The 108178-nt window shown below is 39.5% G+C and overlaps 2 protein-coding genes across 2 annotated transcripts; both read left to right on the top strand.

Annotated features, from left to right (window-relative positions):
- Window positions 1–6549: 6549 nt before the first annotated feature.
- Window positions 6550–20844, top strand: stmp1 (short transmembrane mitochondrial protein 1). The gene is made up of 3 exons (XM_060839386.1): window positions 6550–6638; window positions 15549–15602; window positions 20381–20844. The coding sequence occupies exons 1-3, from the start codon at window positions 6624–6626 to the stop codon at window positions 20459–20461; spliced, it is 150 nt and encodes a 49-aa protein (XP_060695369.1). The 5' UTR covers window positions 6550–6623; the 3' UTR covers window positions 20462–20844.
- Window positions 20845–38725: 17881 nt separating this feature from the next.
- LOC132825064 (sodium- and chloride-dependent GABA transporter 1-like) lies at window positions 38726–101658 on the top strand. The gene is made up of 14 exons (XM_060840072.1): window positions 38726–38957; window positions 45258–45389; window positions 63901–64001; window positions 65225–65334; window positions 66640–66772; window positions 72101–72235; window positions 73179–73282; window positions 74967–75091; window positions 76214–76326; window positions 79312–79443; window positions 87288–87390; window positions 91146–91246; window positions 99710–99877; window positions 101554–101658. The coding sequence occupies exons 1-14, from the start codon at window positions 38726–38728 to the stop codon at window positions 101656–101658; spliced, it is 1794 nt and encodes a 597-aa protein (XP_060696055.1).
- Window positions 101659–108178: the final 6520 nt, after the last annotated feature.

Genomic DNA, 108178 nt, shown 5'->3' with positions numbered 1-108178 from the left:
GCTAACAAAGTACAGATGCAGTCACTGTTGTAACTGCAAGAAATGCAGTAATGAAGAAAATGTGAAGCCAAATTGCACACAACAAAAGATAATGTAATTGTCTGTTTTTGTACTGTTGATGAGTGATGAATATCAGGCAGAATCTCATATCTAGCCCTAGAAAGGGCTTAGGTTTAACAGTTCATTTGAAAGACTCCACTTCAGATATTGCAACACTCCCACATCTTTGATTTTTATGCTCAAGTCCTGGAGTGAAATTTGAGTACACAATCTTCTGACTCAGTGGCAAAAGTATGGGCACATGCTGGTATGGCTATTGGGATACATTGATTCTGCTTTAGGTATTGTGGAGAGACACCTACATTTCAAGTTGTTGAAAATAACATCTGGACTTCACTGTTGTATAGTCTAAGACAAAGTAGTATAACTCCACAGATGGAAATTTGATAATCTGTCACCATGGTTTGGATTTCATTTAGGCTACATTGTGTTGAATTATGCTTGTTTACTTAGTAAAACTGAGAGGTAATCAAAAAATATCAACTTAAAAATTCAAATGGTTGCAAATGTTTGAACAACTACATCAAATTTTTAAATTAAATGTGTCAGTAACAAACATGGCCGCTGCACTGGTTCATATATCACATGAGAAACTCTTAAAAAACACAAGGTATAAAATCATGAGTTTTTTTCTGCAAATATAACTAGGCAGATTGGCATGTTAGCAGAAAAAAAGTGTCTTATTTAACCTGTAACTCATTAGAGATCTTCGCAGAAATACTGTATTACATCTAAAAATTTTTTAGAGGTTTTTTAAAAAATCCTACTAATTGTACATTCAGTCACAAAGGGTTATATTTACATGATTAGTATTTCTAGTTTGTGGAGTTACTAAATGATTGTCTTCTGAGAAACACTCTATTTTGATTGATATCTCTGAAGCCCAATGACTCCAGCACTGTGTTAGCATTGTTTTTGTTAGTGCATAAATCCCTTCTCATTGTACTATATGTTCAACAATGTTCTTCATGGCAGAGAACGAACACTTTCAATCTGCAACTGATTACAGTCTCCAGTCCTGTACTAATAGTTGACTGTAAATGCCCTCACGAGATATCACCAGATATGGGAAATAACTAATAAGGTTAAAATAATTAAATTGCTCTTAATATTGCCTACTTTGTGACAAATTTATTGTAATTAAGCAACAGGTTTGAGCATAAAGCATAGGAGATAGCAGGTAAATTCATTGAGAAGTAATTCAATTAACAGCTTGCTGCTTTGGATCAGAAGGGAAAAGCTTTTCACAGAAACTAAAATGAATTCTTAAACTTTCTAGCTTAGTTTTCCTAACTAAGCATATTGTTAAACATTGACATTATGAAACACAGTACATGTGAAATGTATATTTAATAAATGTTTCAAAATGCCAAGAGAACCACATAATATCTAGTTAACAGTAATAGAACCATGATCGCCATTATTACTTGGAACTGGTTAGATCATTCCTGATGAAAGGATTTTGCCCAAAACATGGATTTTCCTGCTCCTCAGATGCTGCCCTGAACTGCTGTATTTTCCAGGACCACTCTAATCTCCAGCATCTGCAGTACCCACTTCTGCCCTGTTATCTCTAAGGTCCAAAGTAAAATTCTTATTCCTTAGATACAAATTAGTTGGCGATTACCCCACCCTGACTATCTGATTCTGAACACACCTGTTCCTCTTAAGAATCTCTCATCCCTTGGTTTCTCCATCCCATCATTGGAAGTTCCTCTTATTATAAAAGAGATGGGAGATATGCACTGTTTTTCAAGTACTTCATGGGTCACAATATGAATTGCTTTACTGGTTCACTGTATGGCCACTTGTATGCTCTATTTTAGACTTAGAATAAAAAATGTTTCTTTAATAAGCTCAGAATGATTTATTATAAATCAAAATGTATTTAATGAAAGTACAGAATTGGTTAACATAATTTGAAATAAGAAATATGAATTGATATCCTTCTAAATAACCCAAAACATACACATTCGATAAATGAAAACAAAAATGTATTTCTTTATGCAGAGCAAATGACAGCAGCTGTACTAGCGCCCCAGGTATCACAATGGGCCTACTTACAGAATGAGAATGAGAAACTGCATTTCTTCAGCAGGCTAGTTACTATTGACTCCAACCAATATCCACAGCAGATGTTGCAGCCTGACAGTCATAAATCGAGGCAGGGTCTCTCCACTAAATAAGCAGCTATCACAAGGCATGACCTTTCATTCCAGTGACCTTTCATTCTTAAATAAAAATCAAGGTATGCACAATCCTTCCAGCTCAAGTCTATAAAATGATTAAATATGAAATCTGCAGAATGTTTTCAAATCTTGTAAATCCCTATTCAGTTTCTTCCTCCTATGGCAAACAGCCCTGCCTTCAAAAAATTGTTCATGAATTTCTTGCTTCATTGTGTTTTTGAATCCCTCAATATTGAAGAGATATGAATTAATGATCAGATGAGCCTCTGAGGTAAGTCATCATGTCACTGTGATGTCAAGTCATGTGTGAGTACGACAACGAAGTTAGATCTTGTACATCCCTAAACAGTTGCTACAAAGCCTTACACATCAACAGTGTAATAAATGTTGTTTAATTGTAACCTAGAACGTCGGCCTGGGCTGCTATGAAGACAAAGAACACACATGAGAACACAATACATCACCTTACTATTTCTCTTCTATTTTCTCTAAGTTATGTTCTGTCTATCCTCTTCTTTCTCCTGCATCCTGGATAGTAAACAAATACAATTACTATGATGAGTGATATAAATGGAGATGTTACAATCCATGATGTAAAACAGAGTCCAAGGAACAGGAGATTTGATGTTTCTGGCATAAGCCCTTCTTCAGGAATCTGAAGGGCTTATGCCTGAAACGTCGAATCTCCTGTTCCTTGGATGCTGCCTGACCTGCTGCGCTTTTCCAGCAACACATTTTCAGCTCTGATCTCCAGCATCTGCAGTCCTCACTTTCTCCTATAAAACAGAGTCCACAAGCTGAGAACAAATCTCCTAAACATTCCCAAATAAAATGTAGCCTTACTTATGATCTTGCAAGAACCTTGTGAAATTTAGAGTGTAGGTTTGATATCCAGACGTTTCATTACCTGGCTAGGTAACATCATCAGTAGCAACCTCCAAGTGAAGCAAAGCTGTTGTCACCTGCTTTCTATTTATATCTTTCTCCTGAATGGGTTTCTGGAGTTTGTGGTGATGTCATTTCCTGTTCATTTTCTGAGGGGTTGATAGATGGCATCTAGATCTATGTGTTTGTTTATGGCATTGTGGTTGGAGTGCCAGGCCTCGAGGAATTCTCTGGCATGTCTTTGCTTAGCCTGTCCCAGTTGAAATGGTTTTTTTCATCCATGTGTAGCGCTACGAGGGAGAGAGGGTCGTGTCTTTTTTTCTGGTTAGCTGGTGTTCGTGTTTCCTGGTGGCTAACTTTCTTCCTGTTTGTCCTACATAGTGTTTGTGGCAGTCCTTGCATGGAATTTTGTAGATGATGTTGGTTTTGTCCATGGGTTATACTGGGTCTTTTAAGTTTGTTAGTTTTTGTTTGAGAGTGTTGGTGGGTTTGTGTGCTACTAGGATTCTGAGGGGTCTTTGTAGTCTGGCTGTCATTTCTGAAACTTCTTTGATGTATGGTAAGGTGGTGAGGGTTTCTGGCTGTGTTTGGTCTGCTTGTCATGGTTTGTTCTTGAGGAATCTGCGCACTATTATTTGAGTATCCGTTCTTCTTGAATACGTTGTATAGGTGGTTCTCCTCTGTTTTCCGAAGTTCATCTGTGCTGCAGTGTATGGTGGCTCGTCGGAATAGTGTTCTGATACAGCTTCATTTGTGTGTGTTGGGATGGTTGCTGGTGTAGTTAAGTATTTGATCAGTGTTTGTATATGCAGGTTTGTAGTTCTCTGTTGTCCTTTCTTTCGACTGTGACGTCCAGGAATACGAGTTTGTTGTCGGTTTCTTCCTCCTTGGTGAACTTTATGTCTGTGAGGGTGTTGTTGATGATGTTAAATGTCTCTTCTATCTAGTTTCGTTTTATGATGACAAAGGTGTCATCTACGTAGCAGATCCAGATTTTTGGTTTGACGTTTGGTAGGGCTGTTTGTTCTAGTCTTTGCATTACGCTTCTGCTATGAATCCTGATAGTGGAGATCCCATGGGTGTGCCGTTGGTTTGTTTGTAGACGATGTTGTTGAAAATGAAGTGGGTGGTGAGGCACAGGTCCAGTAGCTTCATGATGTTTTCGTTGGTAATGTGATTGATGGTGGTTGGTGTGTGTGTGATGATCTCTTCTAAAAGTGTGGTAAGTGTCTCCTTTGCCAGGTCGATGTTGATGGAGGTGAATAGTGCTGTTACGTCGAATGAGATCATTGCTTCATCTTCCTCTATTTTGGTGCTTTTGATGATTTTTAAGAATTCCTGGGTGGAGTGGATGAAGTGCTGTGACTCTTCTACTAGGTATTTCAGTCTTGCGTGTAGTTCTTTGGCCAGTCTGTAAGTTGGTGTTTCGGATAGTGAGACTGTGGTTCTGAGGGGGAATCTCCGCTATCAGGATTCATAGCAGAAGCAGTAATGCAAAGACTAGAACAAACAGCCCTACCAAACATCAAACCTAAAATCTGGATCCGCTACGTAGCTGACATCTTTGTCATCACAAAACTAAACTAGATAGAAGAGATATTTTAACATCATCAACAACACCCTCACAGGCATAAAGTTCACCAAGGAAGAAGAAACCGACAACAAACTCGCATTCCTGGATGTCACAGTCGAAAGAAAGGACAACGGAGAACTACAAACCTGCGTATACAGAAAACCGACAAACACTGACCAAATACTTAACTACACCAGCAACCATCCCAACACACACAAACGAAGCTGTATCAGAACACTATTCCGACAAGCCACCACACACTGCAGCACAGACGAACTTCGGAAAACAGAAGAGAACCACCTATACAACGTATTCAAGAAGAGCGGATACTCAAATAATACAGTGCGCAGATTCCTCAAGAACAAACCACGACAAGCAGACCAAACACAGCCAGAAACCCTCACCACCTTACTATACATCAAAGAAGTTTCAGAAATGACAGCCAGACTACTAAGACCCTTCGGAATCCTAGTACCACACAAACTCACCAACACTCAAACAAAAACTAACAAACTTAAAAGATCAGTACAACCATGGACAAAACCATCATCTGCAAAATTCCATGCAAGGACTGCCACAAACACTACATTGGACAAACAGGAAGAAAGTTAGCCACCAGGATACACGAACACCAGCTAGCCACAAAAAGACACGACCCTCTCTCCCTCATAGCCCTGCACACGGATGAAAAAAAACACCATTTTGACTGGGACAACACATATATCCTGGGACAGGCTAAGCAAAGACATGCCAGAGAATTCCTCGAGGCCTGGCACTCCAACCACAATGCCATAAACAAACGCATAGATCTAGATACCATCTATCAACCCCTCAGAAAACAAACAGGAAATGACATCACCACAAACCCCAGGAACCCCATCCAGGAGAAAGATATAAATAGGAAGCAGGAGACAACAGCTTTGCTTCACTTGGAGGTCGTTACTGATAATGTTGCCTAGTCAGTGAAACGTCTGGATATCAAACCTACAGCTCAGTGAGCAAACCTACACCCTAAACCTCAACTTGAGTTACAAACCTTGCAAAAACTTTGTGAAATATCAGTATTTTTAATAGACTTCTTTGCAAACCCACCTTTTGAAGGTTTTTAATTGCTTGGCTCTGCTCTTCCATGACCGATGGCAATAACCATTCAGTGATTGAAGTGTCTAATCCCTGGAATTTTATGGAAATGTTAAGAACGAGAGGGCACAGATGTAAAATAATTGACAATAGAAAAGGGTAATACAACAAGTAAAATATTGTTCATGCAGCAAAAGATCAGGCCACTGCCTTGAAGCATGATATAGTAATTCAAAAATGAATTAAATCTCTATGAAGAAAGGAACAACGTATGCGTTTATGGAGAAAAGGCAAGAGAATGACACTAAGTGATATGCTCCTAGATAGGACAGACTGGCCTGTGTTGTAATGATTTTGTAATTGTGATCATTCTTGGAGATCTTTTCTGCAACCTCTTGAAAACAATTAAAAATGAATCTGCTGGATACTGCTTCAAACAAGTCGAATTAAAAAAAAACTACAGGACAATTAATGTAACTGTTTTAAGAGTCATTTCCTACTGGTTATAGAAATAATTGCTAAGAATTTAGTTGTTTGAGACCTTATACATCCTTTGATGAAACCACCACCAAACTTGACAACGTTATCCACCAAGATCTTATAAAAGTCAGCGGTTTCCGTACCTAACCAATAATATGTAGTGAAATGTTTCTTTCCCATTGACACTGTGCTATTGTCAGGATACTGGGACTACAGAACAGATGCTGTGACCTTCCCAAGATGGCGGCGCAGTGATCCCGCCCTTGTGGAGTGAGGGCGCGCCTGCGCATTGCTGTGCTGGGTCAGTGGAGGAATCGCGGTGGGCCCAGGTATTTGAGGTCCGTGCAGAAAGCACAATGTTGCAGTTCCTGGTGAGTGAGTGGAAACGGGAACGGTGACTTTCCTGAGCTGAAGCCGCTCTGAATGGGTGTCCGCGATGGGCTTAGGCTTAACTTTAGCTTTAGGCTGCGGCCTCCACTAACTTCCCCTGGAGTTTTCCCCAAGTCTGGTCGGTTCCTAATGATGGGCGTTAGCTGTTGTCTCCTCTCAGGCAGCTGCTCCGGGTAGTGTCAGTTCTGTGTGGGGCTTCCTCAGCCTACTTTTGTATTTACTGTAGGTAGGAACTCCTGTTAGTGTCATTCGTCTATATGGTTCACTTGGTTTCAGGGAATTAGAAGGTGTTGGCTTTGGATGGGATTTATCCGCTTGTTGCTTCATGCCGGTGTCCGTTATTCTGGCATCGTTCAAATATGATTTGTTTTTTCCAACAGCCTGAAGCTGATCTAACCAAATTATTTGTCATGTATGATAGTACATGACTTGACCATTCAAAGTTGACATTATATAAAATCAGTTTCTTTCAGTTGTTATGACGTGCACTTTGTTAATATCTACAATATTAATTATATGCCATTTGAATTCTGTGGGGTTTTTTTTGCCTGTCTGTGTACGATGATAAAAGGGTCTTATGATCGATCTTAATTGTCCCTTTGAAAAGCTGTTTCCAACTTCAGTATGTGTCTCTCACATGACCCTGGATTTTGGAATGTACCAGGCTACAACACTGAAGTGTTGACAGTATTTTACATTGGAAGATCGATGTGTCAACAATACCCAATGTATCCTCCCTGTGCTTTTTCAAAAGAATGTGAGTGGTATGATGGAATGTGAAAATAGCACTTCCTCAGTGTTTCTCTGACATGTTAGTTGAGAATTTTGTGCACAAGTGTTTGAAGTGTGACTTTCTGAATCAGGCATGAGTGCAACCAACTTAAACAGAGTGAAGTGAAAACTGATAACCCATTCAGAGCATTAAAGAATGGAAACTGAAAATGCTGGCAGTACGCAGAAAATTTGGCAATACTGCTGGATACTGAGATGGAGTTTACATTCCAGGTCATGAATTTTCATCAGACCTGATAATCTGATTGCTGGTGATCCTCCATTTTATGTCTTCTGCCATTCCTTGATCTTCGATCATTACAGATTCTTGGTCTTTCCAAACCTGCCAGTCCCTACCTTAATCATTTTACTGCTTCCCTCCTTTACTGTGAACGAGAGCGCTGGAGTTGCATAGTGACAGGCAGGAACAGCAGTTTTGATTTGCGTGTGATAAACTGAGCAAGAGGGGAGATTAGGAAGCATTGAACTGGAGAGTTAGCGGCGACAGTAAGATTCAGCCTACAGAAACCTCGAACCAGAGGATGTAAAGTAATACAAAAGATCAAGGCAGAACTGAAGCTGTGAACCAGAGGAACAGTAGTGAAGAGGAGTGAGAGTGACCAGAAGAGGCTGCTTTAAAAGGGCACCTCTTGCATCATACGGCCTACATCAAACCTAGAATGAAATGAAATCTAAAATGATGCTCGCGATGCTAAGAGAAAATACAGGCCTAACTTGTGCACAAATTCTAGACTAACGTTTTCAGAGAAACACTGAAGGGAGCTTTAGACTGTCAGAGGTGCTATCTTTCAGGTACCATCATAGCACCCGCACTCTCTTGCAAAAGCATAGGGAGGATATATTTGGCATTGTAGAGGTACCAATCTTTAAATGTAAAATATTATCAACACTTCAGTGTTGTAGCCTGGTACATTCCAAAGTCCAGGGCCATGTGAAATAGACATACAGAAGGTGGGTACAATCTCTCTTCGTAGGATATCCCCACCATCCCAGGAATCTGTCTAATGAACATCTGTTGCACTCTCTCTTTGGCAGTATCTTTCCTGAGATAAGGAGACCAAAATTGCACATAGTACTCCTTGCACCATGGTACACTCGGGTGTCTCAGTGCGTTTCGGTAATTCTGTTCACAATTTACATTCTTAGCAAGGCACACGGCCCATGGGATTTTGCACTTTCCGTCTCCTCAATATCTTAAGGCCTTTCAAGCAAAGTACAATAACTGGTCCTTATTGTGTATTTTTGGTGCTTGCTACAATAATTGTAAGTGACATGGGTCTGTCCCAATCCTCCCTCTGTATCGTAGTGATTAGCTGAACCATCTTCTGAAGATTTTGAAATGGACCCTGTTTATAATGACAAGATGTGTGAAACTCTAGGTAAAAGGGAGAAAAAAGTGCCCAACTTTTCCCTCATTCTGACAGCCATTTTGTGTGTAGCTGCATCAAGCTGTGAAAAGACCCTTTTGTATGCAAACAGCATGTATCACCATACTAATGTTCGGCCTGTCCCTGGTGTTGGAAAGGGTGAGTCTGGCCACATTGCCATGAAATGCTCCATGTAGTTGGACTGTGCCGTATCCACCTGTTCCTAGTGAGGGGAGTTCATGTAGAAAAATACCTTTGACCGTAAGTCAATGAAGTGGTGATTGTATATATTTTTCATTTTGATTAGTTTTGTGCACCTTTGTTCAATAATTGGATGTGGTCATCGCTGGCTGGGCCGCATTTCTTCCTTATCCCTAGATGCCCATGAGTGGTTGGGGGTGAGCTGCCTTCTTGATCCGCTTTGGTCCATGGGCTATAGGTAAACCTAAAATGCCCTTAGGGAAGGAATTCCAGGATTTTGACCGAGCAACAGTGAATGAGCGGTAATATATTTCCAAGTCAGGATGGTGTGTTGCTTGGAGGGGAACTTGTAAGTCATGATGTTCCCAAGTGTCTGCTACCCTTGTCCTTCTTGAAGGACATGATCGTGGGTTTGGAAGGTGCTGTCTCAGAACTGTAGATGCTGTCTATCAGAAACAAAAATAGAAGTTGCTAGAAAAGCTCAGCAGGTCTGCCATATCTGTGAAGAGAAATCAAATTCACACACCAGGCCTTGTTATCTCACAGTCTGCCATTACACACTACCTATTGTTAGTCACTAATAGTCTCTATTAACATCTGTTCACCCTTCCAGCCAGATTATTCTTGAATCTTTTGATGGTACAGTCGTTCTTCTTTCTCTCTTTGGGTTCTATCCCTACCTATGTTTACTTTTTATCCCCTCCCTGACCCTATCTTCTGCTTATAAACTGACATTTTCCTAGATACCATCAGTTCTGAGGAAGGGTCACCAGCCCTGAAACGTTAACTTTGATTTCTCTCTACAGATGCTGCCTGACCTGCTGAGCTTTTCCAGCAACGCCTGTTGCTGTCTCAGAATCTTCAGTGAATTTGTTCATTTAGTACCTGTATACGGTAGCGAATACACTCCAGTCCCTGTGGGAGAAAAGAGAAGATAGATCCTGGTGGTTGGTTCCGTGCGTAGTCTGTCGTAGTCATTTGGTCAAATGCATTGTTACTAAAACTTATAAACTATGACCAGGAATTAGCTTGAAGGTGATAAGAAAGCCCCTTCCTACAAACCTGGAATCTCACCTCTTTATTACCTCAGTGGCTGTGATGTGGAAGAGTCAAATAGTTATACAGCACGGAACTGGTTCATCTCTTGTTGAAATGTGCCTTTGCAAAGAAGGCCTGGAGAGAGATACAATCGTGTTGGTTGAGGTTCATTCTGAGTCGCTGTGACACTGGACACTGCTTTATAGACTATTCCCTGGGTGAATCTATTTGTTTTTTTATTAATCTGATGATTGAAGTAATGGACAAGGGGAGCATGAATGGATGCTCTGGATTTCCAGAAGACTTTTAACAAAGTACTTCACTTTAGCTAAAATTCAAACTCAAGGAACTGAAGGCAAATTATTGATGTAATGGGAAATTGGCTTGGCCACATGACACAGAGAAGGGAGGTAATGGGCAGATCTAATAATTAGTGAGATGTGACGTTGAGTATCCTGCAAAAATCTACATTTGGATCTCAAATATGTCATATTTATTAAGGATATAGATCGGTTAGAATGTCATGTGTCCAAATATGCCAATGACGCAAAAAGAGTCAACATTGTAAACAACATAGTTGGGCATTTAAGGGGAAAATAGAACAGGACAAAGGTGAAATGCTAGAAACAGTCGAGGTCCAAAGATATTTGGTATACAGGTACTAAGTATCACTGAAGTTTCACAAATAGGTGCATGAAAGAATCAAAATGATGAATATTGGCCTTTACACCCACAGACCTGCAAGGCAAGGTGATAGAAACCATACCTCAGCTCTGTAAAGTCCTGGTTAAATCATCTCTGGAGCAGTTCTGGGCATCACATTATAGGCAAAATATTTTGATCTTTGAGAGTTTTACCAGAGTGATATTTTAATTTCCAAGAGTTAAATTAGGAGGAGTGATCACAAACTGGGGATTGCAATCCCTGGAATATACTGTAGACTGCAAGGAATGACATGAAAGTTTACAAGATATTCTGAAAATTGATAAGGTAGATAGGAACTATTTCTGCTGGTTTTTAAGTCTAAGTGGTTATGTAAAGATTAAAAACAAAACATTTTTAAGAGTGAATTTAGGAAACACTTCCTACACATGATAAATGTTTGGAAGTTAGTTGGTTGAGAGTTGATGGTCAAACAAAAGGAGTCAGTGGAGGAGAGAGTTTGGAGAGAGCTTGCAGAATTGAGGCAGGGTAATGATAGATAGCTCCTGAGGTGATGAACAAGTAAATTGGTGAGAATGCAACAGAGTTTAGGGCAGGATAGATCATAAATAGGGCAACAAGGAAAGGGGTAGAGAGTATTTAAAACTGGAGGTAAATACCCATATGTAAAATGGGCAAACAAATTTAGATGTACTAACTAACAACTTTTGACAGTATTTGACAGAAAGGGTCAGTTAGCCCAGTTGGTAGGTCAGCTTGTTTGCAAAGCAGAGTGACAGCAATAGCTTGGATTCAATTCCTGTACTGGCTGAGTGAATTATTGTCCCTCTTAATTCCTGCCTCAGACAACTGTCTGTGTGGAGTTTGCATATTTTCCCTGTGTCTGCGTGGGTTTCCTCCGGGTGCTCCAGTTTCCTTCCACAATCCAAAGATGTGCAGCTTAGGTGAATTGGCCTTGCTAAATTGCCCATTGTGTTAAGTGCAATAGTCAGACGGAATGGGTCTGGGTGGGTTACGGTTCGGAGGGTCAGTGTGGACTTGTTGGGCCGAAGGCCCTGTTTCCATACTGTAGGGAATTTAATCTAATGTCTCTCTCGCCTGAGCCATGGTGACCCTCCAGTTAAGGAGGAGAAAGTGCGGACTGCAGATGCTGGAGATCAGAGTCGAGACTGTGGTGCTGGAAAAGCACAGCAGGTCAGGCAGCATCTGACGAGCAGGAGATTTGATATTTCGGCCGAACGTCGACTCTCCTGCTCCTTGGTTGTTGTCCGAGTTGCTGTGCATTTCCATCATGACAGTGTTGACCATCAGGTTAAATCAGCACCAGTTATCTCTCTGTTATTGGAGAACAGTCATATGGTCTGGTAAGACTTTACCTTTCAGTATGGTTGGGGGGAAAAAAAGCTTTCGCTGTGAATCCTGTGGCCTGCCAACCAGCTGAACTTAAGTCTTTAAAAAAGGCCAGAAACTGAAGAAACTGCAATGAATTGGCCCTTGCACTATAACATGTTCATGCATAAACAATAAATACAGATTCTCTTGTGTCAGTTCACCATAACCACAAGAAAATGTTATTTTATGTAATATGAATATTTTGAAAGTTTAAGAATTATTTTCCAGTACAACTTGTAATTCACCCAGTTTAAATGTGATTCAGCACTCATTTCTAAGTCTCAGCCAGGCTGTGTTTGTTTTGAGTGTATGCTGCAGTATTAGTCGTTAAACACTGCTATTGCTATTTTATTGGGAAAAGAAACTTTAATAAAGTTCTCTTAATGCTTCAAAAATTTTCATTTAAACATCAACCTAGGTTTTATGCAGCTTGTTTAATATTGTATCCCACAGTGAAGCTCTGAGTCAAAATTTTACACCACACTGAATGAGGTATTAGAAAAGCGGATTAAAAGCTTGATGAAAGAGCTACGTTTTAAAGAGTATCTGAACTAAATGTGGACAAATCGGGAGGTGTGTAATAGGAGTTCAGAGCTTAGGGCGCACACAACTGAAGCACAGCCACTCATGGTGGGGATAAGAAAATGGCTGATAGACCAGAGGAATGCTGAGGTCAGGGAGTGTTGAAGAACTGTCAAGGATTACAGAATGGAATGGGTACACTTTTTTACTTTAACAATTCTGCTTAATAAGCTTTCAAAGTTTTTAGCTCAAATTTAGGAAATTTACAACAGTAAGGTTATAGAACATTGGGAAAAACCTTGTTCCTATAAATGCTATAAATGTACTGCAGAGCAGCTAGCATTTGTAAAGGAGAAAAGTAAATCAACATTCTGGATCTATGTTATCAAGCTATACAACTGAAATGCTAATCTCCTTTTTCCTTTGCAGATTCAGCAACTTTCTAGTATATAATACCTAAAATTATGAAGAGCCCCCCCCCAAAAAAAAGGTCAGAGATTGAATCAGCTAGAAATGGATAATGAGCCAAAAATGTGAGACATCAAATCATGTGACCACAAGCTTAGTCAAAGCATTTGGTTTCAGGAACGTCATGAAGTCATAGAGCAGTACAGTATGGAAACAGACCCTTCAGTCTACCTCGTCCATGCTGACCAGGTATCCTAAATAAATCTAGTCCATTTACCAGCGTTTGGCCAATATCGCTCTTAAACCCTTCCTATTTATGTACGCATCCAAATGCCTTTTAAATGTTGTAATTGTACCAGCCTCCACCACTTCCTCTAGCAGCTCATTCCATACAAGCATCACCGTCTGCTTGAAAAAGTTGCCCCTTAGGTCTCTTTTATATCTTTTCCCCCCTCACCTTAAATCTTTGCCATCTAGTTTTGGCCTCCCCTATCCTGAGGAAAAAGACCTTGCCTACTCATGCTATTAATGCCCCTCATGATTATATAAACCTCTGTAAGGTTACCCCTCCGACACACTCCAGGGAAAATAACCTCAGTCTATTCAGCCTCTCCCTATAGCTCAAACCCTCCAACCTGGCAACATCCTTGTAAATTTTTCCTGAACCCTTTCAAGTTTCACAACATCCTTCCTAGAGCAGGGAGACTCTAATTCTTGAAGGAAGAAAATGGCAAAACAGAGTGGTCTAAGTATATAATTCCAGCACGAGGTCTAAAATGCTAAACGCGTGGGCTACCTTTTGATGGTGAGAAAACAGAAGAAAGAGATGCATGAGATGTTTTGTTGATGAAATGTAGAGTTTTGAAAGGCAGTTGTAAGACATGAAATGGTTAAGCAATATGGTGGTTTGAGACTCCTGAAGTGATTTATAAATGAAGATGATTAAGATTAGGTGTGTTGGAAGAGCGAGAGACAACATAGACCAGAAAGAACACTGGTGGTAGGTTAACTGGAGATGAGTATGGTCTCTTTGATAAGGGTGTGAATGTTGTGGCAGAAGCCAAAAAAAAGCGATCTCTGCCTTTCTGGTATTGAAGCTGCCCCTCTGTTTTTAGATTGTGTCACCAAGGGACAGTGTGTAGATGAGAAAGAGAGGATGGTAGGAAATGTTAAGCATTGGAAAAATACTGAGAAAACTATGGGGTTGGAAAGATAAATAATTGCTGGAGATGCTCTGATTGATTAGTTAAGGTAGTGCATAGAACATGGGTATCTCTCAAGCTTGTTTCACCATTTATTAGCTCAGTTTCTGTTCCTCAACTTTTTATGTTCCTTTTCAAAAAGTGATATCTAAACATAAATTGTTGTTGTGTCAAAATAGTCCCTAATCACCTTTTCATTTGGCAAAAAAAGGGTGTTTGGAGATTGCTTATCCATAATGATTAAAGGTAGTAATTACCAGGGTGGTCCTCGATTAAAATGGTTGTTACAGGCAGAAGGGCATGAGTCTCAATCACACAAAGATAGCATCTAGTCATGGATGACTAACAACAGCTTGTATTCCTATAATGCTTTCATTACTGAAAGATCCCAAGGTACTCAACAGGAGCATTGAGACAAAATATGACACTTGACCTAACATCTCTGTATGTGGTTAAAATAACTGATGGCTCAGACAATGAGAGAGGTTCTAAGGGATTTCTTGAAGAAGAAAGTGAGGTATAGAGTCAAAAGTGTGTAGTGGAGGACATTCTAGAATTTGGGACCTAAGTAAGTAAAGACACAGTCACCAATTATTAATATTTGACATACCAAGGAGACTAAGCCAGCTCTGTGTTAGGTACGTTTATTGCTCTGGCCCTTGGACTTGAAACAATGAAATGGGGACTACAGAAGTGGGATTGTTAGACTGGGTTGTGATAAATGTTGTTGTGCACATAGATGTTACAGAGGGCAATGAGGGTGCAGTTGAAACTTTAGTGGACTTCACTATTTTCTGGTTTTCTGTTCAGGTTAATATTTGTACAGCTTTATTTTTGTGCTGGCTGGCATTGGCGTAAAATGTTCCTACCCTAGAAAAAGATTCTGTAAGCAGATTTCCTGTAAATGTGAGCAGAGCTGTTTTGTCACTTATGTCAGACATTCTGACATGATTCTGTCTTCCCTTTACCAGCAATAAGCACAGAATAAGAGCCGTTGATTAACTCTTGTAATGTCATTAGCCAATAGGGCTGGGGCAGCTTCAGTGCTCGTCATTACAAAAGGAACTGTGGAACTTACTTTTTATAATCCCACACCTCTTTTTACAGCACTGTCAAAAGTTAACTTTGGGAAACTTCGCTTCCCACTAATTTCAATTCTAGATGTTTGAAGTATCATGCTCCATTAACTATTCATGTACACATGTATGCAAACATACTCAGATGGTTTAATGTTCTGCCCTATGAAAGGTATTATTTATGAACATCTGTTTTAATAACTTGTCTGTTAATGTGTTTTCTATTTCAGATAGGATTTACTTTTGGGAATCTAGTGGGAATGTATCTGGCTCAAAACTATCAGGTATGTTTATGAAAATGAATCTGTGTATTCCAGGGATAATTTTACATAAGTCAGGATCAAAGCACAGAATGCTAATGTGTTCTGGTTCTTGTATTTTTATAATGCAGATAGTTCTCCTATAACCCCATAGTTGCTTTCCCATGCGACACTGTGTTACAGAAAATCATGCAATAGAAATAATGGAGCCTATGGGAAAAACTGGGTTTGGGCGAACCAGTAAAAATCGAAACAAAATCTGTAGTTAGCCTAACATAAATGATAGTACAGTCTAAGTAAATGTTGATCTGTTGTATGATACTGTACAGTGCAATTCATCAGAATCTTCAACTGATTACTCTTGATTAGCATCTATACTTGCTGGCTGCACTACATTTTAGCTAATCTTCTGATCCCATCCAATGTTAACACTGCACAAGTCAGGGCTGAATCTTAATTTATTTCGCTAAGTGTCAGTCTTGTCAATTTTTCAGAGGGGTTCACATTGTGATGCTTGGGGATGTCTGTCCCCAAACTTGGCCTGATTTATTACCTACCCTCCTCTTTAGTGCATTCTCTCGCATTCTAGCACCATCATAACATGTACCATTTCCAAAACAACTCACCACTTACTGGATATTCCAGAATTGATCAATATCTGTGGTGCAGCAGATAAGGGTTGAGTCCGGAGCTGTCCTGCATGGTTCCTGACATTGGCCCTGGGCAGACAATGGAAAATTGGTGCCTCTCTTTGTGGGCAGGGACATGGTGATGCTGCTGATGGGGATGGGGTGATGCAGAAGCAGGACATCTTTCTCTCCCCAGGCCAACAGAGAATGACGTTCTACTGGAACCATGCCAACCTGGACCAGGATTGCCATCCAGGCCAGTGCAGTCACAACCGTCTGAAGTAATGCACAGAATGTAGGAAGACGATGAATGATCTTCTCCACTCTGCCTGTGAAAGGAAGAGAAACCGACAAAATGGGAAAATGCTCATTATCCTCTTTGTTGATACCTCACACTCTATCTCTGCTACAGTACCCACCATTTCCTGCAATACTTTCCCCACTCCCTCTCATCTCCACAAATATTTGATCCTGACTAACCATGAATCTCTTCTGCAGAGCCTACTCACCCTCTCAAGACATCTCTACACATGCACCAAAAGTAATAGCTGTCACCCACCTCTCTCTCCCTCACCCACCATGTGCAGAGTTTCCCGATTCTGACCACCCAGAGCAGCTGGCTGACCATGCTTCTTTTTTCAGGTTGTTACTATCGTAATTAGTCACTGAAACAGATTGACAGGAGTCTGCAAGTATTTTTTTTAAATATAAAAAAAGCTCTCAGTACAAACAGCAAAGCCAAGTTTCAAACTGTTCCTCAACACTGTCCTTTAACTGTTGGTCAATTCCAGTGAAATTTCACTCTTATCTCAACTCTAAATTTTTAAATTAACAGATTGATCCCAGCTTCTTGGTGGCTGTAGAGGTATTTTCATAATGCTTTTCCAAGTTCACTAGCACAAACATTTCACAATATCTTTCACGAAGCTCTTCATGAGAGATTGCATGCGCTGACTGATTATGTGATGCCGACGCAGGGTCCAATCCTCCATGCACTGTGACACCTAGTGCAGGGGACGTAAATTGCATCACAATCGCCTCATCAAAAAACGGTTCACCAATTCACAAACAGCGTTACATATAAATCGCGTTTAATAAATGTGTGTTATAGGAGAACTACCTGTATTCTAGTCAGTTATTGTTAGAAATTTATGAAATCACTCGAGCAGATATTGTGTACCTGATTTGTTTCACCTCCTTTTGGTTTGGTTCTTCATAACAATCTTTTCTGAAGATAATGGCATGAAGATAACCTGATGTACTCTGCACTCTTGACTATCTTTAAAGAATGCTCTTTATGTGAACTGTTTTCTTGTCCTATTTTCTGTTGCTTTATGCATCTATATTATTTGTTGCAACTGCACAATCAAGTTCTTGTCTTTAATTAGTTCAGTTACAATATTCAATATGAGAGCTCAGCCACAGCAAATATGAATATTTGATATTATTTATTGAGATCACAATTCATTATTAAACTTGGTATTCAGCTTTACTACTTTAGCTTGACTATAGCAGACAGTGGTTTGATTCACTGGGATCTGTACATTTCATTCAAACTAATATTAAATTGCAACCTGTTAAAAGGGGCACACTGCAAACTTAAGGTAATATGGAACCAAGAGGAACTTGTGTTTTCCTTGACCTCTTCCAAAGATTCTGTTACCGTATATTTTAATGACTAGATTACTTTTAGACAATAATCAAACAGCATGGTCCAAACCTTTAAGAGGATAATGAGCATTTTCCCATTTTTTCGGTTTCTCTTCCTTTGCAAAGTGTTTGTGATCAGAACAGAAAGCTGTTTTGACTCATTAAATGCTGCTCCCACAAACTGAGATACATAGTTGGTCTGAACCCATATTCCCAAAAACATAAGTGTACAAGAATCGATGTGCAAATTTCTATCCTCAGCAGTATGTCTAATATAGCTCAGCTCTTATTCCTGTTTACCCCATTTGACTGATTTATATATAATCTCATGTTTTTAAAAGCAAACTTTTGTTCTTTGTACAGTAATATAGTGGTCATAGGTTCCTGGCAGATTGCTAATGTCTGCAAGTTATGTTTGTTCGCAAATGGCTAAAAGTCAGTGAAGCAGCAACAGGAATACCAGTGCCTGCAAGGTATTCAATTCCTATGTGGTAATATACTCAGGCTGAGAAACTTACAAATTGCTATACTGGATATTCTTGATGTAATTTGGGTAGCCTGTAATTCCTGAATCTTGATCCACAGGACTGCCAGGCTAAGAAATTGGGATTTCCTGTTGGGGTTTCCATGCAAAATTTGAATACTCCCAAACAAATACTACATACCTCTTTGAAGATAATGAATTTTTAAAAATAGGCTTGGTTGCTTAAAGTTGAGAGAGGGGTCAAAGAAACTTGCTTCCTAAATTCACTGAAATCTTTGTTGCAAGTAGCTAACCTTCTCAAACTTAAGATTAGTTAATTCAAGGAACAGTTGGTCCACAGGGTGCAGCTTGGCCAAAGAAAAGAACGACATTTGATCTTGCTCCCACTAATCAAATTGAAGATACACTTTTAAACAGGGAAAGGAGTTATACAGAAAGTACTCAAGTTTTAAGGTGGCAGGCATTGAATAAAATTACTAAGTTATCCCCATTGTTCTAACATCAATCTTTTAGGCCATTCACTAGACCTTGTTCACAGATTTCTATTGCCTAACTTGAAAGCTGCAGTCGTATACTTGGAGGACGAATCAGCAGACCTTAAATGTATGGGCCTTTTGGGATACTACCAGTAAAAAGCAGCACAGAGTTTCACTATTCTTAGATACTTGAATCCAAATGCTTTGAACATGGTCTCTCTCACTTAAGAACATATGTATAAATGCTCTATTCATACAGAATGCATTTGCATGAAGTTAGCAATATTATCTTTGGGACTTCAGTATGTAATGTGACCTGAAATATGTAGTACCAATGAAATCACCTGCTTGTGATGGTAACTGTTCCATAGCATTGAAGGCATTGTCAAAATGGTGGGTATATTAAGCACATGATTGTGAAATTGGTAACACGGACTGCTGTGCAAGATAAACATTCATTTGGGACTTGGGGTTTTGTGTCTTGTGCTATGGGCGTGTGCTTCACAGTGCAGTTCCCTGAAAGAACGTTTAAACATATTGCAAACAGTGTGTTACAGGCTTATATATGAATAGTTCTTGAGATCTGATCAGAGTTGAAACTTTACTGTAACTGAAGTAATTTTTGCTTTGATCTTGGCTTTAGAAATTTTTAACCATAATTCAACTATTAGTATTTCATGGTAGAAATATACAAATATAACTAGCAAGCTTTACTCCAGTAGGCTAAAAATTGCACAATGCCAGGTTATAGTCGAACAGCTTTATTTGGGAGCACTAGCATTTGGAGCGCCTCTCTTTCATGAGGTGGTTGTGGAGATTAGATCATGCTCACAGAATTTATAGCCAAAGGAGTCCAGTGTCATGGAGGTGTGATATAGTAAGCAATCTTAGATTAAAACTTTAATCTTTTATAAGAACATCTTTTAAATTACATTCTTGTTAGCTCAGCTTTTTATACAATAGTTGTGAAGTCTGTCTGTGTTCCAAAGCCATGTCAGACTGACAAACTCTCTGTATAGCTTGAATCTTAAATGGATTTGTGCAGTTTTTGAGCAAAATAATTCTGCAGAAACAAATTCACCCCATAAGCGTGTGTGTGTGTGTGTGTGTATATGAGAGAGAGGATGCGTGTGTTGGTGTGAATGCGGGGGTGTACATGTGTGTATGTATGAGAGCGCTCGTGTTTGAGGAAGGGTCTGTGTGGGTGTGTGAGTATGTAAGAAGGGTGTGTGTGTGTGTGTGTGTGTGTGTGTGTATTGTGTAGTGTGACATGAACCCAAGATCCTTGTTGAGGGCATTCCCATGGATACCAAACTTTGCTATCCACAACACTCTGGTTATTGTTTGTCCCAAAGTCTGCCTTGGACTTAATTCCGTAAGGTGTCATGCAAGCTTTTCATTGACAATGACTTTGTAAAATCAGGATCTCAAACTTCCTTCAAGGCAGAATTTGTAGGCTAAACTATTTAAGTTCATTTGTAAGATTTTCTTGCCAGTTTTTTAGAAATTTGTTTATTTAGAATAGAAGAAAGTTTATACCCAGATGTATTGTTCTGTTTTCAGATTCCAAATATCTATAAGAAGTTTGAAGAATTCAAGAAGGATGCAGAAACCCGAAGAAAACCACCAAATGATGGATCCTGAGGTTTACAATGGATAATATTGGGATATCCGCATTCAGTCACAAGCACTATATGGACTGGATGCAATAAGTAACAAACTGTTTTGGGCCCATTTCAGTACAAATTATTTAGCACCAATTAAGCAATCAGTAAATTTGTTCTGAGTCACCAGTATTTATATTACTGATGAGCTATTGTTTTCATCCAGTTGGGATTTAATACTACTTTTATTTGTGTAGCCAATTTAATATTTGATGGGATGTCAATTTTAGTTAGTGGAACTAAATTGTGACTGAAGGTCTGTGCTGAAAAGCCAGTAATGACCTCATGAACTCTATGTTGACTCTGCTGTGCTGCTCTTTGTATATTGAGAACAGTGTCTTTTAATTAAAAATTACAATCTAATATAGAGTCACTGGTATTGTAACAAAATGTATTTCAGCATTGTCATTCTTTTATTTTACTTTACATAAAGAATAATGAGCTGCTTGGGTGTGAGATAAATAGAAAATTATACCATTGGTTAAGAAATCTTGAATTGATTTTAACAATGGCCATGAAACCATTGTTGGAAACATCTATCTAGCTTCCTAATGCCAGGTTAGGGAAGGAAATTTGACATCCTTACCTATTCTGGCCGATAGGTGACTTCATGCTCTAAACAATATGATTAACTCTTAACTGCCATCTGAAATGGCCTAGCAATTACTACAAAGTCTCAAAAAATAAATGAAACCGCTTCAACTATTAATATCTTAGGCACCAGATGTGACAATAGCAAATACAGCCCTGTTGAACTGTAAAGACCTTCTTAACAACATCTGGGAGCTAGTGACAAAATTAGGAGAGCTGTCTCACAGACTAGTTAAGCAACAACCTGACCTAGTCATTCTTGCAGACAATATCCCAGACGGCACCACACCCATTCTTGGGTATGTCCTGACCTACCTGTTGGCAGTATAGTGGTATACAATTAGGAAGGAGTTATCTGAAAGTCCTCAACACTGATTATGGACGCCATGAAGTTTCATAGCACCAGGTCAAACATGGACAAGGAAACCTTCTACTGATACTACATAACACCCTCCCTCTGCTCATGAATCAGTGCTCCTCTATATTTAACCTCACTTGGAGAAAGCACTGAGGGTGGCAAGGGTAAAACATATACTCTGTGGGGGAATTTTGATGCCCACCACCAAGAATGGCTCAGCAACAGCAGTACTGACTGAGATGGTTTGGTCCTAAAGGATCTAGCTGCTTGACTCTGTCGTGGCTGGGGAGAGAGCCAATGAGAGGGAAGCACGTGCTTGACCTTATCCTTACTAAGCTGCCAGCTGCAGTTGTATCCGTCCATGAGTATTTGGTAAGAATGACCACCGCACAAACCTTGGGGGGATCAAGTCTTGTTTTCACATTGAGAATACCATCCGTTGTGTTGTGTGACACTATCACTGTGCTAAATGGGACAGATGTCAAATAGATCTAGCAACTCAAGACTGGACATCCATGAGGTTCTGTGAGCCATCAACATCAGCAGAACTGTACTCCATTGCAATCTGCAACCTTGTAGCCCGGCATATCCTCCACTCAACCATTACCATCAAGGTGGGGGATCAACCTTGGTTCAGTGAAAAGTGAAAGAGGGCATGCCAGGAGCAGCACCAGGCAAACCAAAAAATGAGAGGTCAGCCTGGTAAAGTTAACCACACCAGGTAAAGTTAATCACTTGCATGCCAGACAACATAAGCAGCGAGTGATTGGTAGACCGCAACCAACAAGTCACCTTTAAACTCTGCAGTCCTACCACATCCAGTTGTGAATGGTGGTGGACAATTAAACGAGTCACTCAAACAGGAGGCTCCACAAATATCCCTATCTCAATGATTGAGGGGCAGGGAGGGTGTGGTGGGAGGGGAATGGTTGAAATGTTGACGAGCATGTAAGTGACATTGATTAGGCCTGTTTTGGAGTACAGAGTTCAATTCTGGTCTCCCAGCTATAGTAAGATACTGTTAAACTGGAATGAGTGCAAAAATGGTTTGCAAAGATGTTGCTGGGATTGGAAGGCTTGAGCGATAGGGAGAGGCTTAATAGCTTGGGGCTACTTTACCTGGAGTGTTGGAGGCAGAGGGGTGACCGGGGAGGTTTAAAAAATCATCAAGGATAGGGGTAAGATGAATTACCAAGGTATTTTCCCAATGATAGGGAGTCCCAAACTAGAGAGTATAGGTTTAATGTGAGAGGAGACCTGAGGAGTAACATTTTCACACAATGGGTGTTGTGTCTGTGGAGTGAGCTGCCAGAGGAAATTTAAAAGGCATCTGGATGAGTACATGAATAGGAAGGGTTTAGAGGGAAATCAGCCGACTGCTTACAAATGGAACTAGATTAATTTAGGGTATCTCGGCGCAAACGAGTTGTACTGAAGAATCTGTTTCTGTGCTGTACAACTCTATAATTCTAAAGTGTGATGTTGAAGCATTTGCAGCACTTGGCAAAAACCTGTCTTGGTGCATGGTGTGTTTCACCAGGGCCATTCAGACCCTGACCTAATCACAGTCTTGGTTCAAACAGACAGAGGAGCTGAATTCCAGCTGAGAGGTGAGTGACTGTCCTTGACATCAAGGCTGCATTTGATAATGTGTGGCATCAAAGAACCCAATCAAAACTCAAGTCAATAGCACTCAAGGATAAGACTGTCCCATTGGTTGGAGTCATAGCTAGTACAAAGGAAGGTGGTTGGGATGGTTGAAGGTCAGTCACCTCAGCTCCAGGACATCACTGCAGCAGTTCCTCAGCTTAGTGTCTTAGGCTGAACCATCTTCAGCTGCTTCAGCAGTGATTTACCTTCCAACAAAGGTCAGAACTAGGGATGTTCACTAATGCTTTCCTCAATGTTCAGCATAGTTTGCTTAGAAACTCAAGTAGTCCATGTTCAAATGCAACAATGCATAGACAATATCTAGGCTTTAGCTGAAAAGCAAGAAGTAGCATTTGCACCACATGAATGCCAGGCAATGATCATCTCCAATGAGAAGATCTAACTCTTCTCCTGTGATGTTCAATGGTATTATCATCACTGAATATCCTACTATCCACAACCTGGGGATTACCACTGGACTTGTCATACCAAAACAATGGCTACAAGTCTGAGGTTAGGATACTTGTAGTGAGTAACTCACCTCCTGAATACCATCTCCAAGGAATAAATCAGGAGTGTGATGGAATACACTCAGTGACTGGAGGGGTACAGTTCCAGCAACACTCAATCTTGACATCTGAGATAAAGTGGCCAGCTTGATTGTCAACAATCCACACTATCCACCATCATGTCCAGAAGCAGCAATGTGTACACGGTACAGAATGTCCTGTGCAAATTCACCTTAGACAGCACCTTCCAAGTTCGTGATCACTTACGTCTAAAAGGACAATGATTGCAGATACATGAAAGAACACAATCACCATCTGTAAGTTCCCCTCCAAGTAACCCATTGTTCTGACTTCACTGTCCTTCTCTGTTGCTGAGTCAAAGTCCTGGAACTCCATCCTTAAACTGTATTGTGAATGTACTTGCAGCACATGGACTGTGGCAGAAGAAGGCAGTTCACCACCATCATTGTGGGCAAGTAGGGATGGGCAATAAATGCTGCCCTGGCCAGTGACAAAATTTGGCCCTTTTTTTCCTAAACCTTTTCTGGCAAAAGTTTTTAAAAAGGCCAAATTTCAGCTTCCAGCACAGGAATGACCTATGAATAGGCAAGTTGTTCAAGAGTAAATGTGTATTGTTGCCATGCCAAAGCATAACATGATAAAGAGATAGTGTCCTGACATACTGAGTAAACCTCTTTAACTTCTCCATCATCTGAAGGAAGGCACCCCCCCCTGCAAAATAGCTAAGATATAGGAAATTACTGCAGATGCTGGTCATCTGGTCTGGCTTCACCTGTGAATAGAGAAACAAAATTAACACTTTGAGTCTAACGAATCCAGTTTGGAAGAATAGTCCTTGGACTTGAAATGTTAATTCTGGTTCTCTTTCTGCTAGACTTGCTGAATTCCTTCAGTTCCTCATTTGGACAAATTCTCCCAGTGTTACTTGCAATACTGTCAACCCACTTTTCTGTTCCCTGTACATCTACAATTTCTTGGGTAATGATCCCAACATGCAGCAGAAAAAAACAAAAGTTTAAATTCTCCTCCACAGAACATGCTGCTTAGTCTTTGAGGAGTTGCAACAACATAAATACTCTCTTTCCACAGGGATCCCAGTAAACCTCCTCTGATTCCATCTTTGATCCAATCTATTCAGAGAATATTTAATATTTATTTGAATGAGATGACTATGGAAATGTCCAACAAGTGTCTACCTTTATTGTAAAATGTTCTTTGTACTTCTGATGCACTTCCTTAGTAGTAAAGCAGCAATCTTTTAACTATGTGAATAAAGGTACAAAAGGTCATGCTGTTAGTAAGCAGGATTGAAGCATAGGGTATTGAATATGAAAACCAGGAAGTGATTTTATGAAACTCATTGGTTATGCTACAATGACACATGAAGTTAGAAACCATAGAAAAGTTTGTAGACAGAAATAGACCATTCAGTCTTTTTGTGTCTGCGCCGGCTGACTAAACTAACTATCCGTTCTGATACCACTTTGCAACATTATAGACTTGCAGGGGTTACAACACTTCAGTGAGGGTTTCCACCTTAATCGCTAAACTAGGCATTGAATTCCAAACACACATCATGCTCTGGTTAGAAATAGTTTTTCTTATTTTTCCACTGATTCTTTTACTGTTCATTTTCAGTATGTGATCCATGGTAATTCATGTATCCGCGAGAGAAAACATCTTCCATGTCCACTCTATCCAAGCCCTGTTTATTTGGCGCACATCAATTTAATTATCCCTCACCCAACTCTTATGGAAAGCAGCCCTAAAATGTCCAATCTTGCCTCATAGCCCAAGTCTCCCAATCGTGCTTCCCACACTAAAGTCTAAATTATTATATATATCACAGACAACAAGGGACCTAAACATATGGCTCTGAAAAAGCACTGCTGGGCACTGCTTTTCATTTGCAAACAATCTGGTGACATGTATCAAAACAGAAATTGCTGGAAAAGCTCAGCAGGTCTGGTAGCATCAATGGAGAGAAATCAGAGTTCATGTTTGGGGTTGAATGACCCTTCCTCAGAACAGTTGACTTTTACCCTTTGTTTCCTATTATTGAGCCAATTTTACATCGCAAACATTACCATGAGCTATAATTCCATGAGTTATAATTTTCTGACCAGATTGCCTTGTAACAGATTATCAAATGCCTTTCTAAAATCCATGCAGACAACATCCACTGTTATGCCCTCACCAATCATCCTTGTCATTTCTCCAAAAAGTTCAATTAAGTTAGTAATAAATGAGCTCCTCTTCGCAGAACAATGCTGATGATCCCAGATTAATTTACGTTTTTCCAAATAATAGTTAATTCTATCTCTCAGTATTGATTCTAGCAATTTATTCACCGTTGAGTTCAGACCAAATGGCCTATAATCATTTTGCCTAGCCCTGACACCTTTTTGAATAATGGTACAATGTTTGCAGATTTCCAGTCATTTAGTACCCACACCTAGTGAGGTTGAAAAATGATCCTCCGAGCATCTGTTATTTCATACCAGGCTTCCTTTAACTGCTGAAATGCAATTCATCTGAACCTAGTCATTTCTCCATATTTAAGGAATTCAGTCTCTCCAGTACTTCCCTTCTGATGAAGAGTCACCAGACTTGAAATGTTAACTCTGCTTTCACCCCAAAGATGCTACCAGACTTGCCGAGTTTCTCTAGCAATTTCTGTTTGTTCCAGATCTCCAGCATTGTTGTAGTTCTTTTTAAACTCTCTTCTCATTATGCTTATCCTATCCAATATTTCACACTCCTCTAACAAGAACATTTTCATCATCCTTCTCCTTACTGAAGACAGAGTCAACAGATTCTATAAAAGCCCTGCCAACATCAGCATCAGCGACACAAAAGTTACCATGTACAAATCTGATGGACCCAATACATTCCTTAGTCACCCTATTATCTTAATGTACTGCTAAGACAACTTTGGAATTTTCTTAATTTTACCAGCCAATTTTTTGATCCTCTCTTTGCTTTCCTAATTTTTATTTTTACTTCACTGTGCTTTCTATAGTTCTCTAACCTGCCTAAAGTATACTATTTTTTTGAGATTGTCAAAATCTTCAGCTTTATCCTCTCCTTTACTCTTCTGGATAACTAAGGGGTGCTGAATTTGACAGTACCAACCTTTTTCTACAAGGATAAACCAGTAATAACTTGGTTTTGCACACAGTACCTGGGTGGGGTGTTGCAACTGTCAAAATGAACAAGACAACAGAATGAAAAATGCTTCCATCAAATCAATGGCACAGCAGGACAAAAAACTTCAAATTCAATCCAGTGATCATGAACAAAATGACATTTTTTAAATAAGAACTGTCATTGTTTCCTAATGCAGTTGGTGTTCTGTCAACAGAAAGTTACTATTTTTATAAATTAAAGCAAAAAATAAAATCTGCCAGTGATGATTCTCCATTGCCAAGTTTTCTGCAGGAAAGAGTACAGTATTAATATGGTTAAAAATCACACAATACCAGGTTATAGTCCAACAGGTTTAATTGGAAGCACGCTAGCTTTCGGAGCGATGTTCCTTCATCAGGAATCACCTGATGAAGGAGTGTCGCTCCGAAAGCTAGTGTGCTTCCAATTAAACCTGTTGGACTATAACCTGGTGTTGTGTGATTTTAAACTGTACACCCCAGTCCAACACCGGCATCTCCAAATCAGTATTAATATTAAGTGACAATAATGAAAGATGTAGATATCCACTAGAGGGCACCATTTCCTGCAAAATGTGATATTGCACTCACCAGTACAGCGTATTCTTGCTGGTAATTTTGACAAGCTTCTAGCATGCATCTTGTGAATTTGCAACCTTTTTCCTTTCTTAAAAGCATTCTTTGCCGCATTTAAAATTATTTTAGCTGTAGATTTCTTCTCTGATTTATTTGTCCATTCTCCATAGCCTGGAATTCTCAAGTAAACATTGAGTCACCTCTGCTAATTCAGTTCAGTTGGCTTTGTAAAATAAAAATTAATTTGCCATTTTAAAAAATTAAATGTAACACAGGGCACCAGAAATTTAGTGTTAACGTATTGAATGATCAAAGAGCTTGAATTAAAAGAATGAATAATGGGGAAAATTTTGTCTCACATCTAAACACTTAACTTTCCTTTGTCACTATTTTTTTTTGCACAATGAGGTAAACGTATGTCTGCTGCAAGATGGTATTCTGCCAGAGTGGATTTATAATGTCCCCAGTTTCTGAGGATACTGTTAGCCCTGGTGCTGCTCCCAGTTCATAAATCCTCAACTATCTTATCTTTGAATTTGTCATGTTGGAATTTATGTAATGCATGTGAAGTATAACACCATATAATGTAAGTCACCTTGGGTAAGAGTAATCCCATTGTATAAAAATAAATACAGTAGAAATTTCCAGCATCTTTCTATTTGCTTTTGCTCTAAGCTGCAATATAGATTGTACAGCACTACTACAGTTACTGTAGCTACAATGCTGACTGAATTATGAAGAGTCTAAAGTTGGAGTAAAGTGAAAAAAGTGTTTTCTGAAAAGAGCAATTGTTACTTTAACATCTAGCTTTATATGGGATTTCCATATTTACAGCAGACTCAAAAATAAGCTTTGTTTAATTCAGTTTACCAGTCCGTATTTTATATTTGAAGTTAAGTGAAATCTATGAAATGAAATGAAAATCAGACAAGTGATCTGCTTTTTGGAATTGTATCCTACGTGATAAAGACAAAAACATAATTATTATTCTAGGTTTTCACAAGATTTGATGTAAAGAAATATTTCACTTCACTGGTCAATAGGCATTCTGGGATTTCTACTTTTCCAAATGCTATAATATTGGTCTTATTGGAAACCTCATAAATAGCGCATGAGGTATTTCTACACTTCAAGAAGGATGCTGACTATGTGGGTAAGTCTGTTTAGCAATTTAAGTAGTGTTGTAAATAAACTTCAAAGTATCTGACCCAAAAAGAACCTAAATTTCTTGGTGTATGTTACAGGCTAGCGTAAAATAAATCACAAACTTCATCAGATAAAATGATAGTGATAAGAAGATAGATGACATCGTGAGAGAGAACAGAAGGTTTTTGCTCCATGGAGTGTTCACCGAAGTGTTGTTGCAGTAATTCTAGGGGGCCAGGTTAGTGGGCTACTGTGACAAGCTGCAAGGTATCCAAGATTGCAATGGCTGCTATACCAGCTGTCTGAACTTTAAACTGAGCTCCAGGATACGTTGAGATTGAAAGTCATTGCCTCATGAATGAGTTTGCAAATGTTCTTATGGAATTGGAGATGGCTGCCACATCTGTGGTGGAGGCTTGTGCTTCATGCTGGGTACAAAGCCCTGTGTCATGTTGGTGCCAGACTACTCCATACTTCTTGACATTGATCACAGATTTTCTGGCAGCTGCCAATGCACTAACCAATTCATTGTGGGTACTCATCAGTGTTCTACTGTAAAAGGTCTCATTGAAGTTTTCATCTGAGTCTTGAGCAGTAGAACCCTATGTGTGGCCTTGCCCTCCAGTGAGCTGCCCCAGCTTTTCCCCCAGCCTAGCTACACGTCACTCATGCAGTGTCTCACCAGATGCGGATCCTTCCAAGAATTCAATCCTCTTAAGTTTCAATATTTGAACTAGTGTTGATGGGTCTTGAAGCTAGTGACAGTGTTTTGTCATCATCATTCCTGTTTTTGTTTCTCTTTCACTACCTAATACTCAGGTTGAAGTTCTCAGATACTTAAATGAGAAATGGTAGAATCATGGTGAAGAAATGAAGAGGCAGTCAGTGGGGTGGGAGGGAGTGTTAATGGTGGAAATGTTGAAGCTGCGTGCTTACACAATCTAAAGCAGATGAGATTTTGCAACAAGGGGACATTGGGATATGAGAAGGAGGATAGGCTATCAGCATACATCAGACATGATGGTTTCTGCCTTGTAACTGATCATAGCTTTAGATATGACATTTGATAACAACCTCAGACATGGCCACGAATAACAACTTCATGGGAGTAAGGACAGGCAGATGTGCATGTTACTCACAGATTAGGTCCTGCTTCCACAAGTTATATATCAACCTTTTCTGCTCAAGAGGGGAGAATGATCTAATCGATTTGACTGATGTAGCTGCCGTGGCTGAAAGTCTGGCATTGTGTCCTTGCTGTGAATCATGGGTATGAAATTTCCAATAATGTTTAGTCTTCACATATACAGGGCATTGACAAAACTACATCCTGGATCCCATGTATAGTTTTGATCTTTTTACTTAAAGAATGTAAACATATTGGAAGCAATTTAGAGGAGGTTTACTCAATTGATACCTGTAACGAATGGGCTCTCTTTTGAGGACAGGTTGGACAGATTGTTTCCACTGGAGTTCAGAAGATTTTGGAGTGACTTGATTGAAGTGTGTAAGAACCTGAATGGTCTTACTGAGTTTGATGTGGAAAGAATGTTTCCTCTTCTCGGTGAATTCTGAACTAGAGGGTAATGAAATAAAATTAGGATCATCCTTTTAGAACAGAGATGAAGAGAATTTTTTTTCCACTGAGGGTTGTGTGACTTTGGAACTCTGCCTCAGAAGGCTGTGGTGATAGTTTATTAATTTGTTTTTAAGGCAGAAGTAAATAGGTTCTTGTTAGGCAAAAAATCAGGGATAGGTGTGGATGCGGAATTAGAAACACAAACGGATCAGCCACGATCTTATTGAACGTGCAAGTCCTGGGCCTCCTCCACTGCCAAATCGTAGCCACCCAATGCCCGGAAGAAGAATGCCTCATCTTTGGCTAGGGGCCCTACAACCACATGGCATCAATTTCACCAGTTTGCTCATCTCCCCTCCCCCCACCTCAGCACCACCCTCTTGAACTTCTCCCACCTGTCCATCTTCCTTCCCATCTATCCGATCCACCCTCTGCTCTGACCTATCACCATCACGCCCACCTGCATCCACTTATCGCCTTCCTAGCTATCTTGTTCCCCATCCCCATCCCCCCACTCCCCCTCCAATCCTGATGAACATTGGCTGTCCTGCTCCTCGGATGCTGCCTGACCTGTTGTGCTTTTTCTAGCGCCACACTTTTTGACTCTGGTATCCAATATCTGCAGTTCTCCCACATCTCTCTTCTCTCCAAGTTGAACAAGGCCACCAGTACAGTGTCAGTAAATCTCAGAACACTGCTGTACAATTCTGAGGAGCTCTGTGGGGTATTGGTGAGGCAGTATACTGGAGATTGCTGATGCTGCATACATTGACTTACTAAATATGTTCTTGTCAAGGGGCATAATAGTAGTCACCTGCAACTGAGCAGAGGGTATGGTGGAGAGCTTAGCATCTGAGCAACCTCTGCTCCTTCTTCCTGCTGAGCTGCAAAGCCATTGTCACTGTTGGCCCCATATTTGTTGTAGCCTTTGCGTGGACAATTCATATATTCCTCTGCCAACCATCTGACATATGCACCAAAAAAAAGGCTCTAGAAACACCTGAGGCTTTCTTTAACATTTTCCATAAATCTGAAACAAAAAGAGAACTTGCTGGCTAAACTCAGCAGGTGTGGCAACGACTGTGGCGTGAAAGCAGTGTTAATGTTTCCAGTCCAGTGACTCTTCATCAGAACTGATAGCAGCTAGGAAAAACTGCTATTTATGCTGAAGGTGAGATTAGGGAGAGTGGTAGGATAAGGAGGTGAGTTGATAGGTGGAAGTGGAGCCCAGAGAGCAATATGGGAGGAGTGCAGGACAGAACGGAAGAGATGCTGACTAAATCATAATGGGTAGGCTGTTCTGAAAACAAACCATGTAATGTGTTTATAGTCCTGAGAATGGGTAACTATGGGTTGGCTGTGCTAAAAGCAGCCAATGTCATAACAAGAGAGGAGAACAGGCCAGAATAGATCAAAAAGAGTCAACACGGGTGATTTGCAGCCCAACAGTCAGATCCTCACCTCCTCTGTGAAGAGGATCCTGATTCCGACTGCTCTGAGCAACGTTTGGATCGATATCAGAGGCTGCCGTAGATTTACTGTGCCAGGATCCACTGAGCGAACGCTAATCTCCTTGACTTGACGGAGACCTGCTCATAACCACGACGAGCTTCCTGTCTTTGGGTCTGTGCTCAAAAGCATGGCAAGACAGTAGTAACGTGAGTTCAGTATCTAGCTAATCAGACAAGGTGAAAATAAACAACACGAAAATAAACAAGACAAGGCAATGCAAGGCGGGGATGCTGTGTCAACTAAGTGAACAGCTTGCTCTGACAGCAAGTGAAGATCCCTGGTTCCATGTCCCTGAGCACATGTCCTTGTTGCATTCCGGGATGCACATGAAATGTCCAAGTGTCATGCATGTGAATCAGAAATGAGTTTTGAGTATTCTTAGAGGCTAGTACATAATGAATGCCAATATTTGTGGATGTGGGGTGTGACTGGCTGGTGCCCACAATACATGCTGTGACATTTTGGTGCCAGGTTTTCAACATGTAGACCATTTGGAGAAACAGGCAAATGAATTGGCCAGCTGCTCAGTCTGTTTTCATTGTCAAGTTTTCTCTAGGTCAAACTTACTGGGCAAGCTTGGTAAGATGCAAGGCTGGATATTAATGTGGTGAGTTGGGCCGTTAACAAGGTATTTAACAAGCCCTGTCAATTGGCAACCCACTGCCTATTGAGAATCTCACCACACTGCTTGTGAAAAGTATTGAAGATGGAGTGAGTCACTCCCAATGTTGAGATGGGCCTCAGCACATTTATCGCCCGGTGCTGCTACTCAGCTCACTATGGCCAAGTCACTCGGACCCCTGTTAATTTATACCCCTAATGCCCTATCCCCTAATGCCATGTCCATGTGCTTAGAAGCATGCTAAGGCTGAAGCTGTGTGTGTCAGGTCAGTGGACCAATGTCATGGAGAACACTCATATCAAAGAAGCAAGGTGAGTCTGTAATGGTACAGATCGCTATGTAAGTGAATTTCTAGGCCATTGTGTTAAATTTCACAATTTGATATGGAGGGTTTGAACCTATTGTATGCAAAACAGAAGAATAACCTATGGGTTTCCTTATCCTGCCGATTTGATGCATGAATATAAAGAATTAACATTAATATATACCACAATTTAGTCACTGACTGTCTCTGGTCTTCAAGGTCTTTTGAATGCTAAGTGCTAATACTGATATCACTAAATAGTTGCCTCAAAGAGTTACTATTTTAGTAACTGCAAGGGGCTTTACAAATGTAATTGTCAGTGTCTGGGCTGAGGAGCAGCAAGCAATGGGAGTGGAAAGATCGATACAGATGGGAAAAAATCTCAACCTTGAAATAAATCCTGGGTGTACAGACTGTGGCATGCAAAGACAGACTGGCATGGTTACGCTTTGTAACTTTGGCACTCAATCTAAACTGCTTGGACATAACTGATGTATAGGGAGCCTTATTTTAACATCAGGCCTTCACTGTGTGTGTCCTGGGAGTCTTATGCCAACTCCAAACAGTTTGAACAGCTTTAACAGTGCAGAGAATGATGAAGGAGACATGGATTTCCAGTTGTTAAAAATACCTGCAGTATTGTTACACACAACTGGTCAATGAATTTTAATGAAGCCACTGCAGTGAGTATAGGCAGAAGGACTTGCTTCAGTTTCAAACACTACCAATATTTTTTGCATTATTTAATTCCACCAAATTCCTCCATCTGACATTTCTATCTACCACTGCCTTGAACGATTTTGCATCAGTTGTCACATTGCTCCTTTTGGTGCTGCAAGAGACCAATACTCAAGCACTGGAATTTGTCCTAAAATTTTCCTTCTTTCTTACCTTGAGCTGCAAGAACCAGTCTTGGCTCTATACTGTGTATTTGTGTTTTTCACTTTGTTGTTTGCTTTGCATTCTTGCTGTGCTTTATGCTCTCAATTGTATGTTCTGTGAAGCTTCAGCCCATTTCATTGAGCACTTTAGTTGATTTTTTTTTCCTGTACCCTGTGGCAGTGTTTGACCCATCCAGTTAGACATGTTTAGGGGAAAGAAGATCTTCTGGTCAGAGGTGGTATAATGGTAGCAACCCTACCCCTGGACTGAGAGGCCTGAGTTCAAGTGCCTCTTGCTCCAGAGGGTGTAATCAGATTTTTGAGTAGGTTGATTACAAAATTGGTTAAATAAAACAAAAGGGTATTCTGACTAAATGTCAGCCTGGAAGGGGATTGGGTTGTTGCTAATTAAATCAGGGCTTGCATATAGATTTCAATCCCCGTTTCTGAGATCATACATTCTGTTGTTATATTAATATCATACTTTGATTCAGTATGACAATTAAAGAGCAAAACTTCTGGCATTTAATGGTAAATTGAGCAGAAATATTTGGTCCTAGGAACTTTTCTATAATACTAACTAAAGAAATTACAAAACATGTAACTAAGCAGCACCCCATGCAATTGTAGTGTGATAATTTTACTTTAATAAATGTGGGTTTTGGAATTTAGATGAAAAAAGTGTCAGGTCGTGTGTACAGTTTTTAAAAATATATTATCTACTGTGTAATAATATATGATATAATATTGTATATTTTGTATGTTACATATATTTTACTACAAATAAATTCACTATTTTAAAGATCACCATGGAGTTTATTTTCTTCCTTAATATTTGCATTGGACATCACAGTAGAGTGTCTGAGCTAATGCTACAGTGATTTTTAATGGAAATTGTCATTCACGTTCTTTGTTTTCTTCATTTTTAGGATGAGGGTGAACTTTGTACTCTTTGAGTTAAATTGTGGATATTACATTGTTTTTTAATGCTGAGTGTTTAATCTATGCTTTTGCTGTCAAATTGTCCTTTATACTGTGTGATTTGTGTTTTTCGCTCTTTTCACTTTGTTGTTTGCTTTGCATTCTTGCTGTGCTTTATGCTCTCAATTGTGTGTTCTGTGAACCTTCAGCCCATTTATTGAGCACTTTACTTGATTTTTTTTTTCGCTGTACCCTGTGGCAGTGTTTGACCCATCCAGTTAGACATGTAAGTAGAACTGACATTGAATTATACAATCTCAATAACATGTGGCTGAAGGATAACACAAATGGAAAAATGCTTCAGCAGTATGAGATTACAAGCAATTCTATAAAGATAGACATTCTTTGAGTTATGTATGAGGATGTATTTATGTTATGTTAAAGAACTCAACCTTACATTTATTTGCACCATTCATGTCCTGACGATATCTCAAAATAATTTATAACCAATGAATTATTTTAGACGTGAAGTCACCATTATTGTGCAGGCAGGTGGTGCACAATAGTGTCCCTTGAATACGAAAAATGACTAGTTAATCAGTCTTATTTGTTTCAGATCTCCAGTGTCCACAGTTCTTTCTTTTATTATAACTACTCTTGTGGGCGTTGATTGATGGGAGTAGTCTAATGTGTCCATTGAATTTGTTTTCCTATTAGATCATTGGTGATTTGTCTCTTAACTCTATCTATCTGCCTTAGTTGTATAATCATTAATATTACTGTCTAAGAAAAATCTATTAGGTTCTCATTTGAAACTGTTCCATTCAATCTTTTACCTCCAGCTTAAGCCAGAAATTTTAACATGAAAAATTGTGCTTTTAATGATGTTGGCTTGCCTGAGGACTGAGATAAAGTATGAACCTGGAATGTATGCTCAAGTCCTAGAGCAAAACCTGAACCATGACATTTCTAAATTATGCAGTTGCTTGTCTATTTTAATCATGTCTTCAGTCACTATGTCACTATATATCCCTACTTCCACTTGGGTCAAATGCCCACCAACCTTACAATGAAAGTTATACTGATTGTAGTTGAGACACCATTATCATAACATCATGAAGAAAAAATGGTATTGATTCTCTAATCATGCAGAATCCCAGAACGGATTAATCACTAATCTGATCAGACAAACTAATCAAAATGCAGCTCAAAATAGAATGATCTGGGTCAGGAGGAAGGATTGAAGAGTACAAACCATCCAATTAAAGGATGAAATTTCTTCCTTTCTTTCATTCACCCAGTGATCAACTTCCTAATATGCCCATCTATTACAAGATTACTACAGCATCTTGCTTGTAAAAGATATTATTAATTGAAAAAGGTAAGATTTTAATACTTCCTATCTACAGTAATAGTTGTAAGAAGTAAAGACATTGGAATATCTATGGAGTATGAAAAATATAGTTTTTCTACCATGTGCATAAAAGCCATATGCTAAGCTTTGTTCTGGAAATTTCTGTGCTTAAAGTTAGTATCATATTGATAAATGAAAGATTTTTTACTAGATTCCCCTGAATATTGAGTGTTTCAATTCAGGTACAGGTATCCCCTGCTAACCGAAAGTAATGCGTTCCTATGAAACCTTTGTAAGCAGAGATGGTAAAACGAAGAAGTATTAATTTATCTGGGAAAAATTTCGCCTTTCTCATAAAAGCGAAAATTCTCTTCGGATTTCGTTCGGTTAGCGAAAACAGGTACTAATGTAGTCTTTCATAAAAGGGAAGTGGCATAACGCGAACTTTGGAAAAGCAAGGATAACTGGATAGGGTGAGCTAGATGCCAAAGAAACTCTTTCTTTCCCATCACAAGATACACTTCTAAATCAGGGACAGCATAGACTATATCTCAGGAAAAGTTCATATGAATACGATTTGAATTCCAGCTACTGAAAAGAACCCATCATAACCATTCTTATATCCTTCCTAATAAATTATTAAAAATGACCTATCTGTAGGCTTTTAGCCTCTGGTTCATGAAGTTTCTGTGGCACCGAAGGAGACCCTTCACCCTGTCATATCTTTCAAAAGGAGGAATTTACCCAGCATCTGTGTTTTACTTTCTCCCCTAGCTTTACACTTCATTGATGAACCTGTGTTATTACATTTGGATTTAATTGTACATTGTAATTTTGAAATATCAGTAATTTACCAGTTACTGTTTGTGATGTATGTCGCCTCTGTAATCTTGGCTTTTCTCAAATATTCGATTCTAAGCTGGGAGATAGATAACAATTTTGTTTGGCGATCTGAGTTACATATGAATAAGGTTATATCTCCATTCATGGTAAGTATGGGTTGCCTTTTTCAGGCTCACAATTAAGGGTTAATCACTATCAGGCAACTTATAAGATACCTAAAGAAATTCTGGCATCTCTATTGAAGATGAAAAATAACATGTTGTCAAGATACAACTATACACTAAAACTAATTACTGAAATTTATTTAAAAGTTGAATAATATAGAGAAACCTATAACCACAACAGTTACTAACTTAGCACAATAACTAAAAGACATTAATTTACAAGTTCTGACTGTTTTTTTCTCAGAAAAGTTGCAAAAATAATCTGAAGTGATGACTTGGGAATAATTTCTCATGGTGTTCCTATTAGTCCTGTCAGTTGTGAAATGAGATGAGATCCTGAATCAAAACTAGTCTGATCCTGATAATTCTGTGCAGTGGCTACCCTGAAAGCAAAGTGATCTTGGCCATCTCGGAAATAAGATCAGTTGTCACTAGGAGAAGCCAGCAGCTTGATCTACATGTCCACTGTTACCTGGTTAGATGGTATGAACTAGCAATATCATGATTAAATAAATACATTCTCAAACCCATGGGAGAATTCCACCGTAAGTTAAAGAACTTTGCCATGATAATGTACTTCAAAATCAGAAACTCCAGTCATTGTTTAGTTCCAATGATTTTAATGACTTTCTGATTTTTTTATTTTGAATATTGATGATTTTGGGCAGTGATAATAGGAAGGAGAGCAAAAGAAGTTTGGGACACGCAGGAAATTAATAATATAAAGGAGATCTTGGTTGAAAGATTGAACTGGATAGGTTGTACGGCCATTATTTTTAGGCCACTGCTTTATCTTCTAAATCTATTGGACAGGATTTATTATGTTGAATGAGTGAATGTTAGAACTTTACAAAACATTGGTAAGGCCACATTTGGAGTACTGCATACAATTTTGATCGCCCTGCTACAGGAAGGATGTTATTAAGCTGGTAAAGATGCAAAAAAAAATACAAGGATTTTACCGAGACCGGAAGGTTTGAGATATATGGAGAGGCCGAATAGGCTGGAACCTTTTTATTGCCTGGTGACTAGGAGGCTGAGAAGTGACCTTTTAGAGGTTTACAAAATCATGAAGGGCATAGGTAAGGTGAACAGCCAAAGTGTTTTCCCCAGGGTAAGGAGTCCAAAACTAGCGGCATAGGTTTAAGGTGAGAGGGGAAAAATTAAAAGGGACCTGAGGGGCAACATCAAGGGTGGTGCATATATAGGACAAACTGCCAGAGGAAGTGATAGGGACAAACATTTATGACATTTAGAAACATTTGGAAAGGCATGTGGATAGGAACTGTTTCAAGGGATATGGGCCAAATGCAGGCAAATTTAGTTCAGTTTAGGGAACCCTGTCAGCATGGACAAGTTGGACCATAAGGTCTGTTTCTATGCTGTATGATTGTATAACAGGAGACACTTGGGATGGGATTTTAATTCAAAACCCACAATGTTAACACTGGACCCAAGGCTTATGCTATGTTAATAAAACCCGTAGATTCAGATTCCTGACCAACTCTATGGGTTAATAACTGTAAATGTTACAAATAATATTCTGGTTCCCTTACAATATCAGGACTGTCTCTGTTACTGTCCAAGTTGTCAATTTAGCCTAAAGCCTGCCATGTCTGGCAGTACAAAAGTCCCTGTGCTGTTGAATTGTTTGAAGTTTGCACCAGATTTGAAATATCTTCATGTTAGTTTTCATCCAGCCTGTTAGCTTTTGACATTTTATTTGAAGGAAGGCATTTGATAGCACCTAGCAGGATTAGGTTTCACTCATCTCCTGTGGGACTGAAGTGTTTACAATATATCTGAGTTTTTTTTCAGAAAATATCTCTTCCTGCACCCCCTCCTCCACCCCCGCAAGCTGTCTCAGAATATAAAGAAAACTGAAATTACATTTGTACTCATGAATTATTTCTTTTTTTCCACTTGCAGTGTGAAGTGAAACATCAAGGGGAAAATATTTGATTCTAACAAAGAACTGTAATTCATTGTGCTCTGAGTTCGTAACTCTTAAATCCTTCCATATAAAGTGGATGTAAGTGTCCAGTGATGGGGGAGACAGAACAAGCTTCTTTGGAGATCATTTTACCCCCAAGTATGAGACAGACACAGCTGGAGGAAACAGCCGAGCCAACAGGTAGCCAGGCTACTAAAAGAGAAATTCTACCAAACAGAGGGAACTGGAAGGGAAAATTTGACTTCTTACTTTCCTGTGTTGGATATGCCATTGGACTTGGGAATGTCTGGCGTTTCCCTTACCTCTGTGGCAAAAATGGTGGAGGTAGGACAAGCTACAGCTCATTCTGTTATAACGCGTGTTTTGTCAATGCAAATTTGTTGTAACATGATTGATGAATCTGGACAGTGTTACCACAACACGAAATTTTGAAACATGTGTTGGCTGTAACATAATAACAGCACCGACACTTTAAACACTATTTCTCAAGCACCATTTTTCTAGAGCATGGAGTTGCACAAGAATGTAACCATTGCATTATAGAAGAACTGACTGTACTAAATATACACTTTCTGAAGTGGCTTCAATGAATTATAAGGTGGAAAAAGAAAATCTATTCTCTGGATATATGAATTGATCTCTGAGGTTTACAGGCAAAAATTTTAGAACAATCAAGAATTGTCCATGCAGACTTATCTAAAATTTGAAAGGGTCAAGCAAATTAATGTGGATCATTGGAATTAACCACTAAAAATGGAAGTCACATTTAAGCCATTTAGAGAAGTAATTCTCTTAGTGGAATTTAAAAATTTCCACACTCCAATAGTAAGCATACACAAAGGAAATCGAAAGGTTACAACAGCCAGACAGGAAGCTTAGATGTTTGATGATTATGAGTTAGTTCACAAGTTCAGTTTTTCCGTCGCCATAAGCCTAAAAACAATAGAAGGTGGGAGGGTAAAAGGAAAGCCAATAGCCAGGGAAGTGAAGAGATGGTTGGAATGCTCACAATCAACTCTTCATTCCAGAAACGAAGCTGCCCTGAGTGCAAGTGGTGTCCAGAAGCTGAAGTGTTTCCACTGTTACAACACAGGAGACATTCATGCAATAACTGAAAATTGCAGGGCAAACATAGGATTTACTGGAGCACACAACATCACTGCAGAGAAGAGAGCTCTGACAAGAGTATGACAAATCAAGTTCTACCTCTGACTGCAGTTATAAGGCCAAATACAAATAACGGTCTGACTGTGGGGGAGATGAATAAGATACCTGAGAACTACAGGGAATTCTGGGATGTTTTGAGAAGATTTGTATCTCAGGTTGAGGTTCTGGATGTAAGTTTGCTCGTTGAACTGGAAGGTTCATTTTCAGACATTTTGTCACCATACTGGTAATGTCATCAGTGAATCTCTGGTGAAGCAGATGTTATGTCCAACTTCCTATTAATGTGTTTAGGTTTCCATGGGTTGGGGATATAATTTCCTGTGTTGGTGATGCCATTTTCTGTTCTTTCTCTCAGAGTGTGGTAGTGGGGTCCAAATCAATGTGTTTGTTGATAGAGTTCAGGTTGGAATGCCATGCTTCTGGAATTCTCATGTGTGTCTCTGTTTGGCTTCTCCTAGGTTGGATGTCTTGTTCCAGAATTCTAATATAAAGGAAAACAATTCCTTCCCTCTCAGTGAGATGGGTAGGCATGTCATTATACACAGGGATACAGGAGCTACTCAAGCCCTTTTGCTGGGGAAAGAGATATTTTCTCCAACAGTGAACACATTGAATGCAAAGATGTTAGTGAATGGTATTGGTGGGGAATATATACCGTACCTTTCTATTGGGTGCCACTGGAGTGCAATTTAACGTTTGAAAAGCTAACAGTCAGATTTATCCGTAGTTTATCTGTAAAGAGAGTTTACCTCCTAGGAAATGGGACTTTTATGATAGTCATGGAAAGACAAAGTGAGGTCAAGAAGCCCAAGCAATTCAAGAAGACATTCCTGGAATTTTTCCTTTGTATGTAGTGAGCCAAGCAATGGCTAAACAAGTTCCATTGTTAAAGGTCAAATTTATATCACAGACAGATAACTTTTGAAGGATTTGAATAACCCAAAGGGAATGTTCAATAAGACGTTTTAGAGCAAAACTTGGCAAACTGATCCAGAAATAAGTAAAATAGCATTGTGTCAAATTGAAATTGAGGCAGAGGGAGATTGGAAATGCCACTATATTAAAAGCATAATTCTGATGCGCAAGTGGAGACCTTCTCACAGACCTGCACATAAAGATTGGGTAGTCTTTCAACAGATATTGATGCTGCCCAAATATTGCTAAGAGCCATTAAGGATAGCCTATGAAATTCCTCTGGTGAGACATGCATGAATCTGGATGACTGTACATTTTGATTGACATTTTTACTGGCTAGAACTTTAAAAGGATGCCATATAATCCAGATTATGGAAAAGCAATAACCTGCACTCAACATAACACTTCTAATTCCCAAACTGTTTTTGGTGAACCATTTAATAGCATTTTAGTAATCTGTAGGACCTTTACCAAAAATAAGAATGGGACACAGTATGTTCTTACTGTAATGGATATTGCTATTCATTTCCAGAGACCATTACCTTGAGAACAGTTTTTGTCAAGATAATGGATTGAGTACTTATGCCACTTTTTGTAACTCTCTATGAAGTACCATTTGCAACCCAGTCAGATTAGAGCTCCAATGTTATGTCTAAGGTTTTTTTAAGGAAATTATGAGTATTTGGTTGTAATACAGTCATATTTCTCAACATGGCACCCACAGAAACAAAGGACTTTAGAACTGTAACATGAAACCCTCAAAACGATTATCACTGCAAACTGTCATGAATATCCCCATGATTGGGATAAAGGACAAGAATATCTTTTGTTTGCCACACTGGATTCACCTAATGAGGCTAATGAGCTTTTCAAAATTAGTATATGGATATGAGCCCTCTGAATCTAACTAAATAAAATCCTTAATGCAGAGGGATAGGGCTCATCTGGCATTGTGGTAGCGTCTCTGCTTCTGAGCCAGAAGGACTGGGTTCAAGTTCCATATGTTCCAGAGATATGTCATGTCATATCTGAGCATGCTGAGGACAAAAAAAAACTAAAATGGAGAGCTGAATCTATCATGTTAGATTATCTTACTGTATTCTGGCGGTGGCTCACATGAGCCTGCAAAATGGCTGACAAGCCCCTTAGATTTTCACAAATAACCATGAAGAAATGGACCAAAATGCATGCAAAGGCATTGATATTTCAATCAGGAGATGATGTGTTTGAATTACTGGCTTTACAAAGTCAACCACTCAAAGCGTGGTTCAGTGGTTTGTGTAATGTAATCAAATGGACAGTGAAAGTAAATCATTTGATTGATGCCGCTATGTCAAATCAATATGTTGAAGCAAAAGCAAGCACAGGTACGTCAGGTAGTAAGGACAGTTGAAGGCCAAGAGATAGTGAGGATGAGGCAGAATTGAACCTTCTGATACCTGTATCTCACACTGATTCCATGAACTACTAGCAAGTTTAGACATTATGCTTTCAAATTTAGAGGCGAACCACAAGGCCACTTAACATGGCTACTCATGGAACTTAAAGGAATCTATGTGGATAAATCAGAGTACACAACCTTAGCCATATGTGATGTGGATGTATAGCAAACCTCTCCAATAAAACAGCATTGTTATGACATAGGTCTGTAGAAACAGCTTGGGATGAAAGAAATTCAATACATGTTGGAAAGCTATCCATTTGAACCCTGACAAAGCAGCTCAATTTTCCAAATCATGTTAGTGTTAAAGTCTGATAGTTCAAACCAGATTCTGCTTAAAAACAGAAAGGTCAATGAAGTAATAAAAGCAGGCATTTATCCAATTCCTTTTCTGGAGGTCTATTGATCAGGTTGATTTATTAAAAGTACATTGGCAAGTTCAGCCAGGTGCATCTCATAGGAGTTCCCTGCATGGGGCTGTTAATCTGGGCCAATCAGGGAGCTCTGGCTGACAGATAATATCCTGTTCACTCTGAGATCTGGCTCTGAGGGAGCTGGATCAATGTCAAAGGATCTTCACGTGTAAATAAAGGGTGATGGGATAACGGTCTCTGTGGAGTTATTTCACCTTTACCTCTCTGAACTAAAAAAAAAGTCTTTTTTCACACAGCTGGCCTTTTCCAATCCAGAGTGATGCCATTTGGCTAAAGAAATCCTCCATCAACTTTCCAGCGACTAACGAACAAAATCATTGCAGGTGTTTCTAATTGTGTGACGTAACTTCATGTGCTGATATCCAATGGCACTTGGAACAACGATAAGCTCTGCTTCGAAAATAATCGTTAGCTGATTTGGTCATAAACTTGCCAAAAATGAAGTTGCAAAAGTGTAGCATGTTTATGGCATTTCGTAAAGCAAGGACAAAAGATCCAAGATCAGCAGAAGTACAAATACTAGTGGACTTCCCTGCCTCTAAAATGAAATGAGAAATCATCAAGTTTTTGGAGATGTGTTGTTTTTAAGTAAGTTTGGACTAAACTTCAGCACTATCATTAATAAATTGAAGCTGGAGGTATGAAATTAAAACAGGACAGGCTGGAGGACCTCAGCAAGTCTCTGTTGAGAGAGAAGCGGAGTTAACATTTTGAAATGCTGCTACACCTGCTGAGTTTCTCCAGCACTTTCTGTTTTCATTTCAGCAACATAGTCATTCCACTGATGGATTTGTGGAAAAAGAAAAGTAAAAATATAGTCAGGAGAGTTCTAACCATCCTTTGAGAAGCTAAAATAAATTTTGGTCGATAAATCAATGTTAGCTGCCCTCAATTTCACTGGACGCTTCAAGGTAACAATTAACACTAATGACATGAGGTGGGTACAGTCCTGTTACCAGAAGTTGGGTGGTCCATTGAGAATTCAATGGAATACATTTCTGAAATACTAATTCAATACCATAAACTAGAATTTACTACAGTAAAAGAATCTTTGGGATTGCTGTTGGTTCTTAAACATTTTGAAGTATATACCTATAGCAGTGAAAGGGAAACACTTATATATATTGATCATAATTCTTTAGCCTTTTAGAAAAATTCAAAAACAAGAATTTTGAAGGAGTTTACTATTAAAATTGTTCACATTATGAAAAAAATAATTTAATTGATGATGCTTTGTTTAGAATCCAGAATTCAGTTTTGGTTGCATTCAAAGAGTGAATGTGAGTGACAATTAGTGTCTTCATTTTTTAATATCTTGTTTTGTTTACATTTTGTAATGAAGTACGTTAAAATATTCATTTCTCCAATGGCAAAAGTATTATGAAGATGTTTCATTATGATAGTTTTTAAGGATTTATGTTTGAAAAATTGGGGCAGTAGTTTATTTGAAGTGTTGAAGAGACATCAGGACTGTTCATTTTAAATATGGTTATTAAGAGGACACCTTTTTATAAAAAAAACCTTCTTAAAAGCCACACAAATTAAGCTAATTGCTTGGACTCGTTTACTGAAAATCACATGTCCGGGTTTATAGCTTTGTTTTGTTTGTTTTTTTAAAGTTGACTTTAGGTATAGCCTGCTGAGAGAGTGGAGCTAATCAGTTGTTCCTGTCTTTCTGCAAAATCCCATTTAGACAGTGGTCAGTGTGATACCGGAAAACCAATGCAGTTGTTCTTCTGAAATAATTCATCCCAAAGTTTCCTGATTCACCTGACTCTCCAGCATCTGTAGTCCTCACTTTCTCCTGCATCTGCAAAGGATCCTGTTCATGCCATGTGTCAGAATACCAACTGAAAGACATCTTGAACATTCCGTACCTTATCCTTTTAACATAAAGAACTAATAATTACTGGCCAAGATCGTTTTTCATTCTCTCAGAATTAATCTCTATTTAGAAAGTTTTTTTCTCTCTTTTAGTTGATCTGGGTGTTGTTGTTATTTAGAAGGGTGAAGATTTATACTTCCATATTTCAAAATGTGTAAGCAGCTTTGTATCTTTGCTGAGTAAGTTTTGTTTTATAATAAATCAATAATTTGGTTATTTATTTAAGAAATCTAGTTGATCATTTATTTTAAGCATTTTTGGTAACATTCTTGATTGCCTATTTTGGTAACTGGGTAAGAGAGTTAAATTTATCTTATGAATAGTGGAAAGATGGAAATAGACTGTGACAGTGCACTCTCCAGTCTCAGTTGTAACACTGTAGATAGAGTTACATAAAGATAAAATGTTTCATAAAATATTCAAATCATATATTCCTCAGCACCTATTGCCTCTGACTAGATAGGTGCCCACTTTTAACATGGTTAGAGTTTTGGTTTAAACAGGTTTTTAATGTTAGAATGACTTCAATATATTGTGTTTAATTACTTTTCCTTTGATGTGGAAGTGTAATGGCTAACCATCTGTAATTGTTGTATGTGATCTTTGCTGCAAAACATGACCTACATTGCTGATGTAGAAACCTGATGGGGAAATAAAAATGCAATTCAACAATCTTATGTCAAATGTTCATATAGACATGCACTTTTAAGATACAGATAGAAATTGATTCTGAAATTTGGTGTTCATCTTATTGGAATAACATCCTGCTTATTATATTTTAGGTGCATTTCTGATCCCATACTTTTTGACACTGATATTTGCTGGCATCCCTTTGTTCCTCTTGGAAACAGCTCTTGGCCAGTACACATCCATTGGAGGCCTTGGTGTGTGGAAACTAGCTCCTATGTTTAAGGGTTTGTATACTTGGAATTTGCATGAAAAATACATTAAAATTTTTGACATGGATTATTTTCTTTTTTAAAATGCTTTGAGTGGCTAGTTCTGTGTTTGATGTTCTAGTACAGAATTTGTAATGGAAGTAATTTACTATAATGGGGCTGGAAATAACATTAAAGCTATGTTTATAAAGTTAGGCTATGGGCTGAGTGAAATATTTCCTTTTCACTTCATGATCTATAATAAGATTTATTTGAACTGGTGTGAGAAAATTTCTCTCTGCCAGCTACAAATATGTTACAGAATGTTCCCTAAGCCTTCAAACATGGCAAGTCACCCTACCACGCAAATGTATTTCAAAGAATTGCAGGACCACTATATTTTCAATATGCCACAAGGAAGGGCTCACAAAGTTTACCTTGTTGTATAAAATGGCTTTGGGATAGGTCCAGCCAATAATGTGTTCATTCTATGTCAGCATTAGATATTAACCAGTAGATAACTGCTCAGACAGCATGGACAACTGATGATGTGAGGCTGTAGAGAAAATCTTCTGAAATTGATGCTAATGTAATGTACATAGATGGGCATTACAAAGGACATTTACTATGCATCTACCCAGTGCAGCATATGACTTTTATCGTACATTTACGGTCTGGATGCTGAATTTAACTCAATCTAAATTCTAATGTAATTGAAATTTTGACAAGTATCTTAAAGCTGGGATTGATTTCTTGCTGACTGCAGAAACACTGAAGCACAGAGCAAGCAAGTGTTCTCAGTAGACAACTTCACATTTTCCTACATTATGTTCCATCTGTCAGCCCATTAACTTAACCTATATCTATCCTTCTGCAGATTCTTTGCAATTTCATTACAACCTCCCTTCCTATCTATTGTTATCAACTTTGGTTTCAGTGCAGTTCATCACATTAATCACATCATTAATATAAATCATGGATAGTTGAGGCTCCACTGATCCTTGTAGCACACCATCAATTGCAATTTGTCAACCTGAAAATGAACCATTTATCCCATCTGGCTGTTTCCTATTAGTTAGCCAGCCCTCTATCCATGATAATATATAACCCCAACACATATGCTGTTATCTTATATGGTAACCCTTTACATGGCACCTTAACAAATGCCTTTTGAAAATCTAAGTACACTACATCTACTGATTTCACTTTACCCACTCTATTTATTAGTGCATTATGAATTTTTCTATATTTAATCAAAATAAGATAAACCACAGAGTGGCAGGTTCTTATTGCGATGGATGTCTTGACTAACTATTTAAGACTAACTATTCACACGGGTGTGAAGTCTCTGATGAGCGTACATAGTCTGGGTTCTATGCTTACTTTCATATATCACATGTAAATTCATGACCATTTGAAGACGTTACGTTGACTCCATTACACAGAGAGATTGTAACTGAAGCCAAAGCAGTCCTCTTATCATGCAATTGCCTCAAAGATACAAGGCTGTTTGTTCTGGAATCTATACTATAATGCGGCATTTTTTTGCTTCCTCAACTCAAGTAATTCTCCAAAGGCAGTGTCCCTTCAAGAAAACCATGGTGACTTTGTCTGATAACATTATGACTTCAGAAATGTCCAGCCACGATCTTTAATAATTTTTGCAGTTTTTAAAAATGTTGGTCATTAGGCTGTCAACCTCTGCCTAGGACGATAGTTTCCTGTTTTTTGTCTCACTTCTTTCTTGACTAATGTTGTGCCATGTTAATTTTCCAGTTGACTGGGACCTTTTCCATGCATCCACTAACTCTGCAGACACTTTATTAAGACCGTAGGATTCAGGTCATTATGTTCAGAGGACTTGCCTGCCTTAAATTGCATTAGTATTCCCAGTACGTTTTCTCTAGTAATTGTATAAGACCAGAAGAAATGGAACAGAAATGCGCCTTCTCCAACATTTAGTAGGATTACTAAATCTCCTTAAATTTCTGCTGATACATCATCACCTTATTACCTTTATCTTATTTTCCCAGTCCACTTCAGCCACGTATGTTTTTAATTGAAAAAGGCATTTTTTGCAAAATTATAAAAATACAGAAGTTAAAAGACAAGAACAATAAGCTAACTTAGAGACATGGAGATGTACAGCATGGAAACAGACCCTTAAGTCTAACTTGTCCACGCCGTTCAGATATCCCAACCCAATCTAGTCCCACCTGCCAGCACCCAGCCCATATCCCTCCAAACCCTTCCTATTCATATCCTCATCCAGTTGCCTTTTAAATGTTGTAATTGCATCAACCTCCACCACTTCCTCTGGCAGATCATTCCATACATGTACCACCCTCTGCATGAACAAGTTGCATCTTAGGTTTCTTTTATATCTTTCCCCTCTCACCCTAAACACTCTAGTTCTGGACTCCCCCACCCCAAGGAAAAGACTTCGTCTATTCAGCCTATCCATGCCCCTCATAGTTTTGTAAACCTCGATAAGGTCACCTCCCAGTCTCCGACGCTCCAGGGAAAACAGCCCCAGCCTGTTCAGCCTCTCCCTATAGCTCAAATCCTCCAACCCTGGCAATATCCTTGTAAATCCTTTCTGAACCCTTTCAAGTTTCACAACATCTTTCCGATTGGAAGATGACCAGAATTGCATGCAATATTCCAACAGTAGCCTAACCAATGACCTGTATGTTGATGGTCCAACTCCTGTACTCAATACTCTGACCAATAAAAGAAAGCATACCAAACGCCTTCTTCACTATCCTATCTACCTGCGACTCCACTTTTAAGGAGCTATGAACCTGCAACACTCCCTAGGACCTTACCATTAAGTGTATCAGTCCTGCTAAGATTTGCTTTCCCAAAATGCAGCATCTGCATTCATCTAAATTACAGTCCATCTGCCACTTCTCAGCCTATTGGCCCATCTGATCAAGATCCTGTTGTAATCTGAGGTAACGTTCTTCTCTGTTCACTACACCTCCAATTTTGGAGTCACCTGCAATCTTACTAACTATACCTCTTATGCTCACATCCAAATCGTTTATATAAATGATGAAATGTAGTGGACCCGGCACCGATCTTTGTGGCACTCTACTGGTCACAGGCTTCCAATCTGAAAAACAACCCTACACCACCACTCTCTCTCTTCTACTTTTGAGTCAGTCCTGTATCCAAATGGTTAGTTCTCCCTGTATTCCACGAGATCTAATCTTGCTAACCAGTCTCCCATGGGGAACCTTGTCGAACGCCTTACTGAAGTCCATATAGATCACGTCTACTGCTCTGCCCTCGTCAATCCTCTTTGTTACTTCAAAAATCTAGATCAAGTTTGTGAGACATGATTTCCCAGGCACAAAGCCATGTTGACTATCCCGAATCAGTCCTTGCCTTTCCAAATACATGTACATCGTGTCCCTCAGGATTCCCTCCAACAACTTGCCCACCACTGATGTCAGGCTCACTGGTCTATAGTTCCCTGGCTTGTCCTTACCACTTTTCTTAAGCAGTGGTACCTCTTCTACAAAACAAACTAAAACTATCACAAAGACACAGAACAGTCTTTCCACATTACGATTTGATAACTAATTAAACAAGCATCAGTTATTATTCCAGTATTTATTCAGGCTTCTTCTCCCCATGCACCCCCCACCCCTCCCCCCCACCCGCCTCCCCGCACCCCGGCTGCCAAATCCGACCTTCACGGCTATACAAAGGCCCTAATCAGTATGATTGACAAGTCCACATCTGTCATTTCAAAAGGGCCACCAGGTCTTATAAAACAGATCCATTTTCTGGTGCACCTCATTTGTAAGAAAGTCCAGGGATATGTGCTCCATTACTAATCTGCGCCACTCTGTGAGACCTAAGGTTTTTTCTGACATCCAGCTCATTAAAATATTCTTCCTTGTACAAAACGTGAGAATGTTGAATAGTCTCTTCCTATGTTCATTTAGCGAAGGCAGATTCGGCAATCCCAGAAGAAAGGAAACTGGATCCACCTTGATTTCAATTCCCAGGATCCCCTCCAATTCATTTGCTATGGCACCCCAGTACCTACGGATCTTGTGGCATGACCACAAGCAGTATGTAAGAGTGCCGTACTTGTTTTGCATTTAGGGTGCCCTGGAGATGCTCCTGTCTTAAATTTTGCTAATCGCTCTGGGGCCATATAGGCCCTGTGGAGAATCTTTAGTTGCATGGCCTGCGCTTTATTGCAAATCGAGATCTTTTTCACATTCTCCCAGATATCCTCGCAAATTTCCAACAAGATTTTTGCTCCCAGTTCCTGATTCCAAACTCCATTAAGTCTTTCCGTATCTTCCAAGTTGCCCCCTCCCCATAGATGGTGTAGAGACTGACCGAGAGAATGCCCGCGCACCGAAGCACTCTTCTCTCCATATCAGATTTATAGCGTGGTCAGAGCATGGTCCTTTTCTGTATGTAATCCCTAATCTGAAAATATTGGAAGAGGTCCCTACTGGGTAGCCCATATTTATGACTCAGCTGGTCAAAAGACATCAAGACCTCTCCCTCAAATAGGTCTTCCAACCAGGACACTTCCCTGGCCTCCCATCTTTTAAAGCAGGAATCCATTGATCCTGGCCTAAACCTTGGTGTTCTAACTTGGGGGGGTGAACGGTGAGGTCTTACATAGATTACATTCACCCTGCTTCATCATTCCCCTTGCTTTGACTGTGTTTACAATGATTGGGCTTTTACAATGTTCAGCAACAGATTTCATCCGTCCTTAAACAGCAAGTTAAGGAGGGGATACTTTGCCTGGTACGCCTCAATGTCTAGCCATATCAACCTTGGATCCTTACACACCCAATCAGTCACATAAGACAATAAGGAGCTCATTTGGAATCATTTAAGGTCTGGGAGATCTACTCCTCCCATTCCCTGTGGGAGTTGCAAATTGGCAAATTTAATGAGAGACACCCACAACACCAAATCAAGGATCCAAGCCAGCCATTAAGCTTCCGCAGTGCTTGTCTGGGCAACAACAACATGAGCATTCATATGGGGTATAACAGGTAAAGAAGAACATTCATTTTAAACAGAGCTATTTGACCTCATCATGGTATTGGTAACCCCTTCCAGCATTGAAGATCTTGTTTTATCTTCTTAAACAACTGCACAAAATTGGCTTTGTACAGTTGATGAAAAGCAGGGGTAAGGAAAATACCCAAATACAGAAAACCTGTTTGTGACCACTGAAAGGAAATCGTGTTCCATCTTCCAGATCAGGTATTCCCACCAGGCCTCCCACAGGTATAGCTTCCGACTTTGTAAAATTAATTTTATACCCCAAGAAAGTGCCAAATAAATAAATCTTTTGTATTAGAGGGATACAAACTTTGTCAGATTAGCCAAAAAAAAGAACATCATCAGCAAGGAGTGTGATTTTATGCTCTGCCATTCCTACCTCTGGGAAATTATTTTAGTGTCCTTCTGAATAGCTTCCGCCAACAGTTCGATTACTAAAGTGAATATCAGCAACGAAAGAGGACACCCTTGTTGGCTGCCTTCCCATTGCTAAAGTAATCTGATTTTATGCCATTCGTACAGACTGCCGCCACATGGTCGCTATACAGTATTGCCACCCACCTGGTGAAGGTCCCCTCCCCAAGGCCAGGAAGTTAAAAAGAAATGGCCACTCCACCCGGTCAAACACTTTTTCCATGTCTAAGGAGACCACAAACCCAGGATTAACCTCTGCTGGCATACCTGTACTATATTCAACACTCTCCTGATATGGATAGAAGAATTGTGACCCTTAATAAAGTCTGTCTGGTCCTCCTTTACGATAGAGGGCAGTACCTTCGCCAATCTCAATGCTTGCGTTTTAGACAGGATCTTAAATTTTACATCCAGCAACAAGATAGGTCTGTATGAGGCACAGTCCTCAGGATCTTTCCCTCTCTTAAGAATAAGAGAGATATTGGCCTCCTGAAAAGAGGCAGAAGGTAATCCTGGCTGTATGAGTGATTGAACATTCCCAATATGAGCTCAGCCAACATATTTATGAACTTCTATAGGACACACTCAGAAATCCATCTGGGCCTGGTGCCTTGCCACTTTGGAGCTGCCTTACTGCCTCTGTATTGCTAATATTGTTAAAAGTGCATTCGAAGGGAGGCTTGCTCTCCAGTTATACCTAGGAGATCCAAGTTCTCAAAAAAGGATTCCATCCTTGCTAACCCATCCTCACAACTCTTCAACTGGTATAGCTCTGCATAAAATTTCCTAAATATTGCATTAATCCTTTTTAGACTCACGGATGAGAATACCAGTACTCTCCCTAATGGACATAATGGATTGTGGGGCACTTTTATTCATAGCCAGATAAGCCAAGTATCTACCTGGCTTATCAACGTATTCAAATAATCTTGTCTTCACTAAGGAGATCTCTCTCTTCACTGCCCGGGTGAGTACTGAATTCAGAGCAGCCTGGAGAGCCATGACCCCCTGTAACTTGGTCACAGATGGTCTATCATAGTATACCAATTCGGCTGCCGTCAACCAGATCTCCAGTATACACTGCTGCTCTCCTCTCTGCCTCTTCCTGGTTGCTGAGTATGAAATAATTAAGCCCCTTAAATAAGCATTGGTGATCTCCCAGACCTTCGATGGGTTACTGGCTGTACCTGAGTTAATGTCCCAGAAAGTCATAAATTCCTTTGTGAACTATTCAATAAACTTGTTATCTTTCAAAAGAAATGGATCCATTCACCAATGCCATGTATCTGTTCCCTTACCCTGATCTTAACATCCAAGTATACCACATGGTCCGCAATGGCTATATTCCCAATCCTGCAGAACAGTAGCGAATCTAGACAGATCGATGGAACAAAGAACATATCGATCCTTGTGCGGCACTTGTGCGGGTTGCAGTCAAAAGTAAAATCCCTATCTTTAGATCTCCACCTGTCCACCAATCCCAACTCCCCACACAAGTCCACCAACGGTTTGGATTGCAGGGAGATACCTGAGAGACCCCTTGACATCCTATCCACCTTGGGATCCATGAGATGGTTGAAATCTCCCCCTATAATCGTACAGCGTACCCCAAGAGCCATCAAATTAGAGAATGCATCCTTTAAGAATTTAAGGGGGTGCGCCAGGGGGCATAGAGTCATAGAGATGTACAGCATGGAAACAGACCCTTCGGTCCAACCTGTCCACGCAGACCAGATATCCCAACCCAATCTAGTCCCACCTGCTAGCACCCGACCCATATCCCTCCAAACCCTTCCTATTCATATAACCATCGAAATGCCTCTTAAATGTTGCAATTGTACCAGCCTCCACCACATCCTCTGGCAGCTTATTCCATACATGTACTACCCTCTGCGTGAAAAAATTGCCTCTTAGGTCTCTTTTATATCTTTCTCCTCTCACCCTAAACCTATGCCCTCTAGTTCTGGACTCCCCGATCCCAGGGAAAAGACTTTGTCTATTTATCCTATCCATGCCCCTCATAATTTTGCAAACATCTATAAGGTCACCCCTCAGCCTCCGATGCTCCAGGGAAAACAGCCCCAGCCTGTTTAGCCTCTCCCTATAGCTCAAATCCTCCAACCCTGGTGACATCCTTTAAAAATCTTTTCTGAACCCTTTCAAGTTTCACAACATCTTTCTGACAGGAAGGAGACCAGAATTGCATGCAATATTCCAACAGTGGCCTAACCAATGTCCTGTACAGCTGCAACATGATCTCCCAACCCCTGTACTCAATACTCTGACAATTAAAGGAAAGTATACCAAACGCCTTCTTCGCTATCCTATCTACCTGTGACTCCACTTTCAAGGAGCTATGAACCTACACTCCAAGGTCTCTTTTTTCAGCAACACTCCCTAGGACTTTACCATTAAGTGTATAAGTCCTGCTAAGAATTGCTTTCCCAAAATGCAGCACCTTGCATTTATCTGAATTGAACTCCATCTGCCACTTCTCAGCTCATTGGCCCATCTGGTCAAGATCCTGTTGTAATCTGAGGCAACCCTCTTCGTTGTCCACTACACCCCCAATTTTGGTGTCATCTGCAAACTTACTAATTGTACCTCTTATACTCGCATCCAAATCATTTATGTAAATGACAAAAAGTTGAGTACACAGCACTGATCCTTGTGGCACTCCACTGGTCACAGGCCTCCAGTCTGAGAAACAACCCTCCACCACTACCCTCTGTCTTCTACCTTTGAGGTAGTTCTGTATCCAAATGGCTAGTTCTCCCTTTATTCCATGAGATTTACCTTTGCTAATCAGTCTCCCATGGGGAACCTTGTCGAACGCCTTACTGAAGACCATATAGATCACATCTACTGCTCTGCCCTCATCAATCTTCTTCGTTACTTCTTCAAAAAACTCAATCAAGTTTGTGAGACATGATTTCCCACGCACAAAGCCATGTTGTCTATCCCGAATCAGTCCTTGCCTTTCCAAATACATGTACATCGTGTCCCTCAGGATTCCCTCCAACAAAAGTGGGCGGCACGGTGGCACAGTGGTTAGCACTGCTGCCTCACAGCGCCTGAAGACCCGGGTTCAATTCCCGACTCAGGCGACTGACTGTGTGGAGTTTGCACGTTCTCCCCGTGTCTGCGTGGGTTTCCTCCGGGTGCTCCGGTTTCCTCCCACAGTCCAAAGATGTGCGGGTCAGGTGAATTGGCCATGCTAAATTGCCCGTAGTGTTAGGTAAGGGGTAATGTAGGGGTATGGGTGGGTTTCGCTTCGGCGGGTCGGTGTGGACTTGTTGGGCCGAAGGGCCTGTTTCCACACTGTAAGTCTAATCTAATCTAAAAAAAAAACTTGCCCATCACTGAGGTCAGGCTCACCAGTCTATAGTTCCCTGACTTGTCTTTACCACCCTTCTTAAACAGTGGCACCACGTTTGTCAACCTCCAGTCTTCCAGCACCTCACCTGTGACTATCGATGATACAAATATCTCAGCAAGAGGTCCAGCAATCACTTCTCTTGCTTCCCACAGAGTTGGGTACACCTGATCAGGTCCTGGGGATTTATCCACCTTTAACCGTTTCAAGACATCCAGCACTTCCTCCTCTGTAATCTGGACATTTTGCAAGATGTCACCATCTATTTCCCTACAGTCTATGTCTTCCATATCCTTTTCCACAATAAATACTGATGCAAAATATTCATTTAGTATCTCCCCCATTTTCTGTAACTCCACACAAAGGCCGCCTTGCTGATCTTTGAGGGGCTCTATTCTCTCCCTAGTTACCCTTTTGTCTTCAATATATTTGTAAAAACACTGTGGATTCTCCTTAATTCTATTTGCCAACACTATCTCATGTCCCCTTTTTGCCCTCCCGATTTCCCTCTTAAGTATACTCCTACTTCCTTTATACTCTTCTAAGGATTTACTCAATCTATCCTGTCTATACCTGACATATGCTTCCTTCTTTTTCTTAACTAAGCCCTCAATTTCTTTAGTCATCCAGCATTCCCTATACCTACCAGCCTTCCCTTTCACCTTAACAGGAATATACTTTCTCTGGATTCTTGTTATCTCATTTCTGAAGGCTTCCCATTTTCCAGCCGTCCCTTTACCTGCAAACATCTGCCTCCAATCGGCTTTCAAAAGATCTTGCCTAATACCTTCAAAATTGGCCTTTCTCCGATTTAGAACTTCAACTTTTAGATCTGGTCAATCCTTTTCTATCACAAATAGAATTATGGTCGCTGGCCCCAAAGTGCTCTCCCACTGACACCTCAGTCACCTGCCCTGCCTTATTTCCCAAGAGTAGGTCAAGTTTTGCACCTTCTCTAGTAGGTACATCCACATCCTGAATCAGAAAATTGTCTTGTACGCACTTAAGAAATTCCTCTCCATCTAAACCTTTAACACTATGGCAGTCCCAGTTGAAGTTTGGAAAGTTAAAATACCCTACCACAACTACCCTATTATTTTTACAGATAGCTGAGATCCCCTTACAAGTTTGTTTCTCAATTTCCCTCTGACTATTAGGGGGTCTATAATACAATCCCAATAGGGGCAGTAGGCATTCAAGATACCATACTCCTCCCCATGTATTAAGGCTTTGAGAATTACAAACCATCCTTGTTCATCCTTAATTTGATCTATTACCTGGAATGGGAGATTCCTCTGTATTAATATGGCCACTCCTCTGCTTTTTGAATTGAAAGGCGAAAATAATATCCTGCTAAACCCTCCCTGTTGCAATTTTAAATATTCCTTATCATTCAAGTGTGTAACGTTCTCCTTTCTGAGATTCGAGAGCACCTTCTTTCTTTTGACCGGCGAATGACTCCCCTTTATATTCCATGTGCACCATCTAAAGAACAACTAACCATAACCATCTAAAGTGGCCCACAACCCCCTGACAGGAAGAAGCCCACTCATAGTACGTTGAGTGGAGATAAGACAAGATTTATAAAATCTAAAAACTACCACTACAGACACTACCAAAACAAAAACAAACTAATCACTATTCTTAAATTAAACAGAAAACAAATAGCTGGAGACATCCTCCCTTGCCCATAGGGGGCACTCATCCTACTCCCTAATACCACCATGGCTCCTTCCAGCTAGAGCCAAACCCAAGGAGTACAGAAACAAAGAAAACCTATAATTTAAATACATGGAAATGAAAAGTAGGTGTCCAACCCATCCCCTCCATATGTCAACCTCACTTGTCTTTAATGAAAAAAATGACCACCCACACCCAAAGAGAACAAAATGAATAACAGGAATTAATAACAATGACAAGAAAGGGAAAGAAAGAGAGAAGAAATAGGGAAACCCCACCCCCCAACCCCCACATTATCAGAACCATGCCAGGCATACAAAATTAACAAGCGAGAGAGCAAAGCTTTTTTGACCCAGTCAATCTATTTTAAAGAGTCTGGGGAATCCCTTGACTTCTCTACTGAGTCAAAGTTATAAGCAGACCCTCCATGGCTGAAGTGCAATCCTGCTGGATACCTCACAGAGTATTGAATGTTCAGGTCTCTCAACCTCTTCCTAACTTCATCAAGGGATTTCCTTTTTCTAATTACAGCCCCAGAAAAGTCTTGAGAAAACATAATTTTCGATCCCTTGTACACCAGGCCCTGTGAGTCTTTTTCCAGCATTCTGGAGGCTTCCATAATAATTTGCTTCTCCTTATAGCACTGGAGTCATGATAAGACCAGGTGGGGGCACTGATCCGACCCGGACCTGCGCATTGCCATCCAGTGGGCCCGTTCCACACACACATGGCCCGACTTGAGTCCCAGTCCCAGAAGCTGCGGGAGCCAGTGCTCCAGGAAGCTGACCAGATTCTCACCTTCTTCACGTTCTGGGAGCCCAATTATACGTAAGCTCTTTCTTTGACCTCGATTCTTGAGGTCGTCTAATGAGGCCCACATCTGGCTTTCCAGTGTTTGGATCTGCACCTCTGAGTTTTCTGCTGTGGTCTCCAATGCTGTGGTCTTCTATTCAACTGCCTCCACACATTGATCAAGCTTTTGGATCTCCTGCCCATGCTTTTGTAGAGATAGGTTCCAGCACCAACTTGATTTTTCTCTCAGAGATTTAAGAGTCCAAGACTAAGTTCTGCTGTTCCAGTGGGTTCAAAGGCGCTGCCGCGGGGGTTGGCTCCGTGGCCATGAGCGTGTCCGATACTATAGGCGAGTGTCCTACTTGCTGCGATCCTTGTTATCCTTTTCCTTTGGTCATCTTTTTCATCTTCTTCTTCCCAAAATGTTAAAATTAGTGTTCAAAGGTTTTAGAAGCTTTATTTTCATGATTTTTCGTATAAATGACTCGTGAGGGCAGGGTGAAAGCACCACTTTTCTTGGAATATGGTGCAGAGGTCAGCATAGCAGACCTATCAGATCACCAGCATCTTGGATCCTCAGCCAACTCTGTTTTCATACTCTTGTGTACTCTTGCCTTTATTTATTCCACCATTCATTATATCACAGACCTCCCTCTGAGTTCTTTGTATCACTCTCTCCTCTTGAATTGCTTAAAATCTGTGACATTTCTAACTGTTTCTAGTTTGATTTTCTTCCCAGTTTGATGAATGGTCCTTAATTTAAAATATTAACTCTGTTTCTCTCTCCACTGATGCTACTGAGTATTTTCAGCATTTTCTGATTTTAATTATCACCTTTCCAGCACTTGGTTCAACATCTGAAATTAAATTGATATTCATTTAATGAATCTTGAAGAGAAATTGCTTATACCAGGTTTATAAAGATTGCAGTGGAATGCATTTCAGTGCACAATGCGTTGCTGCTGACCAATCTGCGCCCTATCTCATGCAGTATACACTGCTGTTCACTTTGAAACATCGCATACTTGTGATCCGTCCTGATGAATTTAAGATTAAAAACATTAGCAACATGTGTACTTTCTCAGTAATGTTGAAGTTCTGCACTATCAAGTCGCAAAGTGGGACAGTGCACATTAGGGTTTTTAGTTTTTTTTATATAGATATTTTTATTGGAAATTTAACATTTTTACAAGTTTACAAAAATAAACAAAACTCTCAAGTACAAACATTGATATTCAATTAAATCTTAAATAAATAATAACCAAAATTTAACAAAAGAAAAATACCAAGAAAAAAAACAAAACTCAACTAACTACTAATCTAACCTACAACTAACCAGAGTGTATAATTAAGTCTCTTACATTATTCAAATAAGAGAGAAAAAAAACAACAGATAACACAGAAATTGGGTAGTGATATACATGCTCGGAATGTGTTAGCATCAAATGTAACAAAACCCATATTCGTGCGGGATTTCTCTCCCAAGGGGCCCCGAACCAGCCAGGTTCACAATCTCAATTAAATAAAAGCCCTTGTTAGGATAGCCGAAATATCTGTATTTATATAATTCAAGAAGGGCTGCCATATTTTATGAAATAATTCGGTCTTTTGGTGCACCATATTTGTAAGGAAGTCAAGGGGAATACATTCCATAATTAATCTGTGCCAATTTGAAAGTCCAGGGGGGGCCCTCAGCCACCCAGTTTACCAAAATATTTTTCCTTGCACAGAAAGAGAGAATAGAAAATAATCTCTTCCCATGCATATCCAGGGAGGGTAAGTTTGAAAAGCCCAAAAGGAGAGATACAGGGTCCAATTTAATTTCCATTCCTAAAATTTCTGTCAGGGTACTTGCTACTTTAATCCAGTATCTACAGATCTTATGACAGGTCCATAGGCAATGTACGAGAGTACCCACCTCTATTTTACATTTGGAACACATTGGAGATGCTCCTACCTTAAATTTTGCCAATCGATCTGGTACTATGTGGGCCCTATGAAGTATCTTCAGCTGGATAGCCTGAGTTCTGTTGCAGATGGTGATTCTTCTGGCATTTTCCCAAATATCATTCCACGTTTCTATAGAGATTTCTAGTCCCAAATCCTGATCCCATGTTTTAAGCAGATTGTCCATATCTCCCGATACTTCATCATGTAGTAAATAATAAATAGTACTGATGGAACGGCACGGTGGCACAGTGGTTAGCACTGCTGCCTCACAGCGCCTGAGACCCGGGTTCAATTCCTGACTCAGGCGACAGACTGTGTGGAGTTTGCACGTTCTCCCCGTGTCTGCGTGGGTGCTCCGGTTTCCTCCCACAGTCCAAAGATGTGCGGGTCAGGTGAATTGGCTATGCTAAATTGCCCGTAGTGTTAGGTAAGGGGTAAATGTAGGGGTATGGGTTGGTTGTGCTTCGGCGGGTCGGTGTTGGGCCGAAGGGCCTATTTCCACACTGTAAGTAATCTAATCTAATCTAATCTAATCTAATGGAAGATACCCCCAATGGTCTTGGCACTCTACATTCTTTATCTGATTTATATAGACTATCTAATAACGTAGTCTTCTTCTGTATATAATCTCGAAGTTGGAAGTATCGAAAGAGGTCTCCATTAGGTAATCCGAATTTCTGATGCAGCTGTTCAAAAGACATCAGGACCCCTTCTTTAAATAAGTCCCCTAAACATGAGATACCCCTGGATCTCCAGAGTTTAAAAGTGGCATCTGTAAATCCCAGTTGAAATCCCGATGCTCCCACTATCGGAGCATAGGGGGATGTTTTATGTGAGTTGCTCTCATTTTGCCGCATTATATTCCAGGCTTTAATCGTGTTTAGTAGTATCAGGTTTTTACAGTGATCTGTAATGATTTTTCTCTTGTCTGAAAATAAAAGTTAGTAAGTGGGCATTTTACTTGAGAAGCCTCGATGTCCAGCCAGATTGATTGTGGGTCAGACAAGAACCAATCAGCTATGTAACTTAATAGGGAACTTAACTGATATTTCCTAAAATCTGGGAAGTCCAATCCTCCCCTTGCCTGTGGAAGCTGTAGCTTCTTCAACTTAATGAGGGGCCGTCTATGATTCCAGATAAAGGAATCCAACCAGCCATATCATTTACGTAGTGCCAGCCTTGGCAGCATCACCGGAAGCATTCTCATAGGGTATAGGAGATGGGGAAGGACATTCATTTTAATTAGTGCTATTCTACACAGCCAGGAAATTGGAAGGTCTCCCCATCGCTGGAGGTCCTGCCTTATCCTTTCCAGTAATGCACAAAGTTAGCCTTGTATAACTGACCAAATACTGGGGCAATAAAAATGCATAAATATAAGAAACCCTCCAGGGACCACCGAAAGGGAAAGTGTGATCCGTCCACTAAGTGGGGTATCATAGCAAGGCCACCCATTGGCATAGCCTCCGATTATGAGAAATTAAATTTATAGCCTGAGAATGCATCTAATGTATTAATAACTTGGATTAAGCTAGGCAAGGACATCAGAGGATTACTGAGGAATAAAAGAACATCATCTGCATAAAGGGTAATTTACTTGTACCAATCCTCGGGGCCGTTATATTAGGATCAGCCTGTAAAGCTTCTGCTAGTGGTTCAATTATTAGCGTAAATAACAATGGCGAGAGAGGACATCCCTGACGGCAGCCCCTACCCACACTGAAACTATCCGAACCTAATCCATTGGTAACCACAACTGCTTTGGGATCACTATACAATGTTGAGACCCATTTGGTAAACACTTTTCCAATGCCAAACCTTTCCAATGTGTAAAACAAATATGACCATTCAACCGTATGCCTTTTCCGTGTCTAATGATACTACTACTCCTGATATTTTTCCCTGATGGCAGGCTTGAATCATATTCAAAACCCTTCTAATATTATTGGATGATCTACGGCCCTTAATAAACCCCGTCTGATTCTCCTTTATGATACGTGGCAATACCCTTTCTAGTCTCAATGCTAACATTTTAGAGAGGATTTTAAAATCTACATTTAGCAAGGATATTGGTCTGTATGGCGCGCAATCTTCTGGGTCCTTTCCTTTTTTAAGGATAAGAGAGATATCTGCCTCTTTCAACGAAGGCGGGAGACAGCCCTGACTGTATGCGTAGTTATACATGTCCATAAGTGGACCAGCCAATATTCCTGTAAATTCTTTATAGAATTCAGCTTGAAAACTATCTGGGCCAGGTGCCTTACTGCTCTGAAGTTGCCTGATTGTGTCAAGTATTTCTTGCAATTTGATAATAGAAGGTCTGTCAGCTTCTATTCAGCTGCTTTTAAACGAGCTTTGAGCAGACGCTGTTGTTCTCCCTTTAATTTTTTCTGGGTCGCTGAGTTTGAGATGATCAAACCTCGCACGTAAGCTTTGATGGTCTCCCACATCATTGATGGGTTGCTAGCTGTACCTAAATTAATTTCTAAAAAAGTTTTAAATTCTTTAGAGAAGTACTTTACAAATTTACTATCTTTCATCAGGAAGGGGTCCATGCGCCAATGCCGAGGGGATGTCCCATTGTTCCTCGCCTTGATTTCCATATATACAGCAGCATGATCAGAAATTGCTATACTACCTATTTTACAGGATGATATGGAATTTTAAAAAATTGAGGGGGCAAAAAACATATCAATTCTGGTATGACATTTATGTGGATTGGAGTAAAAAGAAAAATCTCTTCCCTGTGGATGACGACATCTCCATACATCTACTAATCCTAATTCTTTGTTCAAATCCACCAATTGTCTAGATCTGGGAGATACTCCTGCAGTACTCTTGGGAATCTTATCTATTTCCAAATCCATAATACAATTAAAGTCTCCCCCTATAATTGTGTGACGGGCACCGAGAGTCATCAATTTTGAGAACGCTTCCGTTATAAATTTAAAAGAATGTGCCGGGGGGGCAATATAAATTTAAAATCCCATATTCCTTTCCATTTATAAGGGCTTTAATCAGAATATATCGTCCAGATTAATCTTTTATCTGGTTTAGGATTTTGAGAGGGAAATTCTTCCCAATAAGAATAATACCTATTGAGCTAAAAGAAGAAAAAAAGGCCTAATCAAATCCACCCTGTCGAAATTTCAAGTGTTCTTTATCCAAAAGTGTGTCTCCTGTAGGAGAGCTATATTAACCCTTTCTTTCTTGAGATCCGATAATATTTTCTTCCTTTTGACTGGCGAATCACTCCCTTGACATTCCAGGTGCACCACTTAACCGACTGATCAACCATAATCGTCCGGGCAAATCCGAGGCCCCTCGGGAGGGGAAACCCCATCCAGAACATCCCGAGCATAGAGCATATAAAATTCATAAAAATAAAGGCTCTCTAATACACTCACCACAGTATAATAAAAAACTTTCTAAATAAAAAAAAACATATTTAAATGGAGATTTTCCCCCTTGTTCCCAGGGGGTATCACTTCCTTTTCAAAGGTTCATCGTATCCCCTCCCAACTAGTGCCCCACCCTTGACCCAGGCGCTCCTCAATAGGCTGAGGAAAATTCAAATATACTACAGAGCTAGAGTTAACAGTGAGCACCCTACCCCCACCCCCCACCCACACCAATACCTGTATATATTTGGTAAAGTTAATACCATGTATAAATATATATAACCATAAAATTACAACCTCAACAAGTAATAATTAAATACAATAATACAAAATAACAAGGGAAAACAACCCCGCTCCTAGAGACAGAGGTAAAATAGAATAAGGTAACCACCTCCCCCCACCAACATTAACTAGATCCCCCCGGCCTATATATATATATATATATAATTAAAAAAAAAGGGGAAAGAAAATCATTAAGTAGAGAACAAATAAATAAATCCCTCTCCCCACCCCCCAAGATAATATTAAACAGTAAGGTTAAAAAAAAGGGTGGCATATAAACTGGAGTAGGGGGGAAGGCAAACCAACATTATTTATCTCCTACAATTTATCTAAGAGAGTCCAAAAATTCCTTAGCCTTTTCCAGCTATCCGAAGTTATACACGGCTCCATCATGGTTAAAGCGTAGCGTTACTGGGTAGCATAAGGAGTACTGAATATTTAAGTCCCCTAAACATTTCTTCGCCTCATCAAATGCCTTCCTCTTTCTGACCAGAGCTGGGGAAATGTCCTGGAATAACATGATCTTGGATCCTTTATAGATCATGCTTGGGGATCTTTTCCAAGATTTCTAGAGGCTTCTAGGAGTATCTGCCTCTCCTTATAGCTTTGCAGCTGGAACAGCTCCGGGCGGGGGTTCTGGTTCGAGCCGGGCCCGCGTATTGCAACCCGGTAGGCCCATTCTACCCTTCCCTGGCCTGATCCAGCCTTCAGATTTAACAGCTGTGGAAGCCACTGTTCAAGGAATGCTGTAAGCTGGCCTTCCTCTTCCCGTTCGGGAAGGCCCAGCAAATGAATATTTTTTCAAAGACCTCGATTCTCGAGGTCATCAATGTGATTCTCTAAGGTCCAGACTCGCTGTTCGAGAGTCTGGACCCGATCCACGGCCGATTGCACTGTAGTTTCGGAGGTCGCGGCTTTTAGCTCCGCCACTCCGACTCGGCGCTCGATTTCCTTAATGTCTCGGTCGTGCTTTTGCAGCGCGGCCGAGAGTGAGTCCCATCGACTTTGGGATTCTTCAATAAAAGCGGCAATCTTCGCATCCAGTTTAAAGATGATTTCCACAAGGCTTGCCACCGTAGGTAAGTCCCCCGGGGCGGCTGCGGACGCCTCTGCTGCAGCTGGAGAGAGTGGGGGAGGGGTTCCTGCTTGCTGAGACCTGCGGGCTCCCTTCTCTTTAGTCATTTTTACTGAAGATTAAATTGTTTAAATTCAATACTAAGCAACTAATTAAATTAAACAGCTATTTTAAATGATTTGGTGAGTGTAGTGGGGGTGGGTGACCCACTTTGCCCAAGTCTTGGGAGGAGCACTGTAGACTCAGACTTGCTGGGTCGCCACCATCTTGGATCCTCCCAGCGTCTTTAGTTCTTAAAAGGTCCATCAGCACTCAGTGTTGCTTGGAGGAGACAAAAATGAAATGGGGGTAACTCCTTGTAAACTGCAAGATCAATGATTTGCTTTAACTCTATTTCTTTGAATATTCTTTGGTAGCCACAATGAATATGTGATTCTGACATGTTTAACAAGTCTGTGAAGAAGTGCTTCCTTGAGTTATGGATATAGTTTCTATGACAAACTGCATTGTGTTTCTTAACAGGAGTTGGACTGGCTGCTGTCATCTTGTCTTTTTGGCTCAACACTTACTACATTGTGATCATAGCCTGGGCTATCTACTATCTCTTCAGCTCTTTCACATCGGTAAGTCTCAGTACATAGACATTACTGACAGATTCTGTCAGGATGTCCTGTTCTCCTCTGTATCTTCAAATGGAGGAATACCTTTGGAATTCTTGGAGAAACAGAAGGAGTACAATTTAGTTTGCAGCTTCCAACTTGTTGCATTCCTGACACAAGCCACCAGAACTAATATGAAAGTGGATTTCCATTCAGACCGGATGTTTCTCATCTCCCATTCTGGTTTTAAGAAGGCAGGAGAGTGAGAGAGAGAGAGAGAGAGAGAGAGGTGGGTGACAGGGTGGGGCTGGGGAGTTAGTGTGGGGAAGTGACAGAGAGAGGGTGAGAGAGACACACATCGTCACACACACACATTTACCTATATTCCCATTCCCCCAAACACAGCTACACATAATGAGGAAGGAGAGAGCTACACTGAAATTTCATCCCATTTATTTAAAGACTACAACTATTCAGAGAGGCCCAACTCAAGGGTATACCTGGGCCTGGACTTTCACTGAGATGTCCGTATAATCTAGAGAGGGGGTAAATCCTTCCTGTGTGGTCAGGGGAGATAGAAGTGATGGGACTGCAGCCTACAGTTGAGAATACAGGATGCAATATTGTCAATAAGGTTTGATTTGTTATGAGTGGTTTTAGAATGATTCACTAAGAAGCTTTAAGATAAGCTGAATTACAAAATACTGAATACAGTTAGCAGGATAGATAATGAGTGCTCATGTGGAAACGGACAAAGATGGTCTGGGTAAAAGAATAAAGGTTTGAGAGAAAGTCCAAAATAACATCCTCAGTATGACAACTTCTGCCCATCTCCAGATATAGCCTACAGGGTTAGGCTAAGATGTAGTAAAAGAGGTTCTTGGACAAAGGCCGCTGCAGGCATTAACTACTGTCCGATTCATGGAACCATTTCGATTTTGCCAAAAGTAATTTGGAGGAAATTTTTGTCTTATGGAATCTAACGTCCGCTTTAGAGAGAGAAGATGCAGCTACAGCTGCCTAGTTGGCAGATGAGACGGAGTGATAAAATGATATTTTCAGTTTACACGAGGAAATTGATTTGTTGCTTCTGAATGATATTTTTGAAGTTGTCGTAATCGATGACACTACTAAGGATAGAGCTTCAAAGTTACAAAGTTATTCCAAAGACAACCAAAAAACAACTCAATTTCGTTTTGCTTCTTTAGTGTACATTGATTGATGGATTTGTGGTTTTTTTTCTACAGGAGCTTCCTTGGCAAAGCTGTGACAATGAATGGAACACAAAAGTATGTTTCTCTAACTACTCTCTGCTTGATACCAGTAACATGACCAGTGCAGTGACAGAATTCTGGGAGTAAGGGATGCTCATTCTGTTTGTTGAAATGGAGATATTTTTATCTTCTAGTAATCATTATTGATTAATAGTAATTGATTTTATCTATTCATAATAGCTGTTGACAAATCGTAAAAATGTGAAATGTATGGCTTATGAGGTACATGCAACTGGATGCCACTTTCCTCCTTTGGTGAGTTTGAAGGAGGAGGCGCATAAATTCCACAAGGTGTCTTTCCTATTGTCTGGCCCAACCTTTCTGAAGTTTCAGGAATGGGGATGTGGTGGACATTCGGCCCATTTTTAGACCTGTTCAGATCCTTAAATAACTGCTTAAGGACTTTATCCTGAGGTATCAGTCACTATTTACGTAAGACTGTGCATGATTGCGCAAAGCAGTCACAAAAGAGGAGGAAACATTTAATAGAAACCTGCCAAATGATCGTGGGCTACAGTAGGCACTGCGTGATGGAGTACTCCTCTCCCTGAATCCCACAACAATTATTCTAAATTTGTTGGCTAAACCTCATGATTGAAATGGAATAGCTCAGCTATGTTAATGCTAACTTTATACACATAGTTGTAGATCATAGATACACACACAATGGGAAAATGTGAGTGGACGTAAACATTTTCTGTGAAAAACAGAACCTGGTGCATATAGGCTTCCTTCTTGCAGTGTGTTTGGTGCAACAGTTTAGCATTTGGGACCATTACCAGAAATGTGCCCCATTTAAGTTCTTTCTCTTCTTCCTCTTCCCCATCCAACAATGAGTCACATTTTCAGTGCTAATCTATTATAAATACAAACCCGCCAGAATCCAGGTTGGGCTTGCAAGTTGCAACATGCTTCTGATTTTTAAAAAGCAAAAGAACTGTGGATGCTGTAAATGAGATACAAAAACAGAAATTGCTGGAAAAGCTCAGCAGGTCTGACAGCTTTTGTGGAGAAAAATCAGAGTTGATGTTTCGGGTCGAGTGATCTGACCTCAGATCCTTCATCTGATTTTATCTCTGCATCTCTAACTGCCATCAGGAAATGAAAATTTTGTATTGTCTCTAAATCAACCTGGCCACTTTATTTAGCACTCTTGAGGGCTCCATAGAATTTCATCCAGCTAGGAACTGTTTCCAAAATATTCCACCTTCGTTGTTCACCCAGCTAGAAATGGTGACAAATGAAAGGTCTTAATAATGGGAAGATTCATGGTGAATAATTTAATGCAATTGGATTGAAAATTGTATCGAGCCATTTGTAGATGGAGATAAAGATTATCCATTGATGTGAGGCAGTGAATCACGTTAAATATTTTGATATATTTTCAGACGAAATGTGCACCAAATTACCAGTGGTTTAGATGAACCAGGGAGCATTCGGTGGCCTCTGGCTGGAACACTGGCCCTCTCTTGGTTGTTGGTCTATTTCTCAATCTGGAAAGGAGTGGAGTGGACAGGGAAGGTATGTCCAAAAAGAATTTATGCCTTATTTACCCTTTAGAGAAAACAAAGTAGATGTCATCACTGAATGAAGCTAAGTTCAGTGGATGGTTTGTTGTTCTTTGAAAAAAAACATTAGGCTGGATTTTCCAGATAGCGGCAATCTTATGTAGATTGCCACTCTGGCCTTCCTTCCTGATTAAATAAGGGAACTTCACATTCTAAGAGGAGATTCCATTAAGATCTCCCTCAGTAATGGTTTGATTTGATTTATTATTGTCACATGTACCGAGATACAGTGAAAAGTATTGTATTGCATGCTAACCAAACAGCTCACACCTCACACAAGTTCACTCTCAAGAAGTCTGACCTGACGTCTGCGGTGGTAACTGTGGTGCAGATGCATGCAAGGTTGTCGGCGTAGGTGACATCATTTCACTGACCTCCTTGAATGTATTTAGCTCATTGGGAAGGGATGCATTGTTGTCAATGAATCTATTCAACTTTGCTTTGTAATCAGTTATATCGTGTAAACCTTGCCACAGTAAATGTGTGTTTGTGTGGTTAGTCTGGAACTCTCGTTCAGCCTGGTATTATCTCTTGGCATCCCTGATGGCTTTGTGAAGATTGTACCTAGATCTCCTGTATAAGTCAGGGTCACCTGATGAACACCTCAGACCAGGACGGGAAGTAACTCTTTTGGTTCATCCATAGTTTGTAGTTGGGGAACACTTGGATTAACTTCTTTTGCACACAGTTGTCTACACTTTAACTGATGAAGTCTGCATCAGTACTGAAATACTCATTTGAGTTGGCTGCTGAGTTGATGAATATGGACGAGGACACCAACTCCAAGCAGTCATAGAGGAACTCGTCCATTACCTCAGACCAACACGATATGACTTTCTGTACCAGATCCTCATGCTTCAGCTTCTGCTTGTAAGCGGGGAGAAGTAGCACAGCCCTAGTCTGATTTACCAAAATGCAGATGGGAATAAAGTGGTAGGCATCATTGATGGTTGTGTAGCAACGGTCCAGAGTGTTTAGGCTCCTGGTGGAATAGCAGACATTTTATTAGTACCTTGGTAGTACATTCTTGAACTATGGGGAGCCATTCATCATTCCAACATTTCCTTCATAGCACATATCTGTTGACTAAGGGTAAACCATATCCCCTTTTCACAGCAGTCAGGTCTGACAATCGCCTTGACAGCTTCTGCCAAGCCTTAAGTACATAAGGTGAGTGTGATGTTCAAATTTAGGGAGGGCAGGGTGTCAGATGGTTGGGAGGGATAGGATGCCATGTAAGTAAGGTGCCAGTTGGGAGGCTTGCAAGTAGGGGGACAGGTAGGTTTTCAAGATAAGATGACAGATGGACAGTGAGTAGGGTGCCAGGTGAGTTGGGTGCAAGTTAGGCAAGCTATCTGATGCAGGTCAGTGGGATACTAGCTGCTTAAGGAGTAAAGTATCAGATCAGTACAATGCACAGTGACAAGGTAGATGTTGCAGTGTTTCAGGCAGGTTGAGTAGGATGAAGAAATCTGGTCAAGCAGGGATTTGGTGGAGTTGCAGAGAGGTGGGTTGATCCTGTGGGGAGCAGTGCAGGGGTGTCAGGTCAGGTCAGGTAAGTGAAGCTGTTAGGTTAAATCTGGTCAGGTCTGGTGGAGGGTGTCCTATTAGCTTGTGGTACATCTAGGTGGGGGAAGAAGGTTTGATTCCTGGGGTGGAGCAGAGTGTTGGATCAGATCGGGCTGGTGGAAGGGAGATTGAGGTCGGAGCATGTAAGCAGCCTAGAGGAGGTGCAGTTGGGAGTGTGCAATGTAAGTGGGTGTGAAATGCCCACTCTTTACTCAGAGAGTGGGCATTTCACACCCTTACCACTCTCTGAGTAAAGAACCTGCCTCTGACATCTGTCTTAAATCTATCATCCCTCAATTTGTAGTTGTGCCCTCTTGTACAAGATGACGTCATCATCCTAGGAAAAAAACTCTCACTGTCTACCCTATCTAATCCTCTGAACATCTTGTATGTCTCTAACAAATCCCCTCTTAGCCTTCTTCTTTCCAATGAGAACAGAGCCAAGTCTCTCAGCCTTTCCTCATAAGACCTTCCCTCCAGACCAGGCAACATCCTCATAAATCTCCTCTGCACCTTTTCCAATGCTTCCACATCCTTCCCGAAATATGGGGACCAGAACTGTACACAGTATTCCAAGTGTGGCTGCACTAACATTATGTATAGTTGCAGCATAATATTGCGGCTCCGGAACTCATTCCCTCTACAAATGAAACCTAACACACCGTATGCCTTCTTAACAGCATTATCACCCTGGGTGGCAACTTTCAAGGATCTATGTACATGGACTCCAAGATCCCTCTGCACATCCACACTACCAAGAATCTTTCCATTGACCCAGTGCACTGCCTTCCTGTTATTCTTCTCAAAGTGCATCACCTCACATTTAGCTGCATTGAACTCCATTTGCCACATCTCAGCCCAATCCTGCAGTTTATCTAAGTACCCTGCAACCTGCAACATTTTCCCCCAATGTCCACTACTCCACTGACTTTAGTGTCATCTGCAAATTTACTAATCCATCCACCTTTGCCTATGTTTAAGTCATTTATAAAAATGACAAACAGTAGTGGTCCCAAAACAGATCCTTGTGCCACACCACTAGTAACTGGACTCCAGGCTGAATATTTTCCATAGAAATATTGCCAGTAGAAAAGTTGGCCCACAGTTTTTGAATGTTTCTCCAATTTTTGTACAACTTTAATTGTAACAGTGACTGAGAGATAAATCTTTTAATACTGTATGATCCTGGAAGGTTTGTAACTGTTGATCAAAATGCAGGGGATTAAATTGGGTAGTAGTTCCCCCCAAAAATAGTGTAGCGATCACAATGTGTGAATAACTTATGTTTGTTGTTAGAAATGCAGAGCAGGCTCAATGGGCTGAATGGACTATTTTGTTCCTATTTTACTATTTGTAACAAGGTCAGCCAGGTGGACCTCATAGAATATGAGTTCCCTGACTGGGGCTGTTTATCTGGTCCAATCAGGGAACCCTTGCTGACAGATATAAACATGAGTGTCACTCAGATTGCTGATGGACAAACTGAGCCTAGCAAATATGATTCCTTAGTTACTAAGGGGTCTCTGAGAGCTGGCTCTGAGGAAACCGGACCAGTGTCAGTTATTGCACATGTAATTAAAGGGTGACATGGTGACAGGATGCTGGCCTCTGAAGTTATTTCACCTATGTTATGATCCAACAGAGGAACTATGAACCAAAATGACCACGTTTACTGAATGTCATCCAGTGTTGGCATTATTAACAGAATTCTGTTTTCCATAACTTTTATTGCCATATAAATGCAAATATACACAAATTAAACATCAATTAATAGACTAAGATTGGTAGAAATTATTAATTAGACATGGAATAGTTGATAGGATAAAGACTATCTCTTGAGGTAAAAGCATTTTTGTCACTCTCTGTACAAATATGGCAATATGTATAATCTCAGCCCTTCTAATTCTGCTTCTGAAGCATACGATGTCTCACTTATCTCACTCAATGAAATTTGTTCCTTGAATCACCGACAATGATAGCTCCATTCCATCTGATTCCCAGGAGAGCTTTGCCACTTTGATCGCACAATTGTGAAGAAACTCCTTAGTTGGGTTTATGAAGTTGTTGATGAGATGGATTCCCCAGTGTCTATTTATCTGACTCCATTAAGAGAACTCTTTATTTATCTTCCCAATTACTGCAAAACTGTAGCATAGCTATAAAATCATCCATTTTACACTTTCTACTCTAAACCTACTTTCAGCTTTTTGTCCTATTTAACTGTGTTACATATGTAGCTCCTTCTAGATGTTTTTTCTTCTCTCCCCTGCTATCATTTACAGTGGGAGCTCATTTGTCCACTGGCATCATTGTTATTATACGTTACCTTCTTTCCTGTTGGTACTACTACTACTAAATCAAGGGTCGTCAGGTGACACAGACCAGTAATTTTTCTTAATGAAATTATAACAGATTCCCATGAAAATGCTTAAAAGTCATTTCAGAACACTACTAAGATAAATAAGAGATACCACAAACATTTTAAATCAATTACTAATTTTTCTTACTGTACTATTTACAGATCATAGGTTTGCATATAATTTGCAATGTAATGGATTGATTTACACTTTGATTTAACATCCTGACATTTACTCAGCCTTTGAAGCACTCTTATAATATTCATTAGGTACTGAACTATTGAGCCGTGAAATCATACTTGAAAGTCTTGAATATACTCATGAATAAAAAAAAATCAAGATTTCTCACTCTCCAAAGAAATTGGCCTCTCTTACCTTCGCATAACACTGTCAATCAAACACAGCCAATGAAGAACAGTTTAATATTGTCCAAATACACATATAAGCATTGAAAATTTACTTCAAACAAGATCAAGTTATTACAACATAAATGGCTGTAAAAAAAATAAAGCAAGTAGTCCCATTAGCATCTAGGGAGTCATATTTGCTAGGCTCAGTTTGTCAGTCTGCAATGTAGCGCAACGATACATTCATTATAAGACCTTCTGGCAAAACAACTATCTGGTCATCTGTTCATTTGAGTTCTATTATTAGTGATTTTTATTATTAATGATTTTTCAAAGTTTATTTGGACAAGATTGATAGTTCCTTCAATGGAAATGTCGCTCACATTTTTAACATTTTTAGAATAACGTAGAGGAGCATTATCTTCACAGGGCATGTTGAATGCCTGATATTTTAATAAAAATTTCAAATACTTGCAAAACATTAGATTGCTCATCAGAGTGGATAGTGGGTGAGTGGATATAGTCAATGCAGGGGGTTATGGATCATGGAAGTATCACGGGAAATATGGACGATGAGGCATGTAGGGGTGAACATGGAACATATGTTAGAGATGGAAGAGGAAGAGGCATCTATGTTATTTGAAGGGGTAAGATATGAGGGGTAGAGGACACAACAACTATGAATTGAACTGGATAGATAACCCGTAAACTGAGAGAGGCCAGCTAACCAACAACCTCACCATTTTCCCACCTTTGTGGCTACCTGAGGGGTATCTCTGAACAAAGCGGCCCTGAGTGTAACCTCCACTCAACTTTTGGAATGAAAATTCCAAGTGAGTATGCTGACCTTTAAAAGTCAGGACCATGATGTCAAGGGATGGCTCAATTAACTGTTTCCAAACTGAAGATAAAAAAACTGCTCCATAGTCTCCGTTGCAACAGAAGTTCTGCCATATTTTACATTCATGAGTCTTACTCAGTTCTTTTTCCTGCTTTCTCCTGATCCAGGTCGTCTATTTTTCTGCTACTTATCCCTATGTCATGCTGATCATTTTATTCTTCCGTGGAGTGACACTCCCAGGAGCTAAGGAAGGGATTTTGTTTTATATTACACCTAATTTCAACAAGCTTTCAAACTCTCAAGTACGTACAATGTGGATTTTCCATGTAACTATAGATATGTTTAATATGATAGATAGCTATAGCAAAATTTAATAGTAGAGTAACCATTTGTTGGATTTTCTGCTCAATTGCCCTTGGAATCAAATAAGAATGTTTAGATTCTTTTTCCTTCTGATGTTTATTTTATCAATTCCAGACTGGACTCCAAAATTTAAGACTCCCTTAAATTTGGTAAAAGTCCAGCTGTGAATGAGTACTTTTTTTTAAAGGAGACTAAATTTGAAATTCACATATGGGCTAGTAAACTAATTCCCTGTCTATTCACCATTAAAGACTTCATGAACAGTTTAGATAGAAAGTGAAGTTTTCTCTACTTCTTTGTAATGATAGATTAAAATTTCCTTTGAATAACTAATGCAGTGAAACTATATAAATATTTTCTTGCTAAATGTGCTCACAATTATTTTGCTACATCTGACAGAGAAAGTAAATATTTTCTTGAAATGTTGAGACTGTTATCTTCAAAGATAGCCGCTTTTGTTTTGAACCAATTAGAATGTGCATTGTGCAGAGACAAAGTGGCTCAGAAAAGCCAAGTTTGGAATAAATTTTGTAGGTTTTGAATGAACAGAAGTGTTCCCTTAGGTACTACTTACTGCCACCCAGATCCCTCCCCTTCCCATTCCCCTCAGTAACCTTTCTGATTGCAACTCCAACTGCCCACTCCACCACCTTCAACATTAGTCGGCCTCAGTCACATTTGGAACTTTGTAGCCCAATGGCTCTGCCAGCCTAAAAGTCACAGCCCGAATGACAATTGCCATCTTAGCCATATTAACGCATTACCTTAAGTTATCTTCTTCGTTGACCTGTTTATGAATATATTTTGCTTTATGGAATTGTTTGAATCTAATCTCATCTATACATTTAATGGTCAACTTTAATGGTGTCTGCTTTTGGGCAGGTTTGGCTCGATGCAGCTACACAGATCTTTTTCTCTTATGGACTGGGTCTGGGATCACTTATTGCTTTGGGCAGTTACAATATGTTTCACAACAATGTTTACAGGTAAAATATACACATTATTTTGATTAAGGATGAAATAAAGAACTGCGACCCTTCCAGTAGGACTGCTTTCCAATTCACAACCTTTGATGTGACTGTGTCTCATAACATTATAATTTGATGGAGTTGGAATATTGTTATGGACACAGCAAAATGGCCAGACCGACAGAAATTGGGCTTTCAATTTCTGCCAGGACAAAGTAAAAAAGACTGATTGATTAGTCGATGTGATACTTGTTGCAGTTTATTCTAAATTGCTTTTGGATTTTCACTGAAAACCAATTACTACTATTGTTACAAACTTTACAGCACATTATTTACTCTGAGCTTGAGGAGACAAGTAATGCCTTCCCTTCAGATTAGAGGCTGACAGCCTTCATGTTAGAAATAATGATTCCGAGATCCCAGTGGCAAGCTATGAATACATACAAAGCGTATGCCAGAGACAAGGCTACAGCATTGTCACTCTGGTTTTCTGATAATTACTCCCTGTGACAGTAACTTCTCATGAGGAACATGATAAATCGTTCCTTATATTTTTTTAAAATACCCTATCGTTTTGTAAAATAAATTTCCCTTCCCTATGTTAGTGAGAAAGTTGATGAAAGTTTGATTTGTTTCCTAAAGCAGAACTTATTGGTAGAAAATTAAAAATCGCACAACACCAGGTTATAGTCCAACAGGTTTAATTGGAAGCACACTAGCTTTCGGAGCGCAGCTCCTTCATTAGGCCCTTTCATCAACCACCTGATGAAGGAACGACACTCCAAAAGCTAGTGTGCTTCCAAGTAACCTGTTGGACTATAACCTAGTGTTGTGTGATTTTTAACTTTGTACACCCCAGTCCAACACCAGCATCTCCAATTCATGACTCTTATTGGTAGAATGAGTGTAAAGAAAAAAATTCCAATACTCACCTTGAGATTGTTCTCCAGTTTGTGGTTATGTTCATGGAATGATGTGTACATGGAGTACAGTCCTCACTGTCAGTTAAGATACCAGTGTAAATATCAAGATTTATATGTGTGCCATATAACTAAAACAAAATAATTGTTTTTACCTAGTTGTTTTAATCAGCCTTTTCCAGTGCTACCACAGTGCTGGCATATATCTAGTTTAGTTTACAACTCAGACCATGTTCACACACACAAAAAAATTGAGATAGAAGTGTTTATTTTCCATATCACAGAGTATTTGTAAAACACTGGTAATAATATACTTTACAGTTACTTCACACTTTCATAAGTCATTCAATTACGATAATTGAATGTATCTTTCAGAAGATTGGCTCAAGAACAGATGAGAAGATGTATAAAAGCCAAATGTTGTGGTTGCTGGAGACCTAGAACAGAACAGGAAGTACTGGAGAAACTCAGCAGGTCTGGCAGCGTCAATAGAGAGAAAACATAGTAACGTTTCCAGATTAATGTGACTTGATCGGAAGTCGGAGCAGGTTTACTGTTAGTTAATTGGAGTGCAGAACACTGTATGAGCCAGGGAGTTCAAAAACAAATAAGAGAAAAGCAATGAAAGATAACAGCAAGTTATTAAGGTGAAAATATGCCAAGGTCATTTTCCAAATCTACGAATGTTTGACAATTGGCTTTCTAGAAATCACATCTTAAGCAAGGTGAAAGTATTCATTCAAGAGATATGAATCAGTCTATGTACCTGCTTTACCTTCCAGGGATTGCCTCATTGTATGCAGTATAAACTCCTGCACGAGTATATTTGCCGGACTAGTAATTTTCTCAGTCATTGGATTTATGTCTCACATCACAAAGAAACCAATAAATGAGCTGGCCTCATCAGGTAAGATGAGAACCTTAGAATCTATGATACTTGGTGCTACATTATATCTCCCTCTAATGTTTAAAGCAAGTAGATTTTTAGGCATTTTATAAACAGCATCTTTTGATATTGAGTGTGCAACTGGAATGTTCTGTGATCCAACTATCAAATAGATTACAGAAAAGCATTTAATAGATCATGAAGTATTTCCAGCTGCTATTGCTGCACATGCCTTTTTTCAAGATTTATTTAATTTTCAATCATGATTGTTGGTACCATGACATATGATAAATGAACAGTTATGAGCACATCAAAACAAAATATTGCAGATGCTGAAAATCTGAAATAAAAACAGAAAGTGCTGGTGAAACTCAACAGGTCTGGCATAATTTATAGAGAGAGAAAAACAAAGCTAATGTTTCATGTCTTGGATTGACTTCTTCAGAAGAAGAGACATATCAAACTTGAAACATTTGATGCTGCCAGACCTGCTGAGTTTCTATTCAGTTTTTATTTGAGATAGAAACATACAAGCAGCCTACGATCACTCAACATTACAGCACCAGCATATCCTATCAGGGAAAGGGAGAAAGCAGAGTTATACCTTTGGTTGCTAACAATTATCCTTACATTCTTAAGATTTTATCATCGCCATTAGGGCATCCTCCACTATTTAGAGCGATACTATCACCAGCCTAAATGTGACAGACTAATGTCAGAGACAGTGTCCAGAAATTGATATCCCAGAAATGAATACCAAAGACTGGGCATCTAACAATTATTCTGAAACGATCACAATGTATCAACCAATCCCTCCTTGATTGAATCAAACACTCACTGGGTCACTTTCTGTCATTGGACCTGCATGATGCTACTTCAAAAATCTAACCAGGACAACGGCCATTTAGTCACTCTACAGGTGCACGTAATCTGGTCCAGACAAGCAGAGTTTGGGAAAAGTCACTGGTCTGGGACTCAGCCATTTAGGGTTTCTGCTTCATTTTGTGTCAACTGAATGCCCTTCCTGGAATTTAGTACCTTCATCACATTTTTTCATGGAATATATTACATTTAGTAATTATTCTTAATGCTTAAGAAAATCAGTTGATATGACTTTCTGATTCCACTTCATTTATTATACAGGTCCTGGGCTGGCATTTCTTGCGTACCCAGAAGCTGTGACACAACTACATCCACCAGCACTATGGTCCATCCTCTTTTTCTCTATGTTAATGATGCTTGGCCTTGATTCACAGGTTAGTGTTGAAACATGAGAAAATTAAAATAATGATTCATGATATGGTATCTGTGACATTGTCTCAAGCGCCAAAGGATTAAACCATAAGGAGTTGTATTAAATGAATTAATAAATAAAACAATTCCTCCCCTCCTTTCCTGATCTGGTTGGTTGAATAGAACCTATTGATTTTTTTTAGATTAGATTACTACAGTGTGGAAACAGGCCCTTCGGCCCAACAAGTCCACACCGACCCGCCGAAGCGCAACCCACCCATACCCTACATGTACCCCTTACCTAACACTATGGGCAATTTAGCATGGCCAATTTACCTGACCCCGCACATCTTTGGACAGTGGGAGGAAACCGGAGCACCCGGAGGAAACCCACGCAGACACGGGGAGAACGTGCAAACTCCACACAGTACCTTGCTTACCACAGATGTACAGCTGACCAGTCTGTAATTTCCAGGGATTTCCCTATTCCCTGTCTTGAACAGAGGAACAACATTCATTTCCCTCCAATCAGCTGGTATTACTGTGGAGAGTGAGGATGCAAAGATCATCACCAGAGGAACAGCAATCTCACTCCTTGCTTCCCGTAGTAACTTTGGAAATATCTGGTCCGGCCCTGGGGACTTATCTATCTTGATGCTTCCCAGAATTTCCAGCATATCCACTTCCTTAATATCAATCTATTCAAGCCTATTAACTGGTCCACAGTGTTCTCACTGTCAACAAGGTCCCTCTTTCTAGTGAACATTGAAGCAAAAAACTCAGTTAAGGCTTCCCCACCTCTTCAGACTCGAGGCACAATTTCCCTCCACTATCTCTGATTGGCCCTATCCTCTCTCTGATCATTTCCTTATTCCTTGCATAAGAACACCTTTGGGTTTTCCCTAATCCTTCCTACCAAGGCTTTTTTGTGCCCCCTCTGAGCTCTCCTCTGTCCATTTTTTAGTTCTTTCTTAGTACCCTGTAATCCTTTACCGTTGTGCCAGATCCTTGCTTCCTCAACCTTAAGTAAGCTTCCTTCTTCCTTTTTATGAGAAGCTTCTCTTCTCTTGTCATCCAAGCCTCCTTCACCTTACCATTTCTTGCCTGTCTCAGTTGGACAAAGTTATCCAATACTCTCAACAATAGCCTCCATATTTCTGTTGTGCATTTTCTGTAGAACTATTGTTCCCAATTTATACTCCACAGCTCCTGTCTAATAGCAGTATAATTTCCCCTTCCCCAATTAAATATCTTCCTGTATTATCTGTTCCTATTCCTCTCCATGGTTATGGAAAAGGTGAGGCAATTGTGGTCACCGAAATGCTCTCCCACTGAGAGATCTGGCATCTAGCCTGGCTCGTTGCTGAGCACCAATTCCAATATGGCCTCCCCCCAGTCGGCCTATCTACATATTGAGTCAGGAATGCCTCCTGGACACACCTGACAAAAGTGGCTCCATCCAGGCCATCTGCACTAAGGAGTTTCCAATCAATTTGGGGAAGTTGAAGTCACCCATAATGACAACTCTGTTACATCTGCACCTTTCCAAGATCAGCTGTCTAATCTATTCTTCCATCTCTCTGCTGCTGTTGGGGGTGGGGGGTCTATAGAAAACACCAAATAAACTGACTACTTCTTTCCTCTTACTGATTCCATACCGACTCAGTAGACAAACCCTCATCGAAAACCCTCTTTTCCTCAGCTATGATGCACTCTCTAATTAACAATGCTGTTTCCCCCTCCTCTTTGACACCCCCTCCCTGTTCTTTTTAAAATATCTAAACACCGGACTATCCAGCAACCATTCCTGCACCTGTGAAATCTATGTCTCTGTTATGGCCACAACTTTATGGTAAATCTAGGATTTTGGGTGAACGTGGCTGGTAGACCTCAGGGAAAGGGGATGGGATGGATGGGCTTGAGAGGCTAATGTAAAAGGTCAACAGGGTGAATGATCATGATATTGAGTGTTGCTTCTGATGGACAGAAAGGAAACATACCCTCAAAGTAGATACCTTTCCAGTATTTCACACAGTTAAAGCTGTTCACTACTTAAGGACCTCAGTAGGGTTCAGGGTGACTGGGGATCTTGACGCCTCCACAATCCATTGTGTTTTCAGAGGCAGGTTGAAGATGGGTGGAAAAATGGGAGGAAGGCCTCCTTTTATTTTATGAACCTCCTACCTTCAAATATGCTGGCATGTGACCATAATATCTAGCTCCATATACTCTGCATTACCAAGAATACAAAGTTCTTTCTCTATTTCTGCGTGTGCCTCAGTTCATCTGCTGTTGAAAATCTTATCCATGCCTTAGTATTCATACACTTAACTGAACTCTTTAAACTCAAACTCAGGCCCAGTGATGCCTCATATTTGCATATTTGCAAATGGCTATGGATGGATTTATGAAAAATGTTAAAACTGAGTGTAGTTCCTGCCCCTTAAAAGGTTTTAACTGACACACACACCTATCCACCTACCTGCATATCTACCTATATGTATACCTACCTACATGCATACTTACCTACATACGACCAGCTACAACCCTTTGGTACCTCTCCGAGCAGAAAACACATTGTCACAACATTTCTGCAGTGAGTGCCCAGAATTAAGCTCTTGCACGAAACATAAAAACGAGCTGATGTAGTTAGCTGCTCGCAGTGCTTACTGTACTTAATTCTTGCACTTGTTGGTTCTCCTCTGTCCATTGCAGTTTTATAATGTAACACCCTTTGAACAGAAAGCTCAAGTGAACTACGCAACTCCAACTTTAACTAAACAGCTGTACACAAACTTAGTTGACCAAACAAAACCAATGCATTGACTTTTGCATTAGTTGTATCCAATATGTACTAATCAAAATTAAATACAACACTCTCAAAAGAACTAACTGCTAATCTTACAATGCAGTAATGACATTGATTTCACTTCCCCTAAGTCCATTGTGTTCATGCTCTCTTTATTTCTCACTCCATTTATATTCTAAATTTGATTACTTCCTTTCAGTTCTGCACAGTTGAAGGCTTCATCACTGCCCTCATGGATGAATATCCTCATAGACTGAGAACCCACAAAAAGCTGTTCATTGCAGTGGTGTGCATCCTTTCATACGTCATTGGGTTATGTAACATTACTCAGGTATATTCCGAATAAAATCCTTAAATGTATGTATTTGTACTGTAGACAGATTATATGTTAACTTATCAGGATACTTATCAGGATTGTCCTATAATTCATGATTGCTTTGACAAAGTGAGTACTTCGTTCAGTTTTTTTCTCAGGAGTTCATTTTGTGCTTGTCAAGGTGAAGCATGTGAATGGTGGAAAATGTAATATTCTCTTTGCATGTTTTGAACCATATGTCAGCATGGTCAATTGTAACATGGCTCAAATGCAAAGTAAAATAAGTTGCATCACATGTATTAATTGAGCTTGCTGTAATTTAATATTCTTATCTGACCATATCAGCTGCCCTTTGAGTAAGCTCATTGCCAATATTGGCCTGTAAATGTTGAATTATCAATAGTTTTGCACAGTAGAAAAAGAAATTTTGAGCATATTCATTTCACCAGTGACCCAACAACCAGCAAAGACCAATAATTTCTTTATAAAGATTTGAGGTGGTTTCAAAACTATAATCTGTAACACAACCAAATCTTTTCGAATCTCTGACAATTCCGATTCTATTTTATATGAAGTAACTAATACATCCACAAATTCCCAATAAGCACAATTTATTTTCTTTTTTCCAGTTCCATACATGAAGTATTTCCTATAATGATAAAATCTGGCAAGATATTAGACAAGGCATTCATGAGAGCAGGTCACTTTCAATACCAGAAATAGACCACTGAGGAAAAAGATATAAAAGACAGAGGGTTGTTCCTCTTCTAGTTGGTCTCAGTGTCACACACCATGCAGTGAGCAGTTTTCACCCAAATTTCTACAACTACATAGTGAAAAGTTTGTTTAGAAATTTTAACATTGTAGCCTGACAAAGACTTTCAGTTTGATTTTCACCCCTACCTGTAAGGAAATGATTAACAGATAGTCTTGGTTTAGGAAAGTGATTAAGAGATATAGTGCTTAGCTACAGTGGAATTGTTGAAGTCATAGAACATAGAACATAGAAGGATACAGCGCAGTACAGGCCCTTCGGCCCTCGATGTTGCGCCGACCGAATCCTACCTAACCTATACTAGCCCAATAACTTCCAAATGCCTATCCAATGCCCGCTTAAAATCTTCCAACGTAGAGATGAGCACAAATATCAATGTGTTGTTCTGCTAAAACGTCTACACTTCAGCACTGGAAAAAAAAACAAAAGACACATTGCTGAATTTACGACAGTGTAAGACACATATGTAGAGTACAAGTCATTCTAGGGAAGATAGGGTCAGTGGCTTAGCATATCTGCCTTTGGCAATCCATATACTTAAGTTGCTGTTGGTCTTGGCTGGTTTGCAAAATATGGCTTTTCTTGCAGCTGCTATGTGAAGTAGATTGGTAGCTTACTAAACCTGACAGATAACGAGGCTATTGGGTCACTGACCCATGGGCATTTACTGAACCAATGGGCATTCAGCCTAGAGACTGGGTTGAGACTTTTGGAATCATAAGAAAATACTATGATGCATTAATATTATTAAATAAGAAACCAAAGGAAACTTAGATTTGCTGCTACGAAGAAGAAATTGTTACAACCACCCAGGAGAAGAATAGCAGAATAAAGAACACAGAAGATTCTCTACCTCAAAAATAAATCAGGACCAGGTCAGGGAGATCATTAAAACTAAACCTGTGAAGTCTGAGACTTTGGAGAGAGATGTATCAAAGGTAAACATAGAACCGAAGACTTAAGGAGAGATTGGGAAATGGAATTAACATCAGAATCATGAAAGATGAAATAACAATCATGTCAGAGTCAAATGAGTAGTTGACATTGCATAGTACACATTATCTAACTTCACAAGAAGAGAACACTTCTAAAGATCTAACTGTAAATAATGAATTATTGCAAAGAAGAAGACCATTGACTCCAGCAGCCCACATCTGGGAGACAAAACAATCCCACACCCAAACTATACAAGCAAACATGGACCACAGCTAGAGTACTGTGTGCACCCCAGGGCACCACACTTTAAGAAGAATATTTTGATCTTGAAGGGTGTGCAGTCTAGTTTTATTACAATGATACCTAATCACCACACTTTTTTTTGCATCGAGATTTCTCTGGACTAGTCCTATCAGGATATAAGAATGAAATTCTCTCTACTGTACATGTATCCTAAATGTATCTCTTGAATCAGTATGGAACTGTGTTTTCTTGTTCTCCACTCTCATAGACCACACTGCTAGTCCATGGTGCTCAATTCTTATTCCCCACCTTGGACATTTCACTTGTCCAAGATGATATTTTCCTGTAGTCCTGCCTGCATGTCCTATTGTCATGATTACTCTCTAGACATCTGACTGCAGATAGGTAAAATACTTCACCATCAGCACATGTATTGGTATGTATTTCTTAAGTTCTAATGTCCTATCGCTCTGGTCCAAACTTTAGAACTCATGAGTGTCCGAAGTGTATAGTGCTTCACTGTCAATACCTTCTCCCGTGCTCTCAGAGTTTAATTGCCCCCCTACTCATGAGCACTGTACCTTTACAGTCCGATTGCTGTTATATAATGGAAGTTTTCCCATCATATTCACTAACTTTTCTTGGCCCTTTCCTCACCCTGTAGTCTTCTCTCATACAGTTAGTTATGTTACCTGGTCTGAAATTTCCCTCTTACTGCTTCAACTTTAATAAATACTTTTCTTACAGTGTGAGATTCATTTAGTTAGATAAAAAATAATTGAGTTGATCATTGTTCATTCTAATGCTGGAAGCAGTACTGAAGGCAATTTTGACATATGGCCATTTCCTAATTAGTATTGGATATACCCCTCCAGATATCTGTAAAGGATACTTTTTGCATGTACTGCATGTGCAAGTACAGTTTGTAAATTAAGTTTAGCTGATCTGGCAGTATTTTGTGCACCACACATCAATTTTTGCATCCTTTCTTTTGCACAAGCCAGTGCTGAATGGACATTGTGCAGCAGTATGCATTACAATAATATTTAACTTCTCAAACATGATCTGAAGTTTGTCATTTACAAAATTACCCCAGTTGTCATATCTATATAAAGTAATAGTTAGACATCCCAATTTTTGCTCCATATGCTCATCAGATCCAGAAATACAAGTTCATTAAATTCCTGAGTTCAGGAACATTTAAAACTGGATGTGATGATGCTTATAGTAGCTAATACATTGCAATGTGATCTGATCTAAAGGGATTCATATTCTTCATTCATACCTCTGGCAGCTTTTAACATTAGCTTTGTTTTTGTGAGGACGGATGAGCAAATTGTTTGCGCAATTTCCATATAATCTTTTTAGCTGCACTGGTCAATAACACCTTTAGGACCTCTTGATGAGAAACTCCAGGTTTTATCGATAGAATACAATAATGTCCAGATCTTGTGAATTCCAAGTTTACTATTTTTACAATTACAAATGCTTTATTGTTCTCCATGCCAAATGCGTTTTCATTTTGCTTCGTTAAAGATTTACTCAGCAATAATGGCAGTGCTTACAAAATGTTCTAGCAATACAATTTCACAAGCAATAACAAATTGCTAAACTAATAATAAATTATCCTTTCTGAGTTGAATCCAGGCAGTGCTTTCATATTCCTTGGCTCTGTTTTACTTTGTTTTGTCCAGAGTTTTCAGTTCAACCAATTGGTGCCACACCCTGTTGGGGTACACCCACTGCCTGCTGCAAAGCAATTGAATGAATCAGCACTTGAGAAACTCATGCACTGACTTATGTCTTCTTGTTATTCAGTCTGATCATATTCACCCACCTGTTCCATGAATTGCTTCAAAAACTTGACTTCAAATAGTGATCCGTGAACAATTCCTGATATTGTGATATTTAGATTCACACTGGAAACATGTACTAACTATTCCCCATAGACCACTGGAAATCATTTATTGTCCGATATTTTCTCTTAATTCAGAAATTCAAGGAGCAACTCCCTTCAAAAGGAACAAAGGAGGGGATTAAGACAAAATGTTGTTGGAGGGAGTATTTACATCACGTGTGGCACCGACTTGTCTCTAAAAGCTTTGATATATGAGGTCAGATCTTTTTTCCAACAACGTAACTAATCACTCAGTGAATGAATTACAGACACTGCTCAGCAATGGTATAAACTCAGCTCTTTTTAAGAAGCTCAAGAATAAGTTATCTAATCATCCAATTAATCAATTACAAACACTCCCCAGGAGCAGTGTAACAACAACAGAAAGTCAAGAAGATAACTGAGCAATTTTTTTTTAAGTTAAACAAACCGCCAGTTTAACTAAATTCCCAATAAACAAATTACATCACTGCCCTGTAGAGGCAAAATTATGACTTTTCATTGTTTGACCAGCAAACACATTTGTGCCATGGGCAGTGCGATCATTGAATCACAGCCATTAGACCACCAGGGATGGTAAGAGAGACACATGATTCTGAAATTAAGGAAATGTTAGATAGGCTACAAAACCACTTTGCAATTATTTTAATCAACCTATTTGGGCACACTATAACACATTGTGGATAAAATAATGCACAACGACCCCTGCAGTGCCGAACCCCCTGTAAAGGCTTCACCCATATGAATTAAATTCTTTCTTTTATTTCAAGAATCTATCACCAAATCACCCAATTGCCATATGCTACTCCCCCCAGCACCCCAATCCTGCTTATGACTTAGATATTTTCTATTCAACCTGTATTACCCCCCTCGAGAACAGATGGGACTTGAACCTAGGCCTCCTAGCCTGGAGGTGGGAAACTGGGCAGCATGGTGGTACAGTGGTTAGCACTGCTGCTTCACAGCACCAGAGACCTGGGTTCAATTTCTGCCTCAGGCACATTCTCCCCGTGTCTGCGTGGGTTTCCTCCCACAGTCCAAAAATATGCAGGTTAGGTGAAGTGGCCATGTTAAATTTCCCACAGTGTTAGGTGAAGGGATAAATGTAGGGGAATGGGTCTGGGTTGGTGTGGACTTGTTGGGCTGAAGGGCCTGTTTCCACACTGTAATTAATCTAATCTAAACTACCATTGTACCACAAGAACCCCAGAGTGTTTATGATTTTTTTTTCCTTTTTCATATATCTGGAAGTGTTCTTAGAGCTGTGTTTTATTTCCTATCTCCAAATCTCCTGTGGTATTTTTTCATCTACTAGCCACAATTACTAAATTGCCTGTGTTCTCCAACTGATTAATTTACATGCAAAGCCCTTTAAGGGCAATACAGATCATTAACAGTGATGGGGCATTAGGGAAGTTGGAAAGGGTAACCCAAACAAGGATTTGGAGTTTATGACTTTTTAAAGCTTTCTTCTTTTCTCTTTTTATATCCGGGAATACTAACACACAACCAAACATTTTTCTCACTACCGAATCACTTGTAGGTTTGATTTGATATTTTTCAATGTCCAGAAGTGCTCTTAGACATAACTGAGCATTTCTTGCATCACAAAATCACCCATGCTATTTTTTTCTGCCTTATAACCACCTCCAGTAAATCATCATGTTTTCTAATTAATTAATTTGTGAACATAGCTTTTGAAGACAATTCAAACCATCAAAAGCAGGGGGGTTTAGGGAGAGATGGAAAGGGCTAAATCAAAGTGGAGTTGGAAGGGGCATGCTTATTACCTGAATACAAAGTTAAATGAGTATTGCCTGTTCTCAATCAACTCTGGAGCTCATCTATTTGGTCATTAAAGAGACATGCATCTTGACAACTGAAGTTCAATTTGGGTTCTGCCAGGAAAACTTTGTTCTTGACCTCATGACAAGTTTGATTCAAAAAAGGACAAAACAACTAAACTCCAAAAGTGAGCTGAGAGTGATCATCCTGGGTGGGGCATCAAGGAGCCTTAGCAAAACTGGAGTCAGTAGAATTCAGGAGAAATTAATCCACTAGTTGAAATTATACCTGATACAGAGGATGATGGTGGTAGGTATTCGTGGCCAGTCATCTCAGCACCAAGACATCTCTGCAGAAGTTCTGCAGGGCAGTGTCCTAGGCCCAGTCATCATTGACTGCTTCACCAATGACCTTCCCTCCATCATAAGGTCAGAAGTAGAGATGTTTGCTAATGATTGCACAATTTTTAGCACCATTTGCTACTCTTCAGTTACTGATGCAGCCCAAACACAAATGCAGCAAGACCAGGCAACAAACCAGCTTGGTGAGAAGTGCAAGTGACATTTACACCTCAAAAATGCCAAGCAATGACAGTGTTCAACCAGCAAGAAACTAACTACCCCTGCTTGATATTCAATGGCATTGCCATTGCTGAATCTCCCGCTAACACCCTTTACAGAGGGAGCTACCATTAACCAGAAACTGAACCGGACCAAATGTTTCAATACTTTAGGTCCAAGAGCAAGTGAGAGGCTAGAAATGTTATAGTGAGTGACTCATCTCCTAACTCAATAGAAGCCTGTCCACTATCTAAAGGCACAAGTCAAGAGTGTGATGGAATACCTCCCCCCGCCCCGCCCCGCCCCCCCCCCCCCCCCACTAATCTGGATGAATGGAGCTCCATTAACTCTCAAGCTGCTTAACATCATCCATGACAAAGCAGTCCATTTATTGGCAGCAACTCACAAATATTCACTGTCTCCATCCCATGGTACTGCAGCAACAGTGTGCACCATCTACAAGATGCACTGCAGAAATTCACAAGGATCCTCAGACAGCAACTTCCAAACCCATGACCACTTCCATCTAGAATGATAAAATCAGCAGATACATGGGAGCACTTACACCTGCAATTTCCCCTCCAGACCACTCACTATCCTGACTTGGAAATATGTTGCTGTCCCTTCAGTGCTGCTAAATCAAAATACTGGAATTTCACCATCCCTCACCAGTAGCATTGTGACTGTACCTTCATTAAATAGACTATAGCAGTTAAAGAAGACACCTTCTCATGGGCAATAAATGGGGGTTAATAAATGATGTCATAGCTAGCTATGCCCAGATTCAGTAACTACATAAAATGTGGACATGTTTACCTATGATGAAGGGTTGAAGAGGCTAGGCTTTTATCCCCTGGAGATGAGAAGAATAAGAGATAAAGATTACATTAGATTAGATTCTCTACAGTGTGGAAACAGGCCCTTCGGCCCAACAAGTCCACACCGCCCCTCCGAAGAGCAACCCATCCAAACCCATTCCCCTACCCTATATTTACCCCTGACTAACACTGTGGGCGATTTAGCATGGTCAATTCACCTGACCTGCATATCTTTGGATTGTGGGAGGAAACCGGAGCACCCAGAGGAAACCCTTGCAGACACAGGGAGAATGTGCAAACTCCACACAGACAGGAGGGATTAAAGTTAATTGAGACATATAAGATACTGTGGGTTTTGACCAGATACACGTTGAATGCATGTTTCCAGTTGTGGAACAATCTAAAATTAGGGGTCACTGCTTTTAAGGTTTCACCTATTTCAGACAGAGATAAGAATTTTATTTTCTCAAAGTAGGCTGTGAGTCTTTGGAACTCTCCTCCTCAAAAAGTGGGAGAAGCAGATGTTTTAAATCTTTTCAAGGCAGAAGAGGATAGATTCTTGATAAACAAAGGGTTGAAAAGTTGTTGGGGTAAGCAGGAATGTGGAGTGATCCAATCAAGCCTTGATCTTATTGAATGGTGGAGCAGGCTGAAGGGCCATCTGGCCTATTCCTGCTCTGATTTTGTATATTTGTGTGTTTGTTCATGTGTTGGCATTGTGGGATAGCTACAGTTGACCTATATTCTGAAATGTTTTACAGATAATGTGCTGAGAAGATATTTTTAAATTGAATTCGTAATTCATATTTCAACTTTGCATTTCTAAATTTTCTTTCTCAACACAGGGTGGTCTCTACATGTTCAAGTTGTTTGACTATTATTCTGCCAGTGGCATGACTCTCCTCTTTCTGGTATTCTTTGAGACTATCTCAATATCGTGGTTTTATGGTTAGTGACTGTTCTAAATAAAAACCTATGTTAGTTTTATTAGGAAACATTGTGACTCATGTTAATGTAAAATTGCAGTCAGATATGGGAGGAGAGAACAGCTTAATAGTAAACCTAGATATAGATTTCAGGTTATATGGCTCTCTTCAGACTTTCCTGCTATGGAGCAACAAACTATTATGATTATTATTAAAAATCTAGATATAAATAGATATCATGAATTAATTTCATCTTTTAACCTCATGCCAAAAGGCGCATGGAATGACAGGACATGTTTTTTAATTCTTCGTAGGACCTCATCTGTGTAATGAAGGGGAAGTGCTCAACAGAATGCTCTTCTCTAAAGCCTACAGTCATTTTTAGTCTGCTGTTGGGTGCTGCCTAGTGATGCTTACAGCCTAATATTACCTGACACTTGAGAGGAAGCATTTTGCTTGCTGGCCCAGAATCAGGAAATGCACAGGAGGGGAAATCAATCTTCAGCATTTTCCCCTCTGAATCTCTAATTCATGGTTGCTTTCTTGTCAATAATCTTGTTAACTTTGCATCACAACAATACATCTTGCTTAAATCATATAGCAATGTTTGTGGAGTAAAGTTATGCCGGCTAAGTAATCTATTTGGTTTGATTTGAAGACCGTTTTGTTCACACAGCAGAAACTTAGAGAAAGGCATAGGTCTACTGTGAGGATAAAAAGACAACTCAGCAAGATTTCCTCCACTTCTTGTAATAAGTTACAGTTGTGACAACTGATCCACAATGATCTGAGATTTCTGGAGTTCTGTTTAGATTACTTTCTGCTCATCTGTTGTAAAATTGTTACTTTATTTTGTTACAAGGCAACTTTCAAACATTCTCTACAGTGAGTTTCTTTATAATGTATGTATAATCATTATTAATTCTGAATTAGAATGCATATTAATTTGGTGTCTTTCTGCAATGTCCTGAACTTAACATGGCAATTAAAGGTGACATTGTAAGGTTTACACTGGATATCCCAGTGATGAAGACACTTACCTTAATTTACATTCCTAGTCATTGTCCAAGCAATGTACTCTTGGATGAATGCCACTAATAACAGTCTCCTAGCTAAAGTTATTTTCAATCATTTATTTTGTTTACTTTTTGCAGCAGTAGTATCACAAATTCTATATGAGTTTCCAAAATATTTGCTCACCCACTTAAGTGTAATACTCTTTTAATAACTAGACATTCTTGAGCATGCTAAGCCAAACTAATAATGTTTTCACAGCAACACACAAAATTGTTTTATTAAAAAACAAAGGACTGTAAGTATTGTTAGTTAGGAAGAAGTCTCTATGCACATTCCATATGCAGTATATTTTGGGATGTAATCTAAAAGCCAGATAAGAGGTAAATTGTAATCTTCACAGTTTACACTACAACCTGTAGTCCTGTGATCACAAGGCAGTATAGTTATGCATAATACAATCAGGTCATTCCTTGGAAGCTCAGTTGGAAATGATCCCTGAAGGAATTCTTTTACCAGTCAATGTGAAACATTTTTTTTGCCTAAATCAGATTTCAAATCAAAGAAAATGTGTAAAACAACAACAGACAGATGTACTGAGTAAGTGATTGATTTTTGGCTTTCTCCAGAGACCCATGTCTTTATCCAGTTCGATTCACTCCACATGATATCAAGAAATGTCTGAATTCACTGGATACCACTATGTCCATGAAACATTCCAATGATAACATTGAATACATGTGCTCCAGAACTGGTCAAGCCATAAACCAACCTGGTCTAACTGCAGCTATAACATTGGCATCTATCTGCAATGTGAAAAATTGCCCAGCCATGTACTGCGCACAAAAAGCAGGACAAGTCTAATATAGCTAATTACCATCCTATTAGTTTACTCTTAATCCTCAGCAATGTGATGAAAAGAGTGATTGACGGTGCTATAAAGTGGCATTTGCAAAGTAATAACCTGCTCACTGATGTTCAATTTTGGTTCTGCCAGGAACACTCAACTCATGATCCCATTTTAGACTTGGTCCAAACGTGCACATAAAATTCTCAAATTCAGAAGTGGACTGAAATCTGACTATCCTCTACGTCAACATAGCATTTGATGGAGTATGATATGATGCAGGCCTAGAAAAGCTGGAGTCCATGGTAATCAGGAAAAATGTTCCCTGGATAGAATAATTCTGAGCATAAAGGAAGATGGTTGTGGTTGTTAACGGCCAATCATCTCAGTTGCAGGACATCATTTTATGGGTCCCTGAGGTAGAGTTGCAGGCCCAACCATCTTCAGCTGCTTTATCAGTGACATTACTTCCATCAAAAGGTTAGTGGTGGGGATGTTTGCTGATGATTGCACTATGTTCAGCACCTCAGATATTGACACACATCCATATGCTATAAGACTTAGACACTATTAACGCTTGGGCTGATAGGTGGCATCACAAAAGTACCAGGCAATGTCCATCTCAAACAAGAGTGAATCTAACCATCACCATACTGTATTTCCATCACTGATTCCCCAACTACCCGAGAGGTTACCATTCTTCAGAAACTGAATTGTAATCACCATATAAATACTTTGACCATGAGAGCAAATCAGACGCTAGGAATTCGATGAGCAAATAACTCACCTCCCATTTCTTTAAAGCTTGTCCACCATCACCTCACTTGCCTGAATGAGTGCATCTTCCATAACATTCAAGAAGCTTGCCATTAACAAGGACAAGGCAGCCTACTTGATTGGTAACCCAATCACAATCTTCAAGATTCACTTTCTTCATGTTTGATGCATGGTTGCAGTAGTATGTACCATCTACAAGATGCACTGTAGGAATTCACAAGACCACTTTGACAACACCTTCCAAATCTGCAACCTCAATCATACAATAGAAACAAAATACTGTGGATACTGGAATTCTGGGAATTGTGAAATAAGAACCAAAATATGAAAGAAACTCAGCAGCGTGGTAGCATCTGTGAAGAGAGAAACAGAATTAATACTTTGAGTTCAGTATGATTCTTTTCCAGAACCTTTATTACCTTGTATGACAAGGGCAGCAAATACACAGGTATAAACACTTGCAAGTTCCCTTTCAAACACATCCCATCTGGACTTTGAAATGTATCACTGTTCCTTCAATGTCACCACTTCAAAATTCTGGAGTTGCCTTCTGAACACTACCTTGAATTTTTTTACCCAAAAACTGCAACAGTTCAAGAAGAAAGCTAATCACTGCCTTCTCCAAAGCAATTAGAGATAGGCAATAAATACTAGTTTAGCCAGTGATACCTGCAGTCCATGAATGATTTTTTAAAACAAATCCATTTGCTTTGTTTGAGACCTTGAATGTAGTAAGACTTCCCAAAGTTCTTCATAGGCATTAGGGAACTATATTGCATACTAAGTCATATAAGAAAACAGCAGATCAAAAGCTTGATCAAAGTGGTACATTTTAGGAAGAAGAAAATAAGGAAAAGAGGAACAGGTATTAAGGGAATAATTACAAAGCTTAGGAGGTAGGAAGTTGAGAGCATCATTATCAGTAGTGGGGCCATTAAAATCAAGTATGGTTAATAGGTCATAATTGCAGAATGCAGAGATGGTTGTTATGTAGGGCTGAAGAAGATTGTTGAGATAGGATAGGATGGAGTAAGGTTTGGAAATATCTTGAAAATGAAAATGAGAATTCTGAAATGGGATTGAAATTTTCTGGAAAGATTGATGTCCAAGGGTATAATTTTTGATATTGTTTTTCACAGGAGTTAACAAGTTCTATAAAAACATTGAGGAAATGATTGGGTACAAGCCATGCATATGGTGGAAGCTTTGTTGGGTATATTTTACTCCTTTTGTAGTTATGGTAAGACTTTTTTAAAACTTAAACTGTAGCTTTATCTTTTTATAAAGAATTCTTTCTGAATCTAATTTCATTTCTCCCTCTCTGTCTTTTCCCATTTCTCTCAAGTTTACTAATCTCTTTTCCTTAAATTACTTGTTTCTTATTACTTGTTTTATTTTCAACATTTCTTCCTGGATAATTAACATGTGCATATCTCAAGTTCCTGATTCCTTCTGTGTGAACCAGTGCAATCTTCTGGCTGTCATTTCAATTTTCATGTAAGAAGCAATGCATATGTATCTATTTCAGATATCATATCATCCATATCACATAGCCTGATTTTTTTTCTCCCGCATGTGGAGCATATTAATCCTCATCATAAAGCATAGAAGTGATTTAGATAACGTCTAGCCAGCTCCGTATGCATAACACATCTCCTTTTTCAACAGAAAGATTCTCATTTAACCCATAGTATGTCTTATTTTAGCTGATATCAACACATGTATTCACAGATTTTTAATGTATTGGCCCCAGACTTGACAGGGGAAAGGTATTCCCACCCCAGTAATTATTTAGTGCCCTCTACTGGCAAATGCACAGAGAAGAAAAACTGAGATCTGTCTGTAATAAATGGTTCAAATTTTCTTTCATAACCTCACACATGAATAATGGTTCATTTGACAAGCTCCAGAATGTTCTTATTGTACTGTGCCCCACGTTATTGGTGAAACAAATTTAATATGAGCTGCTGATATACTTAGTAATCTCTTTATATAAAAAAATTGTTATTGGAAGAACCTTATCCTTTTCCGGCTAGAACATTCAAGCAAATTGTCCAATTCTCAGCACTTCATTATGAGATTCAAAATGAAGAAAATATTGGTGCAATAACTATAGTCTGCCTACAGATGGTCTGAACATATTTAATAGACATTATCAAATTTCTTGTAAAATTAAATGACAGGACATTTGTTCGATTAAATTTTCAGTGTCTTGGAACCTTTGATTGACTTTGTAATAACTTTTAGTGCACTTGTAACCTTGCAATTAATTTAGACTAATGGACTTGTTAAAAGCTTCTAAGGGCAGAAACTTCCAAGTCCCTAAATGGGCAATGGCCAATCTCAGGGAATGCTTCCATGGGCAACAACAACCTGAATCCTTAATCCATGAGGTTTAACATTGGACACCCGCCAGCCTCACCACATTATCATGACATACTTCTGATTCACTTACAGTTTATCACTTCACTTAAATGTGGAGCATACCAATATTCCTTCTATTGTAGTGCTGCTGCAAGACCACTTTGTGTGCAGGGATGGACAGCCATCTCACGCATCAGTATAGGGTGCATCTCATGGCTCTTTGTTTGCTCTCTTAATGCTCACTCACTTTTTATTTTCTTGGATGCTCACTGCATCTCTGCTTTGGCTTGTCCTTTTGTTACATTGCTACCTCATTCAGAACTTACAGCTTTACAGTACTTTGTCTTGCCTTCTAGTGCAGAAACAAAGCCATGCAGCTTGTCATTGCTATCAGAAGTGATCAGCCATGGGGGCAAGAATGTTGCTTTATGTCATTGTGCTACATCAATGACACGGCAACAGCATGTACTTCACACATCTGGCTAGGTCTTAAAGACAAGGGGAGCAGTCCTTCGTCAAATCAAAGAGTTTGCTTGGCACAGTCAGTCAAGGGCAATGCTCAATTTCAGCCCAGAGGCTTAACTTGCACGTCATGGTCGAGAGTATGATGCTGGAAAAGCACAGCAGGCTAGGCAGCATCCAGGGAGCAGGAGAATCAACGTTTCAGGTATAAGCCCTTCATCTCAACTCTGGTCTCTCACATCATTTTCTCCTGCTTAACTTGGACATGGTCAATAAGCAGTTTGGAGCAGTCAGAGTGAAGAATGACTCTGGCAAGTGGGTCATAGTCTGTCCTGCAAGTCTGGTGTCACCAGTCAGAAGTTTAGCAGTAAGTCAGTCAGGGAACTGCAAGAGATCAGTCACGGATATAGTCACTCATCAGTCTGGGCTGGTCTTCTAAATGGATCAAGGGAGTTAAACTATGGTCAGTCCTGGTGGTCAGTCCACTAAAGTTAAGTTGGGTTCTCAGAGGCCTATTTTAATAGGCAAGTTGAGAAAGTCTGTTGTGGGGATTGGAGGCAGCATGCTGGGAGATGCAGAGAGGATCAACAATTGTGAGGGATTAGGAAGCCAAAATATAAGGGCAGGAAATGATAGTACATTGGAAGATTTGGGTTACTGCAAAAACAAAAGGGTTATTGATGGCCACCGTTATCCTTTCTTGAAAGGGAGATAGTGCATCATGTTGGTTGGCATGGCTGAGTTGTCGGTCTAGAGCTCAGCGGTAAGGTTAGGAGGCAAAGACTGAAATGAAAGTGTTGGGTAAGAATGTGTGGAATATCAGAACTGTTGGCATTGACAGGGAGTGCAAGGACAAAAGAAACATGAAGGTATGGAGGGCCCCTAGGTTACTAGGTGGAGCCTGCCACTCACTCTGTGAAGTGAGACCTGTTTTCCCTCCCACCTTCATCCAAATTGATGGTACACAGTGGAATTGAAAAATGGCTGCCACCTCACCTGGATTGAGCAGACTAAGTGTTTTCTTCTGTAGGAAGATGTAGGTTCACTTGATGTGAGGCCGTCAAAGGGCAATTGCATTAATCAATCACTTATACAGCACACGTTGAATACATTTTTAGTCATAGAATTCCGTATACAAAACACATGCATGATAAACTATGCAGAATACAAATTCTGGCCCCATGTAATCTTGACAATTACATTTGTCAATATAAATTGATCATATTCATCTCTGTAAAGCAGAATTAGTCACAGGTAATTTTAAAAATATTACCTGTGAACCACAATTCACAAAGGCTATACAACATCTCAAAAGCTGCACAAGGGCACAGCCTGATTTCCTGTCACTTCACCTGCAAGTATTTGACAACATGCTCTTATATGTCATGCTACCTTTTTGGGCGATGTGAGGGATAGGGTACAATGGAACAATGATATCAAAGGCCCAAATACAGACATCCCCATCCCCCATATCGAGGACTATGCTGAACTGTCATTTGTGTGTGACACAAATGATGACAGTTCACTTTATGAAGAAGCTGTTTTGTTTCTGAGATTGAAAGGGTCACTCAGAGCATCCCCTGTGGATCAATTTAAAGCAGGGCTTATCATCATTGTGGCTACAATGCCACCAAGGCACAGAAGATTTGAGGAGGAACAAATATGCCACTAACCTCAGAACAGGTGCAACCTCTAGCTGCTTCCAAACACCTTCCTTAAGAAAGAGTTGCAGATGAGTGCCCTCTCCAGATGTGGAGGTATAGAAGGACCAGAATCCATCATTCTTAATGCAATTTCCTCCAGTTGACGAGACACATTACTGTGCAGACTGAGGATATCATGGAACACTGTCACAGAACTGAAGTAGAAATTGTGGACTGAATGGATGGGCTGCCATCCTGTCCCAGTGGCTATCAAGGTGACAGCTGCCCTACATTTTTATGCAGCTGGGACCCAATGCAGAATCTCTTTATTCTTACCCCAGAAAAATAACAAAACTGTTGGTGAAAAAATTTGTGCCAGATAACAATGCTTCATTTAATTTCCTGTAATAAGGTCAGAGCTGCAGCCTAAGCTGTAGGCTTTGTCAATTTAGCTGACTTCCCTCAGGTGCAAGATATAATAGATTGTGTACATGTCACATTGAGAATACTATATCAAAACAGACTTCATCAATAGAAAAGACTTCTATTCAGTAAATGCACAAGTCGTTAGACCATACGAAATAGAAACAGGAATAGGCAATTTGGCTTCTAGTCAAGAGTGTGGTGCTGGAAAAGCACAGCAGGTCAGGCAGCATACCAAGAGAAGAGAATCAACTGATGAAGCCCTGATAAAGGGCTTATGCCCGAAATGTTGATTCTCCTACTCCTCATATGATGCCTGACCTGCTGTGCTTTTGCAGCATCACACTCCCGACTCTGATCTCCAGCATCTGCAGTCTTCACTTTCTCCCACTTTGGCTCCTCAAGTCTGCTCCAGCATTCAATAGAATCATGATCGAACCCGACGTGCTTCATGTCCTCTTTGCTGTGTTTGCCCCTCTTTGATTCTCCTACTGATCAAGAATCTGTTTATCTCAGCCTTCAATATATACAAGGGCAACGTCCCTACAGCTTTTGTTTTCCCTTCAAAAATGAACAATTTCATATTTTTCCACATTATACTCTATTTGCCAACTTTTCGCCAACTTTCTTAACCGATCAATATCTCAATGTAAAAACTGTTTGCTACCCTGTTGCAACTTGCTTTTCCACCTATTTTTGTGGCATCTGCAAATTTGGCTACAGAACATTAGCTTACTTATTCCAAGTCATTGATATATGTTGTAAACAGTTGTAACTGATCCCTGTGGGTCATCTATAATCACTTGTACTGCATCTGAGAGGCCTGTGCCAAATACCCTGAAAATTGCCTTAATACTTATATCCTTGATAGCTTTCATGTTCCCTTTTCATTTCAAGAGCTGGATGTTGGCAAGAATAGTTACTCAGAGACTCCATGGGAGACTGGTTAGCAAGGTTAGGTCTCACAGAATACAGGGAGAACTAGCCATTTGGATACAGAACTGGCTCAAAGGTAGAAGACAGAGGGTGGTAGTGGAGGGCTGTTTTTCAGACTGGAGGTCTGTGACCAGTGGAGTGCCACAAGGATCGGTGCTGGGTCCTCTACTTTTTCTCATTTACATAAATGATTTGGATGCGAGCATAAGAGGTACAGTGAGTAAGTTTGCAGATGACACCAAAATTGGAGGTGTAGTGGACAGTGAAGAGTGTTACCTCAGATTACAACAGGATCTTGACCAGATGAGCCAATGGGCTGAGAAGTGGCAGATGGAGTTGAATTCAGATAAATGCGAGGTGCTGCATTTTGGAAAAGTAAATGTTAGCAGGACTTATACACTTAATGGTAAGGTCCTAGGGAGTGTTGTTGAACAAAGAGACCTTGGAGTGCAGGTTCATAGCTCCTTGAAAGTGGAGTCGCAGGTAGATAGGATAGTGAAGAAGGTGTTTGGTATGTTTTCCTTTACTGGTCAGAGTATTGAGTACAGGAGTTGGGAAGTCATGTTGTGGCTGTACAGGATATTGGTTAGGTCGCTGTTGGAATATTGCGTGCAATTCTGGTCTCCTTCCTATCGGAAACATGTTGTGAAATTTGAAAGGGTTCAAAAAAGATTTACAAGGATGTTGCCAGGGTTGGAGGATTTGAGCTATAGGGAGGGGCTAAACAGGCTGGGGCTTTTTTCCCTGAAGCGTCGGAGGCTGAGGGGTGACCTTATAGAGGTTTACAAAATCATGAGGGATATGGATAGGATAAATAGACAAAGTTTTTTCCCTGAGGTCAGGGAGTCCAGAACTAGAAGTCATTGGTTTAGGGTGAGAGGGGAAAGATATAAAAGAGACCTAAGGGGCAACTTTTTCACACAGAGGATGGTACGAATATGGAATGAACTGCCAGAGGAAGTGGTGGAGGCTGGTACAATTGCAACATTTAAGAGGCATTTGGATGGGTATATGAATAGGAAGGGTTTGGAAGGATATGGGCTGGGTGCTGGCAGATAGGACTAGATTGGGTTGAATATCTGGTTGGCATGGACGGTTGGATGTTTCCATGCTGTACATCTCTATGACTCCAGTCTACCTGCTGCAGTATGACTGATGACTGTTACAGAAGACTTTTAATGAGGTTGTGCATAGATCAAATTCAGCCTATTCTTCCACCAGAGCCAACATAGAGCAGGCGGTAAGCCTGCTAAAGATTAAGTTCTAATGCTGGATTACTGGGGTATCTTGTATTTTTAAGATATAGTGTGCTGCATAATCGTAGCATGTTGTGGTCTGAACAGCTCGAATAAAGAGGGGGTGTGATGAATGCTGAAGAGCTGGAAGGTCAGCAGTCTTCTAAAGAAGAAGATAAGAACTTTGAGTTGGAGAGACATAATCTGGAGCATGATCGAGCTGTATAGAATCATATATAGAACAAACCAGATAGGACTTGATTGGTAACTGCTTCCAATAGATATGATCAGGGTACAGTGAAAATTCCTTAGTTATAAATTTGTTGTTGTTGTTCAAAAGGCAAGCAGTCCCTTTTTGTTCCGAAAAGAAAATGTGCCTTTTGTTCATAACTTTGGTTGTTGTTCAATAAAAGTTAATATTTTCACCCGTTTGAAGGCTTTCTCACGTGATGATCTGACAGTGACATGATGTGTTATGCTACACCGTGTATTCAGGGAAGTGTAGGACGCCTTTAGACGGAGTTCAGAGATGGTGTTCAGGATGGGTAGCCCCTGTAACATCATTCTTGAAGCTGCAGTTACAATATAAGGAAAGTCAGTCAGACCGGTGAAAGTATGAAGAGGCAATATATTTATGATCATGAACTTCTATTTGCATTGATGCTTTTCCTTTTCACTTCCTTCCCACTGTTGACCTTATGTACAGCCAGGCTTTTAATGTAGTGCCAGTGGTACAAGTCTCAGGAGACCCCAGCAGCAGTGAGTACATGATAGCATGATGCCATAGAATCATGGTCCATGCATAATGAGGTGGGATATCTCCCTGGAGCTCACAAACAGAAACCCTCCATCAAACTCCAAAAAAATTGACACTTAGTCAATTTTTGATAAAATTCAGCCCTCAAGTCAGTTATGGTCAGTGCTTTATACAAAAATCCATAGTTGCAATACTTTCACTCTACTTGTGCACACGCCAAATAAAGAATATTGCTCAGACATTCCTAAAGATCTTGCACATCCCAGTGCATGTTGTTCTCACAATACAAGTACCAATCTGGGGTCTCACTTTAAAAAATATTTAACAGCATAAAAACGATTTACCCTAAAATGTCTATGAACTGCAGTGTGCATATAATAGAGCATTAAGATGATAAGAAATAGGAACAGGAGTAGGCTGTTCAGCCCCTTAAGGCTGCTGTACCAATCAATAGGATAATGGCTAATCCAACATGCCGCATGTCTACTTGATTTCCCGACTGATCAAAAACCTATTTACCTCAGCCTTAAATATATAAAAGGACTCTGTCCCCACAGCTCTCTGTGGTAAGGAATTCCAAATACTCAGAGCCTCTGTGAGAAGAAATTCCTCCTCATTTTGGTCTTAAGTTGGCAACCCTTTATTTTAAAGCCACGGCCTCTGGTTCCAGACCCTGCCATGAGGGTAACATCACCTCAATGCTTACTCTGTCCAGCATCTCAAGAATCCGATATGTGCTAATGAGATTGTCTCTCATTCTTCTAAACTCCAGTGAGTAGAGTCCCAATTTGTTTAATCTTTGCTCATAAGACAATTCCTCCATATCTGAACTGCCTCCAAGTAAATAAAGCATTTCCTTAAATAAAAGGATCAAAACTGCTCACAGATATGGTCTCACCAGCACCTTATAGAGTTGCAGTAAGACTTCCTTACACTTATGCAAAACACCCCTTGAAATAAGATGCAACATTCCACTAGTCTTCCTGATTACCTTCTCTGTGTGCTAGCTTTCTTTGTTTTATGTACATGTACCCCCAAGTCCATTTGTTTTGTGGCTTTGTGCAGTTTTTCTCCATTTAAATTGTTCTCTCTTCCAAAATGACAACTTCACATTTTCCTACATTATACTCCATTTGCTAGCTTTTTGCCCACTTAATTAACCTATCAATATCTCACTGTAAACTGTTTGCATTGGTGTCATCTACAAATATGGCTACAGTACAGTCACTTCTGTAGTGGTAATGCATATATCCAATAACAGCCTGTACATCACACTGTTGTCTTAATGTTATCTCCTCTGAATCATTTGATAAGGTAAAGAAAGAATGTTCATACAGTGCTTCATCATGACCTCAAAGTCTCAGCATGTTTCACAACTAATTATGTATTTTTCAAATATATTATTATGTCCAAAATTGCTTGAGCATGGCCTCAGAAATAGCAATGATAAAAATAAGATCCATCTTAATTGTGTTTGATTTAGTGTAAATGTTGACAAAAAACACTGGAAGATTGGTCCTGTCCTTCTTTGATTATTTGGTGGGATCTCTCCCTTCATGCTACAAAACAAATCCAGCCTTGATGTAGAGTTTTGTCAGAAAGATAGTATGTCCGATGTTGGACTGCCAGCAAAGTTCCTTCTAACCTGCATGTTCCTTGCAGAAGTAGAAAAAATTAGAGGGAAGGCTAACTACCAGTCAAAATTATATGCTCGGGAATGAAGGTTGAATCTATGATCCGTGAGTATAGAGATCAGAAGGCTGTTACTAAACCAAGGATTATATTGTTTCAATCAGTTGTCCCTCAATGTAATATTTGGGTCTTGGGATGAAGATGATGTAATACTCTTAACTCCTAATATTGTTTTTGTGCATTCATTTTAGGGAGTATTTCTCTTCAGTGCTGTTGAAATGACACCACTGACACTTGGGAATTATGTGTACCCCAAGTGGGGCCAAGGGATTGGCTGGTTCATGGCACTCTCCTCTATGGTATTTATCCCAGGATACATTGCCTACCTGTTTTGCGTCACAAAAGGAACCTTCATACAGGTATGAAATAAAAATCTGCAGTTCAGACTCTGAACATTGGACTTTGCTTACGTTGCTTTGCTTCTCTCTTTATTACAGTAAGCTCAAATCAGCAGCTTCTTAATTCAATTAATTTGAGACCTGTATAAGAATCCTGATAAATGGTGATGACCCATAGCTGTTGAAGGGATAACTATACACAACCACCTGATGAAGGAGCAGCACTCTGAAAGCTAGTGCTTCCAAATAAACCTGTTGGACTATAACCTGGTGTTGTATGATTTTTAACTTTGTACACCCCAGTCCAACACCAGCACCTCCAAATCATATATTATTCCTATCAGTTAATTATAAAGTTCTAGCTGTCAATCCAATTGTTTCTTTGTGTTTTTATATTAGTGTATAAATGATTGGAAGCTATGAGCCAATAACTTTCTGGACTGCAAATCATTTTTAGCAGTAAATAAAACAATGCTCCAAAAAGACATTCACTACACAAAATAACTTATCTGTTCTTGTTAATTCAGTGATTTATGTCAGTGTTTTGGCAATTTTAGTATTTTATTAAAATGCTGAAACATTTTTACATTTCTTTGCATGCTGGCCTCAGTATAATGCCAGTTTGTATGCAAAGCCTTAAGGAATTCATTAATGTTTATATAGGCTCACTCTTTTACCTTGCATCTTTATTTGGAATGGAAACAATGGAAGTTCTGTGAGTAAAGAAGTTCTTAGTTCTGTCTGGCTTTTTTTGTAAAGTTTACAGTTCATTACTGTTATAGTTTTTATTCTGATGCTTTATTAATATTTATTTTCTGTAAAAAAAATCAGGAGACTTATTTGAATCCTTAAGGTTAAGTTTGTTCTAAAAGCATTTCAAGTACAGTATTTCAATGATTAAGGTGGAAGAAAATAAACCAGCAGGACTTGCATATCTGACTGTCTTGGCACATCTACACACCAATGACTGTGGACAATTATCTCCGGACATCAGAGCAGAGATGTCTGCATACAGGATACCCGCAGCGATGAAGTCTGTACTAGTTTCCAGCCAAGTCACCATTACCCTTAACAGTTATAGTTTCAGCTTGTACCCAGTTGGTTTGAAACATTAGCTAATAAATTGCCCTAACATGTAACAATCAGGCAAGTTCTGCATTGGTTAGTATGATGCTATCATGTCACCCAATCTCAAGTCTATCCTTGTGTTAAAGAGGTACAACAGCAGAGCCATCATGAAAGATGGGTATTGCAAAATTTTCAAACGTGCACACCACCTTCACGTTGTTTCCTATTGGATAAAGGATATGTATTTTAAACAGTTAGAGTTTCACCTTATGTCCGGAATTGATGTGGACTGATTCTTTATTGAGAGGATTTGTCTGACCTGAAGAGGAAGTTCACTTCCCATTAAAATCTCAAAAGTAATGTCTGTAATTGTTAAAACCAAAGTTTATTTAATAGATTTAATCAGTTTTGTATCAATTTATGTGAGAATAATACATCCTAATGATTTTGCTTTTATGAACATTGAGGATTAAGAATTGGCTTCATTACAACTGTTAATAAAAAACTTACTTGCTTTCAGAGTTTACAAGATTCTCTGGCTTAAAGTGTTTCTTCTTTTCAAACAGTGTGTATTGATAAATTTTTATCTTTGACTTTTTTAACATCTTGTCTTTCTCTTGTTACTCCAGCGTTTGCAAACAATGACACAGCCCAGGCAAGGGGTCATATTTCACAACAATGGGCTAAAATCCAACTCGTCTCCAAACAGTGGCTATGCTGAGGCTACCGTTTAGTTCTCTACAAGTATAAAGGCAAAGCCTTTTTATTAACCCTTTTGGCTTGTTGCACAGTAATCCAGAAGTGTAAATGGATGAAAAAATAGATTAGAGTTTATCTGTCTGAAACAGCTTATTTTCAAGTTATGAAAGATATATTGTCTATTTGATAAGTACTGTAAGATTAAACACTAACATCACCTTTCACACAGTGTAATGTTGTCATGAAAGTCTTCCTCTTTCCTATTATCATCGCCAATCTGCTCAACATTGTGAGATTCTGTATTCATCTCTCTCAGAAATGATTATAACCACCAAAGGATTTGAGGATGCTAGGAAATACCATTGTTTTGCCATAACTATCTTGTGATTTGCTAAATGATGTGTCTTTGCTGTAGCTTCTGTTAACATTAGTTGGAGTTAACTGTTAGCAGATTGTCTTGTGTCCATTTTAAGATGTAGAATTGCGTATCTCATCAGTAGCTCTCTATATGGTGGGTCCAAATCCTCAATGTAATGTGTTGCCTGGTGCACTATTTTGAAGTTACTTGATAAAACAAAATGCTGAAAACAATTATTCAGAAAATTTGCTTCTCTACTGATTTACATGGCTGTTCCCTGTCATATGTTTTGGGCATAAACAGTTAGACTTATATGTTATCACTTGTGCAAGAAAATGTTAGCACACTGATACAAATTGGATCCTGAATATTGAAGGATATATCGCATTTAGGAGGGACAGGGAACTGGGAAAAGGTGGAGACATGACTATTCATTCATGATACAATTAGCATTATCAGGAAGGATAACTTAAGTTCAGGAAATCAGGATTTGGATTGAGATGAGAAATGAAACCGGCAAGAAGTGAAGGGCTTACTGCCACTGCCCTACCCCACAAACAACCCCAAAAGTAACCAAATGGTAGGATGTAATATAAAAGAAGAAATGATTAGAGCTTGTTAGAAAGGATGTACAAGAATATTGAATGCAGCCAGAGTGGAAATTGCAGAGGCACTGGAAATTATTTTTTATTTTTCCCTGGATTGAAGTAGTGCCAGAGGATTGAAAAATGGCAAACATTCTGCCTTTGTTTAAAAACGTTTATAAAATTGGCTCAGCAATCATAGACCAAGCAGTTTAATGTTAGTGTGGGGAAACTTCTAGAAACTGTTACTTGGAATTGAATTAATAGTCACAGAAAAATGTAGATTAATTTGGAAGAGTCAGAATGGATTTGTTAAGGGAAATTCCTGTTTAACTATTTTGCTTGATTGTTTTGTTATGCCATATATGGGTTTCTAAAAGGGTGTTAAATACAGTCCCACACACCAGACTTGAGAAAAGTTATAGTTGATAGAATAAAAGGAACAGCAGCAATGTGGATACAAAATTGACTTTGGGTTAGAAAACAGAGATTAATGGTCAATGGGTATTTTTCGGTCTGGAAGAAGGTTTTTAATACTGTTCTCCAGGGCTAGGTATTAGTACCCTTGCTTTTCCTGAAATATCTAAATGAACCAGACCTAGGGGACAATTTTAAAATTTGCAGATCTCAGAAACTTTGGAGAATTGGAAACTGTGAGGAGGACATAGACTTCTTGTCCATATGTGGGTGGACCGGTTACAGATGTGTTTCAAAGCAGCAATGTGTGAGGTGATATACTTTGGTACAATGAGCATGGGAAGACAGTGTAAAGTAAAGGGTACTATTCTAAAGGGTGTATAGGAACAGAGAACCTCGGTGTATAAGCACATAAATCCTTAAAGGTGACAGCCTACAAAGAGAGATCTGTTAATAATAGTGCACTTTGCTTCATATATAGGGACTTAAAGTTTAAAAAGCAGGCAAATTATGATGATCTTATCCAAGACACTGTTTAAACATCAGGTTGGAGTATTGCTCAGATCTGATGCCATGCATTGGAAAGTGTATACATTGGAAAGTGTATACAATAAATGGTTCCAGGAATGAGAGAATTTATTTATAAAGAAAAATTGGAGAAGTTTGTACTGTTTTCCTTGGAGAGAATAAAGCTAAGAGGAGTTTAAAGAGAAATGTAAAAAATCATGAGGCCTGAGTAGACAGGGAGAAACAATTCCCACTCAGAAATGAATCAAGAAACAGAAGGCACAGTTTTAAAGTAGTTTATAATAGAAGCTAATGCGTGGTGAGAAACCTTTTTTTTTTGAACAGCATGTAGTTAGGGTTTGATGGAGGGAGGTTCAACAGAGGCATTCATGAGGGCAGTGGGTGATTATTTAAATAAAAACAAGTTTTGGGAGAAAGGTAGGAGAATGGAATTAAGTTATAATGCTCAGATAGCCAGTGCAGACACAATGGGCTGAATAGCCTCATTTTGAACTGTGACTCTTCTATGAAAGGTACTGCAATAATCATGGAGAATTATAAACTTGAAAAGTCAGAGAGACAAAGGTGATGTGGGTAATGCAAATGTTTTTAGGATAGTTTCTTAGAAAAGCACATTCTGGACCCAACCATATGCAATCAAATAAGATGTTTATTAATTAACTTAAGGGGATATTTCAGATGTAGAAGCACCGTTATATTCCAATGTGAAAGAACAATACCAAGAGGAACACCCACTATCCATAGTTCATGAAGAAATTGTTGTCTTCATTGGTCAGAGCATTGACTATAGCAGTTGGGACATCATTTTACTGCTGTACATCACATTACCACTGGTAATGCCACATTTGGAGGACTGTATAAAATTCTGGTCACCCTGCTATTAGAAAGATGCTAATAAGCTAGAAAGGGTGCAAAAAGATTTACAAAGATGTTACCAAGCTGGAAGGTTTAATTATAAGAGGCTGAGATGTTTTTCCCTGGAGCAATGGAGGCTGAGGGGTGACCTTTTAGAGGTTTATAAAATTATGATGGGCATAGATAAGGTGAATAGCCAAGGTCTTTTCCCCACGATAAGGGAGTCAAAAACTAGAGGGTGAGAGGGAAATATTTAAAAGCGACTGAGGGGTAACGTTTTCACATAGATGGTGGTGCATATATGTCAGAGGAAGTGATAGAGACAACATTTAGACATTTAGACAGACACATGGATAGGAAAAGTTTAAAGGGATATGGGCAAATGGGACTAGTTCAGTTTAGGAATCCTGGTCAGTATGGACAGGTTGGGCTGGAGGGCCTGTTTCTGTGCTGTATAAATATATGAGTCTGTAGTATAAACCTTAAAGAAAAGGCTTATAATTTCAAAGATGGATGGCAGGTCGGAAGATTGGATCGGAGATATAACAGAGAACAGTATTAAGACAGAAGTGACTAAAATGCTAATAATGTAGTAAAATAAAGTTAGCCATAAATGTGAAAAGCAGATTTTAGAAATATATAAAAAAGAAAAAAATGAGTATGGGCCTACAGAAAGTAATTCTAGAGAATTAATAATGGAGTATAAGGGGATAAGTGATGAATTGGACAGTATTTTGCCCCAGTTAGTCATTGTAACAAATATACAAACATCCAATAAATAGCTGTACATCAAAAAATGGAAAGGAGAGACAAACTCAAGAAAATTATAATAACCAAGGAAGTGATATTAAAGCATGAGAGTTGCAACCTGATGAACTTCATCCAATGTCTTAAAAGAAGGGTCAAGTGAGATAGATAAGTGATGGTTTTCCTTTTCGAAAAGTCCATGATTTGGTCAAGGTTCATTTACATTGGAAAATAATGAATTTAATTCCTTTATTCAAAAATGGAGGGAGACTAACAGCAGGAAGCTACAAGCCAGTTAGTTTAATATCTGTTACAGGAAAAACTTCGAAGGCTTTATTAAAAAATTAAGGAAAGGCACTTGGCAAATTCAGGGGAATGAGGTACAGTAAACATAGTTTTATGAAAGGAAAATCGCAGTTATCTATTTTTGTTTTGGCATTTTTTGAGGAAGTAGCATGTGCTGTGGAGAAAAGGAAACTGGTAAATTCCTGTCCTTAAATTTTAATAAGGCATTTGTCAAGTGCCACATCATTGAAGAAAATAAAACACCTTGGAGTAGAGATTAATATGTTGGCATTAATAGAAGTGGTTGACTAATTATTAGGAAACAGAGAGTAGGTATGAGTGGGTCATTTTCTGGTTGACAACATATAATGAGTCAGATGACATGGGGAACTTGAACTGTTCATAATATATATGAATGACTTGGATGAAGGGACCAAAGGTACAGTTGCTAAATTTGTTGTTGATGCAAAGATAGATAGTAAACTGTGGTTGTGGATATGTTTACTAAGACAGGAAGTTGATTTGCAGACATTTTGTCCCCTGTCAACTTGACATCTTCAGTGCTTTGAAGCCTCCTGTGAAGCTGGTAGTGCTTAGGTAGTTGGCATAGGATTCCCATTTCCTTGCTCGTTTTAGAGTGTCTCACCCTAAGGGTTCAAGGTTTGAGTAAAAATTTATAACTTGGCTGCTGGTTGCTGTAATTGTGGGTATGTCCACTAAACTGGGAAGTTGGTTTGCAGATATTTTGTCCAGTCTAGGTGACATCTTCAATTCTTTGAAGCCTCCTGTGAAGGTAGGTAGGAAAGTTCATTGTGAAGGGAACACGAGAATGCTACAAACAATATGAATAGTATTCATGAGCAGGTATCTGGAAAACAGAATTTAGTGAGGGAAAATATGAAAATGTCCATTTTGGCAAGAAGAATAAAAAATAATATATTCCCTGAATGATGAGAGATTGGAGATCTCTATGATCTAGCGTGATCTGTATGTTCATGCAAAAGCTTGATATGTAACTACACAAAGTAATTAGGAAAGTTAATAGAATGTTGTTGTGAGTGCAACTGAATATTCCAGTGAGGTGGTTACGCTTGAATATAATAAGGAATACCATGTATAGTAATGGGCACTTTATTTATAGAGGAACGTAAAAAAATTGGAGACAGTTCAGAAGAGGTTTACTAAACTACAATCTGAAATGGACAGGTTGCACCATGAGACTGAATGGGCTAGACTCATGACTGTTGATATTTAAAAGAGTAAGGGATGACTTTATTGAATTACATAAGATCCTGATGGGTCTTAACAAGGTAAATATAGAAAGGATGGTGCTTCTTGTCAGAAAATCTAGAACTGAGAGTCACTCATTTAAGACAGATTTAAGGTCAAATATCTTCTAACAGTGCCATCAGCTTTACAAACTCTCTTCTTCAAAGGTTGATGGAAGCAGAGTTGTTGATAAGCAAGAGGGTGAAAAGATGGGGATGCGAAGTAATTAGAATAACAGAGCAGGCTCGAGAGGCCAAACACCCTGTTCCTGCTTCTAATTATTGCGTCTGTTTGCAGGTTGTGTGTAACATAAATAAATGCATGAAATCAACATATAACATTAAATCAGACCAATTGTTATTTGTTCTACAATACCCAGGAATCTGGGACAGAGTCAGAAAAACTGCAAATGCTGCATGTAAAATAAAAATAATGTTAGAAATACACAGTAGCTCACCTGGCACCTATTTTGACAGACCTTTGCTTGTTGCTGGTGGTGAATTTCTACTGGTCAACTTAGGTCAACAATGAACTCTATCCTGCCACTAAGTCTACTAAACCCAGTCTTGCTGGTAACTTATCTCACTTGCTGCAATGTAATGATAACAAAAGGAAAGAATTTGTTGTGAAATACTTTTGATTCTCTGATGATGTACATAGCACTAAATAATAGTTTATTTTCTCTTAGTTCTACATCTGTGAGTAATAATCATTCTGTATAGGGTACTGCATGAGACTTAATGATCAATCCATATAACTTGCTGTATAATGGCCAATAGCTCTCTCATTGTAGTTTAATGCATGAAAGTATCATGCCTCCTTATGTGGTTTGATGTTATAGTATTTTAGGCTGCGATCAGCTTTGGCTTATTCATCTTTGTAATTGAATATATATGTGTAAAGGGAAAGGAAATAAATGCATCATTAACATGGCAGTCTGAAATCAGTTTTTTTTTAACTCTGCAAGCCTTTGGAACTGAACTTTAAGGCAAAACATAGCAGCAAATAGTGAAAAAATATTCCTTTATCACATTAGTATTTACAATTAAGAGATCAAGTGAATCAAAATACAATTTAAAAAGGCAAAATGGAACAGGGAACTTCTCATTACATAAATAGCAAACAGGGAAATTTGGTGATGAAAATAGCAGATAGTTGGACAAAGTAAATCATAAAATCATGCCATGGTAACAGGCCATTGGCCCAACAAGTCCACAACAATTGTCCAAAGAGTATCCCACCCAGACCTAATCCCCGACCCCTAATAATCTACATTTTCCTGACTAATACAACCAATTTACATATCCCTAGTCACATTGGGCAATTTAGCATGGCCAATTCACCCAACCTGCATATCTTCGGATTGTTGGTGGAAACTGGAGCACCCAGAGGAAACCAACTCAGACACTGGGAGAATGTGCAAACTCCACACAGACAGTTGCCCGAGGCTGGAATCAAATGCGGGTCCCTGGGCATTGTGACGCAGCAGTGCTAGCCAATGTGCCACTGTGC

Source organism: Hemiscyllium ocellatum, chromosome 19 (genome assembly GCF_020745735.1).
Source record: "Hemiscyllium ocellatum isolate sHemOce1 chromosome 19, sHemOce1.pat.X.cur, whole genome shotgun sequence".
Classification (NCBI taxonomy): Eukaryota; Metazoa; Chordata; class Chondrichthyes; order Orectolobiformes; family Hemiscylliidae; genus Hemiscyllium; species Hemiscyllium ocellatum.
This window is presented reverse-complemented; position numbering and strand designations above follow the sequence as displayed.

Bases quoted from the DNA above. Each gene is read 5' to 3' on its own strand.
- stmp1 (XM_060839386.1), top strand. The intron at 15,603-20,380 runs GTATGTTTATGA...TTCTGTTTTCAG, and splicing joins ATCTGGCTCAAAACTATCAG to ATTCCAAATATCTATAAGAA.
- LOC132825064 (XM_060840072.1), top strand. From the start codon at position 38,726: ATGGGGGAGACAGAACAAGCTTCTTTGGAGATCATTTTACCCCCAAGT. The intron at 45,390-63,900 runs GTTTGTATACTT...GTTTCTTAACAG, and splicing joins ACTAGCTCCTATGTTTAAGG to GAGTTGGACTGGCTGCTGTC. The intron at 87,391-91,145 runs GTTAGTGACTGT...TGTTTTTCACAG, and splicing joins CTCAATATCGTGGTTTTATG to GAGTTAACAAGTTCTATAAA.